General features: G+C 39.9%; 1 protein-coding gene across 1 annotated transcript; it reads left to right on the top strand.

Moving 5' to 3' along the window:
- The first annotated feature begins 7,062 nt into the window (after nucleotides 1–7,062).
- On the top strand, nucleotides 7,063–86,797 carry LOC110962305 (potassium/sodium hyperpolarization-activated cyclic nucleotide-gated channel 1). The gene is made up of 8 exons (XM_022210231.2): nucleotides 7,063–7,758; nucleotides 14,082–14,505; nucleotides 40,731–40,892; nucleotides 53,898–54,116; nucleotides 61,613–61,759; nucleotides 66,507–66,747; nucleotides 73,093–73,257; nucleotides 82,045–86,797. Exons 1-8 carry the CDS (start codon nucleotides 7,403–7,405, stop codon nucleotides 83,181–83,183), a joined length of 2,853 nt encoding a protein of 950 aa, XP_022065923.1. The 5' UTR covers nucleotides 7,063–7,402; the 3' UTR covers nucleotides 83,184–86,797.
- The last annotated feature ends 38,231 nt before the right edge of the window (nucleotides 86,798–125,028 follow it).

Raw genomic sequence — 125,028 nt, 5'->3', positions numbered from 1 at the left:
GAAGTGTTTTTATTTTCTTCCTGGAATTGTTTCTGCATTACACTGTGTAACAATTAGGGTTGTGCACTGCTGGATTTCTGCAGATATCGAATATTTTGCATCTTAATTTGGTCGATTGTACATGCCAAAATATGCACATATCTTTCCACCTAATTGCAGAGATCATTAGAGTGTGTGGTTACCAAGGTAACTTCAGGTTTAACTACAAGACTATAATGGTGGTTCAGTTCTTACTGATGTGCATCACCTTCAAAACTACTCTGGAGCTGTTTTTCAGTTCTCTTGGAAAATGGGTTTACCAACAGTGGAAGATTTAGCTCGGTGCACAGATAGAGGGAGAATCTTTCAATCTAAGCCCTTTGGCTTACCCCAACAATCATTTATATAACAGATATGGATTCTCAGTGGAGGAAACTCAAGCCATCCTTTACTTTATTTTTCATCCTATGGATGCAAACAATTTCAAAGCCTTGTTATTACCTAAAGGTCTTTGCACAGCAATATAATCCTAAACCAAAGACTGATAAAGCACAAAAGCTTTGTACTTGTTGACCTCATAAGATTTCCATTGAGCCAACTGACTGATTTGAATTATGTTTGCAGATTTGCTCTTTTCTTGATCCGCGAACTGATTAACACTGCCGCGGTTAAAGCTGAAAGAAAAAGGCTAAATTTGTCTTGCATGGCATAACAGAAGGCTGCATCTATGCAACACATTTATTGGATTACATAATTGTAACTGTCTTAATAATAGAGCAGTGTCATTGAAAAGCCTAAATTACTTAAAAGAGTTTACAGTTTTTTTTTTTGCTGCTTCTGCTTCAGCTGCTGCATATTTGCTAGTTTTAACACAATTTGCACCATTTTCTGACATAAACTACTACTCAGTAAATCAAGAAAATCAGATCACTGATGAAAATAGCAGCTAGTTCCAGGCCTAAATATAACTATTAAATGTGAGGGTCAGCGACCTGCCAACCTTCAGCCTCTTCTTTACGCCTCTACAACCACTTTTACAGGACTGAGTACAGAAATCTCACGAGCAACGAGACACGTGAAATCTCTTTCTTATGTGGTGTTGATAAGCAGTAGGTGACCATTAATTCAGGAAATGAGCTTAAAGGTTAAGTGCAGCTGTTGGCCAGTGAATGCATAATCTGTGAAGGTTAAACAACAGCTCAGCTATGTGGATCTAATTACGATATGGTAATGCAAACTGTCACATCAATCCCTCTGACATGCAACTGCTTTATTTGTTTGATTGATGCTTTGAGTCTTGCTTCACCTGCTCCATACTACCGCAACATACAGCACATCAAACTAATGACATGCTCTGCTCTGCATTTTCACTCCAGCTTCCCACTTTGATAAAATATTGCGCTTCATGTCTTTATGTTGTACCAAGAGCTCTTGTCTGGCGGTTTACTGAATTGTGACAGCGTGCTTTCGTGCAATTCCGTTAATTGGGTTGATCGTTTTTGATGTTTACAAATCTATACCCCATCATTTTATCATAATCATCCTGTTGATTGAGCTTCCTAATGCTCTCGTTTTTTTATACAAGTCAGTTTGCTGATTAAGTCAACCTTGGTCTCAGCTGGTCCGTGTCCAGTGCCTCAGCGTCATCCCTGAGGTCCATGATACTCTGATAGTCTCAGCTGGAAACAGACCAAAGCTGGCAATCCTATTACAACCCTACCATCTTCCCAGCCCCAATCATGGTTTAATTAAAGCAGTCCAAAGAGTCCAAAGAGGACAAGTGAATTAGTAGTCATGTCTGGCCCAAGAGGTGGAAGATTTGTATTTTTTAATTTGTGTCTGTTACTGAGCTCGGTCTCTCAGATGTTTCAGTGACACTTACAAAGGAAGAATCAGCTTTTACATCGAAAAATGTAAAGGCTGAATGATCTGTCGACTTGGGAGACAGATCATGTATTTTGATGTATTTGTTATAGCAATAAGCAAGTGAGGGATGTTGAGTTCTCAGCCTCAGTATGCTGTGAGCAGAAACAATATGTTTTTAAAGAGTAGTCTGGCCATACGTTGAATGACTTGCAGAAAATGAAAAGGGGTCCGAGGGGGCACTGTAACACTATGCTGCCCTCCTGTTGCCTGCTGATGCTATTTGTGGAAGGAGCAATGGCTGCCAGTGTAGGGCTATGTAATGTTTCGTGTCCAGATGAGGTATTGACTGTAAGCAGAGATGACTGGATGTAATCTTAGACACACAATGCAATTTCAGAAGGGCCAATGAGACCATCAGAAGAATCGGGAACACATTTTACTGTGCAGGAAGCGGGATATTAGGTACAATATTTTCTCGATATCCTCTATTATACTGTGGAAAGGTTAAATCCTACAGACAGCAGCTTATATCTGCAGTTTAAACTGTATTTAATATATAGCTACTGCTATATAGTCTGAATATACATTTTATGTAATCTCTTTTCTCTATTTTCCTCTTAATATGATGACAAAATGTGTAAATAAAATCTGAATAATACAGTAATCTCATATATCATATACCTGCCAGCTCAGCTTGACAGAATAATCCTACAGATTTAGACGCAGGATGACGCTGTGAATTAATGATGAGATAGGACAACCCTAAACAGAGGTTTACCCCGTACAAACGTGTCTCTGTGTGACATACGTTTCTCTATCCGGTAAAGTTATTTGTGTTGTATTTATTCTCTGACACATGAATGGGCCATCTGGGATTTGCACTTCTTCAATATGAGTACTGCTTTGAGCCATAAATCTTATGCAATATTTTTCTCTCTCGGTGCCCCTCCCTGCCCCACCAACTGTGTAACTGAAGTTACACAAGCGCTGTGTAGGGGAAACAGTTGGCATGCCAACTAATCCAACCCAAGAGAAACCCAGCTGAGAGAGAAAATGCACAAAAAATTAAGGGATGTCTGTTTCAATTACGATAACATTTGGATCATTACATAATAATCCACGACCAAACATGCAAAATATCTGAGCTAATGTCCTCTCTGCTGATGTACACAGCCAGCTGCGGATTTGTGTAGCCATGAAATTACTGAGTACGTGGGTTCAACATGGGCATGTAATGCCACATGGTGGGGAGAGACACAGTTCTAGCTGTAGACGCAGATTGCTTCTCTTTTTTGTCATACATGCTTGACAAAAAAATTATCAGAAATGAGCAAATATATTTCTTTTCCATTAGAAAAATTAGCCAAGAATGTTAATATGTTATGTAAATTTTAACTCACAGTAAAAAACAAAACAAAATAACATGTGCACTGCTCTACCTACAGCAGTGTTAAAAGTGTCCTCAGACCTTTAACTGAAGGAAAAGCCACAGCATCATAATAGAAAAGTCAGAGTATATCAAAAATGTCAAAAGTAAAGCTCCACATTTCATAGAAATTCAGTTCAATTCAAACAACTTTATTCAGCCTGTCCTCAAACTAAAAACGACCACATAGGTCGTCTGTACACGCCCGTATTACAACCGAGTGTTACGTTTTGACCATGCGACCTCTGGCGGTTGAGTAAATATCGACACTCCGGTGTCGCAGGTGAAACGTCACCATGAACAAACTTTTATCTAACACTATCCCTATCCCTTTCCCTCACCCTAACCCTAACCCTAACCCTAAACCCGTGCTGGGAAAGTGAGGAAAAAGCCGTTTTGCGAGGGAAAAGCCGTTTCTCGAATTAAATCCCGTAATGCGTTCCTTTTCCCCATAGGGGCGCTAACGTAAATACGCTCTCATGGGTCATATTCCGGTGCACGTTACATACGACCGATGTGGTCGTATGAATTTGAGGACTTGTTGACTTTATTTGTCCCCTGGGGGCAACTCAAAGCATTTAGAGCAGCTGGACACAGAATAGTAGCAACAATTGCACTGTACTAGTAGCAGCTATGTGGCAGTTAAAATAGGATAAATAACATTAAATTTAAAAATTACAACTGGAATATGCTGAGATCAGACTAAAGTAAAATATCGAATCGACAACAAGTAATGCACAAGAGAGGCTAAAATGGTGCAAAATGTCTGTTACATTTGGTGTTTGTGTATTGTGATATGAACCTGTGGTCTGTTTTATAGCCTCACCCTTAAGTTTATATATAAAATATAACTGTAGCAGGAGGAAAACAGTGATTTGCTGATTTTCCAAATCCCTCGCCAAGTTGTTTGTGCCTTAACTTAACCAACCCTTAACAATGCCAGCACAATAACAGTCAGCTGGGTATTTTTCCAGACAGCGGTGCCATTCTTGCAATTGTGGTGTCAGATAGAAAAAGAAAAAGTTCAAATTATGTCCTGGAGCGTGTGGACCAGCAGCATGAGGGGCTGTTTATTTGGAATGTCTTGGTTTTTTTTGGTTTTTTTACACTCTAAAGCCAAAAGTTCTCCACAGTGCCTGGAATAAAATTCTGCAGGGGGATGCCAAAGCAAATAGCTTGTACCTATAAATAGTGGAACCAGCCGTGTGTGTGTTGTTGTTGTAGGATGGTAATTCACCCAAGATTATTAAACTCACAAATTTACAAATACGTTCTTTGACGGGAGCTTCTGCATGAACAAGTTCACTCAATATTCACTGCAGACCAACTAATGACACTGGGAGATGACAGGAATGTGAAAATAGATTTAATGTGTTTATTGCACACCCAGAGATTTATACAGGTAGTTATCACACCTGCAGTATTTGTTTGCCATTCATCTGCACACATAATCAATATGCTGAAAAAGCAAATGCATGAACAAGCATATAAATTAAGCCCCTCTCATTGTCATATTTATCTGCTGCATGAAAATTAAGCACATCTCGTTTCTCTCATGCAGTAAATGTCTGACACAGAGGTGGCGGTATTGGATTTTCCCTGTAGAAGGCATGACCCAATCCTACAAAATACTCTGGATCTTAGCGGGGATGTCTGAACTGCATGTCCACAGCAGATGGGTTCGTGTGACATGTACTGCTTTGATGCCATCGCGGGCCGAGCTGCTCTGTGTGCTCCCTCACTCTTTCTGCTTCTCTTCATCCAGAGTCCCAAAACCACAAACAAGGACTATTTTCATTATCTAATATTCTGACAATTAATTTTTTCATGAAAGAATTAATGGTTTGGTCTCTAAAATGACAAAAAAAGTGAAAAATTCCCATTGCAATTTTGTAGACCTGCGTTGATTGCCTCTATATATCATTATCTGACATATATTATTCATATATAGGGGATTACTTCTTGTTTTATATCATTTTTCACCACATAATCCATCCAGTGTACCTCCTGTCTTGCTCTCTAATAACATTATCCTTCTGTTTCCTCCCTTCATCGTTCTCCAAAACAAATATTCCCCATCCCTTCACCGTCTATTTCCCCATTCCGTCCTCATCAGCCTGCATTTATTCAACCTGCTGACCCATGTAAAGATGGCTGGTTCACCAAAACAGCAATTATTTAGTTATTAATATCTGGTCAAACATGGCCCCTGAAGAGGCTAATTTGTTCACTGGAAAAAACACCCCTCTCAAAACGAAAAAATATATATATTTTAAAGAATTTTTACCTTGAAATAAGTGAAAAAAAAAATCTGCCAATAGAACAAGTGAAAATGGCTTGGTAAGATTTCTTGAAATAGGATATATTTAGAATACTGAGATCTCAAAATTAGCTAGGAAAACTTATTTTAAGCTATATTTTACCAGGATTGTCAAACTTAGGTGTCTTAACCCTCCTGTTGTCCTCATTTACGGCACCAAAAAACATTGTTGCCTTGTCTGAAAAGATCCAAAAATTCAGCAAAAAAATCCCCCAATTTATAAAAAATTTGGAAAACCTTCAGGAAGAAAATTCCTTAAAAGTTTCCCTTAAAAGTTTTATTTTAAAAAAAAATCCTCAAATTTGGCAAATAAAATTTAAAAAATCTAAAAAATTGCATATATTAAAAAAAATGAATAAAAATCCTCCCAAAAAAATCCTAAAAATATTGAAAGTGATTACAAATATATCAGTAAAAGTTCTAATATTTTCTTGAAGAACATTTGGGGAAATAAATCGACCAAATTCCAGCGAATTTTGCTGGATTTTGGTTGATTTTTTTCTGAATGTTCTCAAAGAAACTTTTTTTTTTTAACATTTCTTTTTTCCACCAAGAAATGTTCAAAAATTTCCCAATGAATTTTGAAAATGTGGAAGTTTTCACTGTGAAAATATTTTTTTTCTTCACATTTTAAAAGTTTAAAACGGGTCAATTTGACCCGCAGGATGACACAAGGGTTAAAACAAGATAATTTCAAGATTGTTTGACTTAACAAGATATTTAAGATGCGCCGTCTTAAAACAAGTCCCTCCATCTTGCTGAAATGTCTCTTGTTAAGTGAATTTATCTTAAACCAAGCGGAATGAGACATTTTGACTAAAAATAAGACAAACAGACTTGTTAAGATTTTGAGTTTTTGCAGTGTTGCTTCGCCAAACTTTGCAGATTACTAAAAACATGTTTGAGAAGCTGCACAAGAGGAGCAGCTGGTGGTTCCTTAATTCATACAGTGTATCAGAATGCACTCTGCGGACTGCTTTCAAATGCACCATGCAGATGATTTTATTTGGAGCTAATTATCTGGTTGTGATGCTCATCAAAAAAAAAAAAAGCCCAGGTTGCTATGAAAGTGCTTCTGGCTTAAAGCAGAGTGCAGTAGCACTAATTGTTGGATCATGTCTGCAACACCTTAAAAAGGTGCGATTTCCACAAGATGTCCAAGAGTTTCCTCATATGACCAGTGGCACACAACGATGCTCGCACCGACTTTACAAATCTGTTTCACCGCGTTGGCGTCCATGAGAACTCCTCAGTAGGAAACAGACCTGCTGCCAGCCGAGCCACAGGGAGCGCACACATGCTGTATCAATTGATCAAAACACACACGTCTTCATTAACTTCACATGCATTCGATTTGCCTGTAGAATATTGGCTTCCTCCTGTCATGTGCGAAAGTGATGACAGAGGAGGAGACGGAAGGGAGAGGAGGGGGGAGATATCATGAGCCACATTATGTAAATAAGGTGCAGGAGCATGTGCCAGTTAAACCGCAGTGCCGTGCGGAGTGGGATGAGGCGCAGGCTGTGGACGCTGGAAGCCGGGGCCGTCGGTAGATGGCGGTAACCCAAGAAACCTGATCCAGCGGCTTTCTCGGGCGCTCTGTCTCAGTTTGCAGCACTCGCATTGAAGGCAGAGGAGCTGAACAGTTTGAAGGACATCAAAAGATAAACGGGGGAGAGCTCACGGCGGGTCCTCTTGAGTGTTTTTTACGCGCAGCCTCTTCCCGAACAGGAGACGGAACGCTTTTGTTTTAGTCACAGAGAAAAACAACAACAACAACAAAAAATCACCAAATCGGGAAGAGGAGCACCATGGAAGACAAGTCCAACTCGTTCTCCAGCAACAAGGAGGAGAAGGCGGATGGGAATAATGTTTTTCAGAGGCAAGACTCGATACAGAAAAATAACACGGGGAGCCAGAACATGAAGGACCATGGCAACTCCGTGGGCTTCAAGGGGGAGCGGGAGGAGGCCATGGTCGGTTTTGACGATCTGGAGGGGGCGTCCAGGCAATATGGTTTTATGCAGAGGCAATTTGGGGCCATGATGCAGCCCGGAGTCAATAAGTTCTCCTTGCGTATGTTCGGCAGTCAGAAAGCCGTGGAGAAAGAGCAAGAGAGGGTTCAAACGGCCGGATACTGGATCATTCACCCATATAGCGATTTTAGGTAAGGGCTGGAATAGACACCTGCTCACCCTCCCTCCCCTCTCCTCTCCCCACCTTCTTTTTTTTACCCACCCCTCCCGTCACCCCAGGGTTTGCAAGCTATAGCCTCCACTTTCACACATAACGCTCCGTCATGGGCGCGCACACACAGAGACACACACACACAGCCTGCAGCTCCCCTAAAGCGCTAATTTCCCTCCTGTATTTAGGCAATCGGGCTTCCAAGGAGGAGGTGGAGGGGCTTCTATACTGTCCGAATGCGTTTCATTGCGGCATTTTGATTCTAATAGAGGGGGAAAAAAAGAAGCAGGAGGAGGAGGGACGCGTTAAGGCTAAAGGTGTATCAGTGAAACGTCCTTGGAAAAAGGCTGCTGAATGTCATGATTTGAGCGCACACAAACACACACACGGCCGCGCGTAAAGCTCAGCTCGTGTCTCCACACGAACAGCGTCAGGTTCCTCATTGCGACATATTCACGCTGGTGGAGGTGGTGGTGGTGGTGATGGTGGAGGGGAGGGAGAGACTGTACCTGGACACAACGTGACAATGCCATTGCACCATCACGGTTGTAAACATTTCGTTGTAGGCGGCGGTGAGACGACGGGGCCTGCTTTTGTGCAGGAGGAGATTATAAAAAATACGCACAGATTGCGGTAAAAAAAAATCGTGAAGGGAAACCCGACTAAACAGAGAAAATGGCCGTGTATGTTTTGAATTAATTAGTAACTTAATGCATGAGGGATGCGTTGCAAATATGATGGAATGTGATTGTTGGAGAGGAGCTGCAGGAGCATCACTCCATCCCTTTGGCATCCACCGAACGCCACACTGACATGATTATTGATATTTATTTTGTCTGCACAAAGCCTGTTGGCTCAGTGCCCTGCAGAGTGAGGCTGGAAAGTTAAAATTCTGAAAAACCTGCGTGGTGAGAGACGCATGTGGTTACACATTTATGATGCAGCAAATGAGTCAGGTTGGGTTCAGACATTGTCGTTTGCGTAAATTTCTTTCACCAAGACGTTTCTGTGATGCACGACTGGTTTCCTCACATGCTGCATGTTTACAGTTCACCACTTAACCAATTAAGCATCTCATCTGGCCCCAGTCAGTGAACCAGCGTCCCCTGGCACAGCTTGACGCTGACAGTCGTGCCGGTTTTCCGTTGGAGAGACATGTAACGTGCCGGGGCACGTCGCTCCCTCCGCCTCCATCACGGAGCTGTCCCTGGTCCTGAACTTACAGCAGGCCTCTGGATGTAGCACTCCACCTCTCCAGGCTCTTACAGCTGCTGATCTCGAGGCTGCTAGAGCCTGCAAGCTGAATTTTTAACTAAACAACTGCCTCACTGAGAGTCACAGGAGTTCTTTTATAACTGTGCAGCATTGCTTTGTTTATACCCATAGATGAATCTGCATTTAATTCAATGCAGCACTGAGATACTTCACACTAGACATTATAGCTGTACAGATGTCCATGGGATACTGTTTCTCTTGTTTCTGCAAGATTTCTCAACACATAAGAATAAAGCCAACTAGGATATCCTGTCCTCACCCACACAAACACACAAGCATATGCACATGCCCATATGCACACACAGATGTACAATAATGGTGGGCAAAGATTAGCACAACACAACAGTCACTGAGCTTAGCAGACTCAGAAAACAATTACGTAAGAAGATTGACCACTAGAAAGATGGCCGAAGGGTAGGGACCAAACAATGAAGTGAAATGCAGAAATTTTTCATGGTTGTCAGTTATTTAACAAAAATTAATTAGTTGTCTTAAGTGCACCGGCTGCCTCGTGATAAAGTAGTTGTACAAAGATGGGACTTATGTTAGAACGTGCAGGGAAAAGCTCCATATTTGGGACCATATGTGTGCCCGCTCAAGCAGATTGGCCCTTTTATTTCTGCAGTGTTTGAGACTGTTTCACCATCTCAGCCCCCCCGAGGTTACTTCCTCATGACATTTTCCAAAGGGCGCTTTTTCAGAGGAAGTTCTTGTCCTTCAGCCAGAGTAAAGACACAACCCCTGTATGCCGTTGAGGTTGTGCCACTGCGAGGTTCTTTCAGCTACCTGTCAAGCTTCTGCATAAATGATGGAGGATTCAAGGGGACGCTTTGCTCAGCAGATCCTCTTGTGCTGTAGCTTAAAAGTAGGATCTCTATTGTTTCGTGTGCATTTTTTCAAAGCACAGAGGGCCTTATCATTAGGCAGCCGTACTTGTTACATAACTGTATTAAACGTTTACTTTCCCAAGAACTTTTGTATACTGTGGCAGGGCCAACAAGAGAAAACCAAAACACACCACGCGGTCTTTTAATGAAAAGTCTTACGTAACTACAGTCCATGAATGACACCACTATTCACACGGGCTTTATATCGCTTTGTGGGAGTGTTTGAAACTCAATATCCAACATATTCTTTGTACACAGTAGCTGCTTAAAGATTAATGGCAGGTTAGTAATATTCATTATTCATAGATTTTTAGAGAAGCCTCATGCACGGCCTCATACACCTCTGATAATACTAAGGAGGGGCCTTTGTCATCACGTAAAAGACTCTTAGTGATGTTTTCTGTCAGAGTCTGTCTACCAAGACAGATGCTTGTTTTTCAGCATCATCACATTTCAGTTAAAATGTTGTTCTTTCTTGCTAGTTACTCTTTGCATTGATGCCTGGAATATATTGTGTAGAAAATTAGGGACTATGTTGGTTCTGGAAATGTCTCATGTTCATTGACAAACGTATGCATACATTCCTCAATTTGAGGATTTAGTTTTCCATATTAGATCATAGCACAGCTTCTGTTTAGAGATAGAAGCCATGAGAATGTATCTAAAGCTTTAGGGATGATGTAAAGCAATTTCAGAACATTTTATCCGATTTAAACTTGTGCAACAGATGGCTTAAGGATGTTTGGTTGACTATCTGTACCAAAATGCTACATATTTCTATATTCATCAGTCACAGATGACTTTATAATCTCTTCATTTGATCTGAAGTCTGTATTGTTCACGCTGCATCATCACAACACGTAACCTGTTGTGGTTTATAGCACTTGCTACATTGCAGGATTGCATAGGGCCGAGCTGTGCTGAGTAAGATCGTGTGGGGTTCCCTCTGTTGCTTGGCAGGATTGGTCTGGCATTGATTATGATGGATCACTTGTTGTAGGGAGGAAACCTACAAGACGAACTGTGCTGCTTTGAACTGAAGCAGGATTGATCCGATGCCTCAACTGGGTCGTCAAAGGTTCAAGGCTTTTTTTTTAATTTTTTGGGCTCTGTAGCTTCTAGCTCCTGTTCTAGGTTGAGCATCATGCCTGAAAGGATTTTTGTGGTATAATGGGGTAACACATGCTAATTTTTTATTTGGTCATAGGGTGCATATGTTTGGCAGAAGAACTGATGCTGTCTCTGCAGTTTCACTGCAGAACCTACTGTGTTTGGGAACAGTCTCCCACTTTAATCAATGAGCACAGCAGCTTGTTTGGTGTGTTCAGAGGGAGTTTACAAATTGAAGCTGAACTCGGGATAAAAAAATGATTAGCAGAGTGCACAGCTCATCTGCATGTGAATGCATAGCTGGGACAGGACCTGGGTGCACAAATGGGCTGGAAGGAAGTGGAGGGGAGTGTACTGCTGGAGTGAACATGGAAGCAGAGCTCTGTAGGTCCACTGCTGGAGCTGTCGAATCTGAAGTTAAACTAGGGGCTTAAATGCACCGGTAATGTTGGAGCTGAAGTTGCGTGCACTGCACTCTGCTACTGGTTTAGCTGGGGCTGGATGCATTCTGGGAATTGGTGCAAAAACCTAATACAATGATGCAGCAAGAGTTGGATGCTGAGTTAGAGCTGTAGACGATATCATGCAAGAGGGCACCTGCCGTGGATTTACGTTAAACCGAGGAATATCAGCGTTAAAACATATAACTTCTTTTATCTTTTATCTCCTTCAAGTTTGCTATTATCTTATTTCTGATGCAGAATGAGTCTGAGGCCTTCTGCTTTATATTTTCAAGAAATGAAGTGCAATCTTTTATTCATTAGATAAGTGGGTGTCGTAGAGGTCGTGTACAGTATAAAACCACCTACTCAAGTCACGACAGAAATAGAAATATGTTAGCGATGTGGGCTTACAGTTCTCATGTTTATATTAACATGAAAATCAACATTTCCATTACTTGAGACATAAAAATTCAAGAAATTACAATCTCATGGTATGGAAGCATCTTCCTTATGTTCAAATTAGGATCAAATTAGTACTTGTTTGCATAATATTCAGTAAATTACTGTATTGTAGATCAGGAATGTGACTTTTGAGGTGCTGTTTGTGTTTAAAGTTGTATTGTTCTAGTGAAGCTTGGTTTATTTATATTCCTGATTTTATCTTTGTCTTAGTTCTTAGTGCAACTGAAAAGACAATTGTATATTCATACTATTCTGCATGTATTTGCTCCTCAGGGTTCTTGTCATTGTTGTGTAAGTATGTTGCTTTGAGAGGAATGAAAGGCATTAAAAAATCCCAAGTGCATCATGCGCTGTGTTTAAGCATCCACTACACAGGCAGCGGTTCAATGCCTACTGGATTAAAAATACCTACAGTGGATATTAAGAACCACCTAGAAGACCGCTGTTTAGTTGAAGTGAACACAATTATCAGACATGGGATCTGTGGATATTTATAAAGCCAAGGCCCCGGCTTAATTTATTCAAACAGATCCATTACTGAGTGGCCAGTCTGTTAGCCAGACAGGCAGCCTGCCAGCCAGCCAGCCAGCCAGTCCATTTCCACCTTCAACAGCAGCAGCAAGGCAGAGCAGAGGCAGGCAGGGAGGCAGGCCGGCAGCAGGGATGGCGTCAGCGGAGAGTTTTTAGAATGAGATAGGATTCCTGAAAGCATCTATTTTCATTCATGGTTGCTTGGCCTTTACTGGGGCCCAAGACACTTTGTGAAAAGAGCAGGGCGCTGATGAATTGCTTCTGGCTCTGTTCAGCGTGAGACAGAGGACAGGGACATTAACACAGGCGGGAAGGATGGGAGGGTCTCAGTCTAGAGGACCATCTTTCAACCACAGCTCAAGCCAAAAACCGTCGAAAAATCCTTTTTTTTTTCAGCTTGTTAACTTATCCGAAAGGTGTTCTTTATATGCTGCTTTTTGGTTTTAGGGCTGTAATCTGACTGGAGAGGGACTTGGGAGTAACTTAAGTATATATGTACCTGTCAGAACTGGACGTTACGCTCATTTCTTCCCGTTGTAAGCTTGCATGTAAGATCCACTGCACATCCATAATGAAAAATTAGATTATTCAATGTTTAGACACATTGGAAACATGTTCTGATATATGATGACAGAATTTCTGTAGCAAGAAATATCAGAACAACTATAATCTTGCTTGAGGTAATTAGCTGGTTAGCTGTATATAAAAGATGGATGTACAATCCAAGAGTGAAGAGTGAATCCAAGAGATTGAATAGATATCTATGAGGAAAGGGCCCTAATTCTTCTTTGATCTGTTAGCTCAGATATTTTCTTAATGAGGTTTTGGTCTTAATTGCTCATTAAAAGACTTCATGAATACGGTATAATGTTCATTTGGTAAATTGCAGTCCCATTTAGAGTATAAACTAGATGATAAAAGAGAGCATGCTGTAGGGTGTGGCTACCTTGTGATTGACAGGTCACTACCATATCGCCGTGTATAGTTTCTTAAGTTCCCAGTGAGCTGTCTGTCACTTATGTCTTCTTCAAAAGAACAAGAGGGCAAAGGCTAAATGCCAAACTCAAAGCTTCAAAACATTAGTCCTCAGCATGGCTCCGTCTATCTTATATACAAAGTCTATGATCCAGACTGAAATGTGTCAGCAAATGTTGCACAGATCACAACGAGGGGTTGCAGAAATATTCAAGGTCCTGCTGACTTTGTTCATCTTACTTTTCCTCCTTTGCCACCATGAAGTTGACTTTTGTGTTTGTTAGTGAAATGGCATGACAACTATTGGGCGTCATATAAATAGTTCCAGACATTCCTCTCGGCCCTCAGGATGATTTGCAGTAACCTTGGTGATCCTTTGTATAGTGATAATCAGGTCAAACTGCACTTTCTCAAATACTTTTCTTGACGGAATACCTGCACAATGAGTTGCATTCCTATCATCTTTATCTGTTCATTGTATTTGTGTTAATAAACTCACTATGGATTAAGTAGCAGTGGTGGGATCTCATACATCCTACCCTTTTTAGTGACTGCTTTCTTTGTAATTAACTGCCATCTTTTCTCCCTTGCCCTCCTGATTTGTGTGTGTCGCTCTGTAGGTTCTACTGGGACTTGATAATGCTCATCATGATGATGGGGAATCTAATCATCATTCCTGTGGGAATAACGTTCTTCTCAGAGCAGACTACCACCACCTGGCTGGTGTTCAACGTGGCTTCAGACACCATCTTCCTGGTGGACCTGGTCATGAACTTCAGGACGGGGATCGTCAACGAGGAGAGCTCCGAGATCATCCTCGATCCCAAGGTCATCAAGATGAATTACCTGAAGAGCTGGTTCGTCGTGGACTTCCTCTCCTCCATTCCAGTGGATTATATCTTTTTAATAGTGGAGAAAGGCTTTGACTCAGAGGTTTATAAAACAGCCCGTGCCCTGCGAATCGTCCGCTTCACCAAGATCCTCAGCCTTCTGCGTCTGTTAAGACTCTCCCGACTCATCAGATACATACATCAGTGGGAGGAGGTGTGTATATGTTTGTGTGCGCACGTTCGTGGCAAGAAACACACAGAATAATGCTGGGAGTTACGCTAGATGTGTTGTTTATACTCCAGCTCTGGGTGCTGGCTCTGACTCAGGCTGGATGCTTTTTCCCAGCAGCACGGTAACAACCTTGAAAGGTTATTGCACACATATAATTGTGCACATATAATTCTAATAGGTGCTGTCAATCACTACTGGTCAAAAGGCTTATCTGTGGATAACAAGTGGTAATGTCAGTCTGAGCTCACTGATGGATGAAATTAATTCAGAACCTGAAATCAAAAGTAATTGCCTTCATTTCCAGAAAAAAATGCTTCATTTCCTCTATCTATATAGCAGCCTACTGCACTGTATATGGACTGAGGGCACAACATAATGCATTTTACCATCGTAATACAGCAGTGTGTGTACACAGCAGGAAAACAAAGGTGAAATGAGCTACTTCCTTGAATATTAGTGGTTGTTCAAGATGAATCGAGCGGATTTTGTGTAAATATCACAAGGTTACGCCCCACTGGACATAACCGAGAGAGATACATTATTATTATATCGAGTCATTGCACTTTGTGACTCAGACTATTTAACCAGGCTCTAGTGTTCTCCTTCTTCTGGTAATGATTTCATTACGCTCGCTGATTGAAAGACTCTCCAACTCCATATCACAACGGAGCCATTGCAGCCGATGGATTCAGATATCACGGCCGGAGCTCTGACATTACTGTAAGCTTGACGTGAACTGTAGCTCAGTTAAAATGTAAATAGGTGAACATAATGGCGTCGTTTTTAATGAACCGGCCACTCTCTTATCCCGAACGTCCTTGCGCTCCACAGGCCGTGTCCGTCCCTTGTTGTTATCACTGCTGCTCTTCACGCCGTTTGCTGCTCTGGCTGTAGCAAACTGTGTAACGTGTCAGGGCACAGCCTGAGCTCAGGTTCTTTGGAGAGCACGTACTATGGCTTTAAGATACATCAGCAGTAACAGGAGTGGACAGATAGATATTGTGCCGTACATAGGTGCCTCAGACAGTCATTTAGGAACCTAAATGTAAATATAAGCCTTTATAAACCCTCTAATGGCTGTACTTATGAACAGTGTGCAGCCAGAACTTAGTAGAATTGTGCATCCAATTTCCAGCCCCCACACTATGGACCAGTGAACATTTGTGGAGCAGGAAAAGATCATCTTTGTACTTAAGTGCGACTGCGGCTTTTATAGTGTGTATGGCAGCTTATATTTTTCTATCAGTGCGTATTTTTAACCGTTTCATGCCACTCTTCCTGCGCGGTGTGGCATCGGAAAAACAAAGGCATTATGTACGCTTCAGAGAAACATTCTTCAGGCCCTGCCAAATATGGTTTAGGATTCACATACACAAACCATACTCAGAAAGTGAAATAGGTTCTCGGTGCTGTTATCTCGCCGTGCGGACTATGTGGGAAGCTGATTATGAAATACAGAAAGCACAGTATGTCGCTGTGTAGTTTGCAGAGTTGTATGCAGTGGGAGGATGAGACAGTATGGACCAGCACGAATAGACGCAGCCGCAAGGTTAATGAAAATCTGCAGTGAGTATGAAGGCAGTGCAGTATATAGGGATGTGTCAGACAGCCTGGATGCAACAGCAGAGCTCACAGCCCCTGCTCTACTCTCACTTCAGCTCATTCACGTCATTCCTCTTTGCCTCCAATCATCTCTCTGCTTATCAAACTCTGACTCCTTCCTTCCCCTTCGGTTCTCCCCGCCCCTCTCCTTCTCCCCTCTTGGATGCTTTTTTTTTTTCTCACCCTCTCACTCTCACGGTATGTCATGCTCCTTAGATGTTGTTGCGCCCAGCCGCTGTGTGCTGCATTAAAAATACAGTCTGTGTAGTATCTGAAAATGAATGCAGGTATTTTTGGGGTAGCCACATTAAACAGACACACCGGATAACAAAACACACGAGATGTGAGGGGAAAGAAAAAGGCGCTGGGTGGAAAAATTCCAAGCTGTCGTAACATGTTAGGTGTGGGATGCTGGATTAGAGCTTTAATGGGAGGACAATAGTCTCCTGCCATCACAATGGGTTTCAAGCAGTGAACCATTGTTACATCAGCCTTGGGGTGGAATCAGTTCGTTATTCAGACACTCAGTTTCTCCGATAAGTCATCTTCTAGCCTGTATGTCCGACCGTCATTCCTTCATCTGTCGTGTGCTCCCTGCCCCCCTCTTCACTTTGTCACCATCTCGTCCCTCCATCTGGGAAGTAAAGGAGGCTGTTATTTCATCAATGCAGGCTGGACAGTCTGAGCTGGGCTAAGTCAGATTTGTTGCTTTGTCAACACTCTTTTTTTTACATTTTCGGAGATGTTAATGTCACACCCGTCACAGATCTGCAGCTGAGAAAAGCTGCATATGATTATGTTGGTGTTATGCTTTAGTATCTTCATGTTTCACAAGTTTAACACGCCCACAAACCTCATTTTTACCTCACAGGAGCAGAATTTTTCTATTTAACATGAAAGATACAGGCGATGGGTGTGTTAAAGAAATGATTCTATTCTATAATTTCTCCGTAAATATTCACTTTCTTGAAATTGCTCATGTCAAAACAGGAACTTCTTACAAGCAAGCAGTATTGCCTCGAAGAAGTGCATGCTGGGTGTTACGGTTGAAGTAAAACAGCTGATTGGCTGCAGCATTACTGCCCACAAAGGAACTGATGTGTCTTATTTAAGCGACTCACTCAATTGTCACTCATTAGAGAGGAATAGTAGATGACTCCATCTGCCTGGGCCAATTAGTGGGAAAAATAATGATAGGAAAAAATATAATGCAGTAAACACCACTTTTACTAGACTTCATGGCAGCTAGAATGTAATGTGTGATATACGGGTGTATACTTGACATCTGTACACTTTGGAACATCAGCCTGCTTGATGTGCATCCTATTGTATGCTGCTGTTTCTGTGGATGGGTCTCTGCATGTTTGTCCAATCATTCATTCGTGTGTTTGCTCACACATAATTATTGCACTGCGCAGTGCTTAGGGAAATTGTAGCATCCAGTGTGAAGGTCATGTTGAGCAGTAAACACGCTGTGTTCTCAAACATGACAGTCTCAACAAGCGCCTATCAAATGGAAGCTGCTGCAGCGTTTACATCTCTAAGTAACCCGGGATTTTTTCATACATTCCTGTAAAGTAAACACGTGTTGTCACAGTAGGTGTGCTTTTTTTTGATTATGTAGGTTATTTACCAGAGAAAAAGGATTCACAGAAGCATTCATTTAGTGATACAATAGTGTTTTTTTGTGTTTTCTTGAGCTACAAAACTGTTTTCATATTAATAATGCATCAAATGAGTGCGATGTGAGCATAGCGATGTGAGCATAGCGATGTGAGCATAGCGATGTGAGCATAGCGATGTGAGCATAGCGATGAGTGAAATGAGAATCAAGTAACTCTCAGCTCATTTTAGCATCTAATAAAGTTATTGTACGCTTTTGTACGCACCCAGCACCAAACAGAGAATAGATAAAGTTAGCAGCTAGCTGGTGAACTGAGGCTTTGTTTGCTGATTCACTACATTGTGGAGCTGACTCTCAATATTTTACTCAATCGTGAGCAGTAACTGAGATTTTTAGCACTTAACTGATGATCATCATTTTGCGTCATTATTCACAGCTGTGGAGTCAACGCATGCATTAGAAGAGCTGGATGCAGTGTTGCCACCCATCTTTGCTGCTTATTTTAGCCAGTGGTCACTCATAGCAACGTTTTTTTCCCTCATAGACAATGATGACCGGTGTAAAAACCGTCAACACAACACCTTCAATTGCAAACAAGTCCTATTTTCACTGTTATAGCCTCTATAATTGCAAAGTTTTTATTGTCAGTTTCATTGTTGATTAACTGTCCGTTATTTCCTCAGTCAGCTGTGTGATTAGTTGTTTGGTGCATGAAATGTCAGAAAATGGTGGAAAATGTACAACAGTGTTTCCCAAAGCCCAAGATTTGATTTATCATAGCAGCTCGAAAATGGACCAAACAGCATCGCATTGGCAGGAAAACTTTTCTGGCTCATGCACCAGTCAGTGGCTGTCATCTATAAGCCTGGCATCCAGCTTTTGTTAATGCATTCACGGATGAGTCAACCAGCGGCCAATTTAGCATCTGTAAAGTGCATTTTAGTGTTGGATTGCCAGCAGAAGGTTCGTTTAATAAACATGAATTTTTTTGAGGACTTAAAGAATATAGACAGTCATTGCAGCACATCTTAAATAATTTTGGACACCATCATAGAGCAGCATTTAGAAGTAAAAGATGCTAAATTTCTCCCTCTGGAGTTGGTGGAAACTAAGCTTGCATTCACAGAAACTACATTATTTTTTAGATTTGTAATTGTGGTTCACAAAGCCCCTGTATAGGCTGATATTTCTTATAGATTACATCAGATAAGATTGACATGTAAATGATGATGTGATACTGCATCGGCTGTTACTTGAGCTAAAGCTGCAGTCAGTCCTGGTGTCAGCAACTGGATAATTTGTCATTCTGTTTTCAATTTAAATGGATGAACATTAACTTTCCACTGTAAATGCTCTGTTTAACCAACCTGTTGTATAAAGGCTGCAAATGCTCAGTCCCAGCTAGCTTTGCTATTAACTATTTATAAATACTGACTTCATTTTTCTTTCTGTGATGCTCACCATTAGTGTAGCATACTATTGTGAAAAAAGGTTAGAAAAGTGAAAATCCTTGGTGATGCACTTTCTTTGAAAACCAGAGTACAGCAGAGCTACAGTAAGAGGGTAAAAAACGTAATAATAAGTCACTGACACTGCCCTGAAGTGGCTTAATTTTTTATTTTAATCAGTTAAATCTGATGATAACAAATTCTAGAGCTTCATACTCCCACACAGAGTACTGAAAAAAAAAAGCCTTGTCATAGGTTCTTACCTCTCACCTCCACTGGGCCACCAGGGAATCATATGTAACAGCTGAGTATTTAACAATTCACTAAAAATAATGAGAACAGTTATCGGGGGCAGTTTTTGCCCTTTCATCTTTAATTTCACAGACATTTTTAGGACTTTCAAGGGCATTTTTGCCCCCTGCTCCTATTCATTTCTAATCCTGCTTCACTTATGTTTCTCTTATTATTTCATGCCCTCACAGTTACAGAGCTAATTATCCAAATGACCTTAAAGTCACGATACTGTTTTGCTTTCTTTCTTTTTTTTGGCCTTTACCTTTGGACATGCGCTAATGCTGGAGACATCTCACTGAGTTGTGCTACCAGGAATGGATTTCTACGTCGCCCCATCGGTGCTGATTTTGGCTCATTGTATTTAATAAAAAATGCAAAAGCACACTAAGGGGATAACATTTTTAAACTGCTGTAGAAAATCCCCAGAGTTCCCAGTGCCACATCTGGCTCATCACAGCCACCAGGCGTCCTGCCAGATCCCAGCTCAAGCAGCAGGGCTCAGGTTGGGCTTGTGGCAGCAAACCAACCCCCAGGGGAGGCGCTACCCTTTCTGAGGCCCCAGGCAGCATTCGTCTGTTACACTACACTATGGGTTAAAATTTCAAATCAGTAAACCTGATCTTTATAGCACTGCATTGTTTACTGGTATACAGTATTACTTAATTAGAGATGCCTCACTGTAAATAAGGGCATAGAATCCATCACCTCTATCTAGTGATAGCTATATTATTGACCATAACTTACATACTGTACCGGAAATTGAGAAAAATCTGCACACATGGCTAAAACTTTTGAGACATTAATGGTCATATTATGGACACAAGAACTGCCCCTATTTCTGCTACTGTTCTGCTAAAGGCACAGTATATTTAACAAAGATTGCACTTTAGTCTGTATACTCTTCAGTGGAAAAACTTGGGCTGCTTTAACATTTCTTATATTTTTTGAGTGTTTTTTTGCAGAGGATTCATCAATGATCACTCATGCGCCATCTGTTAGGGTCTAATTATTGTTTCTTGCTGTGACTCGACACTGAAACTTTACAGTGAATATATTAGTATGACATTTTGCAAGCTCATTTAGCACAACTGCAGATCCAACTTTGGGTCTAACTCGTCAACTCTGTACTGCCATAGGACAAAATAATACAATCGAAAAATCAAATCATTAAACATTTACTAATAACACTGTACTTTTAGTCTGAAAGTGTAGCTGAATCCTATTTTTTACTATTTGCATTTGAATGATCATCTATTTGTGTGTGCTCCAACAGCATACACTATAACCTTTGTTAAAAAATGATTCAAATAAATGATGAAATAAGCATTTCATAATACAGTGAATAATATCTGTGTGAAAATGCCTAAGGAATATGTATTCCTTAGGCAGTTTCACACAGATATTGTTGTCATGGTAGCTCAGGGTACATATCAGTAATACAAAGTAATTACTAAGCATAAACAGACCTTACTAGGACATGTAATAATGTTGCTGTTTTCATCTGCTGCTATTGCATCTGCATCGCTACTGTTGCCACCACCGTTCCTCATGCTAATTATTTCCTCTTTTGCCTCCTCAAAACTGCTGAGCAGCAGCCACAGTGATAAGAAATAGCTCCTCGATGATGTTTTGTTTCTCTTTCTTTCTTTTTTTTAAAGCCTCTCTTTTTCAGTTTTGTTTTTCATGCATCTGAAAGAACGCCCCTGGTGATGAAAGTGCGCCATCATGTCATCACCAGAGTTTAGTTTGTGGCATAAACATGCCCCAGAGCATCCTCCTTCCGTGGCCTCTGCCAATCACATGCACAGTATACATTCTGGAGTGGATGGTGGTGGAGGGGGTCCCCGAATCAGTGATGCTGATGTATTTTATCATAACTGGCATGAAATAGGAACTATATTTAGTTTAGAAGGGAAGCGTGTGAGGCACTTAGCAGCTGCCTGTAGGAAGTGGCAGCAATGGAGGCCCCTATGTGCAACTCCACTTTGTCAGCATCAGTCTTAGAGCTGTTTGTGCAAAAGTACAACCTGTTTCTGTGAACAGCACTGTGACGGATAGAGTCACTTCACGAGCTCAAATCGTCCTTCCTTCCACACTGATAACAATTACCTGGTGTTGTTAGTGGTTCACTTTAAATGCAAACGCTGCTGCTGGTTCTAGAAAGCTGTTTCTGTCTTTTCGGCTGTCTAGTTGTTACAAGAGAAAGGTAGTTCGTGCCACAGCTGACTGCAGAACACGATGCAAGTGATCTGTTTAATTAGAGCCTGCCTGTGGGGATCGGTCGGCCTCGGCAAAGGTGCTTGATTCACAGACGGTAAATTGATCTGAAAGGGGGAAAATATGAGCCAACTGACCTAGGTATCCAGTTCACCGTGTGGGAGCAGAAGAAGAGACTTTAACTACATTACACTGGCTAAATTTGGTCTCCTCTGAAATAACCCACAATATTGTGTGACAGTCGGACAACAGACCCTTTTATACCCCTTCACAGTGTGTCAACACACTGGTGATGATGAAGATGATGGTGTTTGTAGTTTTCTCAAAGTCTGATGGGTTGCAAGTGAATTAGTATGCTAAATTAAGCCAGAGCTGAATTCTGGAGGGGAGATTTTTTGACATATATATGTTACATAAATATACTTTATCTGTCTGTGGCTCCTTTCTGGCGTACTGTCTGAAATCATGCACATTTATACAAAGCAACTAGACATTTCAAGTTGCAGTATAAGGCAGAATAGGAATACAGCTAAAACCGTTTTTGACATTATTCATTCGTTAATTTCTTTAACTAATCCTCAGAAACCCAAAATCATCAGAGAATCATCAGATCTTCAACTTTCCAATAGCCCTTGAAAAAAACTTGAATTTGCACCAATAGAACTTTATTCTATGTATCTTGTTTAATAATTCGTCAAAAAAACAACTATTTGCATGAGATGCTGTAAAAAAAAAAAAAAAAGAAGAAAATGTTGGGCTCCTAAGCAAAACCAAGAAGCCATGACTCTCTGAGCTGCGACCAACAGTCATATGACAAAATGTTTGGGACTTTTATGCGGGTTGTGCAGAGAGAAAATGACAAGAAAGATGGGGGTTAAAATAAAACAAGCCTGAACAAAAAATAAATGCACTATGGCTCCAACATGGCATACAGTGAGCAGGTTGTTGGAGGATACATTCGACGTGGTGAAACATCTTGGCATGTTCACTTTGTTCTGCTGCACAAAAGACATTTTTGAGTTCTGTCCACCTCTAGCCATGGTTGTGCTGTTTCCACTGATATGCAGGACTTTATATTAAAGTGAAAATGAACCCACAGTGCTGAAATATATGACAGGAGCAAAAAAAAAAAAAAATGGAGTTCAGATGGTTACTCATGCTAGGTAAGAAAAAAAATTGAAATAGAACCTCTTTGAATTTCTTACAACTCCAAGATTAACTGTCTATGTTTGCCAGTTTTACTAGATAACAAATTTATGTATTTACTTACTGATCAAGCTAATTCCACTAATTGTTGAACATATTAGCTTCTTAGTCATAACATTCATGCAATGTACAATGAAAATCTACTTAGGGAGACATTAAAGAAAGGTACAGTCATTGTAAGGTGTTAAAAGGGCGTCATGATTAAGCCATTGTGCGCTGTAATTTGCCACCTCAGCAACAGACTGTTTGGTGCCAAAGCAAATTAGTAGGCCTCGGTTTACAGAGTCCCGTGGACCGGATTCACCTGTCTCAGAATAGCCTATGCCAAGTGCTCTGTGTCTTGAGGCCGCTGCCCCAGTCTCACGCAGGAACACAGGTGCATAATCACACACACACACACACACACACACACACACACACACACACACACACACACACACACACACACACACACAGAAGGTGTGCTGAATCAGGAAGTGCTGACTCATGCTTAAGGATTTAAAGAGAGAGCAGGAAGAAAGACAGAAGAAACAAAGGGAGTTAGGCGGCGGGTGTTACATTTTATCTGCGTCTAATACAGCAGCAACCTATTTTATTCTGCAATTACAGGCTGAAAAATGATGCTCAATGAAGGACACAGAATTTAAATACAATGCAATGATATTTTTTCTCTATGTTCTAGTGCATGCAATTTCTCAGTGAGTGCCACCTTAAATAAAGACCGCACGAATCTATAAAGAAAACATTCAATCTAATTATCACAGGGAGCTGCTCATGGTTGTATAGGATGCATAGGGGATAATTAAAAGCTGCCTGACCCTATTAGCATGTTCTCTCAGATGGCATTTAGTTGTTGGACACGCAATCGGTATCGAGGAGCATTATTGTGACCAGCTGCGGGACTCTGCTCTGTGAAAGAGCTGCTGCAGAGCTGCTGGCTGGTGACTGCACACGACTGCTTCCTGCTATGTGATGTGATCCGATGTGGTGTGATGTGATGTGAGAGGCTGAGGATTGTTTTGGGATTGTGTCATTTCTACATGTTTGTGTGCGTGCATCTGGATGTTTCATACCCCGGAGCCTGGAGGAGGCATATGGCAGCTCGGTGGCACCAGTGAACTTCTGTTAATTTGTCAACCCTACAGTATTTTCATGGGAAACAGTAAATATCCACCTACCAATACCATGCATGGGTGCAATGCAGGGAAGACAAGTAGTGGAAAAGATGTTCCAGTGTCTGAAGACATCAAATGAGATGATCTTTGGAGTTGAATTTATTACTTCTAAATCTACTCAGAGATCTACAATAAGTCAAACAGCCACTGAAAGTTGGTGGGAAAGTTGAACAACCCGGAACATGTTTCAGCTTGAGAGCAGGTGTGAGTTAGCCCAGATTTTGCGTTGCTGCTGCACACAGCACACGCAGCCAAAACCTCACAGCTGGTTGTTTATATTTAATGCCCCGACAAGAAGAACTGGGGCCGTTGTTTTTCAAAGCGCACAACTGTCTCGTTTCACTTCAGGGGATGCTGGGCACACTGAGGGACTTCTGCACCATAGTTTCAGATAAATTCTGTGCCTGGAGATGTGCATGTCATTTATCAAATGCAGGCCTGGAAACAGCCTGAGCGTCGTGAGTGCAGTAAAGGAGCAGATATAAGTCTGCTTGATAAAGCGCTGCTCATTACACGAGGGCGAATAAATCCAGAAGAACGTGTAGATTTGAGCAGAAGCTTCTCCACTTTCTGCAGATAAGCTGCACATGTCACAGCTGTGATAAAGCTGATGTTCAGAGAAGCATGGTGATTGCACCGTGACTTTGTGACAGGGCATTCTTCATGTGCATTTCGATGCAATTACATGGGAGTCTGGGGAGACGTCAATCGCATGTGTGCTGTCTAGATCCTCAATAAAACTGCTGCTGGAGCTCTGTGAAGGTCACCTAAAGGCTGAATGATTTTGATTACCTGTTACATGTATCTATTCATCAATCTGTAACAAGAACACCTGGATTTTACAGGTGCGTGTGAGTTCTGTTCTAATGCTCATAGCTGCATTAATAAGAATAATTTTCCAGGGAACAATCAAATAACTGTCCAGCTGATTTTTAGATCTGATATTCAATGTTTTTATAATTATTGTTATATCGGTCTCAATTAATTTTAAAATGTTGGATGTTATTACCAACAATCAGTACTGGTTCTGAAAAAAAAATCAATCTCTATTCTCTCTGACGCTTAGTAAATTAAAACGCTAATTAAATTAAAGCTGCAGTATTATCATGCTTGTAAATCTGGATCTAAATATTAGACCAGGATTGGCATATCTGCAGCACGAATGAACAAAAACAACTTGACACACAAATAAATGATCTTCCTCATCTTGATTTGATATCAGTAAATCAGAGGAGTATCTTGATGCCGCTGACTAACATCCATACCTGGATAAACACACCGCATGTGTCACTACAGCAAGTGTAGAAGCTTTTTTTTCTGCCCAGTGTTACTAAGCGCTTGGCTACGGAACACTGACTTCACTGTTCCCTCTTCTTCACTTTTGCATTTTTCATCAGCTCCACATGCTTTGTTGGGTTTGCTTCAGCAAGTCTTAAAACAGCAGCAGCCTCTTTTAAAAAAAATAAAAATGGAAATGCTTGCAAATTATTATTCGGGTTTCACTTTCTGACGAGATAGCTTGTGAGCGCCTCGATTTTACATCCAAATTAGTCTAGGGAAATGAGGGTGGTGGCTTTACTGTTGAAGGATCCAACAAAGAAACATAATATTTCGGTGGTCACTGCCACAAACAGACCCCACCCCGAGGACAGTCCTGCAGAGCATGACCAGGTGGGCTTTTGGGAGGCGAGGCAGATCTTTGTTGTCTTGTGTGTGGGAGCTGCAGCCTGTGGGCGGCTAAAGAGCTCTGTCACGTGTCTTTATGTGTGACAATCTGCCTGTCACACATTTGACATTTTGTGAGGAGGGGGACCTCCTGCTGTTTAAGTGAGAGGCACCCACACTGTTGTGGTCACCATGTCTGGACTTAAAAACACACTACAAATCTATAAAATGGGACTTTTTATATCATACATTGCCATTTTTGTGTTACCACAGCTGTAAAACGGATTTATTAGGATTATTTTAGCTCTAAAAATTAAACAAATTATCTTTCTCCTGTTGATTTTGATGGAGGACTGCATTGAGTTGATAAAACAGCAAGACATTTCTGGCGGGTTGCAGCTTTTTCTGTAGCCGCAGCAGTTTAATCTTCTCCTCACATTATCTTCGTCCACTTTCCTCTTTCCAACCTCTCTCACACACATCTACACACAAACAAGCGAGTCACACACAGCCGCCTAATGGACTCCTCCAGTCCAATTTTGTCAAGCAAACAAAAATGAAGGACAATGCTTTTTTTTTTTTCTCTTCTCCTCTCTCATGCCTGTCTGTGTTCTTGTCCTCTCTGTTTTAAGACACGGCTCTCTGACGATGAACATAATGTGCCTTGAATTTTGTTCTTGCTCAGCTCACTGAGGGAAGCTCACTCTTGGCCCATGGGGTGGAAAATCCCAGACTCCACTGCCTGAAAGAACAAGTTCTTCCTCCTTGTTCCCTGCAGATTTAACCCATTTTCCCCTTGCCAAGTCACTCAGGGTCCTTCTGCTGCTAGTTGGTCTTGTTAAGTGCGGTGGAGAGTGTTAATTGCTTGACCATATGCTTAGAGCATAGAGTTAACCATCAGACCCACTAAGTAGAGAGAAATCCACAGCCTGCAATACCGAATGGCAGGACTATGCTTCAGTTCTGTGTTTTATTGATTGAAAGAATGGATCAAAATAGGAGTTTAAAATGAATAAGACACCGTTGCAGTAACACCACCGTACCAACTTCAATCCCTCAAGATATTGGTTATATTTTTTAAAGAAGCATGGATTTAAAGGCGTGTGCAGGCGCTACTCTCGCTATATCAAATACTGAATATCACACATACGCTCAAACAAAGTGTGTTTTCGAGATGTCTTCATAAATAGAACAGCAGGAGGCAGACGGGGGTTGTAGAAAGTGTTGAAGTGAAACAGCTACAAAATAGGCTGCGCAGAGCACACTGAATCAAAAAAATTGCATTTTAATATAGGTTAATAAAGACTTGATTTCTTATTTATGTGAGATTTTGGGCACACAGCATATTCAGATCCATGGTTTTATTTTATCGGTGAAGCTTTAGAGTGAACCAGATCTACAGGTAGAGAAGGGATTTTTTGACGGCAAAAGGACAATTTTTCCACTTCGACGTGAAGCCGTTAATCCTGTGCAAAGGGCTGCAGCGGACATACATGCAAAAATATGATAAAACGCCTTATCATTGATTCAACACAGACAACAGATTGGATACTGGATAGGAGGTGAACGATGGTGTTGGGGCTGGTGTTGAATTACAAAGACACATTATCACACACATCAAGCTCAGACTGTTATAAGGCTGCTTATACCAACAGCTGCTGGATTTGCAGGTCACTTTGTATCATGCGGTGTCTGTAAGCTGATGTATGACATTTAAAATGCCATATAACCCTCCACTGGGAGTACCTCCATTTATCAGTGTTTCTGCCTCAGTCTTTTCATCTCTTACCGTCGCTGTCAGTCTGTCTCCCAGTTTCGCCTTTTCTTTGAGGTAAAATACAAGCAGACAGTAAAACAGTAAGCCGGACAGAGAGACAGAAAGGGAGTGACACCGAGAGGAAGGAACTTTAAAAAAAGAGAGAATACATTGTCTAGTCAGGAGGCTGAAATTGTAAAAAACAAAAAACAAAAAAAAACAAATCTGTTGTGAAAGATTAATAGAACAACGTCTTATGCTATGGAAATTAGTGAAGCTTCCCCTTTTACAATTCAGTTGTAAATGATACATGCAGTGCCCTCCAACCACTGCCATCTTCTGTTATTGAGCCCCGGGTATAACTGTTTCAGCAGCCCCACAGCAGTCAAACAAAATCAACATCTGCTTTCTCTCCCAACAACTGCTGCCTATTTATAGCATTTTTAACTCATATTTTATTATTTCTGCAGCTGCATTTCTCCTTGATTATTTAACCCCCTCCAGAGTTCTGAGTAGAGAACAGTCACTGAAAGCAGCTTTGATCTCCCGCCCACCCCCATGGGATATCCCCCTTGTACAGACAAGTTCCCTCTGCCCAGTGTGCCCAGTACAGTAAGCAGACAGATGACAGATATAGTCTTGGGAGAGGGCTAAAGTGATAAGTGTGGAGATTAGGCTAATCTCAGTTATTTTTGTTGGCGGCGCTGTTGTTGTGGTGGTTGCTGTGCATGGTATGCGTGGGGGTCACAATGAAGAGGGAGATGCCTGCTACTTAGCAGGGAAAAGCTCTTATGATTGGCCAACTGTAGACCCTCCATTGTTGTAGTGCTGCTACTCGCAAGAATGTGCACTGTTGATTGAGCATTTGGTCAAGAAAACATCAGAAAATAGTGAGGAATGCTAACTCAACATTTCTGGAGTCCAAAACCCCAAGGAAAAGCTGGTTATTTTAGCATCTAAAAAGCTGGAAGCATCAGAATTGGGGCATTTTTGTGTGCACGGTCTATTGATTGTTAAAATTGCGGCACATTAATGTTCAGTCTGTCACTCACTTAAAGGAATAATTGACTAATCACTGCAGGCCTGTGTGTGATTGACTGATTCTGCATGAGGCCCATAATGATCCCCTGGTTATTTAGAGGAGAGTAGCACCATTCATGGCAGACATCCTGTAATGATGCCTTCTGCAAATTAATTAATTAGTAGCTAGTGAAGCATTTCGGCTTCTTCTCCTTCCACTTCCCAAGAGTTAATGTTGTGGTGGATGAGGTTAGTGAGGCACTCTTCCCATCTGTCCTGCTGACAGCTGCGTGCATCTATTGAATTCTAGCCATTGTTTATGTGAATCTAAACACAACCATTTATGTCCTGTCGTAAAAATGCGTCATTGTAGCGATGAACTATTATTACACTGACAGTGAAGCATGATTAGAGATGTCCATGTGAGGCTACAGTACAGACACGCTCCAAGAAAAATCCATAAAATAATAGAAGGTCTATTGGCAGCTAATTAGCCAGAGTGTGTCCCGTAATTAAAAAATGGAAATTTGCACTTAATTAAAAGTGTGTCCACAGCAAGAAAAAAATCTACATTTTTCTGTATTTTAATGGAGAGTCTACAGTAAAGATAGGAAAAGAGGAAATTTTTCATTTTTCATTGTGTGTTTCAGGTATGTAGCAACACTAAACAAAAACAAGCAAAAAACAGGACTTGGCTGGCTTTTTAGTGGTGTATCTGTAGCTAAACTTTTTTTTTTTTTTTTTACCATTAATGTCTTCTAATGGTGTTCTATTTTATTTTAACTGAACTGTTGCTGGTGTATCTACAAAATGCAGGACATTTTCCTGTTATTTCATCTCAAATCTATAATAACAAATGGCAAATAGAGTTTCTGTATCATGGAAAACAACATTTTTAGTCACTTAATTGTAAATCTACACTATTAAAAACTACAAATAAAGCCAAAAAATGTCAAAAATATAAGCACTGACAGCCCACTGTCTGGATTGTCCTCTAACTATTATTATTTTTGACTAGTAAAATAGTTTTTTGACAATATTATATTGAAAGATGTCTTTATATTGCTAATTACATTTCTGCAATGTCGCGCTTTGAGATTTTGCCTAAATGAAATTATTATTATTATTATTGTTATTATTATTATTATTATTATTTACTCTAATGAAGAAATTTCCCACAAATCTTCTGTGACTAAAAGCTGCTTTTTATTACTTCATAAATCTTTTCTGTAAAAATATAGCCTAGCCTCGCTAGACAACCCACGGCAACGAATTTAATTCTCTGCCAGGGTGGGTCTAGTTACCCTCCATAAGGCTCGAGGTTGGATTCTCCTAAAACTGGCCGGACGAATCACCATGAAGTGTAGAGTCAGAAGGCGGGCGTAACTAAGTGACGACAGAGGCGTGACGATTCTGACAGAAACAACCAGCGCACAATAAACAGTTATCTTTCGACTCGGCTTTGGCCACAGCCCTTAAAGATTTGAAGCTAAAATTCAACTTGAAAGATAAACAAAGGACGGCACTGAAGCGTTTCATTGAGAAGAAATACGTATTTGGACTTATGCTGACGGGATATGGCAAATCCTTAATATACCAGTTGGCTCCGCTGGTTGGGAAGCTAATGGGACTTAGCCACAATCCGGCACTCTAGGAACTACGTCAGCCTATTCGTTGCGCTGATTGGTTGTATACCTACCCAATCGCTGCAGAGTGATTTGAAAGACAACCTTTTAGCCCGCCTCCCTCCCTGTCGAGCGTTCCTAGACCCTTGTGTCTTAAGAGCTGCGTCTAGCGCGGCTAGGCTAGTAAAAATACTGAACTAAAGTAAAATTATTTTAATCTCTAAAGTTTGTTCAGTTTGCTAATTCATTACATTCAGCTATTAGTAACGCAATTCTTAAAGGCAAATAAATATAAATACACCTATGAATCATGCACTATAGATAATTTCTGTGATATACACTCATCCAGGTGACAGATATTTGCCAGTGTTCAGGATTATGTAGCGTAATGATAAGACATGTGAGGCTGGATATTATGCTGCTCCACTGTGACTCACATAGCTCTGATCACCCTCATGCGTTTGTCTTTTCGCCGTTGCATTCACTGGTTATACAGCTCTTCATGTTTTCCTCTTTCTACAAGATTTCCCACATGGCCACGGTTTGTGCCTGAGGATCAATTGCAGCTCTGAGTATGGCTAATTCACCAGTCTAAAAATCACACTGCGAGGCCATCCTCACCCCGTCGGCAAATGGAGACGGGTGTGTCTTGGCGGTCCACCGTGATAGGATAGGGTCCATCTTGCTGATGTTCACATGAGCACAGCAGGTCACCCTGTGCAATCCAGTCAAATCCCTCCTGCTCTCACATGGGCGCTAATCTTCCCCGACTGCCTTCTTAGCACAACCACAACTCAAGCCGCAACACTCCCCCGCCCGTCCTCGCTTTCACTCCTTCATGACATTTGCAAAAACCAAATCTTGCTGTCTTCTGTGTTTTGTTCATGTCTGTCTCCGTTCGTCTGTGTCGCCCTCTCTCTCTCTGTCTTCTTCCTTCCTTCCTGAGAGTTTCCATAGTAAGTAGGACCAGTCGCTCCCAGAGGCTTTTGCCAAAGTCTGTTATTTCATATTTGGACTTGGTGTTAAAAGCTCTACTGTAGAGACTTTGTGGTCACACATGAAGGTTCCTATTAAAGCACATATACTTGATGTATTAATAATACAGTGTATCACATGACAATGTGACAGCATGGCAGAGGTCACTTATAGTTCACAAGTTCACTGAGTTAATTATCTCAAAAGGCGATATGTCAAAGTTGTGTTCATGATTTGTTTCTACTACCCTCAAGTGGCCAAAAAAGGCTAATTACAGGAAATAATGACTGAAACTAGTAGATAATACACATAAATATATAATTTCAGATGCTTATATTGTATAATCCAAGAGGAAGAGATGATACTATATAGGAAATCATTTCTATGTATTTCTATAATCAACTGCATCTACAAATATGAATAAAATCAAACATTTCTAAATATTTTACATGATATATTTTCATTTGTTTCTGGGCCAGCCCTTTTTGGTCGCGTGCATCTCTGTTAGCTCCCTGTCATCTCTCAGTTCTTTATCTATTTCCTTCATCAGACTGACTGACTGAGGACGCTGATTTAATCCCTGAAACGATGTTGTCAAACTGTCAAGAGACTTGCGTGACCGGACAGTTGAGGGGAAACATGGGTTATGTAGGGGAACTGTTACTCTTGAGGGCAATGGCATGCTTTGATCCAAACACGCCAAACTCGCACCTCAGCAATTTTCTCTGAGTTGTAAATGCACAGGTGCCACTGTCTGAGCTAGAAGTACTGCTTGTGTTGGGAGACTTGCGTGTACATCATTTATCAGAGCCGAGCTGATGTTATTTTGTTACCACTGCTCATGTTACAGGTACAAATCAATACAACATTCATCCATAAATACATTTACTTGTTCCCCCGATGCACTGAGCCTTTCCCCACACGGAATATGAGCTTTAATAAGCCTTGAAAGAAATTTCTAAAAGAAAATGCATAAATTATCAGCATACGTTAACTGCATAATCCCCACAGAGAACAATGTCTATATAATTACAGAAAAGAGCAGGCTGAGATTACTGTGTGGGTCTTAGTATATGCAAGTACTAATATAAAGAGCTCTAGGATTCTTATATAATATTTTAAATTATTATTTCAGTCCTAAAGCAAACAGAAACCCAGCGTTCCCACAAAATCCACCGCAGAAGCCCGTAAAGAAAGCGTCATATATGTGATCCCTGTGGCTGTATGAGCTGCTGCCCCGGAGGAGGCTGCCGCTGCCAATGCAGCTCTGAATGGCAGAGCGCAGATTAAGGCGGAACAGAAGTGTTGAGGTTATCACGCTCACACGACCAAAATAGACGCAGAGCGGGTGAGACAGCGGGCAAAGCAGCAAGGCTCGCGGTACAGTGTGATGTGCTTAGGGGAAGAACAAGAGAATAATGCTGACGGACACAGAAATGATGGAAAACAGAGCCGATGAACGGCGGCATTCCCGCAGGAAAGAGCCACTGGGGCAGAGAGAGTATTTTCTCTCATGATTGACACATTGCCAAGGGATGACTTTCCCAGTAAAACGAATGCATTGATTGGATGGTCGCACAGTAGAAAAGAGCGGCTGCATTGAGGAGCCACACGCCCAGTTTTCATCCTTTTCTTCGTCACAGTTGTTAGTGGTATTTGTCGCCCTTTAGCATCCCCATTTGCTGCTCCAGAACGTGCATCTGTTCAGGTCACGGGGCTACATTCAAAAATTTGCAGATTAAATAAGCTGCAGAATTCTTATCAAAGTAAACGCCGAAAATTTAGAAGAAAACAAGAGAAGATTTGAGATCCAAGAAAAGAAATAAACAAACCCATGGTCCATTTTTTTGTCAGCTGGATATCAAATGACAGATTTTAAAAGAAATCCAACAGTGTTTAACAATGCAATCTGTGACTGCCGGCGAGTTTAAGCTGCAAAAGTCTGCATGTGGGATTCTTACTGCGGTGCTGTTCTTTGTGGCTCATTAGAGTTGAACCGTAAAAAAACCTATTTGATTCTGTTTATGCGAAACACTCTGTGAGTGCAGCAGGGCTTTGTGTGGGATGAGTTCAAATGTTTTGTTTTTATGACAACTAAATCAATATGAGGAAGAATAACTGAGGCTGCGGTTGTTTTCTCTAACCTTTTGTCTTCTCGCTGAGAGTTTAGAGATCAGTTAGATGCAGGATTGAAGGGAAGCTGCCAAGTACATTTAAGCACCGTACTTTAGTGCAATTTTGAGATATTTATATATTATTGGGACAATTTCATCCTGTGCTTCTTTGTTGTTCTACTCCATTGTGTGAATTACAACCCAACTAATAAGTATGTTTAAAAATATTATCATTAAAATATTAAAAAGATGCTTTGAGTACTCTAGAAATGGCGTCATCACATAGTTTGTCGAATAGAGCATGCTCTTACACCATTATTCACAACACTCTCAGCACTGCCAGCAGCACATGCAGCAGAGTACCATCATATCATAATTGAGCATGCAGTGGTGCGGAGTAAAGTGGTCCTCATAGTAAACTTCCAACTAGTTTGTCAGATACATTGCTAGAAAGTAAACAAACAATATCCCCATAATTTTTCTTTGTCAGTATTACTCTTACATATAAAGAATATTGGTTGATACGTCAATATCTGAATTTTTTGCTCCCTAAAAATCAGCTTTGGGTCAAAAAAAATCAAATATTGGTTCGGCTTTAGTATAAATGAATGCTATTTATGAATTACTTCTGATTGTTGATATAAGACATCACTGGTCATTGTAACAGATTCAATTACAATAAAATGGTACTTCACTAACACATTAATGAACACAAGAGTATAATCCAATAGTATATTTTCCTGAACATACAAACATTCTGAATGCAGAACTTGCATGTAACAGAGTAGTATGCCGCTCTTGCCCCTTGTTTACAGCTGGCCTCGCACTTGTGCAGCATCCACTGAAGGAATAATGACCTCTCCTGATAGGGACTCTTTGTTATATTAATAGATCACTGCTTGTTTTCTGCCCGTGTAAAGATCCCATTGATCACTACCTGCCTTTTTAATTAAGTCTCTGGCCACAAATTACTGTTGGGCCTCATTACCTAAATGTACAGCCTCGATGCTGAAGATTCAGAGCTTTTTCTACACATCATGCTTCTGCAGTTTTCACACAGCTTTGACATCGTTTGGCAGAAACCAAGTCACATGTATTTTTACATTGCTGGAAAGGCTTTTTCCTGTCCTCTTCATGTGAATTCTCGTCTATTCTAGACTGTATTACACACAGATTTGCAGACTGATTAGCTTCTCTGAGCATACAGGATGTTGCCTGAAGCTCTGAAATAATGGCAGCTCTATTTATGTTTATTTATTGCTGAACTATACATATATCAACATGATTACGCTGTCCACATTGCAGTCACATGAATTACAATTACTTCCAGCCAGCTGCTTTTTTTGAAGGGCATTGGAAGGCTTTTTTGTATTAAATATATAAAATATTCCACATTTATCTGCTTTGACTCCCTTTTTATAAACTGAGAAAGTTAAAATGGGTACAAACTTTTTTGGGGTATATAAGAAAAATAAGACAGAAAAGAGAAAAAAGAAACACGAGACTTGCTAAATCCCAGTGAATTCTCGTTACATGATAATATGATTTTTCAAATCCAAGTTCAACTGTAATTGTGTGATTAAGCAAAACCAAGCGAGATCCAGAAGGAGATTTACAAGATGATGTTAAGCAGGAGAATTCCAGATTTTCCTGGAAGCATTTTTGTTATCCTTCAATGTAATAGCCAGTGGTGGATTTAATCCCCTCAAATTAGTCCCATGCTAATCCTCACTAACCTCAAACAGAGGTCAGTCATGTCCAATTTGAAGATGCATAAAGAACACTTTGTAATTGCGTGTTCGAGGCGCACGGCTTCACGATGAGTAATTCTCCTGCATGCTCTTTCTGTGCACATAGGATTCAAAATGTCAGCCTCCGGTACAACCTCACAGACTGCAGTCATGTAAACCCTGTAAAGGTTGAAGTGAAGCACATGTTGGATCCTGTCAGTGATTTTGGCGACATATGGACGCTCCATATTGCACATTGTGAATGGCACTGATTTAAGTTTTGATACCCACAGTGTTGTAAATCCTGTTTGTGTCTGTAAACACACAATACCTGCCAGGTTGGGACATTCTCTTGTTCTTTACTCTCCTATCCACTTGAATGGATGCCGTGAGGCCAAATGTGAATGAGCGCCTTGCTGGCTGGACACAACAAGCATGTGACTTTGTGTCACTATCATATCACATCTTGGCTGTTTGACTCTACTGTATTAGAGGATTATGCTGACCTATGCCCCAGTCCCCAGTCAAATTTAAGCTTGATGGACTTAATTCTAAGCCCATATTTTGCCAATGCCAGCCGAGAGCACTGATGGTGCTTTTGGCTCTCTGTCAGTGCTACCTTTCCAGTAGTCGTGCAGCTTCAAAAACTTTACAGCTGCTGAACATGAATTCAGATTTTTCCAGTAGACGCGGCGCTTGTTTGACTGCTTTTTGTGTCAAACATTAGGGATGAAAATCTTTAACTGCCATGTAACGCCGCTGTCCTGCTCTCCGTTGTATTTGTATTGTGACCAGTATAAATCTGCATATGTGCGATAACATTGTACTGCACGAAAATATAGCGCCGCATGCCATATTTTATTCAATTCTATCCATTCTGTTTAACATAAGGGAATAAGCATTTGTGTTCCAGCACGTGGCATCTCCACAACAGAATGGACGTCACAAAATGTGCACTATGGAAATGTGTGAGGTCACAGACTAGAAATCCCAGGTCAATAATGAGTGTGTCCACTATTTGCATCACATAGTGCCACACATCTGTGACACAGAGAACTAATGAGGCTGTCGATGCTGCTTGTGGATACGTCGGCCCAGTGCTAAGCGACAATAGTGGACATTTTAGGGGACAGGATCACATTTTTGGACTTCTAGAGCTGTCTGAAAGACTTCTTAGATGACAAATGGTAAAAGCGTGGACATTCAAGTGTTTGGCTGCAGCTCTAACTGACATATCAGGATCCAGTCTGTTCTCTTTTTCCTGTCATCTGTGGTATTATGTAATTTGAGTAAAGCTGCATTTTAAGGTGGGCTTTTATAGTCACTGGTCAAAGGAGTGTCCATGTATGCAATCATGCTATCTAATCACTGTATTTTAAAGCCACACCTGACTATTCTGTGGAGTAAATCAATGGTCAAGAATCTGTCACTAGTTGAACAGATCCAACCTGTGGAAACAAGATTTCTTCTTCTGTAAGTCAGAATAGATGTTGTATTTACGATTTTGTTCAGTGGCAGTTCCAATGTCTTTCTGCTCACATGGCCCATGCCCACTGAACAAAGAAGGGTACTTTTGAGTTTCATATAAGTTTAGCTTCTGCTTTCTTTCTTTCTAATATTTTCTTCTATACTCAACAAACACATTTCTTGACATTTTCCTCGCCGTCGTGCTGACTGACCTCACAGTCGCCACCAAATTAACACCAATTAATGTGAGGCTAGCTGACGGCTACCTGGGGCTTCTGACTATCACAGTGGTGAGAATGCACGGTCTGTGTGTCCAGAGCTCCATCTGATAGGTCAAACGGTCGCGTGCTGAGAGTGAATGCATGGTGTGTGTGTGTAAATTGAATTATTTGTCTTAATCTTTTGCGATTGGTTTATTGCACATGTCGGTGCAAACACGATTTATCCGACAGCACTAATGAGCAAGTGGCTTATAGCTTTCTCTGGGTTTCTCTCATATCCGCGCAGTCTTGCACAACCACAGCGCCAAATAAGTAGATATTTCCCTGATAATGTCCTGGATTAAACACGCCAAGCTGCACCGCTCGCACCGAAACAAGCAGATGGTCACAATCGCATAATCAAACCAATACACTGATAGACAAACAGCACTATTTAAGCCACAGAACTGCAAAATGAAGCAGCGTTTCGGATGACAGCACACAGTGTAAGCTTTTACTAATGCAACTTTTAAACCACAGCTTTTCCCATATTTACTTGAAAACACACAGAGAGGTGACCAAAGGAAAGTATGACTGCCTGGTAATGAAACTAATCTAAAACCGTGAATCCTCTTGAAAACATCAAGCTCACATCTTTAAATGGCAGCTGATGAGCCTTGTGCTGTCAGTCCATAGCAACATTTAATAAGTTAAGGATTTTCATGCTGTGGGCATTTAAAAGAGTTGAATCAATCAAGAGAAAACTACCATTGGCTAATCTATTACCGTTAAAACTGTCTCTTTCTAGCTTCCCAGTTGCAGGGAATTACTTTGTTTTCTCTGTTTTCTATTATTGCAAATGCAAAATCTCTGGATTTGATTAGACAAAACTTATCATGTGCATCAGTTAACCAAGAAAGTAATTATTGGACCATTTAAAAATAAAGATGATTGTTAGTTGCAGCCATTAAGTTTTCAGTGTAATCCTCAACAGCAATGGCTTTTGTTTTACTAAAGAGATTCAGTGAAAAGACTCAAGTGCTGTGGTGTTTTTACTTATATATATATATATATATATATATATATATATATATGTATACAAATTTGACTCTTTTCCATCATCATATTGCAGAGACACACTTCTGTTTCCACGTCTCTGAGTGATGATCTAATATGTGATATTAGCAGGACATGGAGACTGAACTCCACGATTTTTAGCTCTGACACATGCACTGAGAATGACATATGGCTGGCTCTCTGCAGCACCGACCCTCTGAATGGCCTTTATTTTCTTCGGCGAGACAGACGGCAAACCTATGTGAGTCCAGACCTAAACTCTCTTTCGTTCTCCCTTCACATTTGAGATTATACTGTGAGATGAGCCCATTATTTTGCACAAGAAAGATGCTGGATGCACATAATTGTCTTGGAACATGCTCAGCAAAGAATAAAAGCATGATACGATTAGTACTATAACAAACCTGTAAATGTGATAGGGAGAGGTTGTTGTCCTAGTAGATGTGAAATTTTACACACATTTTGAAGTATCACATCGGGAAAAGGTAATGGAAAATTCGAAATACAGCCTATATTGCCACCTAATGACAAAACTACGCAGCGTAGTGTATTCGTCATTTTTATATGCTGTATCTGTACTCTGTGTAATCCTCTGACCTGATCTGGGGTCTCCAGGTCTCCTCTTCTATTAAGAACCCTATAAATAAACTACTATCTTTGGCCACCTGCCGCCACCAGCAGACTTTTCAAAGTGATGCCACTGAAACATAAACCCAAACAAACTCCACATTGTGTTAATGAGTTTCTACATCTTCCCTTTCTGCGCTGTGACTCACCGTGACCCAAAGGTCACAGAGGCTTGCCGGCAAAGTGAGACTCTGACATGTCGCCTTATCACCTGCCCTCCCTAAAAGCCTGCACCCTCATTCCTCTGTCTCTCTTGTGTTGCTTTTTGAAAGTGCAGACAAGCAGTCAAGCCTTTTCTATTTCTGCCTGGTGCAAATCATTTGCACTTCAGAGAGGAACCAAAGTGCTACTTCCTGTCTCCTAGTCTTGTTGCAATCCTCCTGGAATATTTACCTTTAGAATTAGTTACCTTTTTCTCCTCCTGTCTTTGTTTTTGTCCCTCCTGTTCCCTCTTTGTCTACCTTGCCCTTTGTCTGCTGTTCTTTCCTATTATGTCACCAAACTGGGATGGATGTAAACACATACATGGTGCAAGGAGAGAGAGTTCGGCTAAATTAAGAATACAGATGTAGGCAGCAGCAGAGATACTGGGTGCATTGAGACAGCCATCCTGTAAGCTAGTGGCTAATTTTAGCCTTTCAGGGCAGTGCACTGTATCCCCCTGTGGATGAGTTGAACCATAGAGGGATCTGAGCATCAGCTCAGGCTCTTGTTCTCTCCTCTGTTCTGTGTGTGGACACTGTCCTTTGTGCAAAAAGGTTACAGGACAGTCACAATGGACTGGGGTGGAGAGACGTGGATTCAAAGAGCTTTTAAAACACCTGGGGTTTGGTGGGATTTTAACAACACATTTTGCATACAAATGGGAAAAATGGATCAAAATTATGCCACTATGCATATCAGCACAGCCTGAAGTACATGATCAAGCTTCTGTTCTTTTTTAGAGGGATTTCACTCTATGATAAGATGAAGTATAAATAATATATTTGATGCAATAATAATCAGTATTTCTTCAAATTTTGACGTAGATGAACTAGAAAAAATAAAATAGAACCAAAGAGAAAAACAAAGAGCATATTTCATTAAGATAAGAAAAGAACTTAAATGTAAGAGAAAGAAATTCTTTGCTGTGTTGAGAGGTCGCTATTTGTTTTGTACATATGTAAACATCCAATTAGTCGTATTTCAATAGCTCAATATTTAATGTACCCTGCAGTCTATACTGTACTTTAACAATACTGTGACTTTACTTCCTTATACTGATCTTTTACAGTTTGTCATGATTTAGTGTTTTTATTTCTTCCCTGCAACATTCACAGATCTAAACATTTATCACTCATATGGAAAAACTTTTTCTGAAAAAAAGACATCACCATTTCTCACCTTTTTTAAGCCTCATGATAATTTGGTGCACCAATTAAAAAGTCATTACGTTTATGATAAGTAGAATGGCTAATTTACAGGGAATGGAAAGCCATCTGACTTAAAATAGATACTAATTACCTGAAAATCATAATCTTTCAATTCAACAAACTGGGAAATGAAGCAGGTTTATTATGCAAAACGGACCAATCAGTGGTCATCTTTAACATTTTTTTTCTTTTTTTGGGAGGAGAAATTGAGCCTCAGTATGAGAGAGATTATGGAATAACTAACCTGGAAATAAGTAATGGGTTTCTCATGCTAATGAGACACACTAAATTGGAGCCACAGCCAACCAGGCGTGAGTCAATTCTCGTTGGCCAGATCCGACGCAAATGAAACAGCGTCTCTCTGCAGATGTGCTTACTCACCCTGCTGATGACTTTCTATTCTGAAACTTTGCTGCTCCGATTAAATAGCCACACCAGCGTTAACACTTGTGGCATTGAAACACACTTACTGGCTAATTATTCCAGAGCCCTGCACCTTCATCATCCACCTCACTCGCTCTCTGTTACCTACTCTGTGCTGTATATGTGTCTTCTCCACTGGTCGGTTTGTTTTGGAAAGCAGCTATGATGAATTATGTACGGCTCAACATCTGAGTGCCGAGATGTACACACACACACACACACACACACACTAGACACATACACTGCGGCAGCCACATTCTTTGGTGACCAAACAGGCACACCATGCCCTCAGCTTCAAAGGTGACTCTGAGCTTTTGTAAGCGTTTTAAGTGTCTTTTTAATCTTTTTTCTAAATCTTTTTTTGTATCTCTGAAATACCAGCGCATGTGATGTTTCACACAGACTAGCAGATCTAAACCCAGACCACAGCGTCTCTACACTGTACTTGAATTTGATGTGCGAATGTCAGAATTTGAGTGAACTTTTCCACGCGACAAAAGAGCTACTGATGAGGTCTAACTGAGGTCTTCTTCTGTCTTTCTCTTGGCAGATTTTCCATATGACCTATGACCTGGCTAGTGCAGTGGTAAGAATATTTAATTTGATAGGGATGATGCTGCTTCTGTGTCACTGGGATGGCTGTCTTCAGTATCTGGTGCCTCTCCTCCAAGACTTCCCCCCTGACTGCTGGGTGTCCCTAAACGGTATGGTTGTAAGTATTAAACACTCTTCTATTTTGTTTGTTATTTTTGGAATATGATGTATATACTGCAGCGCTCTTCCAGTTGAAGTCCTGGTTCCCTTACTGCTGTTGCTATACGTGTCAAGATTTTCTCATTCCTGTGTAGTTCATAGAGGTTAGAGAGGCAGATTTCCCACTGAAAGTCATTTCTAAAATGGGCTCTTGATCTCGGACAGATGTAGGCAAAAGGGAGTTTCTTTTTCGATCATGCAACTGTCAATTTTGGTGCCATTTTGAAGCCTCGAGTTTAGTATTTGGCTGTCATCATCTTGGTCTTTTGACATGACAAGCGATTGGTGGATCAGACTGAGAACTTGAGGACACTTAAGTCTTAAAACATATCCTCTTTTGTCATCTGTTTTACTCAAAATGGGACTATATCTTGCAAAAATGAAAAAAACAGTGTTTTAAAAAACACTTGGAACTAGAAATTGAAACGATAAACTCATTAGGAAAATGTTTAATGAGGTAACAAATTTTCTCATAGACTCCAATACAATTTGACTCGTTATTGCAGCCAGAAGAGTCGCCCCCTGCTGGCAGGTTTAAAGTACCTCCACAATGGCTTCACTTCTCAGAGTCTACATCCATCTTTTATATACAGTATCTGTCTGTATCAAGCTGTTGAAGAAGCTACTTGTACTTTAAAATGTTTCATAAAGATGCACTTATTGATTGTATCATGGTAATAATGCAGTTACATGTCCTGGAAAAATAGTGTAGATCTTCCCAAGCTGATGAATTTTGACAAAAATATTTTAAAAACATGGGGAAAAAAAGACACAAGTTGTGTTCTTGTATTGCAGGGTGGCGCTAGTTAATCTGACCATCATATTCAAGAAGGATGATAGAAAAAAGGCAAGCAGTGATGAAAAATTTCTAGAAGGGTATAACAAGAAATACCTCTTCAGCCTTTCTTTGTCTGCCATTTTAAGCTTTAGTGGTATATACTAGTCGCTCAAATACTTCAGAGGCAGATCAAACTCTGTTACAGCTTCCTATGCTGGCATCCAGTGGGAAGTTCACTTTCATGCTGTTATCTATAATTAAAACACAATTAAAGATCATGTTAGATTGTAGTAAATGCACTAAATGTAATTCTTAAAGATTCTGGCTATAGTAGAGTTCACTCTACAGTATCTGCTCTCCACACTGAATTAAACTGTATTGCATTTGGGCAGAGACTGTGGAAAAAAAGAGTAGCTTATTTCCTAATGATTACAATTCTTAAAAAAAGAAGCTGCAGTTAAGTTGCGCATTTTTAAATCCATACCATAAAAGTCAAACATATGTAGCAACTTTTGCTATCCTGGCCTTTATATTTTGGCTTTATAGAGTTCTTTGGATTTAATTCTTTAACTCTAATCATGCCATGTCTTAATAAACTTATGAAATTTCCATATTGACATGGTGAATGCATCGCCTGTTGGGTCACACTAGTGAATTTTCCTGGGAATAGTTAGACATAGTAAACACAATTTAGCTATTATTCAGCTTAAGGAAATGTCTACAGTAATGCAATTCCTCAAAAGATAAGAATTTTATTTTTATTTTATAGTTGTATTCAGTCTTTGCTGTGCTCACTGTGGCCTACAAACACCAAATGTTATTAAAAGCCCTGGATGACCATATGTGATGCACTATTTGAGAGCAAAGTCTTCTGTTTTTCTGTGAGAGAAGTATTTTATGTTATTTCACCCTGGATATAAAATGTTATTGTGTGCACTGACATGTAGCTGTAAAATTCATGAAAAATATGAGCCACAATGTCTCCTGTGTAGACAGCTGGACTGATCAGAAGAGAAATATTACTGTTCTGTTAGACGCCTGTGAGATGGACGACTGAAAAACTTGGCTTTCAGCGTCGACTCTGCTTTGGTTTGAGCTCTTTGAGGACTGTCCCTTCCTGTATTTGGGATTCTCTTTCCACAGTGTTTTCTGTATCTTCCTTTCTCCCATTCTTTCTCTTGAGTTGGGGTCAAGTGTAGTGTGCTTGCTCCTCTCAGAGCGATGCGATCGTATAGAAGAGTGTGCAGGCCTCCTGGGTACTGCTGACTGTAAATGCCCGCCCGTGGAACTCTTCTTCCTCCCCATCTCCTTCTCTGCGACAAACATCTCTGCCTCCACATGCTCACGAACTGCTCAGAGGCCTCAGACTGGAGGTGCAAATGTCAGCTTCTCTCAGCATCACAACTCTGTATCCCACTCTTGTCTTTACTTTGAGGCAATGAGTTGCCCAAGTTAGTTCAATACCAGCTAACATGTGTTATTCATCCAAACAGACATTATCCATCTATGTTTGCACCAAAGGAATTTACGGTAATCTAATTTCCCGCTTAACTGTCACAATTAATCCTAGGTGCTGGTTAGACTCTACAGAAAATTGGGCAAACAACTCCTTTAAAAACCCAGATTTTATTTGGAGTCCTTTGATCAGCAACACTCTGGATTCCTATTTACTCCTAATCATGAAACTTAATGACTAACAGCTCCTTGCATTTGCACTGTGTGTTGCTGCTCTTGCTCAGACTAAATCAGATACATTCCCCTGTGCATGCAAATCAATACGAAAGGGAGGTCGTGTAAAAGGCTAATTTGCTGCCCCTTGTGTGGAAGGATCATTTGTACTGTGGAAAGCTAAAGCTAGAGCTGCAGATTGCAAGAGAGTTATGAAGAAGAGAAGGCACAAACATGTGCATTAAAACAGCAGAAATTAATCTAAAATTCTCTCTTCTTGATTCGATCAAACACTAGAATGCTCTGTATTTAGAAACAACATTACAAATATGTCTCTTCTCATCGACATATCAGGTTTCTGCGGACATGTCCTGACTGCAGTCCTGTTTGGATCCATTTCAAATCTCATCTGTTTCACAACTTCTCATACTGTTGAATAAGGATTACCAAACAGTGCATTTCCCTCCTTTCAAATGGATTTTTGACAGTATTGAGACTAGTGTCGAAAGCATTAGTCAATTGCATCCTATAAGCTTCTTTTATAAATGATTTCACTTTGATTATCAATCAATCATATATCCGTTTCCAGACTCTCAGATATGAGGAGTTGTTGTTTCCGTCACTGTAAATTGAATATTTTTAGGGTTTGGACTGCCGCTCAGACGTAACAGCATATTAGATCGTTACTCTGGACTATGGCCAGTTTTGATTTTGTTTTTTTCAAGCTGGTGACATCTTTTGAAAGATGAATCAATAATTTTGACAGGATCACTGCGCTCACAGCACAAAGCTGTCGCACAATGGATATAGATTAACAAATGTATCTAATATCCAACTTTACACAAAAATAAAACCATTATAAAATGCAAACCAGACTGAATGAATGTCAGTGTTATATAACTTGAATTTACTTTCAAAAATTCACCAAAAATTTGCTTAAACACAACATGAATTTGGATATTTGCGGACTGGAAATCACAAAACTTCAAACACGATGTAACCCAAACTTGTAAATAAATGCAAAAATCTAAAATGTATTGCTTGTTTGCATTCAGGAACTTAAAAAAAATGTACGTTTATTATTTTATTTATTGTTGGTAAATTGGAAAACACTTTTCTGATCACAAATTACTTCCAAATCTTTATACACATTCAAAATACAGTACTCATTTTAATTCATTTTCTAAATATGTTAAGCTCATATATTCATTTCTCCTCCATTTATATGAAAATTAAATATGTTTTCTGAACCGAAACACACAAAAATTAACCTCAATACACGACTGACAAAAATAACCATCAGTTGCAGCCCTACATGAGACATATTGGAGGCCAAACCTCTGCTTATGCCAGTGGTATGTATCTAGGGTATCATGAGCTCATGAGCAGCTCGCATAGTGTTACTGACTGTGATGTGGTAGAATGAGCAATTTGTGGAATCTCTTCCCTGTGGATCTCCACAGAGGCCCGTGTGCTGACTGCAGTCTGGCAAATCCAAAGTGATAAGGTCGGCCCACATGTGGGATCCCTCTTCTCACACCATCACAATGCATTAGCGTTCGTAGGCTAAAAAAATCTCGATTAGATATCTTTCCTCCTGTTTACTGCTGGTATAAATACACAGAGAGACCCTCATTTGAACTTTGTTGTGTTTTTGAGCTCCATCTGCTCAAGAGTGATGACATTAAATTCAAATTGCGTCATTTTTTTTTCTCTGTTGTTCGTTCGGTACTTTGTGTCTCCAGCTGTGAGGCTGACGAGGACTGCAGATACTGCTGAGTGGTGCAGTACAGGGTGTGGGGCTGTTATCTTCTTGACTAATGGCCTGAGAGTAGCTTGTTACTCTTTAGAGACTGCATTTACTTAATCACCAGACAAGATAATGCTGCTGTCGCTGTGTTGGCTCAGGCTAGAGGCCGATGAGGCTGTTGCATCTGTCTGCATGTACAGCGTCAGGACATGCGTGTTGTGTGAGTGCATGTGTGCGCTTTACTGTTTCTGGCGAAGCTCATATAAAGAGGCAGACAGCTGAGCAGCAGCCTGCTGAGGATTCATGTCTCAGAGAGAGCTAGAGGTGGACAGACAGACGGATACTGTAGGTGGACACACACACACACACACGAAAGGCCTGGCTAACCTGGTGAACTGTCCTTCAGCATCAGTCACCCTTCCTGGCTTCTTTTATCCATGGACCATCCAATACATTTCCATCTTGTTCTTCCCCCATCTCCCTGAATGAGTCATTTCCAACCGCCTGCCTCAGTCCAAAATTTATGAATTAATCAGATTTTTTTCTATTCTTCTCTCACATTGCACGTCCCTCAATGAGAAAAAGCACTGGTGTAATGTCAGTAAAATTCAAGACTGCCCTTGTCCTGATGTGAACAGCTTGGTTTCGCGGCTCTCGTAGTTTATTATTTGATGCAGAGTATCTTTGGTTAGTTACAACTGTTGTGTCGCAACTGTGGGGGTCTAAGCTGATAACTGGAGAGTTTAAGCAAGCTTCAGTGTTTCCACCACAGCGGTTACATTCTGTAGAGGCCGTCGCAGCACATTTGTAAATGAGTTTTTCTGCCGAAACACTTTAAATGGAATTTTAATGGAGTGACATTTGTGGTGACTACTGTAATCTAGAGATCTGTGAGGAGAGCTTAGTGAGGCAGTTCCCCCATTTCCAAACAGAAAACAAATTGATTCTTTAAAAAGAAAAAGTCGCCTGAATGCTGTTAGTCTCATTTCCATATAACTGTCAAGTGAATTTGAGCAAAAAATTTTTAAATGCTGCATTAAGTTTTAAAAAATGTAATGCAAATTAGGCCTGCTAATTCTTTTAAAACATATAAACAAAGTTGCGTAGGGTCTTCAAAAGCTGGCGTAAAAACTAGAATAAACAATACCAGACAAACAGAGCGATGTCTTCAGGATTACTTTCTAATCAGGAATGTAATGATTTTGTCCTGCCATCTGGTAGGACCATGTTGTATTCTGTCCAGTAAGGAATACAGTGAAAGAAGTGGAAACGGATGATTAGTCTTGAGAGTTTAATGTTACAGCAGAACTTACTCAAAAAAGGTATTTCCATTTTCCATTAACTTTTATTCTTTCAGAAACGTCAAAACCACTTTAAGCAAGTGTCATGCATTTTCTTTGCCAAATTCGGTAAGTTTTTTTTAAAAAAAAAGTCTAATGCGAAGGTATGTTGCTCAATCAAGACCAACAACAAGGGCTGTACAATTCATTAAATTTCAAGGAGAAACACTGTGAATACAGTCTTAATTTGATGAAAAAACTTTCACTCTAGCAGGAATGCAGCTCAGTGGTGCTCCATTTAAACGTGCAAAAAAGAAAACACTTTGTCTGTAAAATCCAGCAATAGACATAATAATGAATATTGATCAGATTAATAGTGATTATCATTGGGGCCAGGATTGTACAGCCAAACTAGCAACTACAGCAGATACAGTTATCTGACTTAACAATTAGCTGATAGAATGAAAAATAGTCTAGTCTTGCTGCTTTCCTTTGAATATTTTGGGATTCCGAATGGTTGTTTGGACAGAAACGGTTGATTCCTTACTAAATTACAGTTGCACTTCTTATTGACAGTTTATGTACATTACTGAGAATATAATCTGCAGAATAATTGATAATAAAACATATTGTAAACCCCCTAACAAGGCAACCTAATATCCCCAAAGAAGAAAGTCTCTAAAAAAAATCGTTCTCAAGATGAATCCTTCACTGGGACGGCTACAGGCAATAAGCATGAAGACATATGAGACAAAGGGACCCACAACCTTCCCACTGAGATCCACCATTGCAAGCGCTTTTCTTGCCAGATTACAGCTTGGTGCCCGTGCAGGCCTGCAGACCCCTTCAGTTCCTCACTTGTGTCCAATGACTGTTGTGCCTTCTGTGCACTCCCAGGGAGAACAGCTTGCAGTTTGATTATGTAATTAAAAAATGAATATTGTGCATCACTTTTTTTTCCATGCAGGGACAGCTTGTCGGGTTTTAGAGAGTTATATGATTGAGTAATTACAGTCATCAGTTAATGCGAATGTTTTGCCCATTCAGTTGTTTTCGTTATGGATAAGTGCACACAAATGGAGGATTTGCCTGAAATGAAAAATGAAAGCAAAATAAAAGTGAAATGTTTGTAAAAGTAACATTTTATGAAGTTTGGAAACTAAGAGTTGTTCAAAATGTAAAACCTACGCATGTACACTCTGCAGTGTACTTTATGCTGCAGTGAAGCTCTCGAGTCAGTGCGAATCTGTGAGAACACAGATGTGGAATAACTTGGATTTTTGCCGTTTGTCCTGTGAACCTTGCTGAGGTCAAACCTGCTCTTTGCAGCAGTGCATTACATCCTGTTAGTCTCGTAGTTCATCAATACGAATAACAACCAAAGCCTCTGGGTTACTGCCAACAATGGGATGATGGTGAATCATTGATTGCCCTCCTGGTCACACAACCAATGCAGGGAAAACATGCTCAAATAGATTGATAAATGATTATGCAGGATTATTACATAATCTAACTTCACCATTTGACCGGTGAAATGATCAGATAAGGTTAACGTAATAACACTGCATGTGAAGCTCTTCTCTGTGCAGTCAAGGAGGGTTTCAGAACTGATTCTAAAGGTGAATCTGTAGAGTACAGCCCTCTTTCATCAGTGGAGGGAGACTCCCCTTGCTTTTACCGATCGAACGAAAGAACTCAAAATGGTATTTGAGGTAGTGATCTTTAAAAATAGTATTTTGCATTCCTACTCAGAAAAGGATCTGACTGCTAGAAATTGTATTTTATCATATCATATAAAAAGCTGGAATCAAAACAAAACTGATTAGACCAGATATAAGCAAATACATTTGCAAAAAGTACTGCGTAAGTGATAACAGAGGTAACTTACTTCAGTGTTTTGTAAATTCTTAGATGAGAAGTTGAGTTTATTAATGGTGTATTACTATATAAAAATGTTCTTTATTGTTGTAATTGTGGGGCATAGACTGTATATAAAGATACACAGTCCCTCTATAACGTAAACCATAATTTTAATGCTCAGTGAGGTAGATCCGGCCATACGTAACTCTGCCAAACTCCCAGCTAATCCTAAAATGAGCAAAGTGCATGATCGTGAGTGGAGCAGAGGTGGGTCATATACTGTCCTGTGACGGTACCCACATGACAGTCAAAGCATCACTTTGACTCCTAATTAAATTTTTATGGGTATGTTGTATAAAAATTCACCAACGCACAGTAGTAATGAAAGGTTAATGAGCTAAGGAGACCAAAACTGTTTTGCGTACTACACTGTAAACATGTTATTTTCTGCTATAAAGATGGACATTTCAACATTAGAAGTTATAGGAATTGACTCGCTTTTGGAGCAGTCTCAAGTGGCAATTTTAGGAAATGCAGATTTTGACACTTTCATATGAGCTTAATTATTTTCAGCACCAGATGTTGCCACTTGGTTTGGAGTTGAAAGGGTCCATGACCAAAAAAATGTCTCTCTTAGAGTTGCTTCTAATGTGGCTATAAAGATGATACCCTACATTGTTACATCGCCATTGTAAGGACTGTCCGTCTGTTGGACGTTGAAGAGTTGGTCATGGTGGCGTACTGCTATTACTAGACACATTATGTGTTCTTTGGTTGAAAATCTAAACCCCCCCCCAAGTACGCATAGTTCACACTGTTTTGTAGGGCTGGACCCGAATATCCCGAATATTCGTTTGCTAAGACGGTATCCGGATATTAATTTTGGTATCCGAATATTCGGTAGGTCCAGGGCAGGAGGAAAAGAAACTTTGCTTTAAGCCAGAAGTCATGCTTTGCTGTTTGAAAGTCCCGTGTCATAATGGCTGGCTGATTCTCCACCAGTTATGTCTCATGTGAGCTATAACTGGTGGAGCTCACACTGGTGAACTGAAACGTGGCAAGTTGTTAAATATACAAGAACACTGTCAAAAACTTGCCTCGATCGAATTATAGAGCTGCTGACGCTTTTTTGTTTGGAATGGGATTTGTTTAATCCATATGTGGATCTGTTCGGAGCGGCTGATGAAGATGAATATGCAGTATCTGATGTCACTTGTTTTGCTGCATCGAGAGCTTAATTATATTTAGAATACCTCTGGAGGAAATGAATACATTTGCTGTGTTATCTACATTTATTGAAATGAAGGGGATTGTAGCAGATAGGAAAACAGCAGAAACCGCACTTTCTGCATTGATAGCGCCTTTTACCAAAGGACGGTAAACATTGCAAAAATCTGTCAATCTGGGATGTTTCTGGTTCTCATCACATTTCACATAGTGGTGAAAACTACAAATTTGCATCTGTCCTTTGACTGCTGCTGCCAACAGACAAAAATGTCAAGCAGGTGCTAACTATGACGGCCTTGTTGTGATTATAATGCACTGCACCAGAACTGTGAGTCACGTACTGGAATAGCAGCCAGAATGCAAAATCAAGCAGTCAAACTGAAAAACAACAGTGAGTGTAGAACAGAGATGTAAAAAAGAAAGTTTTACTGCAACACTGCTGTTTTGGTTTGTGCTGTGTTGTTGTTATGTTCAGTGGAGAGCTCTTGTAAAGTACACTTTGCAGACCACAATATTCACTGTTAAAGAATCTTCTCACTCTGTCTCCACCTAGTATCAGACATTTTACTCCTGCGGGTCCCAGATGTTAACTCACAGGCACAATTTCTTCTACCACACTGACCAACTGGACTGTGATTTCGATGCATTTCTATTGCCTTCTCACATATTGAGAGACCTGGCAATAATTTTCCACAACAAGATGCAAAACCTGCATCATTCTTTTTTCTTTACTGCCATATTGACAAAAGGAAAAGTCTGCAGCTCCTCCATGTTGTACAAATGCTGAGAGTCATTACGATTTAAAAACAACAAAAAAACAGCTGGAAATCTTTAGAAAATCAGTCACATAATGTTGGCTTAAGGAAGCACTAAAGTCTATAATCCTAAAACCTGGGAATTTGGAAGCATGTGAAACATACTTGAACAGATGTTTTTGTTTTCTTTTTAATGAAACTTGCTGTTGTGAGTCGTTGTAGATGTGACTTAGTTTGCCAGTGTTGTAATGAAGAACAGTGACGATGCACAGCAAATTTAGCCACTTTTGAATGCCAAGATTGTAACTGCAGATTACCCAATGCACGTGCATTAACTAACAATATAATAAATATGAGCTACAATGGCCAATTTTTCTATACATGGCTAGCCAATTTTGCCTTAAATCTGACTTTTCTCTGCTGCTTTAATAAAACCAGACTAAAGAGAACCTCAGCAACTAGCTACTGTAACATTTTAAGTGGTTCTGTTCATCTAAAAACAAGATAAATTTATATGTTATGTTGTTAAAAGATGCATTTAAATTTTATTACAGTGTTGGTCATAATAAGATTTTTTGTGTTGATTTTATGATGTAGAATAAAATCACCAGCAAATGTAATTAGGCACTTGCTATCAGACCCACCTGTGTTTCAAACTGTTTTAACTTAAGGCAGGAAGGTAAAACATGTCACAATAATATTTCTCGGCATCCATGAATTTGTTTCTGTCTCCTACCTGCTCCTTTCAGACTTCACTCTTCATCTTTATTCATAATTCTGGACTGAAATCTCCCCCCAAAATAGCAACTGCGTCATATGCTCTAAATATAAACAGATTTTCGAAATACGACAGTGCAGCACAATGTGATGTCAATCCCTGAGCCCTTTATGACCCAAAGCACTGCAGACATTCCCCCGTTGTATCCGTTAATATGTGCACCATACAAGGACAAACAGCAAAAAAAGGTGCAGTGAGTCACTCCAGCTTATGTGATATCATCTGGCAAAACTTGATTTTTTTTTTCCTGGTTTTTCCATGCATACAAATATGTCAACACAAACATAGCATGGTGTTTCTCAGTAAACAGTCGCCCACCATCTCAACCGCACATGCTAAGTGTACACATGTGAATGGAGATCTAAGGCCTGCGACCTCCCAAACGGCATTTGTTCCGGTTACATGGATGGGTGCATTTTTTTTCTGTGCGTGTAAACAGATTATTCAGTGCATGTGTTGTGTGCTGCGGTAAAATGCTAGTTCTGCAGATACAAAAGATATTTCAAATATGGTGACGGTTTTGAAAAAAATAGTGGCTATTTGAACCTGAAGGTCGCATTTTGCTGGCTTAATCCCCCTAAATCAAAACTTCCTGTCCAAATAAAGGGGTCGATATTTGTTATTAAACCGGCGAATGTAATTATCACAAATCTTCTAATCAGCCTCTGAGAGAAACAACTAATCAGCATGGAGATGAGAATTGATGAGTCATCTACAGCAAATGATTGGCTGTAAATTTACTCATTCGCTTAATCCCAAATTGATGAACAGAGTGGCGTCAAGCAGAACAGGGAATGACAAAAGGAGGCACCACGGACATGATGGGATGTGCTGTATGATCACGTGGCATGTGGAACCGTGCCAGCCGATAGAAAAGACAGAGATTAACTGTATTTTCAAGAGGTTTCATATTTCTTTCATTAGCTCCTCTATTGTGGGTGAGGGAGGTATTCTCTGAGGAGCGCCTCCTCAGCACTTCTTCTTCGCAGGAGGTGAAGCGACTGGAGGAGTCAGCAACTTGGCTACACGGCCTGCAGCAGGGAGATGTCACATTTGTCCCCAGATAGGAACTCACTGGGTTTCATAGACAGGCTCAATGAGCTTGCTCGGTTGCCCACTAGAGATTTTGCACGTCCCCGGGGAAAGGCACACTCTCACATTTGACATGTACTGTATTAATGAGGAGTCTAAATCCTGCTGCTCTCACTCGCAGACGTGACTTCTCCTCAGGCAGAGACCAACAAAAGTGCAAAATTTAAAAAAAAAAAAAAACATACAGAAATGTGGGAATTGTACATTGCAGCTGACAAGCTTTTCAAGCCTTGTATTGTGATTCTGTCTGATAATGTGGGTGGATTACCAAATTTTAAGGGCTTCTACAAGAGAGTCTACGTGGGAAGTGACTCTTAATGAGATTTCAGGCTGACACCGTGGAGAGGGGCATAAAGTAACAATCCTTTGAATAATGGTGAAGGCATTCCTGGTGTTACACTTATTCATACACATACAAAACAATGGAAGCTGGTGTGCAATGAATAAAACAACAGTTGGATCCAGAGGTTCAAATCGAGAAAGGTTTACACCAAAGGAAGTCCTACACGATTACTGCAGGAAGTCCGATGGTTCCAGAGATATGACAAGCATTTGTCTGCATGAAGCTGAGCCCTTAAAATTTCACACTAAGGCTGTCCAAAAGAAGCAAAAAAGCGTGTTCTTTCCTAAGGTGTTATGTTTTTCTGAGGTTTTAAACTGACCCGATGTAATATTGATCAGAGTTGATAAACTGGATCAGCCACTTTTGTGACAGAGATACTGTATATCTATCAGCATATAGATAATGCAGAAAAGATGCTTGGGGTAATTTAGACACAGTGTCATCACATGGTTTGTGCTCCCACTCGAGTGCTTACATTACTCTACTGTCTGCAGCACATGTAGCAGAGTAGATGGTGGTGCGGAGTCAAGCCGCGTCTAACTTACTGATTAATTTGTGCAATACGCTGCTTTTTCAATATAATTTGAACACGTACGTAAAGAATGCTGGTCAATATATCATCATTTTTTACTATTCGTATCCGTCGAGCTCTAGTGTGGATGGATTTGTCGAAAGACTTCACTAAACTGACTTGACCATTACAGATGGTCAGAAAGGCCTCTAGTGTATCCGTGTGCAGCGGCCAGTCTTGTCATAATCTATACATGTCTTCGGTGCATATTGTGGAAAAACTGAAGACAAACATGAGGAGTCATATCAGGTGATTTTGAGTTCACCTCTGCTCGGTTACTTGTTTCTCTGTTGGTTTCTATGATGTGCTTCTTTTCAAACAACTGAGTTTGAATAATGATGAAACAACAATGAAAGAGCTTCTCATAAACCCAGTTGGACACACTAATGTACAAAACGAGCCTCTTGAACCCAATTCAAGACATTCTAGGGTAGTTACCGGCACACAAGACAACCTTACTTTTTGAGGAGAACTCATACTGGGAGCGATTAAAGAAATGACTCTCAGGCAGGGAAATCACTGCTTAAAGAGCTGCTCCCAAGAGAGTTTTTTTTTTTTTTTTTGAAAACTGCTTTCTACCCTTTGGTGAACAGAAAAATGAATAAGACCAGGTAGATGGAGGCAGAGGAAGAGCAGAGGGGAAAGGTAAAGCGGTAGAAAGCTCAGTCACTCAGTGAGGGCATTAGCTCTAAGGCACCAAGTGCATGTTGGCAGACTGTTTGGTTGAGGTTCAGTGATCCATCAAAGGAAAGCCTGTCTTTCCATTCTGCCTGCTGGAGAGCCTTTCCTGCCTGCCTTGCCTTGCAGTAACTCCCCCCAACCCCTCTCTGTCTCCCTCTCCCTCTCTCTTTCATCCCTGCAGAACGTTTCCTGGGGTAAGCAGTACTCTTATGCCCTCTTCAAAGCCATGAGCCACATGCTGTGCATCGGGTATGGAGCCCGGGCGCCCGTCAGCATGTCTGACCTGTGGATCACCATGCTGAGTATGATTGTAGGCGCCACGTGCTACGCTATGTTTGTGGGCCACGCTACAGCTCTAATCCAATCACTGGACTCCTCACGCAGGCAGTACCAAGAAAAGGTAAGAATCACGCGTTGGCACACTTAGTAAGTGTATGAGATTGAAAAGAAGATTGATTTTACATAATTTATGATGCTCAGAAGCTTTGAAAAAAGAAACTGCACGGTATGATGTACTAATCATTACTGTTTTGTTGTTTCAAGGTAAGTAATGCTAATTACCACTGGGATGGTCTTAAAGTATTAATCTGAGGGGTTTGCTCCTTCTGACTGCCTAAAATCCAGCTCACTGGAGCTAGACTTAAATAAATTAAGTCTTCTCTCGGTGGCTCTATGGACCAATGGGTTGAGCTCTCACGGAGCACAATATCCGGAGCAATGACGAGGAAAGAGGATTTTCTCCCTCCAGCCCTCCACAAGCACATCATATGGGGTCAAAAGGGTGAGGAGGTCTCTGACATGACCAGCCACCTCATTGTCTGTATACTGCCAGCAAACACGTTTTATTATTTCCTTTCATTTCAGTCCCTATTACATCATTTTTTTTCCGGGTGGGGGTGATTATCCAGCATTTCAACCGAGCCACCATCTGTGATCCCGCTGAGGGGCCTGGGCAATTCCCAGAACAGACGGCCACTGACTGATGCGCTTTGTGTTTGCACGCAAGAAGCCGACTTTAACTCCCAAACTTTGCCTGTGCTTATGCTGCAGAATTCTATGTATATGCAACATTGTCGTGCAGTGGATTAAAGCCCTCTATGGTATGTCTTGATCCACTTCAGAACATGGCTATGATTAAAATCAAGAGCTGATTACGTCATCTCAGGCGATCTGATTTACCAACAAAGTATCTAGATTTTTTTATGTAAAGAGTTTATGGAATAAATTATTTTAAAAATATTTTCTTTTTATATAAATTAAGTGCAATGAGTCATATGACTCACAAAGATTAACAGCTGTTGATCTTGTCAAAGTCTTATTTGCATGTACACACTGTGTGCTACAGCTGAAACAGCTATTCAGCTTTTTGACATTTAGGCTGCAACAGTTTTAAGAAGTGGTTAATTGTCACAATACTGCAGGCAATCATGCCAAGCATTCTGTAATTCCTTTTTTTTAAAAACAAAACAAAACTTAGAGCAATTGTTGCTTCCTTACCTAAAAGCAAAATAAATTGGTGCAGCAACAATTAGCTGCTTCAAGAAAATAATCTGCAATTTTTTTTGACATGCAGTTAATCATTTACCTGCCTTTTGAAGTCTTTGGCATTTTTTTCCCCAATATTCTCACTGACTGAATATATTTGCTTTAGAATTGTTGGTCAAACAAGCAAGTAATCTAATGACTGGTAAACACTTTTGATCAAGAATCAAGAAAATAAACAGCATATATTGAATACAATTAACTGTTTTCAGTATCAATTAATTTGCTGATTATTTTCTTTATATAATTTGCCTGTAAAATGTCAGAAAGCACTGACATTCCCAATCTGAAACCCCAAAATGTTCTGTCAAAGGTCACATCTTACAAATAAAAACAGCAAATCCTCACATTTCTATCACTGAACACAGTGAATGTTGAGCATGTCTGCTTAGGAGATGATTGGAACTATTATTATTTTGTCAACCAACTAATCAGTTATTTGTATAAATGTTTCAGCTCTACAGCAAAAAAAAAAAGAAGCTTAAAACAGTTGCAGCTCTCTTATATTTATCTGCACAGATGTGCACAGGCACAAAAGCATTACTGCTCCGACACATAATGTACTGATTATTTGTCCGGTGGGAGCTTGATGCCATAATTCTTATCAGAGCATCGGCGCAGTCACCTTGGCTGCGACCATAACAGGATATGCTAAAATACCACATCATTAATTTGCACCTTGCTCATAAAAGCATTTAGCTGTTTTCAAGCGCGATGGTCTGACCTTGGCAGTTGCTCTCATGGTCAATGCAATTTAGAGAAACCACGTCTGTGTGCTTTTGGCACAATGTCACAAAACTTTTTTCGATGTGGCACTTAAGACTTGTCATTATGTTTGCAGTCTCTAACAAGGGTTTTAATGGCTCAGAATAGCATTTTAAGGGGGTGACTACGCATTGGTCTGTGTACAGTAAAGACAAGGAGTCCATGAATACCTTATTTGACAAATATAGGCCTTTTCCTGTTATTTCAAATCTTTTGATAAACAGAACTGCCTATTTTGCTTGAGTAAACAAAATCTCAGAGAACAAAACTGGTTATAAAATTTTAAATTCCTATCATTTTGGTGCTGTCGTCAAAAACTCTTCCAGCTGGAAAAAAAACATAATTCTTATGCTTTCTAAAAGGGCTATTGCTAAAGCTTCACTATTAGACACCCACAATTCAAAACTGAAACCATGCTAAATCTTTGACATAGTAAAATGCAGACGTAAAAAGAAGACTAATCTTGTCAACACCACAATCGAAATCGCGCCTTTGCTAAAGAGGTTATTCTCAGTGGGATGCCTGAAACGATAATAACTGGCTTTATCCTCTGACAGACTAAATTTCATCCTCGCACTAATCATCAGCAGGTGTTCTCATTAATGCAGGTGAAACGCACACCGATCAGCCACAACATTAAAACTGCCGACAGGTGGAATGAACATCCTCTCGCAGTGCAATGTTCTGCTGGGAAACCCTGGGTTCTCACATCAGTGTGGATGTTAGTTTGGAGTACGCTCACCCCTGTATGGCAACAGGACTCCTCAGTGCCAGTAGCTTCCTCTTTCTGGAAAGTACATCCTGCCACACAGCAAAAGCTGCTTCAGGAAGAGCCCAAGGTGTTGACCCGGCTTAGAAATCATCCGGATTTCAATCTGATTATTAACAGGAGGTGCTGGAACAAGTCCGATCCATGGAGGCCATTATCCCCACAGGTTGCCCCCAGAGGTGTTAATGTTGTGGCTGACATTAAACGCACTCACGAATATAAATAAAATGGCGATGTAGTGGGATAGAGGAGGTTAATGTTGGAAAAAAAAAAGAATAACACCATTATCAGTGATACGTAAATCCTTCCTAAGTGCAAATGTATTGTAATTCAAAAGATAATTTCATGATTGATCATAAAATAGCTAGATCCATGTCACAGCTACAATCCAACAAAAACTAGTGACAGCACGTCGCCTACAGCAAACAAGTGAGCCCATACTGTTTGAATTAGTGACATGTCTCTTGCTCAGTATGTGATGTACATCTGCTTCATGGCAAATATGCTTAATCTACATCCCATTTTATCCTTTCAACATCCCTCCAGGCACCGAACTGACAGCTCTGAGGCTGCGAATGCCATGTTCATGGTAACAGAGCCCCAGTGTGTAGCCAAGTTGAGCCAGGGCTGATTTGCTGCATGGCTGTGCATATCAGTGGAGCAGGCTGAGGAGCAGCAGGGATGGCTTCAGGGTGCTGAGCCTCCAGTCATTACATCTATCACTGCCACAGCTGGGGGGCTGGAAGCATGGACGCAGCGATGGATGTTGGTGTGAGGATGCAAGTTATCTAAGGGCAGAGGAGGTTTATGACAAGGACATGATGAGGAAGATGGAGGAAGTCCCACTGAAATTAGAGAAATGCTCATCTTAATTGACTTGTGATGACTTTTTCATGCTGGCTTATGTTTAGAATAAGTGACATGTGATTAAAGACAGAGAGGCCATCATTTAAAAAGGGTGGAAGAAAAACACGCTAAGCGAAAGCTATAGCGAAGAGAGGAATCAGAGAAAAAGCGGGAGTGGAGGGAAGGAAATGAGAGTGTAAAGTATGCATGATATGAGGACATGCTGCTGTGATGTCCTGCTGCCGAATCACTGGAAGACCGAGTACAGCTGTGTGTCAGTCAGCAGCTCAAGACTTTAAAACGGGGCCAAGCTCTCCCACATATGTCACATATCATATCCAAGGTTTAGAGCAGGGGTCACCAACTATATTTGCCAGAGGGCCAGAATTTTACCGGACAGTCACTTTGGGGGCCGGACCCTCAAACAAAAATTAAATAAAAATCGAATTTTGGCATAACATTATTATTTGATGTTTATTTTTTATATTTTTTCCATTTCATTACGAAACTGAAGGCATTTTTAGCCTTTATGAGTCAGTGCTCCTATCACCTGTACCACAGTCAACCACTAGGAGTGATAGAGATATTTTGCCTCATCTCAAGTCAACTTTATTCACAGAGCACTTGAAAAAGAAACACCGCAGAAGTGACAGGAAAAGGCCTCTTAACACGGGTAAAATGGCACTCTCTAAGGCCACGAAACGAAAAGTTGATGTGGAAAACAGATCCTTTAATAATGACTGGACTGACTGCTTTAATAGTGTGGACCACATGATATTTTCTCTTTGATCCTCACAATTTTGGAATCCAGTCGTGGGCCGGATTGGACGGTTCGGCGGTCCGGATCCGGCCCGCGGGCCGCCAGTTGATGATCACTGGTTTAGTGCCTATAGCTACTGTATATCTACTGTAACTCCATGTCTGTCTTGCAATACCATACTGATATAAAAATAGTGAAAAGTGTCAAAACCAGCTGTTATCAAATGCAGCTGTACACCAAAAGAACATACTTACTTTTCAAGGAATACTTTGAATGCGTAGCTTTCAGTGTCAAAAACAATCCTATAAAGACATTTTTTGGGTTGTGTAAAATAAAAAAGCTGGCATATTTAAACTTGTTTTTTCAAAATAAGGTGAGAAGATCGATGCTACTCTCACATAGCTTTTGTTATTATTGTTGTTGCTGCTGTTTTTTTTCTACATTTGCTCATTTTTATTCAAAATTATTTATAAAATGGGATGTTGATTACATGCCACTTATATTTTTGAAAACCATCCACTAAAAAAACAGTGGCTTTGTAAAACACAGAAATGATACTTATAGTTTTTAATGCATTGAGAAAAGTTGAGTGTCAAACTTATTTCTGCTCTATTTTTGAAAAACATAGAATTTATTACATCTTAAAACACATCAAAACACATATTCCAATGGGTTCTTCAATTCTGATGATAACAAAGGGCACACAGACTGAATTATATCAACAGGAATGCCCCAGGAGTGCCATCAGCAAGAAAGGAAGTGGGTTAATTTTGTGCCAAGTGGCACATCCCATAGTGAGTGTAGGTCTGACTAGGCTCAGACTATTTCTAGAGAGAGAAAGAGAGGGACAAAGAGACAAATGGATGAGGTGGGATACTGAGGAACGTACTCTGCATTGATGTTAATGGCTCCATTAGAAAGTAACTGGATAATTAACCAAAAAAACTACAAATTAAGGTGTATGTGGGAACAGAATTAGGTCATTATGAAGATTTGATGTGGTGTAAAGCTGATGCACATACATCAAACTCAAGCGTTCCACCCCTGCCCAACTCTGTGCCCTCCTTGACCAGCTGAGTCAAAACGGCCTGGTCCAACCACTGCAGACTGTTCAACTTCTACCATGTGAACGCAAAATAAATCAATTTCCAGCAAAACAAAACCCTGCTGCCTTATCACCTTTCTGCAGCCGGGAGAAGAATCAATGAGGGAGGCATTGTGACTCAAGTGTTTTCTCCCTCACTGACAAATTCTGCTTTGTGTTGCTCCGGTCATAGCGGTTGGACTGAGCTACCAGCCTCACAGCTGCTGCTGGCTTCACCTCCTGCTCTTCTATGGTTACCAAAGCTCATGTGAGCAACACTGATTATGTTCAGGTGTCAGGGCTGAATGGAAAAATTGAATTCACTCCCCTGTCTGTGGAAAATCTGTGAGGAAACAGAGACTGATCTAAATAGATGAGCCACAGCATCTTCTGTCCTTATCGCTTTCCTTCTCCTTTGGGTCAGTTCTTACCTTCAGGTTAATGTGGCCAGAATTTAAACTGCAGCTAGGTTTCAGTTGATTACCAGAAACAGGACACCTCTCACATCTTTGTCACTCGCAGTATTGCATAAAATGCAAAATAAGAAGCAAATCCGTACAACAAAGAAAAGGCATTAACAAAAATAAAAGTTTCTTCTCTCTCCATATTAATGAGCAAGAGTAATTATTTGGATTATTTGACTAAATAGTTAAATTGCGATTGTTGCAAGGGAAGTAGAGTTCTCTAATGTTTAAATTTACAAACTGATAAATCAGCAATGTTGTCTTGCGTCACAAATTAAAATAGCACACTACAAAGACAAACACAAAATATTCCATAATTTAAGATATATAAATACAAAATTATGCAGATGTTGTTTTTGTAAGACAAATCATTGATCGCTAATTGCTAATTGTACCAATTCTTTTTATATTGTGATAATTAATGTTCTCAAAGTGACGTGAAAAATGTCTAATTGTTAAATCTGTTGATGCATTTCAAGGGAATTTATATTGAAGCAGTTTCAGTGTCTGCTACATACAGTTTAACTTCACCCTCTGAACCCCAAAATTTGCAGAAAGAACTTTCCAAATGATGTTAGAACAACTCATCTGTAATATGCCACTGTTTTAGGAAAAATAAACAAATCGAAGTATAAAATTGTAATAAATCACAAATTTTTAAAAGCCCACAAACACACTGACACTAACCAGACTCAGTAAAAAACTAAATATTCTGCACTCTCCTGTGAAACCATGAAGCTATGACTGTTTCAGCTGCAACCAACAGTCACGTCTCAAAAATCCAGGACCTTTTCAGCTGGACTGGGATGAACTGCAGGCTGCGTTTACACAGAGCAGATAGGAGATGAGAATGGAAACACATTCAAAATTTAAGCATTAAAATACCTGGACATATGTTTCTAGTTCTGGTAACAAATAGGAGCGCATGGATAAATGTGGTATATGTTTGTTATGGGTTGCTATCAATTTTTGTGCAAGAAATAATTAAAGATGTTCAACTTTTGTGATTTATGGAGCTATAGCTGAGTCACACTGCACAGAAGACGTGAGTTTTCTGTACCTCGAGCAAAAAACACCCAGAAAGTGCTTGGAGTTCAGTGGGTTGAACAGAAAAATCAAAGATGGGAAAGAAGAGTGAGAGAATCTTTTTGGATTCTTGGCAGACACAAAAAATCAATACTGACACTACTGACATCCTCAAAATGAAATCAATCCAACAAAATATTGTATAAAACCCATGCCATCCAGCCTATCGTCTATGCAGCTCACATATCTCTCCATGACATCAGGTACAGTTTGCTGGTTCAGGTTAGGTCGTAGCTTGGTTGCCTATTAGACTGGGCTTCCTGCATGGGTGAGATAATCAGAACTGCTACCTTGGTCTGACATAGCCCCGGGCCTGTACTTGTTCCTACTTTCCTTCACCACCTGCCTCTCTCGTTCTGCCTCTCCCTCCCCACACTCAGAACCAGGACATGGCACTGTGACTACGTGAGAGCACGACTTGTCCTCAATACAGAGACACAAATATGCACTCTGTGACGGCCACACTCGGGTGCAGCTTTGCTGAGATTGCTTTCAAATTTTCAATTTTTCCATATTAACACACCACATCTTGTTGCAACTCTATTTGAACTGATCCGTCTTCTTTTTTTGCCTCTTCCAGTATAAGCAAGTGGAGCAATACATGTCCTTCCACAAGCTTCCAGCAGACATGCGGCAGAAAATCCACGACTACTACGAACATCGCTACCAGGGCAAAATCTTTGATGAGGACAACATCCTGAGTGAACTCAATGACCCGCTCAAAGAGGTGAGACAACTTCTCTCTTAAGACCCTGAAGTGAATTTAAGCATCAGCTCTCTCAGAAGCTCCTTCATTTTCATGAATCTTCAGAGTTTCCATTTGAAGGCTTTTATGCTATTTTTGGAACTGGTAAAAAATACACACTGAAAAAAAGAACTTCTGACAGGTAGGTGTCACACAGTTTGGAACATGAATGAGCTTTTTCTTTCTAAAGATGAGCTGAGAATCTTCATTTGGTAACTTTGAATGCGCAGGAGCAGAAAATGAAATATCAGCACCTGTCATCTCATTTTACAAGGTCAAACAGCAAAACAGCAAAACAGCAAAACGGATTCTCCTCAGCATCCTGGGTGAACCCAGCCTGAGCTTCAGTCAGGATCTGTACAGAAACATTACACTCACTGCGTTTATCCACTGTGAGTTCAAGAGCTCTTGAACAATTGCTGTTTTATACATAGTTACACAGGATCACCTGCGTGAACTTTATATTTAACCAAACGTAATGAGCAGGAATCTTAAAGCCTATTGTAGAGTAAGGAACCGGTTCTTAAGTTCCTGGCTGACCTCCTCGTATCAGCACATTACATGGGTAATTATGCACAGGGATGTCAGACAGGAGAGCAATAAAAAGCAAAGCAAGCGTAAGAGTCACGACCATCTCTCATGCAGCCCCATTAAGTCACCTTGCAGAGCTGCTGCACGGTCCCAGACACTCACAAGCGAGGTAACAGGGATTTAAAAAAGGTACGACTTACTACACAGAAAATCCTACAGGCTTAGTTCACCGTGTGGTGCAGCAAAGTTAAAATCTGCATCGAGACAGTGTCGCACAACAAAAGCTGCTCCCTTGAGAACGGCAGGTGAAAACAAACCCGAGCAAAAAAGGACAATAAGGCAAGTCTACATTTCAGTTTAAGATGTGTCAGTTTTAGTTTATTGTAATATTCTCCCAAAGAATGTAAGAAAAAAAGGTTAAACCAGAACCTTCCTTTCAAGCAAGAACCACTTCAGATTTATTCCACCTTATTTTATTGTCATTTAAAAAAAAAAAAAAAACGAAAACTTTAAAGCCGACTTCTGAATGAAAATAGATCATCTATAATAGCTGCCTTATGGACAATGCTAGATTACATTACTGTTTTACATGCTGTGCTTCAGATTTGCAATCTTATAGTTTTCCTACTTTTTCTCAATGTCTGCTGGTTTCAGTTTTTAGTTGTTTTGGGCCTTGTCCATACGAATATGAATATTTGGCAAAACAAGCATTTTTCTTTCATCCTCTCCAGGCTGTTGGATGCCTCTCATCTAGCAGCGTTTTAGGTCATTCAGACTAAGATTTTTTTCCAAATGCCTTCTGAAGTGCACATTTTTGGAACCCCTGTTTGTGTATATTCATGTGGGCATGTAAAATGTAGAGTCACACTTCAATGTGCACATTGCTGCCTTATGCATTCAACAAACAATAAAAACAACAATAAGAAATATATAGTGGCTAGCTATTACAACTTTACAGCTTAACCAGGCACTGCTGCACCACTTTACTGATGTGGAAACACCTCTGTGGCCAGAATCAGTTGGTTGATAGCATCTGTAGAAATGATGCAGCGCTGATACAGTGATGGTTAGAGCATTGCAGAGATGTTTAGCAAAGTGATGGCGGTCTGCACAGGTGGATGATATCTCTAGAAAAATATCTATATTTGTATCTAGGCCTTGGTCACAATCTTTATAATTCTAATTTTAACTGACTGCTACTTTTGGTGATGCTAGCTCTATGGGGATTAGTTGGTTTCCCATCATGTCAGGTGCGATGCCTGTTTACTCCCTGTTTCTAAAAATAGGGTCTTTATCTGATCAACAGCCACAGAAGTGGGTCAGTTTGGGGTTGATTTAAGGCCCATAATTACTATAACAGGAGCATGTGTGGTTCAAAAATGTAGTAGCTTAGAGGAAATATTGCTTAGAGGTGCAGTTAAAAAGACTTTACAAGGTTAGCTGTGGTTGCTTTTAAACTGCAACATTAACATTTACTTGCTATAAAAATAATGTGAAATGCAATATGTTTGTCCCTTCCTCATAAAATCTGCTTTTGTTACTACCAGGTTTTAGCGTTTAAATTTCCCCCTCACCTCTTCTCTTTTCCTTTCGACCAGCACTTGTAAAAAAAAAACAAGAGGACTAATGCCAGCTTTTAAATGCCACCTTCCTGAATGAGTGTGCTGCTGCCAAACTCAATTTGAGTCATATTAGACTAAAAGCAACTTTACAAACAGCAATAAATTCTTGCTGGATCGATCAGATACTGCTCCCACGACTAATGGCACCTGCTCTGTTGTCAGACAGTGACTATAATTTATCCAGCGTTGCTTTGCAAGACTTGGCCTACTTGGCTTCAGTAAAATGGCCATAAGTTTTGCTTTGAGAGATACAGTGAGAGCGTGTAGGGCTTTCCCCCGGTCTTTTAGTGGTCGGAAATCAATTAAAGCAGCTGTAAAGCAGACTAACATCAGCAGACACATTTCAGGTGGGCTGATACCCGAGTCGGTCTGATTGCTGCTGAGTGTTGGCTCGTTGGGATCCAGGCCGGTCAGGGGAGTGTGGACTTACGGGTCAATTTGAGATCAGAATCAGCTCCACTCTGCGGCACTCAGACAAGCCAGGAATCAAGAATCAGTTAAAGTACACTTATTACTGATTGTGGCATGTCATTTATCATAAGTCTTGCATCAGCATGTCAAAGAGGAAGGCTAAAATTCAGACTACCTTTGATTTAGAGCACAGTCCCGCTTCAGCAGGTGAATCAGCCTTGGGTTTGGTGTGGGATTGAGTGGGTGGAGGCTAATGATGCTTAAAGTGTGCAAGTAAGCATCCTGATTACAACAGTGGAATTTTAAAATGATTATCTTCTCTGATGTGAAAGTTAAAAAAAAATGTTTGAGGCAAATTCTGTATCTGCTCATCCTTTCCAAACCCCTGTTAAAGACAGGTAATCCATCACATTGAACAGTTTGTTGTTGTTATGCAGCTGTGATCAGAAACTAGTGTAAAAAAAACGAACCTGCCACGTTCCATTCAAGAATACTAACATTTAACTGTTGATTCTTACCTGCAGAAATCGCTCTGCTCTGCAATCATGAATGCAACAACAGGGAAATCTGGTTGTTTCTCATATTAAACCATTTACAGTCTGAAATCTCAGATCCCAGATTGATCTCTGAGCCCATGCAGTTTTGGGGCACTTTTTTTTTATCCTGTTACTTTTTCATTCACTGTCAGCTCATTTTTTTCCACATATAAAACATGTATTTTGTGTGCTATGGCATAGTTATAATACAAACAATCATAATAAAGTAAGGGGGAAAAAATGAATTTCTTTGATTATTTAATTTAGAAAACCAACAATTGGAATCAGTGAACAGACATAATGAGCGCTGGCAACAAATGGTGGCTTCACATACTCTAGATATTTCATGATTTGGATTACTAATTTGTGCCTGTACTTATCTCCTATCTGTTCACAAATCTTTGATCACAATATAGTAATTTATGGCTTCATGATTGTGCAAAGAAGCATAGAATTTTCTTTTTTTTTTACAGAGTCTGGTTAGTGATTTTGATTAAAATATGGTTTTATCCTTAGATTATGTGCTAGTTTTTCTAACAGACCTGCACATTATAGATGAGTAGTGCAAGGGAAATCTAATGATTATTTCTGCATTAGAAGTTTAAGGGTTTGATAGATGGTGTAATTTTGACGGTGTTTTTATGTGAATGTGCCTTTCAAACCCACAGCATGTGGCTAATGCATCCCACCCAACGACAAAGTGACTTTGACTAAAATAAAGACAAAATGCACATTGTGATGGATTGCCTGTCTTAGTCAAGTTTCTCTAAGTTGACTTTCAGGGCGTAGTAAAATAAATAACAAGAGCTCTTATAATGAATACATAATCAATCGATACATTTAAAGCATGTTCAGTTAATGCAGTCAAACAGCCAGACTGTTTTGCTGTTCAGTCTGTCCTTCCTTCGCCTCTGTCTCCCTGCCTCTTATTCTCTGCCATATGACAAATCTTTAAATAGGCATAGCCAAAGATTGTTTCCCCAAGAGGAGTCCTGGCTGGGCATGAAAACTGCTTACTATCTAATTCATTAGTTCTGGTGCATGATTGAGGTCAAAGCCCCGTGGCATTAGCTGACACCAGCATCCGAGGTTGAGCTAACGTCTCTTTGTGTTGCCCTCGTATAGCTAGCAAGCGTAGCAGAGATTGGTTATCTTCCTGTTAATGTCCTGTTGTCACTGGAGGAGAGTTATCCCTCATGTGGGGTCAACAACACACCGCTGCAGATGCCAAGCGCTCCGGTTTTCCATCTGCACGGCAACAGAGATGTGTGGGTAAACAGACAACAAGCTCCTAATCTCCTGCTGGGTCTGAGGGGACAGGATGAGACCAGAGAGATGGCCTGCAGCCGGCACCAGAGGGCAAACTCATCAGGATCTGACTCGTCTGCCAAAAAGTTTCTTCTCAGGAGAGATGGAAAGTGCTTTAGAAGTATTAGGGATAAAGCAGCAATATGCATCCAATTCATTTATGTTTGCAGATGACAGCAGCACAGATGAAAAATGCATGGCGCTGTCGAGATCACCTAACTGATTTTTCACATTTTAGGCAGAAAATAAGTGAATTATTTATGTCATCATCTCATCCATTTCATCAACACTTTCCTTTTTTTTTTTTTTTCATCCCACTAGGAAATTGTCAACTTCAATTGCCGGAAGCTTGTGGCCACCATGCCTCTGTTTGCCAACGCCGATCCCAACTTTGTGACGGGGATGCTGAGCAAGTTGAAGTTTGAGGTTTTTCAACCCAATGACTACATTATCAGAGAAGGCACAGTGGGGAAGAAGATGTACTTCATTCAGCACGGTGTTGCAAGTGTCATCACCAAGTTCAACAAGGAGATGAAGCTGACGGACGGATCTTACTTTGGAGGTGAGAACAGAAACAGAACAGTCTTTTTTTTTTTTGTTCAGATTTATTTGCTTTTCAAAGTTTCCTCATGAAAATTCAGTTGTGAATTATAAATGTTGCTGCTGACATGCAACTCGCCGTCACATATGCATTCCTGCTCCATGTTCATACAGTTACATTCTGAGACATGACAGCAGCCCGAGGCCTCGCGTTTGATGCTGTTTGAAGTTCAGTTATTGTAAATGTAGATTCTCATTAACCAGCATTGGACGTTAGTCAGCTTCCGTGGTTACATAACCTCTCATCTGGTTGCTGGAGTGGGCCAAGGCGTGGATCAGGCATCCCTGAGGACACAGAGGTCCCTCCCCCACTCTCTCTCTCTCACTCTCTCACACACACACACACACACACACACACACACACACACACACACACACACACACACACACACACACACACACACACACACGAATCCTCCTCCATACGTTCCAGCTGCATTTTCTTGACATTAACAAGAGCAGCGGTTGTGGACGTTTCTTCTGTGTAAAAACAAGAGCAATTCCCTCCTCCTGTTCTCTGCTGTGCTTGTACTCTCAGTCCCTCTTTCTTTCTTTTATTCCCTCTCCAAAACATTACAGATACCATTAATTTTTCAGATGTCAAATGTAATTTTATTGCATGCTGTTTACTCTGACAAAATCCGCAAGAAGACGTTGTCGTGTCTGCGTGAAAGCAAAAGCAAAGTTTCCTATTTTAGAGGTTCTTGCATATTTTATCTCCTGAGTTCATCCCCACTATGGAAGGAGGCTGAGGAGTCTAAGAATACCTTCACTTTGGTGTGTCTACTGCATGCAGCTCACGTCTCACAGGCGAGCTAAGGAAGGCAGTGAATCAAAAGAAAAAAGAAAGAAATGAGTCGTCTTTTTTCCTTCTTGATCAGGCCACAGGATTGCTGTCGCACACTCTGTCATCGTGACACTCAGTTTGCAAAGCTACCTGCTTTAAATGTGGAGATTCCAGGAGAGGAGGAGCGTCTTAATTTCCCCATAGAGTCATATCGTGATTTGAGGCAATCGCATGGCAGTAGTAATTCCCATTTAAGGAATCTATCCTCTGGGGCTAAAGCTCAGAGATATTTTGTGACACAGAACAAATAGATCAAGTTTATGAAACCTTGGTGAAATGTCCAGATAATGTTATTCGCCAACCTGGCTCTAATAAAAGGATGTTAACACGATGTAGTTTGAGTGCATTTATAACAACATCACAAAAAAGAAGGGAAACTCAGAGCAGTTAAACAACAGTTTCTAGTTAGACGATGTTAAGTGATGCTGGCAGTTCTCAGTAAACTGAAAGGTTGTGGATGATACTATATTTTATTAGAGTGGCATTTATTTATTATAATTTTAATTAATCTTGAATTTATTTGTGTGGTGGGGGTGATACCATATATCAACAGTATGACATTCTATTCATATAATTTCGATTCAATTCAAGTTCAGTTTTTGGATGAAACTATACTTTGATAGTGTGATTTTTTATATTAAAATTCTAATTTATTTTTAATGATTTTTAGTGATACTATATTATGATAGTTTGATGTTCTAATAATATAATTCAAATTAATTTAGATTTATTTTTTTGTTTTCTGTGGTATCATATTTTGACAGTTTGACTTTTTATTATTAGAATTTAAATTTACTTAGAAGTTATTTTTCATCTTGAAAAGTTGATCATCAGTTCAAGATCTTACTTTAGCAATCATTTTTGATGGTTGAGGTTTCTGACAATGAACACATTTGTATGCTTAGACTGAGATTTTGTTGAAGCCACGAGACTGCAAAAAACACTTTGGATACTCCCCAAATATTAGATTATCCAGAAAAGCACAATTAGGAAGCTGGAAACAACAAATGTTTGGCATTTAGCTTTAAAATTCATTCAATCTATTATCAAATAGTTGCCAACTGCTTCTGTTTGCCAGAAACCTGACCTCTGGAGATCATATCTATGAATCCAGTTGATGAGGCAGCTTGACAGTTAGCATTTTTGAGGAATTTTGGGCTCATCTTTTTCAATCTGTGTCTAAAACCTTTTCAAAGGTTAAACCACAAATTATTATGTGCAGAGATTTAGAGAAACAACAGCTCATTCTGTATTTATTCAGCAAAACACTAAAGAGTTCAAAAGTGCAAGAAGACGAGGGAGAGTTTACAGATAAACATTACATCAGCATTAACAATCAGCTCAATGAAATGGAAAAACATGCAGAGAACATGGAGTAGATGTTCCCTTTCAATGACTCATTTAATCTTTTAATTATGAGATGTGTGTGTGGACTGTATCTGTCCAAAAAATAAAGGGTGCATTGCTCATTTTGTTGTGTTCTGTCGGTTCCCGCCACCTGCTGCTGCTCATTAGTAGATGAGCCCCGAGTTGGGAGCAGCTGGCTGCACCAGGCACCTCACTCTTCCCCCGTTTTCTCCAATGATTCACTCTCCCCCTACAACCAGGCCGAGCCGTGGCCAGAATGAGATATTAGTGAAGGGGATTGGGACAGAAATGGAGAGAGGGAGTAACAAAACCAAACCCAGCCATGAGAAACCATTAGCATAGTAATGAGCAGGACGTCTGTGAGGACAGTAGGTCACAAAGCACCTCCAACTATGGTCAACGGCACACCTGCATGCTAAAAAGGTATCACGGTAATCACTTCTGGGCTCCGTGTGAATGGGATGGCATGTTGGTATCGCGGCTCTGGAGTGTGGTCACTGTGAGGCTGAGGGACTAATGGAGTATAATGCTAGTGCAATGACAGACAGCACATGAAAATCCCCGTCGGGCTCGAATGTCTTAGTCATGTGGGACTCCCTCTCCTCGGTCCCAGTCACAGGGACGGAGGGGGAAGGGGAGTAAGTTGCCATGAGAGTACGTGACTCATGAAGTGATGGCAAGTTATCCACAATGCTTCGGGGGTCAACGGTGATGCTTTGTGACAAGGCAACAGACATGTGTCAAAGCGCATCATGAGAAGTGTTAACAGGGCCTTGACTTACACACACACCTTAAAATACATTGGTACACACTAAGGTTTTCCAGGCATTAGCACGAAAGTTTCCAAGGAGCTGCTTGTATGTTTCACCTCTGGTTATTGGACAGTTTTACAATCTGCCAGAGACTTAAAGGACAAGATAGTATGTTTTCAAAGAATAATTTTCAAAAGTTCCGTGTGAAAACCTAGTTTGTACGATATCCCCTGTGTGTTTTATGATTCCTCACCTTAGCTTTGAAACCAGGGAAATATTAAGAGGCAGGAGTATAGCTGAACATTGTGATATATGAAGTATATGTACAGTGTTAGAACAGTGGACTTAAGCATTAACTAAAAATTTTCATTTTGCTGCCCTCTATCATAGTGCATTCATGTTCTCAATAACTTATAACTAGTGTCCAGTGTAGCCTGATAGAGTGAATTCATACAGCTTTACGGTTTTATGGCAAAGCAAATAAAGCCTACGCCACTATACTGTTGCTGATGATGGTATTTTTTGGGGTGATGTGTACACCTAACATCATATTCAAAGCATAGCTAGTGGAGCTTATTGTTTGGCTCGTTGGTGGTTTGATTTCAGTAGTTTGGTTTGTATTCACTAGCGCTAATCTTTACCTTTGCATTGTCGTTTTGCCACCTTAACAATAGAGAACGACAATATCTCATCTGTCCTAAAACTTCCACAAATGCTACTATTCAAAGAACACTTTTGGAAACATGCATTTTCATGTTATTGTCAAGAGTTCAGTGAGAATAACTTCCTTCATCTTTCTCATGTCCTTATTCTAAATATGAAACTGGGCTCTGAAGACTGTTAGGGTCACATAAGATTGAAAATGGGGGGTAACAACTAGCCAGGCTCTGTTCAAAGATAAAACAATAAATCATGACTATTAAATAAGGGCAGAATATTCCACACCCTGCAAAACCTGTACATGCCATCAAGTCGCATAATTCATAAATCATTTTACTACAAATTCAACCAAAGTGATGTACTATCAAACGATCCAAATTAAATATTACTTTATTTCTTTTTTTAGCAGTTGAGGAAGTCTCACCTCTATTTTTGCATCTAGATTTTAGTATGTGGTTGGTCATCCTCAGTGTTCTAACCAAGTTTTGGTGATATAAGAGTTCTACTGAAAAAGGTGGCATCCACCCATTTAAATTCTTAAAAACAAACAATGAAATCTTAAAATCATCATGAAACGAATGTGAAGCCAGTGGACGGAGACCAGTAATGGTGTTGATCACACTTTCTTTTTCCTGTTAGAAGATGAACAGCCACATTTTATTCCAGCTGTGATGCTGAAGAGACGACTGCACTACAGCCACATGCAAAGTATTCTAATAGTTTTATCCATGTGGGATCAGACTGAAGAACTTTTTAAAAGTTTGTTGGACAGAGAACTGCCTTTATCTTAGATTTTTAAAAAAGCTAGTTGTGACCATTTGCCCGAGTCAGCTGGGATAGGCTCCAGCACCCCCCGCGACCCTGCTGAGGATAAAGCGGTGTATAGAGGATGGATGGATGGATGGATGGATAGTTGTGACCAGCTTTTCATCAGAGATATATGGAGTCAAAGAGCGAAGAGCAACATCAGATTTGTCCTAACAGTCGGGTCAACCATACATATGATCTCAGCCTTAATTTCTTTAAGACTGTGTAACTTCAAATCCATCCTGGGTTCAATATCTTTTAAGCATCAATCTAAACTTAGCACCATGGAAGCTGGTATTTTGGGGGGCATCAATTATTTTCAGCAACATAACCCATTTTAAACCTAAGCCTCTGGCTGCTGAATGTCCAGTAGCAGTTACCTATCTATGCTTACCATCATGCAGGCTTATTGGTAATACAGTAGTGTGTATTTGTTAACACAGACCAATCACTCACTATCTGTCTTTCGATCAGCTTTTGTTTCTTCCCGTTTGTGAGATGACATGTAACACAGGGTTTCCTTTCACTGTCCCTTTTTTCTCTGTGTGTCTTCCTGTGTTACCAGAGGCACCACTTAAAGGAAGCTTTTCCAATATAACAGCACTAACACCTTATTCACACCCACAGCGTGAAAGTGTTGCTCGCACATCTCGCACACTCTGTGCTCTATTTTCATGACAGCTCATGGCAGAGCCAAGAAAGATCACACCATAACAACTTAACATTTAACGATTTAATGAGGATGGAAGTTGTGCAGTCAACCGGACAGAAGTGCAAATGTGGGTGGAGGTTGAGCGGTGCTAAAAGATAAAGAAGCAAAAATGGAGGAGGGATCGAATGATCAATGAATTAGGGGGCGGTTAGGTAGAATTGTGTACTTTCTGTCTCCTGTGAAGGATGAGATCAAGTATTGTGAGTGTCAGATCTTACCATCATGTCTCACCGACATGACATTAATATTAATTTCTAAATTAGATAGTAGAATTAGACTGGGTGTGCTTTTCAAGTGGCTACAAATCCATCTGCTCACTGTGTTAGAGCTGCATAACAGTATTGATATTTCTGTGCTTTCACCTCAGTCGGATTTTAGAGACAAGACTTTTATTGTTGGACCTCCTTACTCACTAACAACAATAATTAAAACTAAGGCTACATTATAACACTGGTAATCAACACAAATGTCACATGCACATATTCCAGGAGGTATCAATATTTCATATTTTTAAATATCCTCGGTTTTAAAACTGGTATATCTCAATAGCCCTAATTTGAATTTTGCAGGCAAGTGTCTTTCAAGTTAACCTGTAATTTCTAATCTGAGTAATTTTAGTGTGCATAGTGCGTTTAATGTTAGTGGTAAAGACAGCTAAACATGTACACTAACTACAAATAAAATGTCTGATCACTACATGTGAAGAAAGCTGCAGGATTAGCTGTGATGCATTGTTCTATTGCTCCCCTCACATCTTCACATGTCAGAAACAGTAATACAGAAATCTACAGTAATATAGAAACTATCCCTGTTTAGCTATACATTGCATCTGATGCAGTTTTGTTTTGTTTTGTTTCTTCTAAAGCAGGCTATTTCATCGTATTATGGGTCTATTAGCCCTGCACAGGATGATGAATTATCTCTGTATAATGCAAGTGACAGCACTGCTTATGGGCCTCTCGTTTTATTTACATTCACATTAGCCTCTGCTCCTGTATCCTTCGTGCTCAAGGTTCATCTCTATGATAATGTGTGCTGTAATTACCGGCATGATCTCCTTTCTACCCCTGTGTACTCTCCGCTCCTTTTACTGCTTCTTTATGTGTCTAAATTTCTTACGCTGTCTGTTTTCCTTTGTCTCGCTGTGTTTCTTGCTTACAGAGATCTGCCTGCTCACCAAAGGCAGACGAACAGCGAGTGTACGTGCGGACACCTACTGTCGACTCTTCTCCCTCTCTGTTGACCATTTTAATGAGGTGCTAGAAGAGTACCCCATGATGCGACGAGCTTTCGAAACAGTTGCCATTGATCGATTGGACCGTATCGGTAAGATCTGCCTTCATCTAACTGTCCTGTCTGACTGGTCGAATCTCTTGCCTGTCATCGTGCCTTGTTGTCTCGTCTTTATCAGTATTCGTTTGCCTTCTTTCTTCATAAAAGCATTGTGTCTGCCATCTTGTGCTGCATGACCTGTATGCTATCTTGTTTTTTTCTATTTTATTTTTGTCTCTTTCTTTGTCTGAAATAATATTAAGGAAAAGTTTGTTGTAACCAGCATTAATCCTTCTAAAGAACCAAAGTAGAGTTTTGTGGTTGGATTAACTGGAAGGCAGTGCATGTCGCTGTCCGGGAGGGAGTCAGGTCGCCCCCTCGTTGGTTTGGTGTTGACCCCCCCACTGGATGCCAGCGAGTGGATGGAAGCTAACCTCACATGCATGTGTGTCTGGCCCTCTTTCCACTCATCTGCACTCCTGGGTATGAGCAGCACCCCGACCTATACCAGAATTCTCAAACTCAACCAGACATGAACCCCTTGAAAAGAAACAAAGAGCAGGGCCAGGAGACAGGAGAGCTTTAATGTCCCCAACAGCCCAGTCTCACACCAAAATGTGTAAAAACCAAGTGGGTCCACAGCACAAATGTACCATTAAAACTAAAACGGCTGTAAAACTGGAAGATACTTGTGGTTTTTAGGGGCTATTTTTGTGCCTAGACTCCCAAAACTAGCCAACACATATTTTTTTAACAGACTCAATGGCTGTAGACTGCAGGTAATAAAAGCCTGACATTGTGTGCTTTGCCCTCCACTTCTGCTATTTATGTGTCACTGTTTTCAAAGTTTACTACGGGAAATAATATACGACACTGAACATTTTAAATCTGCAGACAGGTTGAACTGCAGAGGTTTTGTGGTTGTTTTTAGTTAAATTAGCCATTTCAATGGTCGTGCTTGCTTCACTATATGCAAATGTTCCGCCAAAACAAATACCCCGTGACTACGTTGAGCGGGCACTGTTGCTGCATCCTGGGCTTAGTACCGGACAAGACAACTGTAATTGGTTTAAAGATATACAAACAAGCAAAGGAGGTTTTCCCCTATGGAAAAATGATAATAAGTTGCAGTCAGACGATTCTGCACAACACTGTGTCATTGTTGGAGAATAGTCTTTTTACCGCAGTAGTTTTTGTGTCTAAACTTAACCAAGTTGGGTTTTTTTTTTACAGTAAATTAAGGCAAACAGAACTTAAGAACATCTGAAAACAGTCACAAACAGACAAAAAAGACCTGAGTCTAAGTCTTATGGCCAGTGAAACCAAGGCCGCCATCCTGCTAGCCTCTTAATGCAAACTTTGTTGCTGTTTTTATGTGCAACGCATAGACTGTATATGCAAGTTTGACATAGCGACCATGACATCGTTCATTGGTTTGTGGACTACTGTTTTAAAGCCTCAAGTTTGGTATTTGGCCATCGTGATTTGGCCAAGAGTTGCCTCCTGCTGGCTGTTAGAAAGAATGCAGGTTTAATGCACCTCTGTGTTGGCTTCAGACACAGGTGCTACATCCATCTTTTAAATAAAGTCAGTGGTGTAAATTGAAAGAAAGGTGCGAGTCGCATGACATGCTTGCAGGCCCGTAGAAAAAGAAGAGGCTAAGAAAAGTTGGCATCTCACTATGGTACAGTTTGATTATGACACTGTGGACCAACATGGCTTTTAGACGTTTTGGTGTGAGACGGTGCTGCATCCACATGCTTCATTTCCAGTCCAGCTAACAAGCAGGACCCTGTATAAGCTATTCTCTTATCAACAAAAAAAATGATTTTACTGTGCTGTAGTGAAATGTTTACAAAGGAAGTCAACTATGATAGATTATAGTTAAGAAAGAATAACGATCATAGAAACAGACACACTTGTTACATGTTAAAAAGGGGCACATGTATGTAACACAAACAGGGCAAGAATTGGTTACATGGACCTTAATGTTGCACATCCTCCCACTTCTTTTGGCAAATGTGTTCAGTCTGCTCTAACAGTTTTTCTGACATTTTATTATAAATGACCTGACAGTAATAATTCACTATGCCATGTAGAGTAAAAGTTAAGCACACTGTGATACTGCTTTTTATTCAAGTCCCACTCAAGAAGGGAAAAGACTGAGAGAATAAACTATAAGTGTATAAGGAGGATTACTCTGATCTGTTGATGGTTCAGATACATATTTTAAGATCTGCTATCACAGTCTGACCCAACCCCTGAGTTGGGTAATCTCATTTGTTACTCCCACAATATTTTAAATAATACAGTGACATCTTTATCCTTTGTCAATCTAGATAAAATAATTTAAAACTGCAAAGTCGTAGTTCAGAGACTGTAGTCTCTAAAGTCAAAAAGAGATCTTTTAATTCCTTATGTAACATTACAGGATTATTGAGTGAAGCTTGAAATGATGAAGTCACATTGGTGATTCAGTTTGTTTTGTTTAAAGTCTATTTAAAGACAAATCACGCATTAAAACCTTCTCCTGTGTGCACAATGCTCGCACACAAATTCAATCAGAAGACGGTGAAGTAAATCAATCAAGTGCAGCCTCTTTATTTATGTTTTTTATTTAACTGAACAAAAACTTACATCCTGGATGGATGCTCTTTAAACAAAGGCTATTAAATGATTAGCTATATGCTACTGTACACATTTATTACATTTTCCTCCTTTGTACTGTTACCCAGTAACAGAAAAAATCATAAAATTTGAATTTTATGACCAAATCTTCCTTCTTCCACAGGAGGAAGGAAATCCTTCCTGAATGATTTAAGGGTCATATTATTAGTTTTTTTGCTGCTACACTGACAACCCACGCAGCTTATTATTCTAAATTAGCCACACCTTCCCACTACATTACATCTGGCTTTATCAATAAAGACACCTTCTCGTCCACAGATTTGTATTGGCAGAAGAAGCCACAATGTTTGGTAGTTGTAATATGATACAAAAGCTAGAGTATGTAATGTATTCCACAAGCGTTTTTGTTGTATTTCTTAAAAGTGTCTTCACCTCTTGACATAAATCAATAGCTCTGATAATAAAGATAAAAACATTGTTCTTGCATCTGTGGCAGTTGGAGGCCTGTAACAGCCTGTGCAGTCCTTTAGTTCAGTTCATGGGAGATGGCTGGATAGCCTACCTGCCTGCACTCTCTCTGTCCATTCACTTATTGGGTATTACTGGACTCTTCGACAATGCTCAGTGGGCACACTGGTAGAGTTAGAGAGCAAATAGCACAAGAGGGGCAGCCACATTTTGCACTTCTATCTAAACCTATAACATCTTAAACTACTACACAATATAGACCGATCCTAGGAGCTTCAGCGGAAAGCTGGGCTTCTCTTTTAGGTTCAAGAACATAAAAAGAACCTAAAAGTGGACTCCAGTTGATTTCTACTGAATCTCTGAAGGTATAGAACAACTGATATAAACTAATAAGACAAATACCATCAAGTATATACACAGATATGTGTAATCATACCCTAATAAAAGTAGAGGAAGCTGGAGACCACAAAGAGCACAGAAAGATACACAACTGGACAAGATCATTTAGCATGTTTAGCAGAGCAACTTGTAGGTTTAGGTGGAACTATAAAATATAGCTGCACTTTCTCTGTGTGCCATTACTGTGTTATTTGCTCACTGGCAATGCTCAATAATACAATAATGTTATAAAAGGAATTACAACATTTCTCCAGTGATGTTGCAGAAAGTGCTTGGACATGTAGACAAGTAAGTTAAACAGGAAGGTAAACCATCCAATCACTTCTTACAGGCCTCTGACTGTCACACATAATAGTTTTTTTCCCCCCTCTCTACTGTTGGAGCACTTGATTGTTTGATTTGCTATTGGGACTGCAAAGACACTTTCTCCAAACACAATGAAAAATGCTTTTGGAACCCAATTCATGCTCTGGCTTTAAGCAGAAACCAATAAAGAACCACAGTTGACTTTGCATAAATGCAGTGTGCCAATGTTGTCTCATATGGATGGTTCAGCTTGTTCTGTATCTACTTTTCTGTCAGTTATTGTTGTTTTTCTTTGTCATGGCTTTGTATTTGTGTATTACTTTGCCTGAGACAGGCACATCAATATTTGCAAATTGCTTTGTAACCCAAGTGTTGATTCAACAATCAAATACTGTAGTGTCCAAATCAATCAGAGCCCAACAACAGATGCTTGTCACATTTTCTCCTCAGAATTACGTTTACATACAACTATATTTGGAGTAGGGGGGCGTAACTCTGCCTTGATGACTGGATTATACCAGACCAGCTGATACAACTCAAAGCATTTGGAAACTAACCACCATTTAAAGGTGAAACAAATCTGCTAAATGTTCATGATTTTCCATTTGTACAAAATCTACTAATGACTACTGCAGCATGGTTACAGTGTAATGTTTTTGAAAGTTCAGGGAAAGATTGTGATGTTTAAACTTCACAAAGCTCCATAACACAAACCCCCATCTCTGGCTTTGTGCTTACTTCCATCCAGCCAGGCCTCAACGCTCTCACTTCTACGTCACCCTGCTTTTGTGTATTGCAACCCAAATGACTAATTGTGACTTAGTTGTATACGAATGTAATTCACAGGAGACAAGGTTGCATTTTGTTTGGAAAAGCACAGCATTTAAAAACTAAAAGAAATCCTCACATGTCCTTCAGTAAAGGGGATAAGTTTTGTTTTTACTGTGCCCTTCACTGCATACTGTATGCCCTTTGACCTCAACAGTCCTAATCTACATTTGCCCTTTTTATGAGAACTACCAGCTGAGTTAGCTTTTCACCATAACTAAAGCTGCCCACTCTGACTGACACCTCTCAGAGTGACATAGATTCAATCCATCCTTTCAGACCAACCATGAAGGGGGTTTTGTCTCATACGAGGGAAGATACTTTGTCATGATCCGTGCTGGTTGTATCGTTTCTATATATGAACTGCATTTGGTTACATGCTTGTCTTGCTCTAAAAAGGAAAGAAAAAAAAGTAACCATGCTTTGAAACCAATAACGTGTTGCACATGTGACATTATCTTTTATCTATCTAAAAATTATTTGACCAGGAGTCCGTCTTGAGACGAGCACATCTCGTTTTCAAGAGTGTCCTGGCCGACGAGTAGGCATCAGGTAAACACTTTATTCCAATTCCAATATTCGAACAGGGGCAAACTGACCTATTGAGGCTAGCTAAATGGATCCGGTCTCAAATTCATCCTCCAAGAGTTTTACCTCTTGCTGAAGGTTACATTAACTGTTTAACTCCTGCATCAGTGACACATAACTCAAGTCACCCACACTAGTCCTGCAGATATTTTGATGGACACATTCAAAATGTCAACAACTAAGACAATCAAGGAAACAAAGAGATCTCATCCACTCATCTTTACTTTGTAACAGATTTCTCACAGAATAATCAACTGGATTATGAGAACATACTCAGCTCTAATTGTGTAACATTTTTTATTTAATCTTTGAATACTTTGTTCAAAGTGCATCCACGAACAAAATCATGTCTGCTGATTAGTAAAACCTTTACTAATGCAATGCCACACACAGTTTTTGTTACATGCCGAGGACCCATTTCATTATTTATTCATGTTTTCACCGACAGCAAAAGTTTGTTTCTGATTGTCTGACTTGAAATATGAACTCTGTCTTTTGTGTTTATAGTTTTGGAAACTGAACAATCACAAAAAAAGTCTGTCTTGTCTTTGGCTAAAACTAAGAACAACCTAAGAGGATAACATATTAAATGATTTTCTCACATATATTTACAACAGTTACTTCTTTAAAAAGTTCTCTTTGATAGCGATGTACTAAATAACGCTCAGCAAGAATAAATTGAAGACAAACTGCAGGTTATTAGTGACATTTGCAAGGTTACAAGTTAGAATGAATCAGTGTGTCTCTGTGAAGCTATGATTGCATCTTAACTTGTCTTTTGAAATTTGTGTTTTCTTTTTTTTTAATTGATTTTTTTTAAATGAAATGCAGTCTTCATTATTTATATGACGTCTGTTAACATTCTGTTATGTGTTTCGTTCGTTTATTTTATATGTTTGGTTGATGTTTGTTGGCTTTTACGCAGTTTTGTGCAGATTTGATTTGGGCAAATAATGGTGATTTGACACATATTTGATCTTTTTATTTGAAGCTAACGAGTTATGTTCGTAAAAATGAGTGTTTACATTTTGTTTTTGTCTTTTTGTTTGTTTTCATTTTATTTTGACAGTGTTTCTTTCCACATTTATTGATGGACTTACAGTGGAATAATATGTCCAAAAAAACCCGAAACATACTAAAAAAGAAAAACTATTAAGACTGACAGAGTGACATTTATTAGGAGATATATACACTACGTATATCAGGTTGTGTAGAGTTTATTAAGTGTGTTTGCCATTCAGCCTATTATAAATCCTGCCTATAGAGATTTGCCTTGTAATAAAGTATGGGTAAATTTAAATTGGTGGTCAGAGGACAGTATTTTTGTATGTACAAGGTGTATTAAGATTTAATTCACCGTTGCATGCAACTGCAAGTGTGTTTATTCTATAAGTTTCTCTGACAAATGTGATTTAGTCTAAGTGGTGTTAAAAAGTTTCCAGTTCAGCATTTGTTAATTAAGCCTCTCAGTTCCATTTACATGACGCCTATATACACACATCCACCAGTGCTCAGCAGAGCTTTTCAACCACTTGGGACGGCAATTTCAGCTGCTGTAGCCATGAAGCAGCATGAAAATATACCGGCTTTTAAGACGTTGGAGTAAAACAATTTGCTTCACTAAAAAACTAAAATGTTAATGTATATATAAAAGTCTGATATATTCTTTCATAAGTGTCTGTTCATGCTTAACTGAACAATAAAGAGGACAACAGGACCAATAATAGTAATAATAATATATATTAATATACTTACATCTTTGTTCAACCTGTGTGTCTAGTTTGCAGGGTTCACATTGCCGCGCAACATCATGGCACATTTTCCTTTATAAACGGATGAATTCTTCCACAGAGATGAATGACATCATAACAATATTGCTACGTCTAACTCGCTTATTCATGCATTCGGATGTTGCCGTCAACAAAATCAGATTCTGATTGGTTCCGTTTGGAAAAATAATGGAATTATTGTGTATTCCTCCCAATCTGCAGAGTTTAACCCAGTCACCTTTAAAAATGCAATGGCCGCTGCCTTGTAAGTCACCAGTAGCCTAATAGTCGGTACCCAGTCCTTGTTTTAGCTTCCCGACCCTGTAGTGATTGTTACAGTAAAAAGTGACCAAACACAGAGCTAGATTCTGCTGCAAAATATGACATCAATCCATTTTCGGCAGCAAAAGTCCTGTCTTCTAGCTGAATGCATGGTTTATCGGCAGCCTTCAGGGGAGAAATCAGTCCAGCAAATGCTCCTGCTGCTGCTGTTGCTGCCGTATGGTGAACTCAGCGGAGAAATTTTCTGCCCTCAAGGACGGGGCTGAGTGATTGATTGACTGTAGCCAAAGCCTTCAGCACACTAAAAGTCCTCTCTGTCTTCTTTACCGACAACGTTTCACAGCTTGTCGATACACAAGGTCAACAGTAGTTACAGGAAACACGTCCTTTATGGATATTTGGACAGATTCTTTCGGAGTAAATATGCAAAATAGATATTTAAAATCACTAAATGTGGCACTTCTTTCTGCAAGACCAGTTTCAAGACATTTTTCTTGCCTTTAGTACCACTTAGCATTTTACCACAGTTTTGCTCCCAAAGCCACAAAAGTGGTTTGTGTATAAAAAGCCATCTGTCAAGCCTTTAATATTTCGGTTCATGACTTGTGACAGGCTGGGAAAGATTTTCCTGTGGGCTTAAAATGACCTTTACAATGCATAACTGGGGTATTTTTTAAAAACCCATAAACAGTGTTGTCACGATATTAGAGGAACTCTATTATTATGACTGAATTCTGCAGACAAATTAATAATCATTGAGTTTATTTTGAACATTTTGGTCACTAAAAATGCTACTCTCAAGAGAATCTCGTGCAGATTTAATGACAAAAATGACTAATGCAATCTGTGGTAAGATGAGTACAATTTAGGTGTATTTAATGTATATCCATGTAAACCCTCTGTATCCAGTTACAGTAAAGTGAAATAGTGTGTTAGGTATAGATCTTTGTTTGCTTGTTTTTTTATTTTACTTTAAGCTGAAAGCTATTTTATTCTAAGTGTCCTTGTGATGTGTTATAGCTGAGTTGTCACTGTGATTTAAATAGACCGTGACTTTAAAGTAATTCTTAGAGCTCAGATTTTTTGCCTTTTCTTCTAAAAAAATAACTGTCCAGTATTGTGATGTGTAGGTTCAACTCATCAGTATTCCTCTGTGTTCCACTGTCAACATCAGCACCTCCACCGTCTACGCTATCACGTCACACTTTCAGTAATCTTTGTCTCCTTATGTGTCCTTCACTCCTCTCAGACTGTATATTTCCCATAGCCACTACCATCAAATGTCCTTCACACTTTTTATTCAATATGACAGTCTTTAATGGATGTGAAAAGATGCAGCTTGTAAGAGAAAAATTAACAATGAATTTATAAATTTAGGAAGAATCAAGAAAATTAAGTCCTTCTTGTGAAGATTTGGTGTCTGTATTTGGAAGATACAAAGTGGTAGACCCCACTCCAAGCATACAAGCTGCATCTTTATCATCCTGAATCCTGCCCTTTTCCTGTGGTGTAGTCTGACCAAAGTTTGCCATGGCTGTTGTTGTGTTCACCTCTCCTGACTGCACCCCAACAGGGAAGAAGAACTCCTTGTTGCTGCAGAAGTTCCAGAAGGATCTGAACGCCGGCGTTTTCAACACACAGGAGAACGAGATATTGAAGCAGATTATCCGTCAGGACAGGGAGATGGTGATGATGGTGGATCGCAAGCAGTCAGTCACCGGGATGAACTCAACTCCAATGTCAGGAAACTCCATCATTAACTCGCCAGCCCAGCCGCCCTTCTCCACTGCCTTTGGCACCAATCAGCTTCAGCAGTCCTCCGTCCCTCTGACCTACAGTGCTTCAGCGATTGCTAACGCCTCTGCTGCCCGCATGCTGCCGGTTGCTGCAGCTGCTGCTGCTGCTGCAGCGCAGGGGATTTACCCAGCTCCCAGTGTTTCGCATGGCAACTTGAATGCCTCCTCCACTAACCCACAGACCCCACTGCAACAGCAGGGAGCCATCATGTCTCCCTGCTCCTTCACAGCTGCCATGTGTAGTCCGCCAGTTCAGACCCCTTTGGCTAACCGGAGCTTCCAGTATGGCTCACGTACAGCCTCCCAGCTGTCACTTATCCAGCAGCCCATTGCCCAGCCATCTCTACCCACACAGCAACAGCTTGTTCAGCAACCTGCTGTGTCGACTGCGGCTGCAGCAGCAGCAGTGCAGCAGCAGCAGCAGCAGTCACCTCAACAGCAGCAGCAGCAGCAGCAGCAGCAGCAGCAGCAGCAGCAGGTCCCTTCACCTCAGCGGGGAGATATCCACAAGAGCACACAGGCTCTTCAGTCAGGCAGCTTGAGTCGAGATGTCCGACACCTATCGGCCTCCCAACCATCACTGCCACATGACACATCTCTGGGGCCCAGAGCGCATCCGACCTCAGGAGACTCTCTGGCCTCCATTGTGCCACCAACAGCGGCAGCCATCCAGGGAATGAGTCTACAGAGTGGCATCCGCACTACGGTGCCGCAGCGGGTCAACTTGTTCCGCCAAATGTCGTCAGGAGCTTTGCCCCCGGTGCGCTCGGCCGCAGCAGCAGCAGCGGCAGCAGCAGTGGCAGCAGCGTCGTCATCCTCAACCCAGCACAGAGAATCCCCCGGATCGAGGAGAGATTCCGTCCTGAGCAGTACAGAGACTGAACAAGACAAAATGCGTTTTGCATCAAATTTATGATCCCATTTTTCTCTTCCCTTTCTTTTTTTAAACTTCAATATGTTTCAATTCATTTTTAAAAATGGAGCTAGAACAAAAGAGGTAAAAATGAGGAACTTCAGCATTTTTTGTTTCTCTCCAATTTTCTTCTAAAGTAACCTCATAGAAATCCTGTATATATAAGCCCTTGTATTATATTTTAGACAACTTTGTCTCCCTAAACTTAAGAATGTATATTATACGGATACATCTCTTTTCTTTAATGCCATATATATATATATATATATATATATATATATATGGTTGAATGGATGTGTGAGTGTGTGTGTGTGCATGTGATCATGTGTGTAAAATCCAACGACAATATTGGCAATGGCAATTTAAAGCTGTAGTATAAACATGAGTCTTCCTTTCTGAGAAATATAAAGAATTATATATAATGTACGAAGTTTTTTTAAAATTTTGATTTATTTTTGCTTTTTGCTTTCTTATTTTTAAAATCTGGAATGCATTGTGAAATTCGACAATGACTATTTCTTTTTGTTTTTTGTTTTTTTAACCACTGGAAGAGGAAATCTTATCTTCTCCTATTAAGCAGCTTTAGGCACCACTGTGGACAAAATAAATGCAAGCAACTCTCTCACAAATAATCTCAAAAAGCACACACTCATAAAAATGAATCTCATACCAATTTACTGAAACCTCATTTCAGAAATCAACACAAATACTGTAACTAAGTATTATGTTGCTCTCTGCAACGAAAATACAGTCTGCTGAGCCACTATATCCCCACAGAGGCTCGCATACAAACCATGACAGTGTTATGGGTCCAAAGGGAATAGATAATAGAAATGCTGCTTTCTTTGTTTATTTTCGAGGAAAATGGAGTGTGGAGACAGATATGGATGGATGCTATTGTTTTCTATTTCTAATTTCAGATGGCTGAGATGTTACGTAATGTTGCTTAAAAATTCTGTGTATATTTATAATATTTATAAACTAAAGATTATCACCATTATGCAATAGACTGTGACATAAAGATTACCTATATGTGTGCTGTAAATAGTTTTGTAGATCTAGTATTTACAGATACTGTGTGGTGCATTCTCTATCATAACAATGTCTTACTTCTATCAGGAACCTGGATATCATCTATATGCGACAAAGGTTAAGTGACAAAATGCATATGTTTCATAAGAGATGAACAAACCTTAATGCAATAGCTAGCACCACTTGATGCTGACAAATGCCTGATTGAAGGACATGTGTAATTCCCTCTCTTCTTCTCTCTCTGTATACTATTCTTATTCCTAGTGTAGTTTCTGGTTTCACACCAAGTGAACGTACAGTATACAATATTTACACAACCTGGTTTCAGTGTCATCCTATTGAAAGTAAAAGCATCTTTTCTATCACTTCCCAAAACCGCAGAGGATCACTTTACGAATGATTTGTACGAACTGTATTGCTTAGGGGTGGAAATTAAGACTTTCATTTTTTATTCATTACACTTTTTTTTTTTTAAATCATAATTCAAATTCTGTGCTTGCTCATCCTTGAGCAAAGCTGTACTGGACGCTGTCATATCACAATTACTGTAGCTGAAGAGCCCGGCACGACGTTTTCAGCGCATCTGTTTTAGGTTAAAGACGTCAGGTATATGATCACTCGAGTGCGCAGGAGGACATTTTCACCGCTCGGTGTTTTTGTGCTGCTGCAAGTGAGGGAAAAAAGGGAACGCTGGTTTGCATTAAGGTTTCTGTCTCATGTAAATCCATTATGTGGGCTTAGGTACTCTAAACTGACCTGGACGTTGAGGCAGGGAAGGAAGGTCGAGCAAGAATATTGTGACTCTACAAAAAAACGGATAAGAGCTATGTTGAATATCTCAATCTTAAAAATGATCTGATGACTCAACTAGAATAAAGCAGCCATGACGGCTCACAGGTCCTTTCCCTGCATATACAGTAGGTTGTACATTGTGCTCGGGGCCTTCTTAATCAAATGTGACAAAGTATTCTACACTCAGTCATGCGGAATATCTATCCAGAGTCACAGTTTTCATGGCACCAAATATCCCATCAGTTCAAAGTGACTAAGCCCTTTTCAGATACCATTTTTAAAAGATTACAAGTCTTCACTACAGATTGTGTCGATAGTGTACCAATACAGTCAACCCACCAATGTCATGAAAGCATGCGCTGTCACAAATACTTAAAAAAGATACTATCTCGAAAATGTTGACGTTAAATGTAATGTTAGATTATGTTTTGTTCATTGTCTGTCTGCGTAGATGTTATCTGTGTGTGAACAGAAGCATTGACTTTTCACATGGACATTCTAAAGTATTTGTGCCTAAACTATAGCCATGTTTCATCCTTTGTTATGAGTGTGAGCTCAGTGCGTACATGGGGCACTCCTGCACACAACCGCGCGTTCATTCTTACTATAATCTATGTGTTCTATGTCTCAGTGTTTTTAGACAAGAAAGGAGTAAGCAACGATGATGGCCAAATGTCTCAGTTTATCCAATTGGTATCTTTACTTACAATGTGAACTTCTAGAGGCAGGTTTTTTCTAACATTCTCAATGGAGCTATATAGAATATTTAATGAGGTCATGTACAGTTTAAAAAAAGAAGTGCAATCTTTAGACTTGCAGTGATATCACACTCAATGAGACATTGTACAAATTTGGAGCACCTTTATACCTTTCTTTGTAGCTAGCCACTGATGTTTGGATTGAATACTGATGTGTGGAAGGAAACTGGCCAAAGCAAAACATTCTAAGTCATTGTCTTTGTTTTAAATTGCACTTTCTGATTTAATAATAAAAAGATATAGATTCTTTCAGCTAGGGTAGATGTTGAATGAGTTAGTAAGGGAGCGATATCCCCGAGAATTTGTGCTGCCCTGATCCCGTTTGAGGTTCGAAATAAAGGGGGGGGGGGGATATTCTATTTACAACGAAGAGCGCTTAATCGTGAATATGCCATAGTGTATAGGAACTAGTACACAGTGGAGATGGATAGCAGCACTGTTGGTTTGTGCTGTTTTTGATACTTGCCTTTGGAGGGAGAGCTTCCCAACTATGTGCTTTTTTCACTATACCAATCGCAACTAACATACCGGAATGGGCATTAATGGTGATGTATAACACAAACTAATGAGCTTACATATTAGCAGTATAGAGACTCTCAACAAACCAGCACATATATTTGTATATTTCTTTTTGTTTGTTGTTTTGTTGGTTTGAGAAAAAAAATAAAGAGATGCAAAAAGACCTGATAATGCCCAGAGAGGACAAACCAAATGATTATTTGGTTTCGATGACCGCAGGTTTCATATGTTTACTGATGATATATGCGCAGTGGAAAGAGGGGCTGATGACGATGAGCTGCTCGGTCCTCTTAAGCCCCACTCACATGGTCATTGTTCAGCTCATTCATGTAATCCAAGGCTTAGAGAAGTTGGTTACTTAATGCGTCGAAAGAAAGATAAATGTAAACTTTCTTACAACAATATGCAGACAAACAGTGTTTGTCAAAAATCTTTTTGATTTTTTTGTTTATTTTGTTTGTAAATAATAAACCTTGAAAATATAGAAAATAAACGACATATTGTCATTTAAAACGACGAGTGTGTGTCATTCTATTGTCAAAAAGGGAGTGTTCATTTAGAGTTTGATCACGGAGGAAATGGAGAAATGTTTTCAGAGATGGGGAGGGTCAGAGAGCGTTCAGGAACAGTGTCTGTCAGCAGTTACAGACAAGGTGAAAGAAAATCACTCTTCGTGGCCAACAGGGATTTGCATTAATTACCTACAAATCCAGCTATCAGTCACTTACAAAAGACAGATTTCTCAGCATGTACTCACAGCAGATGAGTTACTTAATATTGGCAAACGTCATTTATTTACAAGCAAAGTCACCTTGCTCATATGTATGCAACAGTGTTTTTGTTGTGTGTCCCGTAAAGCAGCCAAAAAAACAACAACAACAAAAAAAAACACGTAATGGTTCTGATGATAAAAATATCATTTTTCATCCAAAAATTTAAAACAAATGGATGTCTTTGTCATATGTTTGTAAACTGAGTAACTGGATTTTATACTTTTGGTCAGAAAAAACTAATTAAAATGGACATTTTAGATTATTTTCTGATATTTTAGCAACATATTAAGCAACTGAGTGAGAAAACAATTCAGATTAAACAATAAAGAAAACATTCTTTAACTGCAATTGCAATTCACATTTACACAGTAAACGATTTTTGAGCAAATCCTACCACTTCTAATGACGTCTCAAAGAATTAACTCTGAGGATTTTGCATTACAACGTTGTCTGTTTTCCTCCTCACAGTTTAAAATACAAGTTCAGCGCAGCTCAAATTGCAGAGGTGGTTTGTGGTTACCTTTTGAACGGCAGCTCGTCGGGGTTACATCGAGGTGACGCATGCTTCAGTTGATCTGTAGCTCCACTGTCACAGGAACACCGTCCTTTATGTTTCATTAAATGCAGAGTGAGATTAATTTTTCAGCTTGTGTTCATGAGACGTAACTTAAGATATAACAATTAAAGTTTGTCTACAGTGCTATCGTTACAGGAGCGTCTTTACCTGATACGACTAGTCACTACATTTTCAGTCATGTTATGTTAGATGTTGACAAGATACTTTTTATTTATTCAATTTTTCTCTTGAAGACGTAAGTCACAAAATGTAATGTTTCTGGGTTGCTAAAGTAAGTAAGTGGTCTGTTTGTGGTCTAAGTAGTGTATATATAGCTGACAATAGGGAAGTTATATAAGGCTTGACAAAAGCATATCAACTCAAGGTCCACTTCCTTACTACTTTTTAAAGTAGTTTAGTTTTTAAAAGTCATAAGGGATCTGTGATCTCTAGCTTCACTGAATGTATCCACAGTTTTGCACCAAATCTACTTCTGCAGGTCTCCACAGTGAAGCAGCACAACGTTTTACTGGACAAGAACAAAGCACCCATCCATTCATCTTCCATTCAGCTGGTAAAACTGTTCATCTTCTCTTTAATTATAGAGATAACGTGGCTTAATGGGATTAATGAATAGCCTGATTAGCATCCCTAAACACTAATGGAAGCACAGCCAACATTATTAGCCACTACTGAAGAAAGAAAAGAAAAAAAACATGACCTAGAGTGTATATTATGAATTTCCATAAATTCCTCTTGTGATATTATTTCACTATAATCCAATCAAAATTTGACATTAGTAGGCAGTTAGTTTGTTCAATGTAAAGCACAGCACATGGAAAATCAAACAAAAGAGACAAGGATGGTCTCCAGCTATTGCCCAAGTGACTCTGAAGTACACATATGAATAACCTCATACAACAAACAACAAAAGTGAGAATATTTATGTGCAACATCATTTAAATTTTCACCTCTCTTTCAATAACTGCATTTTTTCTACGTTGATGAGTCAAGTATTACTCTCATGACCAATCCAAAACAAATACTTTAGAAAGGCTATATTGAATATACAGAACTCAAAGAGAAACTCTACCTGTAATTATTGAAATGACACTGAGTACAACTCTGATTTCCAACTGGCCAGTAAACACCAGAACTTTCTCGGTGTTGTACTTCTGCCCTGTGACTATCTCTGTGTCTGCACCATGGCTCCATGTGCAACAAGAACTGCCAAAGGACAAATGAAAAATCTGGTTGGAAAACTTCAAAAATATGAGAAAGGATACAGGAAGAAAAATGACCAACTAAAAAGCAGATGAAGCACAGTTTCCCCAGAAATCAGGAGGTATATGACAATTGATAGTACCACTAATCAGGGCTGCTTTGGCCAACCTGCCTTGCTGTCCGGTACAAAACAAAACAAAGGAAGTGACATGGAAAGAAAAATAATGAATATTGGGAGCACATTCTTGGGTCAGATGAGACCAAAATAAATGTGTTGGCCTTAGATGGAGTCTATCATTATACAACAGTACATGTACAGTCCAAACATGGTTAGCGCCTTGCATGGCAGCTTCCGCCATCAGTGTGTGAATGTGTGTGTGAATGGGTGAATGTGACATATCATGTAAAGCGCTTTGGGTACCTTGCAGGTATAGTAAAGCGCTATATAAATACAGACCATTTACCATTTACCAAACAGTTGAGCACAGTGGGAGTGTGATGACAGCAAAAGGTGTTCTTGAGATGAAATTTATAGATGGAACCATTAGCGTCTGTGTACAGGATGGCTTCCAGTCTGCAGCAGTTTGGCAGAAGATTCCACTATGATAAGCATCTAAAGCACACTGCCAAAATCACACAAGAGTTTCTACAGATGAAAAAAATGTAAAACTACATCTGGTCAAGTGTATTGTCGGACTTGAATGTGATAAAACTCCTCTAGGGTATTTTATAGAGAAAGGTAGAGCAACACAGCATTTCAGCAGAAAACAACTCTCTAGAAATCTGTGCTTTGATATTGAAGTGATATTCAAGTAAATTCTTGCATACTGTGACGCAGAATACATTATTTCTGCATCTATCCATCCATCCATCCATCCTCTATATACCGCTTTATCCTCACTAGGGTCGCGGGGGGTGCTGGAGCCTAATTTCTGCATCTATCTTACTTAAAAATGAATGTACAGAACAACACTGTAACACAACATACATGACATGTGTTTCGTATCATTGGCTGGTCCACATGTCATTAGCATGGTAACTGTGAAACACCTGTACAGAACCTCTTGTCAGTAACCAGCAGTGTGTTTGTTGGTATCTATTCTGGCATTTAGAAGCACTGTAACATAAGGTGGCTGTTTTTGGTCCATACTTTAGAGCAGTGGACCAGGCCAAATGAGTTCTCATTATGCATGTGTAAATAGCCTGGCACTCAGTAGATATGTAAATAGCACAACACCTGGAGCACATCCCAAAAACCAGTGGTGGCTCAGTGTATTCGATCATTAAATCCTTTGTTGCTCTTAGAAATCTTGCTCCATGTTTATCTTCAGCACTGCAAACTGAAGCTGCTGCATTACATTTACCTTATAACTAAGCATAAAAGAATATTTGCATATATAAAAGAACCACAGGTTTGTTTTACACTGTCATTATAATACCTAAATTACTAAAGCACAGAATGTCCTGTCAATAGTGTTCTTACATCCCTGGAATAATGGTCCTTCTTTAGATGCATCTGTAAAAACAGATAATGCATTTGTGGTGTGTTGCAAGCACAAACATTTAAACTGCTTCACCAATGAGATGCAAAATAATGCCATTTCTGAGTGCACCTGCACATTTTGAAATGAAGGCAGCAGAGGGAGTTTGGAGAGTTATGTTGAAATATACATGAACAGCTCGAGCTGGTCAAGTCTGTCCAAAGGGAAGAAGAAGAGAGAGGAGAGGACGGGGTGAAGGATGTTGATCCCGCTGACAAATGTTTCCTCTGTGCTCTTGCCTTCACTTTGCTAGTGAGAAGTAGTACAGTTACTGGTCATTTTCTTGAATAAATTAGATTAGATGAGAATCAGAGTCAGAAAATGTGTAATATCTGTTTTATTTTTATGAGAAAAAAGACATTGTCAGTACAATACAAGATTCTGCTTCTGCTCAGATTATCTGTTTTTATTGCAGTCAGTTCAAGGCTTGCCTCCCTTTCTAGGAAACTGCAATGTCAAACCAGGTTGTTATAAACACATTAGTAGGTCAACCTCCCCGGTTGCACCTGTCAACACTAAAACAAAAAGTCCCAATATTCATTTGTCACTCCCTTCCCTTCTCTGTCAGGCATACATGTCGACTGGTAAGATTAGTGGGAGTTATATCCTCTGAAATAAGAGTAAAACAAGGTTGACAAAAGTGTTAGCTAGCTGGTGCTAATTCTTAGAAAGCAATTCTTTGTAGGGCATCCAGAGCAAACATGTAGCATTAAAGCTTATTTGCTCTGTCTAATAATTATAATCAGAATCCTCCTGCACTGTATGTTTTGTGTTTGTTCGACTTTAGTTATTCATTTAGCTAGGGAGAGCTTGAGGTCTTTGCATAACACCCATCTGTGTAGTAATTCTGTGGTCATGTTGTTTCAGTATTAGACTGATATGCGCCTTGACCTTCCTATGGCTGTGAAATGACTTATGACCTCCAGCTAAATATACCTGTCCTTCGGAGGGATATCATCTTATAGATTAAATTTATTTAGGACTGCATATCAGACTGTTTATTTAACCTGCGGCTCTGGGGTCAACAGTCATGTGAGTTATGCCAAGGTCAACATGGTGCAGCACAGAGTAGACACTGCAGCATTTCAGCAGAATAAATCACACAGGAGACTTTTTCAGAAAAATAATGAATTAGACATGTAATTACTGTCCTACTCAGGCAGATTTTAATGAATCTGTGTTAGAAGTGGTCATAATTTGTGACTTATATGGCATGCAGTTACAGTTTACCATTTATCAAGAGATTAATGAGCTCCTCTGTTCACCCAAGAGAACAGGTTTGCTGTGTTTGAATACTCCTGTGCTCTGAAAAACTGATTTCTGCAATTGTAAGAAATAAGAAAAATGTAAAATTCTTCTTATGAACATGAATTTCAGGTTTATTTTTTTAAAGTAGCAAAAAATCTTGCGATATCACAAATAGAGATGCATGATCTGTTATAGCTAAGATGCATGGGTTTGCTGTGACTTTGACATTGGTTAATATAAATCAACTACCTGCTCTTTATTTATCCTTGTCTGAAGCAGTGTTTATGTGACTGATTACTTCTTGCACATCAACGCTTGTCTAAAGGAAGCCACTTCGGTTTGCATATTGTTTGCCCCTGTTATTGAATTTCATCAGACTGCTAAAATCAATGTGAGCTTAACTTGCTTCCCTCCAATGTGTTCTATTATCACCTCAAGACATCCATGTAACATTAAGAGCTAAGTGACCGTCCTCAGATGATCACATAAGGTTATATGCAGCAATCCACAAGGGGACTTCTCATTTCAGATTCATTTTGGACTCGTCTTTAGGAGTCGCCCTAATTTTCCCTCTGTCCCACAGTCACCTGCCTTCTGTCACATCCAATATTTCCCTATTGTCCTGACTCAGACTCATTTCAGTCGGTCAGTGTGTGTATGTGTGTGTTTACTCAGTATCTGTGCAAGCGCTGATGAGACACACAATGTTCTGGCCTGCTGGGTGAGAGTTTCCTGGGAGCTAAAACAGTGGAGTCTGATTAGAATGCAGAAGCTGCCCTGCTGCTGTTTGGCCTCTTCCACTTCTGCTTTGTCTCTGTCTGTATCTGCCCACACTATCTGGCTACAGAACTCTTTGTCTCTCTGTTACACGCACATACTCAGCCAGTCTTTCTCTTTAATTCCATTTTATTTTCCTTTGCTCAAAAGCCAGTAAGAGAAAAATAAGATCAAACACGACATAAGCTATGCACAGGCTGAATAGATATATGAAAAGCAAAAACAACCCATAACCCTGACCTCAAGGATCATTATCTCTTTGAACTGGGTAGGAGTACTATTTTTATTCTTTGATATTGCCTCATTTATATAGTGCTCCATATAGCTTATTAAATACACTTCGGAGATCTGAAACTGTGATTAAAAACAAAGGTTCATCCAATGTCTTAAAGACAAAGAAATTAGTATTTGGCTAAATTTGGGTAAACCTCAGTTCCTTTACATAAACCAACATGGACAGCAATAAGTCAGAGGTTGTTAAGCACTGCAGTCCATCATATTACACATCTTCTTCAAAGAGAATACAGCAGGGGGAGGATCTGAGATCAGTGCTGAAGTCTGTAGCAACAGAAAAGTCAATCAAGATTAACTCTGTGAGGTGTCCGTCTGTCCTTCACAGGAGGCTATTTTCAATATGAGACAGTTACTCTGTGCAGCCGCACTGAAGCAAACATTTGGAGACAGTTGCTCTTGATCTCGGTTTGTGTTCGGAATCCTTCAACCTCAAGCAACAGAAACACAAAATTGGAAATTGGAAATTTGCATCTAGAACCCAAAGTGCATGCTTAAAGATCAGTTTACATAGATTGTAATTTGTCATTAGCAGGCCATTTGAAAGCAAAACTATCACAGTATCGACTGGAAGGGATTTTCCAAGGCCGATTCCAATACGAACTAGAAAAGCACTCGGAGAGCGCATACCTCCGCCATGCCGTTTGTCTCTCTGTCTGTCTGTCCGTCTGTGTGTGTGTGTGTCTGTCTGTCTGTTTGTCTGTTAACAGCATAACTCAAAAAGTCATGGACGGATTTTCACCAAATTTTTACAGGATGTCCGGAAGAGCACGAGTAAGAATCGATTAGATTTTGGAGGTGATCCAGATCACCGTCTGGATCCAGGAATTTTTGAAGGCCGAAGGACAATTGAGAGATGGCCTGGCGGCCATCTCTCAATTGGACAGAGCCAGACAAACAAACTCCGGTGATTACATAACCTCCTGGCGGAGGTAATTACTAGCAATCACAGAAGTTAAAAACCAATATTGGATATACATTTACAGGAAAACCAAAAATCTTGGTACCAAAATTTACAGTAACACCAACTCTGACACAAAACTTTGCTGAACACCTTCATTTGTAGATATTTCACAAAAGTGTTTAGTCAGACATGCAGTGATGTGAGTGAGACATTGCTAAAGAGTGCCTTTAAAAATCCATATTGGATCCAATAACCGGCCAGGATGATAATAGGTCGACCCCTTAAGCAATACACATACAACGCAAACTTTGCGTTAGTGAAATGCACTTTATTTAATTAATTGCTGCGTCAATTATCTCCTCTTTTCATCTGCAAGGTGACATGTTCAGCAGGTCACAGCAACCAAACTCGCATAACAACTACAACATGGACGACAACTGCAAAACTCATCACGTCAAAACCTCCATTATCTTAAAAACATTAAACAACAATTACTTTGTGGCACAAAAGAACAACAGCTCCCCTTAAAAGCTCTGTAAAGTTACAATTATGTCAGCATAGCTCAGTTTTCTCCAAAAGCATTAAAATCACCAACATTCTTCAGTGATTTTTCTGCAGCGTAGTTATAATCTCCTCTCTGACTGAAAACATCTGCAGCTTTACGACTCCGCCCTGCTTCTATTCCAGACACAGATGATCAAGGCATGAGCCCTTGACTTCCTCATGAACTCGACTCTTTTGCCGAACTGGGAAGCTTAATCCACAACAGCCTGAGGATTACAGGAAATGTTCGTTCTGTATAAAAAAACTATTACAAAGCAACAATATGATACTAGAGTAAAAGATTATTAGATAAATTACCGTATTTTTTAGACATAGCCAGACATGCACTGAAGAGCCAGAACACTCCTCACAGATGAGGCTGACAATGCTGATTCACTTGCAATGGTGCGTTCAAGGTCGGGATAAATTAGATATATGAACAGTCAACATGTTGGATGTGGGAGAAATGGGCAGATGTAAAGATCTGAGGGCAGGCTCAAAGGTGACATGGGCCAAACTGTTTGGGTTAGATGAAGATCAGAGCCACTCCGGGTCAGCAGTAGTGAGTATATGAACCAGCAGCAGGATGTGAGGAGGATTTGCTTGAATAAGCACATTCCGGGACCCGAAGGACCTGCTGCTAATGTTTTTAGCGCCAGATTACACGGTCGCTTTAGGAGGTCTTGTAAAGTCGATGCTTCTGTGAGTGGCAGTCGTTTTGGCAGCATGTGAAGGACAAAGTGCACATTCAGCAGCGTGCTGTTCTCAGGCTGGATGTTTAGTTAGCTACAACTGATATTCTGCATAAACTTTCACTTGGTTCTCTACAGGCAGACAACCTTATCATCCACATCGGATGTTACCAGCCCAATAAATGGCCCTTCATCATTGTTACATCTTCACATACATATGAGCCAGGAAAACCTCCCATCTACTAGGTCAGGCACATTATCACACTTTCTGATCACTGATAAGCAGAAAGAAGCCGCATAGGTGACCTGCGGTTATGCGGAGAGGTGCATGTAAAATCTAAGAGGGAGCATTCAAACTGGAAAAAAACTAAATGGAGCTCTGTAACATGGCAAACTTAGTGACGGGGTGTATGTAAACGCAAACCAATATTGCTTTTCTAAGCCAAATTAAGATGATTAAAGGCCTAAAATTAACCAAATCTTCACTGAAAAATGCAAGAAAACACAGAAAATCAGCATGGAAAGACTTAAGTCAAAAAATACCACTATAATATTTGGCCCAAGACGGGACTTGAACTAATGGTTGACAGTCTGAATGGGGTAATTAGTTCTTGCTGTTTCCATGACTACAAATTCTGCTGTTCTGCTATAACCTCAGTCTTTCCGGAGGTAAAGACAGTAAACTAAAATCATACCAGCAGGCCAGAGCTTGAGAGCCTCCAGACTGTGGGTGTTTGCCACCTTTTCCCCTCCACTGTCACATCTGCGTCCTATAATGGGCCCGGCTGATATCAGAGGCTCAAGAATAAATTGACATATTGGGTGCTTTTGTAGGCAGAAAGCACTTTACTGAAATGAGGTTTTGTATCTTGGTGGATATTTTGATGGAACAATTTCACCACAATACTGCACAATTTCATGCATTTATTCTTGACACAATCCACCTAAAAATCCTCATCGATTGCATCTGTCGGACCTCTAAATTGAAGCCTTTTCTGGCTTTTTGGCTTGAAACAGACAAATTAGGCAGAATTGGACACATGACAAAACAACAAACCCTCTGATGGAAACTATGTCAGAAAAGCTTCATCACTGCAGCTGTACTTTCTGTTTCGTCTATAATGTCAAATACAAGGATACTGTTCCATCACAAGTTTGCAGAATCTCTTAATAAATATGTTTTCAAAAACCTGCTTTAGGTATTTTTAATTCAATTACACATAAGTGAGGAGAAAACTGTGAATATTATTTTATGTAGCGTAAAGTGATTTAGCATATGGTGTCGGACAAACTGCCGGGGAAGTTCAGTGAGTAAAACGGTCAGTTCCACTACATTAATACCACGGTCAGTAATACCACTATTTGTGGTGATGCTCCAGCCCAACACTTCTCCATACACATAACTTATACATCAAGTGAAGTTTGTGCTCCATTGAAAAGACTAAACACTATAACAAGAAAAATCATCCGATCTCTGCAGAGCGATGAAGACATTTAATGTTCTAGGAATCAGCCGACATAGGTTTTCTAGGGCCGATATCATGCTAATTTTTGGTGATCAAGAAATTCAGATAGCAAATCATGTAAATTCTGATATTTAGAACCAGTATATATTAAATGTTGTATTTTAAAAGCATATGATAGCAGGGACGTGTCATTAATGACTAGATTCCTTCATTAATAGCTCAATATGTACGCTAGGAGTGATGACGTCAGAGCATCACAGGATCCTTTGTTGACTGTTCTCTTATTTTTCCACTGTCCATTACCATTATTTCCCTCTAAGGCCTACATCTTAAAGCATTATTAGTTTTCCGCTGCTTCCTAGCTTAGCCACCACCTGTTAGCAGAGCCTTAACTACTGTTAAAGCAACAAAATTCCTGGTTAAACCTGCCACTTTCCAGCTGAATGAATAACACCAGCACCCTTCTGTGAACTCTTCCAGCAAGCAGACTGCATGCAGCCTTCCTTCTCCTCCCACGGGGATAACACTGAAAACAAGAGACATTTTTTCCCCATCCAGCAGCATGTTTTGTTTTATCCCTCTGTGGTACCCAGATGTGCTGTGAGTCACTTTAACCTTTCCCGAGAACCTTGCCTCCGCACAGCATTTAACCTCAGATATGACTGCTGGACGTCTGCACTGACCTCATGGTGGAGGTCAGAGGCTGCTTGTTATCTTGTAAGTCACGTACATAGTCTCACACACACACACACATTCTGTTTCTGCCACAGCAAATGCCTTCACGTCTACAGCATTGGCAAAAGCAGAATCCCGACACTCAGCGAAAGCGGTCTGAGAGAACAGCTTGACCATGAAAGAGGTTCACAAACAAAGAAGTGAAAGACAACTTGAGGGAGACACGAGGTATAATTACATGCGAGCGTTATAATAGCCACCCCGGCTCCTTTATGATGTTGATGCGGCCTTGCCTTCACCACTCAAAGACCTATTGATGAACTGTCAGCAGATGGTGTTTGTCATCTCCTTCATGCAACACATCTTTCCATCAATTACACCTGGAGGATTTTTCTGCTCCGAGGCACATTCCTGCATCTTTGTTCTCCTTTCTTGTCCTTCGAACAGCCCCAAAATCTGCTGCCAATACACAGTCAAACGGAGGCAATCAGACGAGCGCATGCAAAGCTAAGGCGGCTTTATAGGTAGGATTGAGTTTATTGATGGCAGTCCATAGCGAGCTACTTCAAAGTCCCTTCAGAGAGACGACATAATGTGAAAATCCATTGAGTTCATTGGAAAATACCGGGAACAAAACATTATGTAAATCTTAGTGGGGACTAGTTTCATGAAGAAAATGCGCTTTTTTCCACAGAATTTACAGCCGTGATTAATTCATACGACAACATAAACAAGATGAAATGTTCCCAAACAGCTGCTCAAATTAAAGCATCAATATGTTCTCATGTTGGGACGAAAGCAATTAGAAAGACACAGAACACCACAGGTTTGTCTCGGTCCAACTGAGCCTCGGAATCAACCGAATAAACTGCTGACAAACTGCAGGAAGAGTCCCGTCAGAGAAGTGAGGGATGTTATTAAATTTATTGATTAAGTTATGAGAGAATGCGGCCTTTCCAATGATCATTTATCTTCACTTGCCCGCACAAATCCAATTTAGACATCATCTTCTCTCGGCTTTGGACAAGAATTCATTTGTCACTAAGGGTAAACAACCGTCGATGTATAAATTTGATCCAAATGTTCTTGGCTCGTACTTTAATATCAAATGTATGACACACTCAAATGTAGACATCATCCCACACCTTGAGTCTCTCAAATGAATCGCGCCTGCAGAATGACTGGTGGCTTTGATCCCACATACATGCAGCAGTTTCTCTCTTTGGGGGCCTCGATCAGTAGATTATCTTAGAACTGCATCAAGGACAAAATTTAAGATACTTTAGGATGTCTAAAAAGTAACATATCCACACCAGCAACACAAAAAGCAGAATGTAATGTCATTTTAGCATGTTTTCATATTTTCTTCTCACTCTATCTTTAATATTAACTTTATTAATTGATCAAAGACTGTCTTATATATACGAAAGAGCAATTTTGTTTTGACTAAATTATGTATGTCAGTCCAGCGTACAACGGTTTCATGCTCCATGCACATTTGTCAGCAACATCTGCTACATATGAAGTCAAGACCTTAGGTGGATCAGCAGATCAGGTTTCCCTTTACATGTCCATATTGTAGACTGACATTTCTGGGAAAGTGTTAATCCTGGCTTGTTCGGACAGATTAATGTTGGAGAGCGGAAGAGTGGATTTGGTGAAGGGATATTGTACACAGTAAAAAAATATTGTGTTGAAATAAACCCTTTTTTTAGTGTCCATTCTTCTGCTCTCCAACAGTAATCTGTCTGAACAAGCCAGGATTAACACTTTCCCAGAAATGTCAGCAGACAACATGGACAAGTAAAAGAGCAGAGGGAAACCTCACCTGCTGAGGTGAGGTCAAAGCCTCACATGAAACAGATGTTACTGACAAATGTCAAGTGAGCATGAATCAGTGGAACTCTGGACTGGCCCAGAGGAGTTTGTGAGATTAAAACTTCTCCTTATTTACTCTTAATGGTTGGTCTTGAGTGTGTGGGTCACAGGTTAAATATTCCAAATGTACTATCACAAAAGCACTGCAGCTGTAAATATCACCACATCAATTCACTCAATGACGGCACACAGGAATATTACGGAGTTATTTTTAAGGGCATGACAACAAACATACCAAAAACAAGACATGAGCCATTCAATCCAGTTGACAAAACAAGTTATGATGTTACTATGAAAGAAAAAGAAGGGGAAACTCAAATTATTACCGATCAGTCAAGTTGCAGTATACGTCCATGTCAGTCGAAACTCGAACCATACATGTGAGAAGTCTGAAGTGTTTAAGAAACAAACAAGTCAAACTCCTGCTGGGCCACTAACGTTGATTATCTCCGCCAAGGAGGTTATGTGACACCCGGCGTTTGTGAGTCCGTCCGTCCGTCCGTCCGTCCGTCCGTCCGTCCATCTGTTAGCAAGATAACTCAAAAACGCCTGGGCAGATTCACATGAAATTTTGAGGGGATGTAGACTATGGTAAGAGGAAGAGCTGATTTGGTGGCAATCCGGAAAGGATCCTGGATTCTGGATCACTTTGAATTTTTTAGTATGTTTTAGTATGTGGTCCAAAATAGGACAAAAACATCACAGGTTAGTATGTCGTCCGACAAATTGGAGCAAGGTGTCCAGATAGCTCAACTGGTTGAGAAGGTGATTTGTAAACAGAACTGTGTCAGAGATGCAGGTTCAATTCCAGCTCATGATCCTTTACTGCATGGGTTTCCTGTTTTTCTCTCTATCCTTGGCGGAGGTCTGCACTCTCTGAGTGCTTTTCTAGTTCAAAGTTGTAGCCAAGACAGCAGACTATGTTTCAAATAACAATATCTAGCATAGAAGATCCTAAACATGAATGGCACACAAATCTAAACCAATAAAAGCTGAAGAATTGGTGTGGAACCAAGATTAGTGTCACTGAGTACTCACAAAATTTCAATATTCTTTTCTGTTCCTGACTTAATTAACGGCCTGGAAAGTGTTTTGCAGGACATCAGGTGTCACAGTGGATTTACTTTGACCTTTTGTATAAGTATCATTATCACCTATTCGATAGCTGGACTTATCCTCTGTGGTTCCAGTGGTGGAACGAGTTACAAACTCTGTTCGATCTGTCTCGCTCAGTCTTAAGAAAAGACAAAAAAAAAAAAACCCTTCGATGACGATACTATGGTCTATTATCACACTTTAGCTTGTTTTGGCTCTTATCCAGGATGTTTTCTCCTGACTAGACCCTTGCTTGTGTTGTTTCTACTCTCAAATGTACGTCACTTTTGATAAAAGCATCTGCTTAATCAAATTGTAGAATTTTAAATATTGTCATAATTAGTGCATGAATTCTTGAGTTATGGCCAAAAAATGTGTTTTGTGAGATTACAGTGAACTTTGAGCACCACAGTCTACAGATCCTAGAGTTCAAATAAACACAACAAAATTTGAAAAAATCCCTAAAACATGTTGTTGAGATATTACAATCATAGAATAGAAAAGATCTTTATTTTCATTTTTAAACAACAATGAAAAGCAGTGGAATGAGACAAACAAACAATGGGACAAGCAGCAATTAATGTGCCATTAAAGTCTGCAGTTATACTTTAGGTCAGTCCTACAGCAGGTACAGTAAAGACTAATATCTTTTACTGAAGCCACACAAACTGCATTATTTTCTAACGTAACTACATGATCTGCTTTTTCACCCCCATCTGATACTAAACATTCCCCAACAATTTCCATTTAGTATCATCATCCCAAAAGAACCTGCCCTTTTTCCACATTCGACCAATCTGCCAGACCAAGTGCAACATGCAGCGCAATTAGCTCCACCGTCCCTGACGTTACTGGGATGTGACACACAATACTCGCCGCTGTCCCCATCAGGATTCTCTGTATCGTCAGTAATTTCGCAGTGTAATGAGGTTCCACTTAACTGTAGAGAGGATATGTGTAATAATTAATTTCTAGCCTCCCCATTAGAATGATGGAGCACCACATACATAGAAGGTTGCTGACAATTTCCAAAGATGAGTGGTCATTCTGATTAGATTGCCACACTGGTAATCAATTTACACTGTGTGAATTATCTCGACTGTGTTATGTCACCAAGCTAATATGCATGTTTTGCCGGCTAAATAATAAGAAAATAAGATCATGTGTGAGCACGTTCACAACACATAAACACATTTCTGTATAAAAATAGCATTGCATGATGTCTAATACAATAACACAATGACCAATGTGAGCTAAGTCGAGCGGGTAAAGTGCACTCCTAGATTTTCTTTTTAAAACTGCAGTCACTATAAATTTCAGAAAATAAATGACAATATCTTTGGGTAAAGCCCCACACTGTGTAGGACATTTCTTTACATTGTTGTTTTTACGGTAAAAATCTAGCAGCTGTGTAGCCTAGCCATGCTACACCCATGTTTCTGACGGCACAAGGGTCTAGGGAAGCTCGACAGGGAGGGAGGCGGGCTAAAAGGTTGTCTATCAAATCCCTCTGCAGCAATTGGGTAGGTGTACAACCAATCAACGCAACGAATAGGCTGACGTGGTTTCGAGAGCACCGGCGGATTGTGGCTCAGTCCCATTAGCTTCCCAACCAGCGGAGCCGCGGAGCCAACTGGTATATTAAGGATTTGCCATATCCCGTCGGCATTAGTCCAAATACGTCTTTCTTCTCAATGAAACACTTCAGAGCCGTCTTTTCTTTATCTTTCAAGTTGAATTTTAGCTTCAAATCTTTAAGGGCTGTGGCCAAAACCCAGTCGAAAGATAACTGTTTATTGTGCACTGGTTGTTTCTGTCAGAATCGTTGCGCCTCTGTCGTCACTTCGTTACGCCCGCCTTCTGACTCTACACTTCATGGTGATTGGTCCGGCCAGTTTTAGGAGAATCCAGCCTCGAGCCTTATGGAGGGTAACTAGACCCTCCCTGGCAGAGAATTAAATTTGTTGCCGTGGGTTGTCTAGCGCGGCTAGGCTAGCAGCTGTGGCCACCAGAATGCCACTGTAAAATTATAATAAAACATTTTCTACATTTACGGCAAAGGCATCTATTGATATTGTTGATTTTGGGGTTAAAAATGTGTTTCATTCTATATTTTATTGTTAAAAAATTTTTTTACATGAAAATGCCATATGAAATGAAGTTTGTGTAACTTTTTTAAAAAGTTGCAGTATTTTTCAATTATCAAACACAACAATTAGTGTATTTAGCAATAAATATATGTATTTTTTTAGCAATAATTGCAGTTAAAGTTGTCATAACTTATTAAACTATATGTCTGTTATTAACACAAAAGTACATCAATTTGACCATTGACAAATTGCATTTTCACAATGTAATAAATGCAGAAGTTGTCATGTTATTTGTCATAAATGCTGGCAGCATGTTTCTATTATCAGTACAACAATATGTACATTTAACTGTGAAAACTGCATTCTTTTCGAGAATTAAATACAAAAATTACAGTGTTGATGCCATACATGTTACAGCATTTTTCCAATAAAAACTGTGCAGGAGTTGGATAATGTGTTTTTTTCAAGAGAAAAAAATCTAAAAGACACACTTTTTTTTCCCTGATTTACAGTGATTCGGTGTTATATAAACTGCATCAAACTGCTTAGAGTTTAACAGATTTTTACCGTCATGGTTTGACAGTTTTTCACCATAAAATGTAGGAACATTTTTTACAGTGCAGCTACTGATCCAGGCTGAGGCGACGGCTCCCCAGTCATCTGTGCTCACTGCATCTCTGCAGCCATGAGCTTTTCGGCGTTTGTCTGATTGACTGATTACAGATTGATTTTCGCATACTGTGTGATTAGCTCGAAGTCAACTGGCAGGGTCATACGTTCAGAAGGGTACTGAGAGGTGACAGGGGGAATCAGTCAGTCAGCATACTTGCCTCTAGGCGCGCTGTTTTTTTCAAATGGAAATATAACTAATGACTGTTCGATTTGACTGTTCCTTTAATAAATGTATACATTTTACATTTATCACCAACCGGCAGACTGGCAGTTAGCAACTGGGTGATGAATATAGTGAAGCATTTAAACATTTTCCCTAGTTTATCGGTTAAAAAAGCAAAAAACTGAGATAAAAGGCACAGAAAAAATGGGCTTACATTTATCAGGAGAATGGGAACATGACTGTAAATGAATGATAATATTGCATCATTAACTGTTGGATGTACATAAAAGTAAGCATGTTTACCATATCTACCTAAGAGGTGATAATGCTTTATGTGATGTCAATGTTGAGCCCACAGATATTTCAGAACCACAGAGTAATTTCTGGTTGTTTTTATGTATAATGTATTTATCATGAACACCCGGAAGCACCTCCATCTCATCTCAATTCTCAACAGACAACATGTCAGTTGTTTTTCTTGTTTTGATGGCAAATTTCCTCTGTACAGACTGAAAATTAGTTTCTTCAATAAGTGAAATGTTCACAACAAATGTCAACAAACAGTGTGTAGTTATTATTTGTCATCTCGAATCTGACCAGCACTGCTAGACTAAGTCCAGCAAAGTCCCTCAAATAAGTTATTAGAGAAAATCGTCTGCATGAATTATGCCACGACGAGCACACTCAATTATATACAACCACACAATGTCACGCTTTAGGGCAGAAAATCCCATCCTCTTAAAACAGGTAACAGACAAACACATAATCATCAGTATGTGGATACAAATCGAAGATGGGGAATGAGTGGCAGCTGACATTAGCAGCAATGGAAAGCAGAGAACAGGAGCAATGTAGAGGTAGTAAAGTAAGATGTCAAAAAAAAAACCTGATGCTTTGAGTTGTAACTGTAATGACAATAATAATATCAGAGATGTTAAGACGAAAGTGTGAATTTTCATCATTTGTGTCACAAAATGGCCACAATACACCTCAGTATTCTGTTAATTTGTCCCCCTAAATACAAAACCGCTATGGAAGACTGGGGCCTTAATCGGGTATTTCTCTAAATCACTTGTAGTTACTCCATCAGCACGGTGAATACAAACCAAGCGCTGGCCAGAAACACATGAAAATGTAACGTTTTGTTCTCTAAAACATGTCATCATCATGGCTGAGAGACGTGAAGCAGTTTTACTGTGCATCATGTAACAGGAACAGAAACCAACAGAGCCCAGGGAACACCTACCTTTGTGTGAAAAGCAATTCATGCCAGGTATAGTGCTGCCTTGAATAAAGCTTCACAGCTGGTCCTTGCAAGTAATTTCATTGTACCTACCAGCATACTCACATGTGATGATTTAATATATGCTGGTATTCTGAGTCATGTCTGCGTTAGGCCTAGCAGTATGTGATATGTGACATTTCACCAACAAAATTTCCTTTTGAACTTGTCAAATGCAAATTATGGCCATTAAAACAATAGAAATTTAACTGAAATGCATTTGCAAGTACACTGAGCTTCACATGTTGACAGAGGACAGTTTAAGAGCTCATATACATTGTTTTCTTTTTACAGATGATGTTTCCTAGACCTCCCTTACCATTACCCATTGTGCCTGAATGTTGTGTTTTTTTCACATGAAAAAAGACATTTCCACCATTAATTTGTACATAAAAAATCACCAGAATGCAAAGATTTGATGCTCAAAATTTCTGAGGAAGGACAACCAGTCCTCAATGGCAACACAAAACTAGGTCAGCCACTATCACCAACTCAGTACAAAAGCAACATCATGCACCTGCTGAACAACCACCAAAGGACCACTGACCTCTGCCACAACAAGCAATTAGAATTAATTCACAGTTAATGGAGCAGATTAAAGCAGAAACTAGCAGCCTGGAAATGCCAAGACCTGAGCAAGAACATCGACAGCAGGCCAGAGCACAAACAGCACAAACACACAGCCAGGACGTTTCCTCCTCTTCTGCTTTTTTATCACCAGCAGAAAGTAAACGGATTCTTACCTGTGTGATGCACTGATCCTCGGTGTTTGGATAAGATCCTCTGGAAAAGCTCCTGCAGGCCTTCAGGTCAACAGGAAGTGAAACATCTGTTCGGCGCTGAAGGAGGATCACCTGGAAACACGCGCAGGTAGGACCCTCGTGCTCCATTAGCCTGCAAAACTTTGCAAAACAGCCCCAAAACTCTTCAAAAATCGATTTCGTCCAGTTACAAGTAGTCCCCGAGTGTTTGTTGGAGCTATATTTCATTTTCTTTGTGGTAATTTCCATCATATTCCACATAAATCTACACAGTTTGTCACGAAGCGCTGATTCGCTGTTTCCCCTGTTGGACATCAAAGGTGACAAATGAGATTGATGCTAGAGGTAGACACTACGGACAAATGAAGCCGCACTGGACCCCTGGGTGCGCAGTTTGATGGATGTCAAACACAACCCCACAATGACAGCAGCCTCCCCGCTTTCCTCAGATCTATTAGATAAAAGCCAGGTTTTAGAAATGTCCCGCGGTGCTGGCTTCTGACATCGCCTCAATGTGAGGGATGTCCGACAACAGGTACAAATGTTGGGCTGTCGTGCTTAAAGTAGGACACCTGGATGGAGCAGAGCAGCAGCTAAACACCAGCGACTGCTTCAGTAAGTAAACACACTCCACCGTTCCTGCGTTCATCAGACCTGTCAGTATATTAGGTACACACTGAAATGCAGAAATAAAGTCATTATATTTTTGTTAAGAAAGTTCTTGTAGAGAGTATTGAATTTAACCACGTGGAATTGCTAAATCTAGTCAATTATGTGGCCTACGGATACGGCACCTGAAATTAACTTAAAAAAATCGTGGGTAGGGTACCCAAACAACAAATGAAATATGTGGGTAGGTACTTTAAGAACATACCCAAATTCAGGGTGGTCCAAAAATTAGTGGCAGATGTGACTACACTGTCTGTGTTAATTCTGAACCCAAAGCCCAACTACTGCAGATATCAGAACGCAGCACAGACTCTGTGCCGTCATTGGTGGCATGTGTAGTTCCCTAAACAAAAATATTTTATTGTGTAAGAAAGTACAAACGATATAATAAAAATACATGTGTCTGTAGTAAATACATGGAGCTTCGCAGTGAAGTGAGAGGAGAGTTGGCCAATTGGACAATTGTTGAGCGGCTGTGTTCAGAACAGACCGATGGATCAAATTGCGGAGTCTTCTTGCTGATGGTAAGTCATTCTCCGTACCTCTAGTACAGATGCTACGGGTACGGGTCCGTACCTCTAGCATCAATCTTAAAAGTAACAAGCTTAGGCCAAAGTGCTGTGCAACCACAGGAACAACACTAATAAAATAGTAAAACAGCACAAGCAAAGCAATAAGTATCAACTCACTCAAGCAAAAGCAAATATTAAGAGTCACTGAGGCTTGAAAGAAAAGGAATAAAAGTGAGATTTCAAACAGGTTTTAATATAAAATTTGAGGAGGAGTTTTCATTATTGTGTTCATGTACCTGGAAATATCTGTCAATATAATACAACACTTCAGTGGCACCAGAAACTCCGTGATTAGAAAGTTAAATCAGCAGCTGTCACAATTTTAACAAAGTATAGATATATTAGACTGTTTTATGAGTTTATTGTAATGTGAGCAAGGCCTACCTGATTCTGGTTCTACCTGATTCTATGGACTGTGTCCATATAATGGTTAGGTATAATAAGACTAAAGTTGCAGTAATGAATGTGTGTCATGTGCCCTGTGCCTCCACTAAAGGTGTAAAAGCAAAATCGGATGATACAGTCTAGATTTATGCTGAATGGCGGATAAAGAGTGAATCCACAGGCCAGATTTAATGTCCCAGAAGACTACAGCTCAGTTTCCAGTCTATTGCACTAGCTTTTGTAAATCAAACAAATTGTTAATTTGGCTGCTGCAACACTAATGTGCGTTACATAAAGTGCTCCAATGCAGTTTTCCAGAAGGTGATGTCTTGTCTTGGTGATAGAAGAAGGACTCAACAATGGCTGAATGTAACTAAGCATGTTTTGTTGTGGATTGTACCGTCGCACAATTTTAAGGCATTCATGCTTTAATTGATTTCCATTTTGTGCTACTTTATGCAATTATTCCACTACATGTATTTAGAAAATATTGCACTTTATACTCTCCAGCATTTATCTGATAGACATATTAAATATCTTTCAGAGGTTTTACATGCAGAATACAATAAAAGGAAGAGAAATTTCACTGATAAAGATAAAGCCAACAGTTCAAAACTGATTCTCTTCTTAGAGAGTCGTGAATATGGAGATGCTTAAATAAAATGCAAATATCCCAGATGTGCATTTAAGTGCAGTATACTTAAGTACCTGTGTTTAGTAACTTTGCGCCACTGTAAGGTAACAGACTGAAACTCAGTGGTATTTCATTTTTAAATAAAATATGTAAAACAACAGATAATCAGCACTTTGCAAGTTCTCACATTTGAGAAACTGCAAACACAGAATATGCACCATGTAACTTATCTGTCAGTAGCTGTAACCATACCATTATGTGCTTACTGCTAAATTATCTCCCTTTAAAGTCAAATGTATCACACAGTAAACAATAAGCAATTAAGATGCACTACTCAGTGGTGGAAAAAATAGCCAGACAATTTAAAGAAATAAAACAAAACAAAGAAAAAACATTGCAATAAGTAGAATGCCTTGATTGAAAGGTAAATGGCTAATTGTACTATAGCGACAAAAGTGATTTTACAGAATTACATCTTTCACTGTGTTACGTTTGACTATTGCTACTGATGACAAAGAAATGCTTGTTTGATCTTATTCTATAAGCTAAGTTTATATTTTGTTAGATTATATTTTACTTTCAAATACAGAGAAGAATAAAATGTAGTGAAGGTGGAAAGTCATTCACAAATTTAGTGTTTGTTAAGTTTGAAGTATAGGATAAAATATAAATACTAAACAGGTGTAAGTACCTTTTATAGTGTACTGGAATATTTCAGTATATTTACTCAGTTAATTTCCACCACTGGTGACACATCCATCCTCATGTCCTGATAGCAATTCTGAAATTAAATGTAAATATCTTTACTTGTGACGTTTACATTTTACCACAAAGTTACATAAATTTTTCATTCTGTTACAGTGGAAATGAATTACATTTGATTACATAATTGCACCATGGATCATGACATTGCGTGGGTTATGTCATCAGTATACAAAGGAAAGCAGCAGCAGGTTGTTAAGGTCTTTGTGCGTGAGTCTATCAGAGGCCTGCTTACAACAATTCATAATTGCAGAGCGATGTAGCTGGATTATGTTTGATCTGAGGAAATGACGTGTGTGGTGATTGAGCATGAATGAACTGAATCTGTTCTGGCAATCTGTCACACGTGAGGACATCTAGTTTGAACACAACACACCAGTGAAGGGCCATATTCATTCTGATCATCTGGAAAGTGAAATATTTTAGGTAGTGTATATGTTTTATGCTAAAATGTACTTGCCTTGTTACATAAATATGTGTTTTTGTGCCCTCTTTCCTGGTGTTGTGGTGCCAAAGTGTCAGAAAATTGCATTTGTAGCTGACTGTGACTCATATTAAAGTACAAAATAAGATTTGAAACGTTTCGTTCCATGAAAAAATTGAGCAGCTTTTCTTTCCCGTGTTGACAGCAGTAACATTATGTTAGCAAAATGACACTGCATTGGAAACATGAATTGAAATTGTGAGCATGTTATCGCTCCTTACATCCTGGCTGCTGTGTGGGAATAACCATATCTGCAGGAACATTAAATTTATTTGTTTTTGTTACACCATGTGCCTAGATGGACTCAAATCCTGGTCATTCAATATCATATCACTTAGTCATCACTAAAGTAAACTGTAATCTGGTCAGTTGGAGGGCAAATGGATGTCAGAGGTTTCCCTCGGTGGATGTGAAGCCCGATCTCTGTCCTGGACTGCATTGACATGTGACACCTAAAACCTCCTGCATAACAGTAAATAATCCTGCCATCGTTAAACCCAGCCAGATTAAAGCAAATCCCTTATGAATTGACTTTTTTTGTTGTAGTTTCCATAACCGTATTAATGATAATATTATGATTCTCCTCTTGTTTTCTCTTCTGCGCATCGTGGAGACGAGAACAGAATGCCAAAGTGATGTGGCCTTTCCACTCAGAGCAGAGTCAGACATGGACTGTCAGTAAACTGCTGTAGATGGATGTCAAACTGACTGGCATGCCAAAAATATGCATTTGTAATTTCATGGATTAGGGAGTGAATGACCTCTACAGCCTGTTAAGTCTAAGCTGTGGAATCCTGAACCGTCTGTTAGACGGCATAAGCTTTTATTTTATTTTTTCCCCAAAAAAATAAAATATGAAAAGGATCTGATGTAATTCTATTATAGTGCTGCTAGGTCCTCTGTTATTGTGCTAGTATTGGTGCATTTGCTTCTCAGAAGTCATGAAAACTGCTACAACTGCTGCATGTATTGTTTCGTGGCTGTTTTTTTATAATTCTGTTTATGCAAAATGATTAACTGACTGTAATTTTAACCCTTATATTGTCTTAACATCCTGTACACTCTGCTTATCCTAAGGGTAAAAAATGACCCGCCTCCACTGAGCCTCTAAAATGGAGCCGCTTAACTGAATTTTCAACCAAAAATCTATTTTAGATGAAGAGTCAACCTGTCATGCATCACACACTTAGTGAATGTCTGAGGTTTTCCCTCTTCAGAAGGCAGAATTACTGTATTTTGTCAGTGAACACCACTTGTTTTCATTACATCACACGTTATAATTGTTTTCTTTACTAAGTAGACGTTTATAATCAGTATTGCTGCTGCTAAAGGTACTGCATAGGTGTAAACATTTCTTTAGCAAGAGATAGTGCTTATATATCCAAAGAAAGTACAAGAAATGTGCAGAAAGTAGCTTTAAATGCATTTTTGACGGGAAACAACAGCATACTGTACAATGGAAAGGAAAAGTACAAAAGTCAACTACAAAATACTAATCTTCTCACATCATCAAATTTCAAGTTGAAAAGGGGTAATTTAGGGGGTTTTACGTGCTAGTAAACATAGTTTCCGTGTCATTTTTGACCCGAAGACAACATGAGGGTTAAGTACTGACTCTGTAGCAAGTAATCAGCAACACCAAAAAGATGCTGATGAGGAAGATAACAGAGAATGTGTAATAATGTACTGTGATATTGTGGTATTTTATTGAGCCACACAGAAAAAAAATCTAGATTTTTCCCTGCCAGTCCCCAGAGAGATCAGACTGAGATGTAGAGAGCAGAACTGCTGCAGTATAAAAGGCACCTTACACTGAGAGCACAGGTGCTCGTGCTTTGTGCACAGACTGCGTCTTATTGCGTGGTCTGCAGAGTTTAGTGTCATTCGTAGGATGAACTGTGGGCGGCTGTTCTTTGCACAGTTTACTTTTAGATCACTGCCATCCATAAGATACTGACTTTACATAAACGTGGATTTAAACATCTTTCAGTGTAGCACCTTTTTTTAAAAAAAGTCCAGATTTAAGGCGGAATTCATTTCCAGCAAGCGTTTAAAAAAAGAGAGCTCCACCTTCAGTCACCTTCAATCTTCTTTCTTCCTCTCATGGCATGCCACAGACATCTTAAACTGCCTGCCTCCCCTTCTTAGGTCAGCAGATTAATTTTCTCATCCGTCACAGTCGCATATTGTGCCGTTTACTCAGCTCCTTGCATGGCAGATGTCTCATGCAATCCTGATATAATCTGGCTTTACCCACGGACCAAGAGAGGCTTCTATCTTTTTTTGTCCTTCCCCAAAATTAGTATTGTCATTGTTGTCTTACGGAGTAGAGCTCTAAATTCTCAGACATGTTGTCGTCGTGGGGATTGGCGGCCTTTTCTCAGAAACACAATAAGTAAAAACACTGAACTGCTGTTAAGTGCAACCAACAGTAGATTATGAACTCTTATCCTTGCATGCAGTTATTTTCACATATCTATTAAACAAGTGCATGATATATTTGTAACTTAAAAGAGACACAGCAAATGCATTCCTTCTTTGACATACAGATGCTACGCTCATCAATACGCTTAATTTTTTATATTCATGAGATTTCTAAATGTTCCTGAAAGTGAAATTGAATGGATACTGCATAAAATAAAGCTGGAGCCTCACTAGGAAGAGGAAAACCTTTAGGGGCAAAAAAAAGCAGCGTGCCAAAACACTACTATGTCCTGAAAAAGCTGTGTGCGCGACCCGATATCACCCTGCCCTTGTTGCTCTGACAGAAGCTCTGTGATTATCAGTGGTTCCTTTTTCATCAGTAGGACGTATTACATCACAGAATGAATGGACATGTACAGATGTGGTGTAAAAGTAGCCAGCCAGGCCCTTATCAGCCTGAAGTAATAATGCAGTAAGCACACTGAGCGGCCATGTGGCTGTTACGCAGTCAGTCAGACCACATCAGCTAAGTTGTATAATTTATGCAATTTCCAACCCCAATGTGGACTTCAAACACGAGTTAAGCCCAAAATCATTCAAGGCCTTGTAGTTTTTATTTGACCAATAGTTTTCTTCTGGCTTTAAATGACATAAACAAGTGGCGAAACAAAGGAAATTGTGTTAGAGATGATGTGAATGATACATTTTAACTATTTCCATGCTGTTGCTGTTCTCAGTCACATCAGGCAAGCACTTCTTTTGCTCACAGGCTTTTTTTCTGTTTCTCCGTTGTGATGTTGGACCACTTCTGTGATAATTTTGCTGTCTGGATATTGTTTTTAACCATTTCTTGACCACCGCGGTTGAATGTTTCAGATCGTTTGTCTTGGCTGGAAGGTCCAATGCTGCCCGAGGCCAAGCCTTTCTGCAAGCTGCCTGATATTTTACACAGAATTTTAATGTTGTCCTCTTTTCTCAGGATGCTGTTTACTGTGACACTGTTTTCTGGCCCACTGGCTGAAAGCATTATGACCCCAGCACCATGCTTGACTGTAGGGATGATGCTCTTGGGGGTGAATGCTTCTCCTTTCTTAAGCCCAATGAAAGCCACATTCGTGTGTCCAAACAACTCCCCTTTCCTTTCATCCAGTCACAGAATTGATGGCAAAGAGCTTTTTTGTTTGTCCAGGTGAGCTTTTGTGTCCAGTCTAGGAGAGATGGAGTCCTTCTTGGTCATAGAAAGCCCTTGTGCACTGACTACTACTAACGTTTGTTTTGAGATGCTAGTTCTAGAACTACACAGACTCATTGAGAAGGCTAACATTGTGACCTTTGGGTTCTTCTTGGCATCTTGATGGTTATTTATGCCAGTATAACAGTCATTTTTGACTTCCTCCCATGTCCTTAGAGGCTTTTCAGTGTCTAGAACTCGGACTATTTTCTTAATATGTTTGGCTTAATGGAAAAAAGATTAATAAATATGTGAAAACTCTCAGATATGGCTTTGGAGCCTTTCTCTGTACTGTGATCAGCCAAAATGCACAGCTCATTCTCAGTGATGGGAACTAATAGAACAGCCCACTGAGCCATCTCTTGCAGTTAACTGAAGAACAACTCTATCTCAATTTATATTGTATCGAAATGCTCTAGAACACAGTAGAAATTATTAGGATCGTGTGGAATGGTGTAGAAGCTGCATTTTCAGAAAAAAAATCTAACAACATCAAGGGGTTATGGATAATGTTGGATATGGCATTTAATTAAGATGCACAAAAAGACAGAAATAGTTTCAGTTTCACATTAACATTTCTAATTATTGTCTTTTGCAACATGTTTCCAGCCAGAAGAAAAGTACTCACCAAATAATGTTAATTTTAAGTCAAAATTTGGGGTGTGCATGAATACTTTTGCTCTAACTTTGCTACAGTACATAAAATACTAAAATCTGAATGTGTTTTTGCTTCATGTCGCCATACAAATGCATATAAAACAATGTATCTGATTAGAGGGATGTCTGGCACCTTTGTGAGTCGTGATGACTTCATAACAGAAGAGCAAAGCTTGGTCCTCTTTGTCTCAGCAGGGTCATTCCAGGTGAAATGACTAGGGGCCTCATTTATAAAGCTTGCGTACGCACAAAACAGGGCTAGAAAGTGGCGTACACCACTTTCTACGCAAAGGTTGTGATTTATAAAAACAAACTTGGCGTGAGAATGTGCGCACCGGTGCGCCAACCTTGATTCTTGATGCTTCCTTACACACAAAACAGGGCATAAATCACAAACTTTGCATAGAAAGTGGCGTACGCTGTGTACGTTGTGATTTCTAAAACAAACTTGGCGTGAGAATGTGCGCACCGGTGCGCCAACTTTGATGCTTGCTTAAGCACATTTTGGAGACAGAGGGAACGGCAGTGCCGGAGGATGAAGTGGCGAATTGAAACCAGATTGAGCTCAAACTTTTATTGTTATCACATATTAGACTTGTAGAGCCGGATAATCATAAACCCTCATTGTTGTAGATGTTCATATAGTGCGTCATTCGGCCGACGACTGTATTTGCAGAACTATGTTCATATATTAGACAGACTGGCGACCTGTCCAGGGTGTCCCCTGCCTTCGCCCGAGTCGGCTGGGATGGGCTCCAGCACCCCCCCGTGACCCTAATGAGGATGGAGCGGTGTGTAGAGGATGGATGTTCATATATTAACAGGGGCGGATTGAACGTTATTTCATTCGGTCATTTGACCTAAGGGCCAGTATCTGGGGCCGGTGCGGTGATCTTTATTAAACAATTTTGTTGACTGATCACCCGGCGCCCATGTGGCTCATCGGGGAAAGCAGAAGACCCATTTGCAGGGATGGTCTCCGACGCAGTGGCCCGGGTTCGATTCCTGCCTGCGGCACTTTTATGCATGTCTTCCCCCTACTCTTCTCCCCATTTACTGTCACTCTTCACTGCAACTATCACAGTAAAAAGGCAAAAAAAAGTAAAGAATTTTGTTTATTAATCCATATGCGGCCGAATGGGATGAGCGTCCAACCATTAATCAGGCACGCAGGCCCACATGCTTCACACCACAACCCCCGAGTGATAATGAATTTGTCTATGTGAACCGAAAAAATGTACATTCAATCAGTGTACAAATTATTTGTACATCGGACATGATCATAGCAAATTTAGTGGCAGGGTGGCCTGGGTCAACACATGATTCATTCATCCTGACGCACAGCAGTGAAAAGACTGTCAGTTTCTGAGGAAACATCCATGTAATTTTGCTGCAATACTGTCCAATATGCCTTATAACACAATTCAGAACAGGTTGTAACACTCAGTGCTGTTGTTTTATGATAATTGGTTTAATATTTAGCGCTGCACAGTACAGTAGTGGTTAGCACTTTCGCCTTGCAGCAAGAAGATCCCCGGTTCAAATCCCGGTCTGGGTCTGGGATCTTTTTACATGGAGTTTGCATGTTCTCCCTGTGCATGCGTGGGTTTTCTCCGGGCACTCCGGCTTCCTCCCACAGACCAAAAATATGCTGAGGTTAATTGATTATTCTGAATTGCCTGTAGGTGTGAATGTGAGTGTGAGTGTTCGTCTGTATATGTAGCCCTGTGACAGACTGGCGACCTGTCCAGGGTGTCCCCTGCCTTCGCCCGAGTCAGCTGGGATAGACTCCAGCACCCCCCACGACCCTAGTGAGGAGAAAGCGGTGTATAGAGAATGGATGGATGGACATGTTAGAACCAAAATAATGTGACATTTTAATTTTGAGACTAGTGGAAGACAGACAGGACTTCAGCTTCTCTTAAGGATTTGGAGAGAGCTGTAGGAGAAGTAAAGAAGGGGAAGTTCATACGTCAGGTGGCAGATGAAGATCAACAGAATGACTTTTCAGCACATCAGGTCATACATGAACAAATGGAGACAGATCTTACATTATATGAGGTGTCAAATTTCTACTCCAGTGTTTCAGCATTTTACATTAACCCAGTAAATAAGCTTAAAAAAATAAGTACATTACATATTTGCTTCATTGCTTTGTTTACATTTAAACAAAGTAGTGCTCAGACTGCTGTCAGAATGTGACTACCTTGATTTCATTGCATTGAAAAAACACCACCGTTCATCCAATCTGATTCAAACTCCCCACTGCACTTCCTCAGGACCCCTGCAATACACCTACCAAGTCTGAGCATGATCTGATGTACCGTTGTCATAGAAACCATTATGCAATGGTTTCTATGCAGAATGAACACCTCTAAAAAAATTGTTTTGAATTAGACATTCATGCATCATTTAAATCTCAGTGTACAGACAGTTCTGGACAGTGTCTCAAGGATTTCAGCAAGACAACAGGAATACTCTGAAACGAGCAGCAACAACCTTTCTTTCAACAAAATCCAAGAAACCCAACATTTTTGAGGTAAGTGACTTCACTGTTCTGTTTGATGAAGCAAACACCAGAGGAAACATTCAGAAGGCAGTTTTAAACTATTTTTCTGCAACTCTGTCTAATTTGTAATGAAATCAGTGAGTCAGAACAGGATATAACACTCAGTTTTGTACTTATCTTGTAATTTTTAACATCTTGTTATAAAAAACCAACCAGAACTCCTGTAAAGAGCAGGACAAACATTTTTGTTAAGACAAAATTTGGTTTTAAAGCTTCAGACTTGGAATAATTTGACTATAACCATGACCAAATGCATAGATATGTTTTGGATAGCAGGATTTTTCTACTGGGAAATATTCTTTTTGGAATATTTAATGATAATCTGATGTGTTGATGTGAGCAAGATATAAGGTCACTTTTTTCTGATAAGTAAATTATTTCAGTAAGTGTAATAGGTAATAGTTTATTCTGTTTCCTTAACTTGCAACATGGAATCCAAATATGAAATTGGATTATGCTATCCAGCAATATTTTTGTTTTTGGTGGTACAACTTGTCATATCTGCTCAATCAGTTAAGTTCATCACATTTTCTTTTTCATTTTTGTGATCAAGCATTTAATGTTTAAAAAAAATATTCTGTATGTTTTGTTTTGTTTTATCCTGGCATGCAAGTACAAAAGTGTCAGAAAATATCATTGGTTGATTTCTGCATTATTGTTTTTTGGGGTAATGTGTGCTCAAAGATGAGACTTTCAGTGACAATTTCAATTATTTTTTAAATTTCAATTCATGACCATTTTATTTTGATACTGTACCTCAAAATCATCTAAAAAAACAAGCTAAAGATAATCATCTAAAAAAAAATACCTATAGATAGATATGATTGTTTCTGGTTCCGGAATGGAAGATTCTATAACTCTCCCACACCAGTACTTCATGTGTGACATCATGTGTGACATCATCAGCATATAAGCTTATAAGTATAGGGTGAATTGTTAAAACCACTCACTTCTATCTAGAGCCAAAGACAGCGAGCAAACGAGGGACCAGCGAAGAAACCAGAGCGAGGAATTCACCAAACTCAACAAACCTTCGACCGTCTTCCAGAACTGCAGTGTTGTTGAAGAATCTCCAACTTCTGCAACCAAACAACTACTGCAGTTGTCACCTTTTTTGTCTTTTCAACAACTGTTGAACAAAAGTTCTGCAACCATGCCAATCAGGACCAATCCGAGGTGCAGAGGAGGACCAAATTACCGTGGGCCAAACCACCACCACGTGAACCCCGCCGGGCCCCAAAACTCTGGTGGCGCCTCTCAGGCAGAAATTAGCTACCTTAACTACCTGAGAGAGGATAACCATCATATGAGCATTCAAATCCAGCAGCTCATCGCTGAGAAGCAGCAGTCATCCCACGAAATGGTTCGCTCTCAGGCCAGGATCCAGCACCTGGAAGAAATTCTGCTGGAACTGGACAAGCAGAAAAAAGAAGTCCAGACACAAAAAGAAGAACTCGAGCAGCAGAGAGAAGTCTTGGAGCAACAAAAACAGTCCAACACCATCAACAACGACCTGCAGGAGGAAGTCCGACTGACTACCAATAAGGACCAAGAAAATGAGGACTCGAAAATGACCGAGAATAAAAATCTGCAGGAAGAAAACAACAAGCTGCAGAAAGAAAGTCAGGCATTGCTAGAAGAGAGTCAAAGACTGGACGAGAAGATCATGCTGAATGAGAACGTCATCAGGTTCAAGACTGATCAGTTTGAAACTCTCCTGACACAGTTCCAAGAACTGCTCACTAGCGAAAAAGAGAAAGAAGACCTGCAGGAAGAAAACAACAAGCTGCAGAAAGAAAATCAAGTATTGTTAGAAAAGACTATTGAGTCTTTTGAGTCTCTCCTAGCGATCATCAGGCTGAATACTGATCGGATTGAAACTCTCCAGACAGAGAAATCACAACTGGAGAATGTGCTCTTCCAAGAACTGCTCAGGAGTAAAGAACAGATAGAAGACCTGGAGGACCTTTATATCCGCGAAAAAAAGAGATGCTGCAAGTTTTTCAGAGGTCCCAAAGGGAGAAAAAACAATAAAAAAATAAGTGAAGAGGTGATCGAGGACACAACCGAACAGAAGCGGGAGAAGAAAACCAAGAGTAGGAGAAAGGGCTTCTGGAGTTGGCTCAAGTGCTGTTTCCCTTGAGCCTCTCCTTTCCTCCATCTCCTCACCTCTTCAATGTGTGTCCTGTCATGTGTGTCCTGTCATGTGTGTTCTGTCATGTGTGTCCTGTCATGTGCGTTCTGTCGTGTGTCCTGTGTCCTGTCATGTGTGTCCTGTCATGTGTGTCCTGTCATGTGCGTTCTGTCGTGTGTCCTGTGTCCTGTCGTGTGTCCTGTCATGTGTCCTGTTTCCTGTCCTGTGTTGTGTGTCGTGTGTCCTGTCGTGTGTGTCCTGTCATGTGTGTCCTGTCATGTGTCCTGTGTCCTGTCCTGTGTCGTGTGTCGTGTGTCCTGTCCATCTCCTCACCCCTTTTGCCTCCTTTCTCCTCACCTCTTCAACCTCTGTCACCCTCATCCTCTCTATTTCTTCCCTTTCCTTCCATCTTTTCTATTCCTTTCCTGTCCTGTCGTGTGTCCTGTCATGTGTGTCCTGTCATGTGTTTCCTGTCATGTGTGTCCTGTCATGTGTGTCCTGTCATGTGTGTCCTGTCCTGTGTCCTGTCATGTGTGTCCTGTCCTGTGTCCTGTCATGTGTGTCCTGTCATGTGTGTCCTGTCCTGTGTCCTGTCATGTGCGTTCTGTCGTGTGTCCTGTCCTGTGTGTCCTGTCATGTGTGTCCTGTCCTGTGTCCTGTCATGTGTTTCCTGTCCTGTGTCCTGTCATGTGCGTTCTGTCGTGTGTCCTGTCCTGTGTGTCCTGTCATGTGTGTCCTGTCATGTGTGTCCTGTCCTGTGTCCTGTCATGTGTGTCCTGTCCTGTGTCCTGTCATGTGTTTCCTGTCCTGTGTGTCCTGTCATGTGTCCTGTGTCCTGTGACCCCGAGTTAGGCAGCATCCAAAGATATACACCTCGAATCTGCCTACAGACATGTCTCAGGTAAGAAAAAATGTTCAACACAGAGATTTGCTCCATTGATGCAACATGTCAAACTAATGTGTAAAAATGTGCTTGTTTCATCATCTAACTTCAGAATGCAGACTCCACTTTCTGTCACCAACTGACCAGTGGTGCTGCAGTGTCGGCCGATGGCCTGTATTGGTCCGGTAACGGCTGCAGCTCCATATCTGCTTCACAGCTACAAGGAGACATGTTTCAGGTAAAAACATACTATCGAGATTTGAACTTGTTTGACATATATAAAGTCAAGTCAGTTTAATACAACTGAACTAATGCCTGTTTTTTCTTTTCCACAGAAAAAGAACACTCACTACTAGCAAGCAAAATTCACTCTTCAATTGAAACCTTCACACATTTCTTGGTTTTTTTTCCCCTACACAATGTTCTGGGGTTTTTTCCCCTGCTTGCGGGTTATAGTGAGTACATGTTTAAACAAAGATGAAGATATAATAATAAAGAAAATGTGATCAAAATAACATTTCTGTGTATATGTTGAAAGTTGTTAAAATCAAAATGTATGTGTATGTGGAAATTTGAGTTTGACATGTATTTTTTCATTACGATACCATGATGTGTATCTGTGTTTTTGCCAAAAATGTAACATTGTACTTCTTTGCTTATGTAGAAAGACAGAGACACTGTCCTATTTGATTAATTAGGGCACCTATTGTAATGAAACACTCACACCCAATACCTCCACAGGCTGCATGTCAGCCTGAAAATCAGTGAAACCTCTCAGCTTCACACAGCCTTTTGAGTAACTCCAATTGAAATTTTGACCAGGTGAGATCTTCCTGTCTCTGCCTTTCAAAATAAAAGCACAGCACAATTTCAAAATAAAGGCCTGCGACAGACCGGAAAACGCCAGTTAAACAATAATAGTAATAGTAACAGTAATTGTGAATACAGTGTATCAGAACATCACTTTGAGAAGTCAGGGCTGAGCTGCCAGGCTTGGAAAGGGACAGGTGTCTAGTCGCTTGCAATCTGCAACATCACCACAAGATGCCAGTAAATCCTACACACTGGTCCTTTAAAGTTTAAGTACATACCATTATGGAATGTATGATGTTTGATTCTTTTCCATTAGATAAAAGAAAGGCCCCATTTCAGCTGCAAGCTTTCTGATTATTAATTAACGGTAATGTAACTTTGATCCAAACTGCTTTCTAAGTAATATAAAGCTTTACCAGCAGCTGGGTCATTCCAGGTGAAATGACCAGATATTCCTTGGGGGTGTTGCTGCACCATTTTCAAATTAGTCCTAAATTTGCATGCCATTAGATAGTCACAAAAGTACTTTCTATGCAAAATTGTAGGCCTGTAGCTCAAATAGTTTCTGACTTGTGGTGGTCTGAAATTTTCAGAATTTGAGCTATAAAAAGCCAGCGTTTTTTTTTTTTTTTTTTCATCTTTAAGTGGTTATTTCTCAGCCTCTAGACATACCAGAGAGCTGTGAGTTGGTAAACAAGGCCTCTGCATGTAGCTAGTGGCCCACAAACATCCCCAGGTGTTTCCCTACGATCTGCAGGCCATGGGGGCTTGCTAAAAATGCTAAAAAATTAAGAGATACCTACTCACGAGTGGGGTTTGGGACCTTAAAAGTACTAGAAATACTGCACAGAAGTGTTCTAACACAACTTAGCAAACTGGAGCTTTCTAGGTACCTCAGTTTGGAAAATATGAGCTCCCAAAGTTGGACGAGATTTTTAATTGGCTATTTTTGGTGGCAAAAATCTCAGTGTTAACTTGTACAACAGTGGGACATTTTTAGCCAGGCTAGAAACACCATTGTGTTCTACAGAATGGAGCAGCAGTGGTGGAGGTTGGTCTTTCAGTCTCTACATCTTTCAGTCAGTCTCTGCATCACCTTGGTTCATATGAAATGTTTCAAAACAAAGATGTGAACTGTGACTAAATGTTCTAATGACATTCATGTTTGCCCAAGCTTTTTTTGAATGCCACATTTTAGGTTTTTATGAAGTAGCTCAAAGCGATTGATTCATGGATTTTCCAAAAACAGCAACCAGCAGATAATAATTTTCACTTAACTGGGGAAAAAGCTCCTCTACTTGATCTACTATTGGATGATCTTGTTAAATTTAGTGTGGACATTAATTATTCCAAATGACCTTGGAGATCCCCAGAGATTTCCTCTAACTGGTACCAAGATGAAGTGCTTTGAAATTTTAAATTTTATGCAGATATTACCTTCAGGAGGAATTATAATAGCTGTGGTGATTCTTAACAGCAATTCTTAGTCACATCCAGTAGGATTTATTTTTTCTCGTTTAAAGTACCGATGTGTCCCAGTACACCTTCACTCAGCTGCTAGTGAGTCTGTGGTGTCTTACTTTTTGACTACACAGCTCTTGCATACAATATAAATATTGTAAGAGATCTTTTTTTTTTTCTTTTCACATCAGGGCAAATGTAGTGGATCATTTTTCAGTGATCAACCATCTCCTTCCTTACAAACTGAAGCACCATGAATAGAAATCCTACCATCAGTCCTGTGTGCTGGCGTCTAATTCACATCCTATCCATTCACATGCAACCAAGCATGTCCTGATGATTTACGTAGCTGACACGTGGCAGCCATTAATCAGGTATTTGCTCGTGGCTGGGGGTGGTGATAAGACCAGTGGTTGAGGGTGAATACGGGTGGAGATGAAAAAGCATTGTACTTGCTGTCTTTTACAGTACATTTGTCATATTGATTCAGTCAATTTGCATAACAAGGAGGCCAGGTGATCTCACTCTGTGCCTCTCTCCTGTTCTGAGGGTGCATTGTCGACTGCATGCAGTCGGTGCTCAGATGTTGCTCTGGAAAGTTTTCCTTTGTCACCCTGACATTGGAGGAGGGAAGCTATTTTTGGATCAGTGTTTGCTGTTGACTCTGATGTAGCATCCCATTGGTTTATTGACAAGAGGGAAACAGTTGGGCCACTTGACACACACTGCCGACCAAACCCACCCAGCCTGAGGAGAAATCTTGATTATAGCCAGAGAACCCGCTGCACTTTGTTGGTGGTTTGCTTTGCCAGCTTATTAATTTACTGTTATCAGAGTCTGATTGTTAATTAGCAGTTCTCCGCATGAAATTATCTTCCTAATACAGATACTGTCTAGTTTTTGGCTGACGTGACCCTACTGAGGACTGACCTTCCTGTGAATACTGCACATTTCAAGCTACACAACTCCAGTCACTGACAATCACACTTTCTTCCATCTCTCTGTCTTGATTCTCTCTCTTATGTGACATGTATCTATATCATATGTGAAACTACCAGGTTTAATTTAGATCTTCATTGTCCTTTTTTCGGCAAGGCAAGAACAAATACAAACAAGGACAGTATAATAACACAATATGTTGTCAGACAGAGGCTTTAAAAATGAGGGTGACCTACAATGTGTGCAAAAAAGAGAATATGATCAAGATTTTGGTAATAAATACAAAAGAGAAACTAAAGTAGAACAGGGACAAGATGAAGTCTAAACTATATAAGGAACCACAAGGCAGTTTATGGTAACTAGAATTAGATGTTTTTTGTACATGGGATGAATAAAAACTTGCACATACTGGATCTAGTTTTCAGAAACCATTATCTGTGAATAGAGTTAGTTGAATAGAGTGGGTGGTCCAATATGATTTTAATTTCCAAGTTGTTAGTGGGCTAAAAAAAAAAAAAGTAAGACAAAAGTAACATTCCTACACTTTCTGGTGGGATGTTTTGAAAGAAATATATTCTGTCCATGTAAGGTAGAGCTGTGACATAACGGGAAAGGTCTCCAGTTTGAAAGAACCACATAGTCTACCTTAATAGAATGAAGGGAATGTTAATGGATATACCTGCAACGGGATTTTAACCCAGGAGACCACGGTTAGCATCACATGTGGGGCCATTATTCTTCAACTTAAATTTTGTATTTAGTTGTTGTTTGGTTAGGTCTGGAAACCTAAACTGTTAAGTTATGGTTCGGAAGATATCGTGCTCCATTTTCTGGATAGGCTCGCACAATGGCGTAGTGGTTCACACTGTATCCTTGAAGCTAGAAGATTCCTGGTTTGCATCCCGCCTGGGATCTTTCTGCATGGGGTTTGTGTGTCCCTGAGCATGTGTGGGTTTTCTCCAGGTTTGCCGGCTTCCTTCCACAGTCCAAAAACATGCTTGAGGTTAATTGGTGATTCTAAATTGTACATAGGTGTGAATGTGAGCGTGCTTGTTGTTTGTGTCTATATGTAGCCCTGTGATAGACTGCCATACTGTCCAGGATGTTCCCTTCCTTCATTCTAATTCAGGTGGGATAGACTCCATCCCCCCCATGACCCAAATATGGACTAAGTGATGTATAGATAATGGATGGATGGATTTCTGGATAACCTGTGTGAGTCCCAACCACCTATTATGTGAATGGTTGGCTGAAAAGTAGCATTTGTTGCAAATTTTTAAACATATTTGTTCTTGTACCTCTTGTCCCAAAGAGAGAAAATTGACATTTTGGAGACAGCTTTTAGAGAAAAGAACATCAATCACTGTGACCCTCTGAAGCGTAGAAGTGCCGGAGTCCAAAATCCATTTCAGCCTCAGTGAAAAAGATTTGACACTTATCAGCCACATGTCAAATACTGGCCTCCGTAGCATTAAAATCAGATTAAGATAAATAAATACAAGTTGTGCACCAGTCTTTTTTTCATCAAGGTGCCCAAAGAGATGAAAGTGGTGGTCATGTTGACCCATGCAGCTTTATTTAAACTTTGGTTTTAGTATGCCAGGGTTTGTCCAAAGCTAATGAAGGAAACAAGAGTTTGATTTGTTGTCATCATTGTGACCAGGATGAAGATGAAACATCTATACACAGAGACTACAGGTGAAACTGAAACCATTTGTGGCCTTTCCTGTAATGCTGAGTCCAGCAAGTCATCTGTGTTACATTTTCCACTGCAGCACACACAACATCATTCAGAGCCTGTTCCATCTGCAGTTATTGGCTTGCTCAGCAAAGTATCCTCTCTCTCATCTGGTGCAGAGCAATATCCATTTTGTTCTTGTCATCTTAAGATTATAGAGATGAGACAAATGGTTATAGAACATGAAGCTGGTGTGATGAAGGAATATTTGGTGCTTTTCTAGGAATTGCGTGGCCTCAAACCAAGCATTAGAGAAGTGACAGAGTTTTGGCCAGGTGATTGTGTTTGGCTCTGAATTTAGAACGCCGCCTCCTTCTTTCCACAATAAATCAGTTTTAATCAGATTCACTGTCTCTCGGGAAGATGAAACACACAAACACGACTAGTGTGATTGGTTCTGAGCTATTATTTCAAACATTACTGCATTTATAATATACTTTCACACATCTGTATGGCCAGTTATCTTTTAAGGACAAATGTTATAGTTACCAGTCTGACTAAGCTTCAAGATTGTGATTAGTTGTCAGGCTGAAGTCTTGTTTTATTTTAGCGTTTCAAATTTCTATTTTGACAGGTCTCTGCACTATTCAGTCCCACAGAACACTGCGAGCATATTTGAAGCATCTAACTCAGGGTTTTTGCCTTGCATAAATGAAAATTGTAATTTAGACAGTGATGTCCCACTCGGCTAATGTTGCACCAACTGTTTTATGTCAGTCTTCCGACCTCTGTTTACCAAAGAACCTATTAAATCCAGGCATTTGAAACTATTAATTACCTAAAATATGGGAATTATTACATTTTACACATAGATAAACATCTGTTACATTCAAGACAGAATAGTTGACACAGTGCTGGCTAGGAACAGCAGCAGAGGTAAATCCCTCTCTATTGTGCAGTATGTAAGTGGTAACCACTACACCACTGTGCAGCCCTGGTGAAGACTCCACCTCATATACTACCTGCACTTATTTGAAGGACTACAAGATGTTGTCTACTTTATTGGTGTTACTTTCTGTTTATTTGTGATGAGAATGCATGATATCGCACCTTCTGGACTTATAGAAGGTGGTGAGGATGCCTACTGGCCCATATGTGCGGGAAGGATGTGTGATGGTGATAACAGCTATCTAATGGACTGATAATGTCAGAACTGGATGTTTTATACACATTTTCTTGCAGCAACAATCCACGAGTGGTAACTGGTAAAGTGACTGTATAAAATATTTTGATAAATGTCTCACTTTTAAGAAATTACGCCCTTTACTGTCAGCATCGAACTCTATGGATCACCTTACCCAAGGATGTCAGATTTGAGGAGTCTTTCATTTTCATTCTTCATAAACTTATTGTATGTTCAGTTATAGGAGAACCTTTTCTATATTCTGCAGGTTATTCCCCTTTTTATTGTAGAAAATAGCAGAGTCAGTGAAGCTCCCCTGTGTTCATCCCTTTAGAAAGAGATGCATAAGTCAACTTCTAATGCTTAACTGAATTCTGATTAACAGATGAAAAGAACCATGATTTTTTGTTTGTTGGTTTGTTTTGCTGACCTGGTCAAAATCATTCGTGCATTCTTCTCTGAGCAGCTGATTTACTGCAACTCTCTCTATCATTGTCATGCAATTATTACAATCTACTGCAGATAGACTCTGTTGCTAGGTTAAGAAAGCAGTATGGGAGGAAATCACCTCTTGGCTGCTTTCCTTTTCTTGGATTTTTGCGGGTATATTTTGTTTTTAACTCTGTTTAAGGAAGGACT

The sequence above is a fragment of the Acanthochromis polyacanthus genome, chromosome 18 (assembly GCF_021347895.1).
Source record: "Acanthochromis polyacanthus isolate Apoly-LR-REF ecotype Palm Island chromosome 18, KAUST_Apoly_ChrSc, whole genome shotgun sequence".
Classification (NCBI taxonomy): domain Eukaryota; kingdom Metazoa; phylum Chordata; class Actinopteri; family Pomacentridae; genus Acanthochromis; species Acanthochromis polyacanthus.
This window is presented reverse-complemented; position numbering and strand designations above follow the sequence as displayed.

What these genes read in the sequence shown, in the direction of transcription:
- LOC110962305 (XM_022210231.2), top strand. Translation starts at nt 7,403, where the DNA reads ATGGAAGACAAGTCCAACTCGTTCTCCAGCAACAAGGAGGAGAAGGCG. An exon ending in GCAGGCAGTACCAAGAAAAG is followed by an intron (nt 54,117 to 61,612) that starts GTAAGAATCACG and finishes TGCCTCTTCCAG; the next exon opens with TATAAGCAAGTGGAGCAATA. An exon ending in TGATCGATTGGACCGTATCG is followed by an intron (nt 73,258 to 82,044) that starts GTAAGATCTGCC and finishes GCACCCCAACAG; the next exon opens with GGAAGAAGAACTCCTTGTTG.